Here is a 105468-nt window from a genome sequence, read left to right on the forward strand (position 1 = left end):
TGAGTTTTCTCCTCCTTACTAAATCAACCTGAATAATTAACACCAATTAGCATCAGTGGAAACTACTGACTTAATTACAAACAATCTTAATAGGTAAGTAACAGTTAGAGACAAAATCCTCCTCACTCCTGTAACAGGCAAATGAAAGACCTAGAAAGTAAAATGTGTAAGATGCACCCACCATGAATACACATGGCAGAGAAACCTCAAGTGATACAAGTATTTTCAGGTACTTCTGAATTGGTGCTCTAAGCTGCCTTTAATCAGTAAAATTTAATACATAATATATGATACAATATTTTCAGTTAACACAATATTCTTCCTAAACTTTAAGTGGAACAATCTTGTTGCAAACTAGATAAAATCTAAGCAAAAAAATAAGATTTTTTTCCCCCATGTAATTGTTATATGTTGTTTGCACCTTAGAGATGCTGGTAATCACAGGTTTTTATTGTTGTTGGGCAAGCAGAACTTTTGGCCAGTGCAAGGATGTGCAGCAATGCATCCTCCCATTTCTAGTGCTCTGTATAATTGCTATGAATACACACCATGTCACCCTGCTGGCATGTAATTATTCAGAAAACTCTGTGCTCCTCACTGCATCTTATTTCAAAGCCTAAGTTTGAAATGCTCCTCTGCTAAATACCCCAAATATTTTCAAGATTAGTTCTCACTTCATTTACCTAATATGTATAAAGTCCTGTGTCACCTCTACAACAGCTTGAGCTTAACTGGGTGAATGATTCCAGGTTGCTCTGAACATTTAAAACCAAAATTTGAAAAACATCTCCAGCTATGATTCAAGAGTTTGAATATAAAATACTTTGAGAATTTTTTAATATTTAAAGTATTTCAATACATCTTTAAAAATTTTTCTCTTCACTTTTCATTAAATATGGGGATATTTAAAATGCAATTTCACACAAAGATTAAACTAAGGGAGATTGATAGAAAAAGTAATAAAGAATAACTGATATATATTTTTTTATTAAGAAAAGGTACTGTAAACAAAACGCATTCACAAAATAGGTAATTGATACTTTTAAATACCATTAAGAAAAACCTGAAAACAGAAAACATTTGTTAGAAATCCAAACATAGGAAATCATCATGAGTAGAAAACATACACTGGCTCAGCATTTTTAACACAATTGGGGATGTTATTCTATGTTAGCACACATTAAGATGAATAAACTTCTCCAATCTTATGAGATAAGCAAACAAATAAAATAGAAAAATGAAAACAAGAGATTGTCAAATCAATACTCATTTCCTTCTTTTAATTATTATGTTTCCCAAAAAGTAAGAAAACTTAGCCATATTTGATACAAAACCTGTCAAACAGCCAGAAAAAGTCAGTCACTCCTGCCAGTTGGGAAAGCAGAATTTTGCAAAGTTGATTACTTCACCCATTCTCAAGGTTTCAAAGGTAATCAGTGATTTGAAGAAAACAGAGGTAAAATACAAGTATTCATAATTTATATTAAAAAAGTCCTTGTAACAAGGTAATGCTTCAGCTACTCAAGTACTGATTATTCCTTGATGGTCACATTTCTGTGGAGAAAGAAAAGATGTCAAAATAAAGGTAACTATTATATTTTACTAATTAATATTAGGATTAGTAGTAATATTAGTAGTAACTAATTAATATTAGGATTAGTAAAAAAGTAGTAATTAGCTTTAGCCTCCTCAGATGGTCTTCTGTTACTCCCAAATATCAACTATTAGCATATTACTTAAAACTCTACACCACTGACCCATTGCTAAAATAATTTACAAAAGTAATAGTGAGATGAGGAGGAAAAGAAAAATTCTTGAGAAGATGAAATCAGGTCAGAGAGAGACAGCTGTAACACTACAGAACAGTAATTACAGAGTACACTTTACTCTGGTAAGCTCCCAAGAAGGAATAAACAAGGAGGATGAATGATGGTAACAGCTCTGCTGAGATCACTCTACTGTAATTGATACATTTAAAAGGCAAGATGCATAACAACTGCATGTGAATTCAGTTGTTAAAAACCACATTCTTTAAAAATACACACTACATGAAAATGGGGTATTTTCTGGTAAGATATGGTACAGAGTTGACATTGTTAAAACTAAGGATACAAATATTAGATAAAAATAGTGCACTACATGGTATCCTCCAAGCACAGCAACTGGACTTTTTATTGCTCTCAGGACTCACTGTAAAGCAAGGAAGACTAAAGACAATTCTCTACTGATGATACTCCTCAGAAATACATAATCTGTCATCACCTCAGTCAAAATGTCATTTTGCAACATAACAGGGTATGCCTAGGGGCTCACCAGTAAAGCAAAAGCATATCTGCTGTTTCATCCCCACTGTCCCTATCTCATTTGCTACATTTCGTCTTTTTGCTTTGCCCAAAAATTTGCAGAAGAGAAAAATTGCTGACAATATAGGTTCATGCCAGGCTGAGCTCAGTTCTCAAGAAACCTGTGTTTTTGTTAACAAAAGTAAGCTTAGAACAAGCCATAGGTATTTACCAGCAAGAATAAACTTTAAAATCTGTTAGTTACATTCATGACCTGTCACACCACACATATTTCCTACAACTATCACTCTTTATCTCTTCCTCTCCTTCCCCTTTTGACAACAACTTATTATTCAGTATAGGACAGGTGGGATATACAGTCAATAATCAGTCCTGTAACACATAACTGGCATCACCTAAACCAAAAATGATCTCTAAAAAAAAAAACATGACAGTGAAAATGAACAGGTAAGAGACTGATTTTGATTTCTTTTTTATGGACTATAGTGATCACGATCTTAGACATTCATAGATTCAAGCACTAAGAATGAAAAAATACATTAATTATTTTTATGCAGTTGTTTTGGAGATATTTTCATCTAGTCTAGGGTTCAAATGCATTTTAGTTGAACTCTTCTCTGGAGTGTCTTTCCTTCATTGCTGTACTCAGGAGAATTTCATGGCATTCCTCTTAATATGAACCATTCACTGTTTGGAGATAACTATTTTCAATAATAAACTGGTACAGTATATCTGGATATAATAAATGGTAGTAATATGTAGGCAACATATATTTGAAAGTTGTCAGGTGGTGCAAGGCCATTAAGAAAAAGAGGAAGGAGAATCCATTATATTATATGGTCTTTGGAGAGCACTTTGCATTTATTGGTTGCAATCAATATTTTATAGTAGGAGAGAGACAGCAAAAGCAGAACTTGGAAACATCTGAAGCGTGTAACAATTTCACACAATCACAAAGGTATTATTTAGAAACAGTTTACACCTGACTCTTGAACAGAAAAGGCTTGCTGAGCTCCAATCACTTACTTTTCAGCTGCTGCGTGCTCAGCTGTGCTGGCAGCGCCGCGCTCCGGGGAGTGCGAGGGAGACCTGAGCGTGGAGCTGAGCGGGGGCGAGGCGCGCAGCGAGGACGTGCTCAGCCCATGCCGGCGCATCTCCTGCACCGCCCGCTCCCTGCAACACACAGACCCTCAGCCACACTGCACCGCGGTGAAGGAACAACACACAGCCTTGCAAAGACTCTCCCCTTCTCATAAAGCCCATCCACTCTAATTCTTGAGAAGGGATTTTTTTTATTTCCAGGATAAGGCATTTTTTTTATTTTTAGAAGCAGTGGTGAACTCACAAAACTTACGAAGAAATTCAGAAACTGTGTAAGATTTTTTTCTTTAAGCAGTTTTCAAGATGAAAATATTAAATTCTGTATGACAAGAGGAACAGAGTTTTCCATAAAAATTCCTCACTATTCAAAAAAGCAACAGTTTTAAAAGTGAGAAAGAAGAAATAAGGAGGGTCAATTCACTGAAAAACCAGCATCTTACCGTTCAAATCGCTCAGTTGTCAGTTTCCTTTTTAAAACATCAGTGTCAGTCTGCATCTGTGCAACTTTACTTCGAAGCATGGAAACCTCTCTATTATTGCTGCTTCTAAAAAAAAAAATCATGAGAAGCAACAAAGTTTTCTTTCAACAATGACAGCTAGGAGCTTAGAGAAGTTAGAGAAAGATAAAAGCAGATACTGAACATGTTGTTTCACAGAGTAAATCAAAGACAAATTAGAAGTAGCAAGAACCAAATGAATGCAACAGAATGTTTCTGGAAGAACCTAAGGTGAGAATGAAGCAAGAAGCTGGCAAGTCTGTCACTACATCCTGACTACATCATGCTCTTTTTCAGACAAAGGTAAACACAGACATGTTTGATAAAAACAGACAAAACAATTATATCATTAGTTTATTGCTTTACTGTTCTCTCTTGCAATTTGAGATAGACGTTGTGTAAAAAAAAAGAAGAAAAAGGCAGTAAATATCCACAAAAAGTTACAAACTTAACAGACAATGTCTTCAGTAAAAATTTTATCAAGTAGGCTGGAACTAAATGGCTAGCCATGAACAAAACTGAACCAAATCTAAGTAAAAATTGATTTAAAGCAAATACCAGACCAGCAAAACCCAGAGTCTGAAAGCTTGTTAAATACATCCTTGGTATTTGTGCCCAACTGTTTCAAGTGCCAGAATCAAAATTAAAAGGAGCCTTGAAAATCTTCAGAAACATGATTAATATACTTCTCAGTAAATCATCAGTTTGGCTTATTCAATGCTTGGTCGCAAAATACCATCAATTACATTATAAATGAAGAAAAATAAATTGTTGCATGTTAAATAAGTTGTCTAAGCAAGAATCTAGACAGCTATGTCATTCCATACAGTCTTCAAAGCCACTGTGAGGTGGAGTGCTCAAAAGTCTCTTCTGGAGAAGCAAAGTTGTACTAGTTTATTGCTAAAGCACTGGACTGGAGTTCTGAAAAATGAATTCCACTTCCAGCTCAGTCACATACTTCCTGTCTGGCACCCACTGGTCTTTGACTCCATGTTCCCTATTCATCAGTAAAATTCCTAGAGTGGTATCTTGATCCAGTATGTTGAGAACAGATGCAGAAGACAAGACATCTTGATGATAGTTTATATGTCCTTCAAAGACAGGCATATGCTTTCAGGATGGAGGTAAGAATTCAGGGCCCAATAACATTATTGTAAAATAAAGAAAGAAAGCAAACAGTCTGTGAGTTCTGAGGTCATTCCATGTCAATGACATTTAAACAATATTAAGAGCATTAAGTAAATCACACCAAAATTTAGAAATATTTTGAAAACCTTTATGCATGGTAATCATCATGTAAGTTTACTTGATGATACACGATTTTCAGATGACATCTGTCTCTTTCACAGTAGATACATATAGCTCTCAAGAAATACTTCAACAATTCCATAATCTTTGTTTATTTAGTTCTTTAATCACTCTAGAGCATCAAGACTTCATTTACTATACTATCACCCATGCAGTACTCAAAGTAACAACCACTTATTCTTTACACAACTCATAATTTCAGCACTGGAGAACTTCACAAGTCAAACTTAATTCTGAGAATCCTTCTAAAGTCAGAGGTTGTAGTAGTGCCATTTTCTAAATAAAGCAGAGGAACAGGTACTATAAAGCTAAAACTTTAAATAATGTTCAAAAATATTGGCACAAGATTCTTGTCAGTTAGAGCTGAAATTCTGCCAAGTCAAATGAATTTCTGTATTTTGCAAGACACAAACCTAATTGTCACATACGTCAGTCACAGCTGTGGCATTTAAAGTTCCTGCTCTTTAGACTACAATTACCACAAACCAAATAGTAGAAAATAAGATATACACAACTAGTTCTCACACCTGAACACTTGCCTAGTAACATGCAGAACCTTTGAGATAAGCAGTGGAAAAAAATTCAACACCACCACTCTTCCTCCAAGAGAACAATTTCCTTCTTCCTGCAAATATCTCACCCTATTAACACTGCAAGTATTAACATTTACAAAAAACAAATGAACCCTACAATGCAAAAGAAAAAATAGTGAAAAAAATTACTATGTACTTAGTAAAACAGTTTTATAATGTTTGTACACAAAGTAACTGGATTCAATTTCATTTAAAAATTCAATTTCATTTAAAAACTCCTTCTTTCCTTTTAATTTCTTTTTATTTATTTGTTTTTTGGGATTTTGTTGGTTTGTGTTTTTTCTAATTTTCACAATAAACTTTGTAATCAGGACATTCTATTAGCTTATGTTTGTTGTATGGAATTAACATTTTTTCCCCAAGTAAACAAAAATCAACAATACTAAAACATGAAGCAATTACTTGCACAGGGGCAATAACAATGTCATCATCTCCAGATTCACTGAGAACATTGCTACTTGAGGTGGACCATCATAAGCTATCACAAGTTGTAGCCTCTACATAAATCAACCAAAAGCATATTTCTTCCATATCTGTGTCACCAAGTTCCAGACAGTTTAAGTGGGCTATATGCCACATCTCATGAGGAGTATTGCCTGTTTCATTAACTTCCACATTTCCTTTCTCTTCCTACATTAGTGTTTACTAAACGGGCGGATTTCTACATCTGAAATTCTGCTTTGACTTTACTCTTCATCACCATCTGCACTCGGCTGCTACTCCTCCTTCTTGCTATTTAATGCAGAGCTACCACTAGTTCCTGCTGATGTATCCTTAGGAGAATTTCACACACACAAAGTACCTCCTCTCTTAACTTCATTGCTCCAAGAGATCAGTCTTTCTTATACACAAGTAGTGCTAACAGTTATTGCTTCTTTAGGCACATCCACAGCAGAAGTTGTTGCTGGCCACATTTAGTGGAGGTGTCAGGTTTAGTTCTGTTTGTATTTCAAAGGAATAAGTGATGCAGGACTTTTTCCACAACAGTTAGTATCAACAGCAGCAAAAGTACTTTTGCTTTTTTAAAAGTACTATGACTTCACTATTTATTATATAAGTGAAAATGTATGTATCATTATGTAATAATGATTTATGTAATCAAAGCAAGGACAACAGGCATCTTCAGTAGATAAGCAATTCACATTTACCATGAATTTAATATACTTGGGGTTTTTTTGTGAACACTAAACACATGTTGAAATTTTGTGTAGAGGATGTTTCCTTTGGAACTCCTGTTTGAGTTTACTGCTTGCACTAAACTGATGTCCACCAAAGTCCTGATTAATTGAAAGCAATATGAAAGACCTGTAAAGAAACTTTAAGTAAATGATGCCATAAAAGGCCAAAAGACATTCCTGCAAAAATTTGCTCAGCCATACTAAACACCCAGATTTTGTGAATAAGCATTGTCATATTGAAATATGCTTTTGCAAACCAATAACACACACACATTTGTTAAAACTTACAGTTTGCTCTCAGCCAGGGTCAGCTTGTCTTTCAGTAACTGAATTTCGGTATCTTTGTCTTGGGACATTAATTGATTCTGAAATTCTTTGTCTCTACTAGTAGCCAATAATGTTTCAAGATTCTGAACTGTAAGTCTCTCACTGGATAGCTGCTTTTTCAGCAACTCTCCTTCTGATTTTGTATCTTCTAATTCTCCTAGAACCTAAGGCACAAATTTTATAGGTTATTAGTACACTAATTTACAAAGACAGAGAATTTTATTTTGTGAAGAGTTGTTACAAAAACTGAAATGAACAGAAGTTTCATAAAAAAGAAATAATGTAAAGCCTACAATTCTTTTAAACTATACTTAATTTAAAACTATTCAAGCTGTACATCTATCAAATGTTTTACTGGGAGCTGCATTATTGAGTACCTTGAACATGAATTGGCTTTAAACAGTAGAATTTTACAGAAGTACAAAAATAGTATTTACTATACTTCATTCTATTTGACTAGGTCAGCTCATAATTAGCCTCTTGGCTTTTGCTGAAAATGTAGGAATACTTGTTTTCCTCTTCAGTTCTGTGAATATAAACAAATTTTACTGTTCTCGAGGTCTTGAATATTACAGTCACAGAAAGGCTGACCAAGCCACTAAATGAAGACAAAATCAGCTGTAAAGAAAAAGGCTCAGAAAATATGAATATTTAGAATTTTTTAAACTATTTCAAAATATTCAATGAATTCCAGATGTATCTAAATTTCCTAATTGAAAAGAAGCCATTAGGGTCTTTAATATTTAAATAAGAAGTGCACTATTTGCTTTATATAAACTTTGAGTAAATTAAAAACCCAAAAAGAAATATATATATATAATCTGTCTGTGGTACAACTTAAAACTACACCTGCAACATTTTGTAGTGATAATGAATCAAAGAAACTCCCTCTTTTTATACAGGACCCACAGCTACAGATCTGTATACTGCAAAATTTATAATTTATATAAAAACACAAAACGAATGATGTAAATTAACTTACCTTGCTCTAAGAAGCAATTATTTTCTCCAAAACCTATTAAAAGCAAAGGAAGTTACTTTGTTACAGCAAATTAAATTTGCTTTGCTGCTTACCCTTTCATAATCCATGCTTTTGGACGTCAGCTGTCGAGCTAAAAGTTCTTTGCTAGCCTCAAGTTTCACACAGAGTTCTCTCACAGAAGTGAGGTCTGCCAACACAGAAGCCTTATCCTGATTTTCACGTTTAAGATCCTCTTCCAATCTGGACATATTTTTGGTTATGGAGGAGATCTGAGATTCATATACTTGATGTGCAACAATATGCTAAACAAAACCAAATATGGATACATTTTCAGTGTTAAATTTAAGATTTTCCTGTTGAATAACCTGGTTTTTTTAACATTTTATTTTCCCTATAAAATTAACTTAATATTCCTTCCCTCTCCCTAAAACATAGCTAAAGGCAACTAATAAACCATCTCTGCAATTTTTAATCACCAACTTGAGTACTATAAAAGGGTGGAACAAGAATTAAAAAGCTTAAACCCCAAACATACAACCTGGTTTTTAACTCAGCTTACAATATAGTCTCTAACTCTTTCTAGCTAATTAAAAGTATGGGACAAAATGTAGTCAATCCACCACAATTATGCTCTAGAACTTCTTTAGAACTTCTCTCATTGCTTCTAAAATATAAACCTCATTATGTTCTATGATAGTGGTCTAGGATGCAGTATTATGGAATCCTGATTCTGAATTTGGATGTCTACCAGATTTTTACCTTGACTTCAGCCATCAATGCTTCAAATACTTCATTTAAAGCTTCAAAGAAACATAAGAACTAAGCTTGCAAAATACTCATAAAGCTATATGCAAATGTTCTGAAGCAACTAAAGAAAAGTTTCTTAGAATGTCATAGTAACAGTGATAACCTAACAGAAGAGATCTAAAACTATGAAAATATATGCCATGATTTTAATTTTGGGCAAGCAGGGGTGAAGCAAAGCAAAGCACATCTAAACTAACAGCAACTAATCAGTTACTGTTTCCAAAACCCCAGCGTTCATATTTGAAATATTCACGTATAGAAATTATTTCCCATTAAGGTGTTAAAAACCATACATTGACTTTAATGTACCTTTACATTAAACCATACATTGTACTTTAATTACCCCTTGAATCTCTTTTTCCAGAAACTCTACTCTCTCTCGAAGATGTCTCCGATCTGTATCTACAGAAAGGAGTTCCAGTCGTATGGAGCTGCTTTCTCCTTCAGCTTGGTGAGCCTTCATTTCCCAGCCTTCAGCTTGTGTATGGAGCATCCGGAACTTCTCTAACAATTCTTGGTTTTCTTTTTCCTAATGAAAGAGTAAATTGTTCTGCAATGATCACAATACCCTCAAGTTGTCTGAGTTCATTTCATGCCTTTTCCTTACAATATCTCTTCCTTTTTTCCCCCTAGAAAGCAGAACTTCTTTCATCTTCTTAATCCCACTATCCAGCAACTATTAAAATTCATCATCCCTTTTCCAAGTCCAAATAGCAAATAAATACAGTTATGACATTAAATTTTATTAAAATGGAGTTACACTTGGGAGTTGCTAGTGAGTTTTAAGGCTCCCAGGAGAGGGGTTATTTTGGATCTCTCTGCATTTTCAAGGGTCACATTACTGAGATACACTGCATGCTGCCCTTTCCAAGAAATGCCATTTTCAGCTCTTTTAGTTACTTTACTGTTATTAATATTTGTATTACAGCAGTGCCTGAAACACTGGTAATCTACTAGAGTATATACACCTAAGGAGTCTATCACAGAGGTACAAAAATGCAAGCTTTGGTGCTCACCATTTGTGCAGTGATAGAACAAATGTTGCTTGTGAATTTTACTTTGGCCAAGTATGGATTATAAGGTGGGGATAAATTTTTCTTATTTACCTCCATTCCCTGCTCACATAATGTGCAGTGGGATATGCAGGTTTATAATCAGTATAAATCTAATGAGAAAGGCAACTGTTTCTGAAATCCCTTCTGTGTATCCTGCAGAACTTGGAAGTGCAGACAGGATCAGGGGGAGCATTAGGAAATAGAAACCTGAGACTTAGCAAGTGAATGCTGTGCAGAAAAGTAAATCCTTGTCTCCACAGGCATTACCCAGATATAATACTAGAAAAATCCCTGAAATCAAGCATTCATAATTGGTTGCTTGCTGTGTATTCCATAGCTTCCTGGTACCCAACTTGAGTAACTAGATTATTCAACATCTTTTGCCAAAGACGTAGCCCCATCTGTAGCTGAAGTATTTTGAACACATGATATATTGTAAAATTCTTAAAAAATAAACTTCAAATATTTTAGATTGATAGTTCTAAGCTAACCTACTAATTACCTTAACTTTTTATCCATGCTTCAGTTTCTACTTCTAAAAAGTGGTTGAATTTACATGCATTCATTTAGACATGCAAGTTGAAGTCAAATCAAAACTTAATTCTTCCCAATTTAAAGTCACATTATAAATCTGCCAGTTCATGTTGTCTTGACCCAAATCCTACTTGTTTTAAATGATCTTAAGTTTTAACTCATGTATATCATGCTTTTGAAACCAAGCATCAGGATAAAGGACATTTAACCAGAGCACTATTTTAACAGTACTTACAATTTTATGCAGAACAGATAATTTTTTTTTTCTTTTCCAAAAGGGCAAAATAATTAAAATCATTGTATAAGCTGCTTGCTGCCTACAATCATGAAACAGTACCTGTTATTTTACTAATTGCCTGGTCAAAACCCAAAAAGCAAAATAACATTCAAACATGACATGTTTGAATCTCCAGCATTATGGCCAACTGAAACATGATCCATGAAATTGTGATGTGCTAGAATTAATCAGTGCTTTAGGTCTAACAAGGTGTTATATGAATCCCCCCACTAGTAGCTTTAAACACTGAAGAGAAAATAAGGAAAAACAAAAGAAGGAAATGGGACAGGCAGGGAGAACAGCACCCAAACCATGCAATTCTTACTTTGTCTTACTGAATGTGGTAATGACTGCCTATAGATTATATTTTTACCTTTGAAGCTATCAAGTTCTCAAATCTGGAGACTTCAGTTATATAACTATGAACCCTGGTTTTCATTTCTTCTTTTTCACGTATTGCATCTTCAAGCTCGGTACTGATAGCCTAGAGAGATTGCATAAAGGCAAAATTGTGCTTTGCAGTAAATTAATTACTATATAATACTCAGATTAAATCAAAGTAATTGCATATGCCCTAGATTTTTTTTCTATTCTACTTACAGAGCTCTTTGGGATTTGTAGGGTTCAGAAATACCCCCTGTTACCTTAGATACACCAAAGAGTTTCCAGGCAAGAATCATCACAATAAACAATGACTATCCCACCAGTTCATAAAACATGCAGCTTCCCTGATGACACACCCCACTGATCTTGGGAAAATTTGAAATATTGATGTTTGGGAGCTGGAATTTTTATAGCTTTAAGATTCAGTATGCCCGAGTAAAGTTTTAGATTAATAGAAAGCCAACTTTCTAACAAAACAACATTTATTTTAAAGTAGAATTGCAAGACAAAATAACTAAATGCACTACTAAGATCATATTTAAACATCAAAAATGCACCATGGAATTTATTTGAGATATTTGAACTGCTAATTCTGTCCCTCTCAGCTTCAGCTCTCTTCTCCTTCTGAATCCTCTAGCCCAGAGAGCCAAAACTGTAAGTATCTTTTTCTATCTTAATGATCAAATGTGGGGAAATAAAAGCTGCTGCCTTTTTTCTTCCCCTTCTTCTTTTTGTGGTATATTACTATTCATTAGCCTTCTTACTGTATGCCTTATTTAACATATGCTAAAATCAGTCTGCCTATCTCTGTGGTAGTCTCCCCAAACACTGGGAAAACTTTCATCATCACATTATAATATTCAATATTTCATCTTATTAGGCACCTGTAAAGAGTAGGTCTGATTTCAATAATACAACCACATATTTACATATTGCACTATAGGTTTTGCAAGAACTATTCAAGGTCCTACATCACTTCCTTGAAACATGTTGCTATATTAAACTTTGTGGCATCAGACTCAGCTGGGGTGACTGAGGGGGATTGAAATAAATGGTTTCATTAACAATGTCCTGATTGTTTTTAGTGTTGGCACTTACAGTGAATTCAAACAAACATTTGTATCTCAGGATGAAAATTTTAAAAGGTATTTGAACCTCACAAGGAGCTTATTTGCTATACAAGATGTATGTAATGAATTGCAACAAAATTCTAGATTCACTCTTAAGACAACTCTCACATGCCCTCTACAAAGACTTTCTAATGCTCAGCCCAATAAAACACTGAACTTACCCTATAAAACACTGAACATTTTGGTTACTTACCCTATAAAACACTGAACATTTTGGTTATATATTGTCCATGTCATGCACTTGGAGTTGGGAGGCTTTTGGTCACCAATAACAAGCTGCTGCATGAAACCAACTCATTATTCTTCTAACCCTAATTTCCAAAACACCCTAATCTAAAATATGGCATACCTCACTCAATAAATCCAATGCTCCAAGGAAACTAGATGGATGAAATGAATGAATCACTGCACCAGAACAAATTCAGATGTGCCATCAATCCCCTTCCTCTCTCTCTCACTTTCACCTGATTAATCTGATGTCTGCTTTTGGAGTTTCTTTCCCTCTCTCAATAATCACTTCCACAGATAATAACACCCAATCTTTACCAATTAAATACCGATGGCAAGTGATATAACCAATTAACATAATTTCATTATATTATAAAGTTCTAGATTTATTTTATTTAGATTTCTTTTTTAATCTGAGGAAGGGTTACCAACTGCAAGCTTGCCCACTTCTCCCTCACTGCATTGACTACTCTTAGGTATCTGAAGTATTGCTTTTACAATTTCTGCCCAGTGATTTTCAACATCCCAGGGCTCAAGAAATACCAATAATTAAACACCTCAATCAAAAGCGAGGATGTAGCAGTTTTGATGCAAGCAAGCAATAAATGATTTAATACATCAGTATCACATACTGTCTTCATACCTGGTTTTCTCTGGCCATTGTAGCCAGGTCATCTTGCAGTCGCCTGTTTTCCTTCAGAGCCATTTCCTTCACTCTTCCCATTTCTGCAAGCTCTAGCTGGGATGTGTCGAGCTGGCGATGCAAGCTGGCAATCTCACGGTCTTTGTTGCTCAACCTGTCCTGCATCTGGCTATCAAGTGAAAACGTTTTTAAAGCTGTCCCTTCTTCTACTATACCACACACTGCTGAAAATAATCGGATAAAATTCTTGCTCTCTGAATGATGACAAACTGAGTCTAAATATAATGTAAACTAAGTATGGAAAACGTCAATATGCAGAAATAAGATGGATTTAATCTTCAGTTTTGAAGATATATCTGGTAAGATGTATCTTATTAGAGAAAGAGCAATTTTAGATACTTAGGTTTATTTGTGTTTGGTAGTGATTATGGTAATTGCATATTTTATAAGCCATAAAGGAAGAAGACAAATAATTTACACTTGAAGGGCAATTATCAAAAGAGTAATGAAAAGAATAAACAAAAAATTAGAAATAAAAATATCGATAACCTTAGGTGAACTTTTGCATTATCTTTTTTTGACACATATAGACCATGCATCAATGTGGCAAATATTCAGTTACATTGGTCTTCAAATATTTAAATATTGGTGTTTAAATTTTTGCTTTTAAGATGCTATAGTTTAAAAAGTCACACTTAAAAAGAGGAAAGAATGAAAGATCACAGGAAGCCCAGCTAAAAATTACATAAATACATTTTAAGACTGTACTTAAGCTCGAAGAATTAGATTGCCAATCATTAAGAATTCAGCTCTGAATCTTACCTGGGTCAATCTAATACCTAGTGGAGTGCTAGAAAACTACTTCTTTACCAAGAGTTAGGAAACCTTACCAGTTTAGGGAAATTAATACAGACAAGCAACTGTTAATGATTGTTGCAACAGTTTCCTAGCAGCCTGCAATATAATTGCAGAGGAAGTGCCTTCCAAAGTTGAGTACATCTTTATCAACACAGCGCACTCCTCTACTTGACTCAAATGGAATAACTTAATTTCATCAAAATAACTAAAATAGCCATCTACTTTCACTGAAAACTACTGCCTAAAACAAAACCTCCAAAGAAGGCATCCTACTCTTTACTTACTCTGTTGAGGACTCCAGCTCAGAGACAGTTAAACGTAAATGAGCAATTGTTTTTTCCTATGAAAAATAATTAAAAGCTGTATTAGGTATTATTATGTTGCAATATAAGAGGACACTTCATTAAAGAACTTTTAATGTAAATCTTTATCTTAGTTCTGCACCAATAAATAATTTCCAATTTTATTTTCTTTACTGAGAAAGGATTGTCTTGTCACTGAAATAGATGGAAGGATGGAAGTCAGCTATAGATTTTGTCATCTCAGGCTAGTACTTTATATCTCATAAATATCATAAATCATAGATATCATAAATATCTCCACATGCAAAATGCAAACAAATGCTTCTTTATTTTCTTGGAGTATTTAGGGAATACAGTAACATTCATAATTAAAGTTCTATTGAGTTGGCACATGACTCTGCACTGGGTCCAAGCACAGTGTTTATGTGCTCTGCACAGACTTTGTCATCAAGGCAAAACGTCTCCCTAAAACATAACTGCTTTAAAAACCCCCAGGTGCAATGCAAAATAGTACTTTTACTGGACATACCCTGTTAGCTAAGTTGTCATCTAAGCATGCAATTCTTTCTGTTTTTTCATCTACAGTTTCTTGAAGACTGTCCTTTTCTTTGTCCAAAACACTAATGGTACTTCTCAGCACACTGACTGCTTCTTCCTGTGAAGTGCTCCTCTGGTTTAACCTATCTAAAAACAAAAGAGTAAGTGCTTTCTATTTTAAAAATGAGAAATAAGCACAAAAATAGTTATAGATTACCTATTATCTCTTTCAGCTTTATAATTTCATCTTGAGCTGCCAGTAGTTCATCCTTTTTGAGGGACAATCTGTGCTGTAAATCTTCAATAGATTTCTGCTGTTGGTCATTTAAGAGCCTGAAAAATGAGTATACAGTTGAAAGAAGCTTGGAATTTATTCTGGGTCTTCAACTTCTGCTGTTAAGCTGCTTTAAGTGCTGGAAGAGCTCCAGCATAACCTCCTGACAGGGCTGTATCACCAACCAGCAGCAAGGGTTTGTGCCATACTAACCATCCTCTCTCTTGAGAGAGCGGATTGCTGAGGCCAACACCACTTGGACTCCTGCTTCAAGTCCACCTCAACATCAATGCAAAATGGAGAAATGGAACCTTGGTGGAGCAACCACCTTAGCCACAAACATTTACCTCCTTTTATTTCTGTTACTCTTCATAATGCTACTTGTATCTTTTGACTCTTGCTTTATAAAGTTTTTGATATGGAGCTCATAGCAGTGATTATCAGCCCCACCACATTTTAAGAAACAACCAAATTGACAGCTACAGTTCTGATCCTACTTTTAAAAAAATAAAGAGCTTGAAAGATATTTGAAATCATCTACCTACACAGTTGTTTTTCTTGGAAAGAAATATCAAAGTGACTTAGGGAAAAAAAAAACCACCAAAATTCCAAAGCAACAAAATGGATTATTTATGAAACAGGCAAAGAAAAAAATCCCTGTCAAGTGGGATCCCACAAAAACTAGAGATTTCATTCTTAAAAGACCTCACTAATGCAGAATACAGAATGTCTCTATAAAGATTGCTTTCATCCACTTCAAAGTGAAATCTGAGAGAGGAAAAAAAAAAGGGCAAAGGGGCAAACACAGCATTTCCACCACACACAAAATAAAATCAAATGCTAAAATAAATGTGGACCTACTCCTCATTGTCTTCTTTTTGCAATATCACTGCTTTAGACTGAAATTATAGGAACCTAATAAGACTTTTTAATATTTATTATTGTCCTCTTTGTCAACTGGGAGCATTAGATGAACTGCAGGGCCTGGTGCTCAGCTTCAGTTCTTCCCAGTAATCCCCCAGGTGCTGTGTGGTAATGCTCAGATGGGGAACAGGGGAATACCCCACAGACCCTGGTTTCCCTTATAAAATATCCAAAAAATGTCATCTACAGTATTACCCATCCTGTAGTGATCTTTTACATCAACAGCTCTCATTTCCACCTCTGTTTTCCAATACTGTTCAATACTGTTTCACTTTCTCTAAGCCTTTTTCTTGTTCTATGACATTTAGACACCTGATGGGAGCTCTTTACTAAAGCAAGTTTAAAAAAGCACAATGATCCTGCAAGTTTAAATAGGCCTCACAAATACATGAGGATACTTGAATCCTCCAGTTCTAAGCAAGCTGGTCCAATCCCCACAGACTGTGTCTATGGATCATTCTCAAAACTGTAGGTCCTACTGCTGCAGTTTGCAAAGGCATCTGTCTTCTTTTGAACAGAGTTTGGGGATCCCTTTAGAAACTTTCAGTTCTGCTACATTCATAAGCAGAAAATATGGTTATTGGAGGAAACAATTCTAGAATGAGCCATAAGGATTATCAGTATATTTGGTCATCAACTAAGTCCAGGAGAAGCTTGCTGTGAAAAGCTACCACAGCACTTTCCTTACTCACACCTACTTTTCTTTAACATACAAGCTGTACCAAGTGATTTTTAAAATATTTATAATTATAGTCTTTCCCAGGAACTCAACTCTGCTATACAGTCACAGAATAAACAGAATTATTCTAGCATCTGTAAAAGATCACCACATTTTGTATCAGACTTACTGAAGTGTGCAAATCTCAGCTTTAAATTGAGAAGAATCATCAGAAGTCTGGGCAAGTTTACTTGACTTCAGATTTAATTCATTTTCCAAATAGTTTATTCTTTCTTTCAGGATAGAGACTGTAGTCCTTAGTTCACCCTTTTCAATCTGAAGCTGCAATTTAAAATAAATACCCAAAGGTTATTATTGCAGGAAGCTATAACAACTTAGCTTTTAAATAAATTTAAGTTGAAAACAGATATAAAAATAATTTCTGGAACAGTCCATCCTATTTTAGAAATAATAAAAGCTTACTTCCTAAAAAAGCACTTACTCCTTGAATATTATTCTCCAATTCTGAAATATCATGCTGCAGCTTTGATTTTTCATGGTACGCTGCTTCTTGATGCATCTGAGAAATATAAAATTACATGTAACAAGACAGACATTTTTAGATTTAATCAGAGAAATTTAAGCTTTATGTTTCAGAATATATTGCTTTACATTCTTAGATGAATGACCAAATGCAAAGCTCTCTCTGTAAAACTACAGAACATTAGCTGAAAATACATTACTGTAGTTTAATATAACATCACTGATTTTGGGTTTGATTCTTGGTTTAGATTTTTTTAAATAGTATATTTATATTTGGTCCTAACCAAATTAATATTTGTGAGTTGTTGTAGAGTTTACTGAGCTACATGAGGTTGCATGCATGTATAACTTAGTGCCCTAAGACATTTTAAATAAATTTATTCAAATATTATTCATTACAACATGCAAGGCACACTACAAAGATAACTGGCCTTTCCCTATATCTATGAAGAAACCTTTAAAGATTACTTATCTGTTCCCTGACTTTTGTGCATAACTGAAACAAACTCTCACACTTCCTAGAAATGCCTTAGATTAGTGTTTTTGTAAAGGTATTTCAAAGTGGCACACATATAAAACGTTGGTAGTCACCTATTAGAAGAAAGGATGGAGCTGGAAACACATCTCTACTACTGCATGCACATGCTTTAAGCAAAGAGGGCAGATTTACTGCCACTGCATTCAGATACACAACAGGTCTTTATTTTTGTGGTAGTAAAATCAAACTGTGGAAGCATTCATCATACAATCACCAGTGACATATGTTGTCCTGGAATAAGTCCATTAAAATGATTTTCAAAAAGAAGGCAAGAAAACAAATCCTCTGAAATCATAGGCTCTTGACTACAACCATTAATGCACATTAATACCAGACATCACACGGTCATAGAACCATAGAATCATTTAAGTTGGAAAAGACCTCTAAGACATTAAGTCCAACTATTAACCCAGCACTGCCATGCTCAACACTAAACCATGTCCCTATGTGCCTTATCCACATGCTTTTTGAACATTTGCAGGGCTGGTGATTCCACCACATTCCTGGGTTGCATGTCAAGATCATAGTAACAGGAAAATCACTGCATTAACAAACATTTTTTAAAGGTCAAAAATACTGAAACTTGGATTGCAATTAATTTCTGGTTCATGGTTCAGTTATGTGCCATTTAAAATATACTCTGCTAAAAAATGCAACAGCAACTAAAGATCAGCAAAAATGAAAAAGTCCATATAATCCCCAGTTTATAGGATAAGAACCATAGGTGACTGTGACAGTGTGCTCCACCCCACCCCCCTCTAATTTTTTTTTTTTTTTGGTTAAGCACTAGTGGCCCTCCTGATAGGTGCATCCAGATTAAGGAAGACTGTGGGATGAGAGCTAACAGCACATAGCTAAGGGCTGTAAGTCTTGCCTGGCAGCAGCTGAGGGCTAGTTGAGCATGTGGCTACTGAAATTGTGCTGCAAATAGAAGTCAATCATCAAAATCCATGAACAGAGCATGGCCCACAGCCCATTGAGCTCTCCTGCATGGCAGCAGGCTGCACACCATTCCCTTTGAGCTGGGGAGCTTCTGAAGGATACTTGTTAAGGGGGAAAGAATCCCTATTGCATCTCATACTCAGCTAATGAGTTGGGAATGAGAGCACTGAAATGTTGAAATGTTAGCTTAGTGACATAAAAGATTGTTATCATCCTTGAGACAGAAACTATTCACCAAGAATGGACCCAGCCACCCCTCTGAGGAGTCTGGAAGGCAAGAAGACCCTTCTGAACCTCATGACTCAATGGGAAGGTCTCCCTGACAGTTTTGTCTGACCTTGGCCTCTATGCAGCAAATACTCAAATGTACCTTACCATCAAATCTTGTTAAACCACCATTGCATCTACCAGTGAATTTTTGAAACTCACTGCCTGAAGTGAATAAAATACATTGTTGCTTCTCTCTTGTGAGTGAAGGGCATGATTTCTTCCACCACAATGACACTCAAACATCTTCAAAGGGGAGTGCATATGCAAGAAGTATTCTGTGGCTGGGCCTCCATATCTAGGTCTCCCACACAAGGTGATGACATGTTTGCCCTTAAATACTTTAAAGCATGTTCCTCTACCCATGCTTGGGACTGTGTTTACAGGAAAACTTGTAATTCATAATAACAACAGTAACAATAATAACAATAGATATTTTGTAATCATATAAATTCATTGAGCCCTTAAGTGAGTTTGAAATCCAAAGTTATTGGACTGAAAAGGGGGACTGATAGACAGTCAAACACAAACACAGCACTATGGTATAACCCTTCCCCATATGCCACCTCAGTGTAAGCAATGAAGCTATAAAAGCTCACCTTTAATTTTTCTCCAAGACTTTCTTTTTCTGCCATTAGCATTCTAAAGTCAGTCAGTGCAATGTCTCTTTCTTCTTCTATGTGACTTTGAGAAACAAAACTGTGTTTTGCTTCTCTTCTCATCCTGTTCAATTCACTCTGAGACTTTAAAAGAATATAGTTTGTTAGCATACATGGACTGCATTATAGTGTACACACTAACAAAATGCTGTAATTACAGAATAGTCTTATTTTTCCCTAGATAACTAAAATATAGTCCCTAAATCACTCAGTGGCATGACAACTTACACTGTCAAAATAATCATCCTTATTTTCTTTTACTGTCCCAAGTATAGCCTAACTTCACTGTTCTCTTATCAGTGCTGTATCTTTACACAACCTTCTCATGCATTCTACTGATTTTTCCTTATGTTTATAACTTAAACATAAGAGTACAATAACCTTGAATAGCTTTCAAGTTAATAAACTAACCAGAATACATAATTTATTAACATGTAATAAAAACAGGTATGTATTTTATTAGCCTTGGTTGTGTTCTACTAGGTTTTTCATTTTAAAATAACCAACAGTACAAGAAATATTAATTGGTCATTTCAATGTTAACTATAAACATTTTCTTCTTACCTGCTCATAAAGAACTTTTAATCTGTCTCTTTCTGCAGTCAATAATTTGACATTGGACTGAATTTCTATCATATGCTTTTCAAATCTGTCTAACACAGACCGCAGCTCATCTCTTTCTCTGGTGATTGATTTAAGCTCTTCACTCTGAAAAGTAATCAATAAATTCATGTTAAAATTTGCTAATTAAAATATCTGAAAAATTAATACCAGAAAAGAACTCTTCCTATTAGCAATACATAAAAAATATATTCAAAATAATTTTAATCACAAGAAAAAGCCTGGCACCGGTGGTGTAATCTAAACATCAAGAACCAGCTGTTAAAAAGAAAAACCAAAGGAGCTAGCCATAAGATTTCAGCCTTTTTCTGATTATTATCTAGTTCTATTCATTTCAATAAACTGATCAATAAGTAATCAGTGTTACTGTAAAATGTGACAAGGAAAGAAAAAGGCAAGTTCCTTGGAGTTTCTCTCAGTTGATTTTTTGCATCAAGAATGTAATTTAGAAAACTACTACAGTCATTTAATGCCACTGAATTTGAAAATATATTTGATGGCTTCTTAATTGTTTCTACAGTATTTTTTTCACTTATGTTGACAGCAAGAACTTTACCTTCTCTGCAGTCCTGCGGCTTGGGCTAGGCCTCAGTTTAACCATTTTCTGAAGATAGTCCAATTCTCGCTTATAGTAGTCCCTGTCATCTTCTAAGGTCTTCACAAATGCATCCAGACGTGATGGAGATTTGTCTCCTAGGGCAATACCAAAGTCCAATCTCATTCTTTCAATTTCTAGGACAAGTTCTCGTTCTGGAAAGAAAAAAAAGAAAGAAGAAAGAAAAGCAACTCTATAGGGAAGTCATGAATTTCCTCAAAGACACTGGCATTTAGGATGGATTAATTTGCCTACCAACCATGTAGGCAGCAATCCTGCTGAACAGGATGTAAGAGTTCTAAAGGCTAAAGAAGGCAAAACACAAGTGAGTAGCATAAAACCATCAGAGACCTCACAGCACCTTGAGCTCCATCAACAGAGGGACGTGATTATTCCCCTTTATTTAGCACCCAGAAGATTGCACTTAAAATACTGTTTTAAGGTTTGCCCCTTCTACAACAAGAAAGATGTAGATAAACTAAATCCAAGGCAAGCCCTGCAAGCTGGTCAGGCAGCAGAATGCTTGCTCTATGGTGAATAGCTGAGGGAACTGGGTTTATTCAGCCTGGAGAAGTGCTGGAGAGCCAAGGGCAGACTGACAGTGGCACTGACAAGGGACTTACAGATAACATGGAGCCAGTTTCTATTTACTATGTAGGTAAATAAGGAACAGTGGCAATTAATTGCTACAAGCAATTACAAACAATTGTAATACAGGGAAAAATATTTTACTCTGACAACTGAAGAACATTAGAGATTGTGTGGAATCTTCATCCCTGGAGGTTTTCAAAACCTAGATGGATAAATCTCTCAAGAAATGGAGTCTGAAGAGTTTTGGAAATTACTTTGCATGAAACTGCCACAGAATTAGGATAAGAATGAGGATAGGGATCACACTAAAAAGCTCAACTTTCAGTTCTCACATACAGAATGAAAACATCTTTCTATGACGAGAATTTTCACTTCAACTATGACTGGAGACCTACAGTCTTCTTTTAATTTATATATGTCTTAAAGGTCTTTTAGTACTATTAACTGTATGTTAACTAGGTAGGTATTCTATTTCAAAAATTACAGAAAGGTAGTTTCCAAGAATCTACGGTTGATGATTTACCTTTTCTTTCTAAATTCTCTGTTTTTTCTGTCAGCCTTTGCTTCTCTTGTTGAAGCTGGTTTAACAACAGCTCAAGATGCCCTTTTTCATCTTTTTTCCCAAAGAGTTCTTCTTTTAGTCTCTCATTCTCCTTATGACACGAGCACAAATCCTGAAGTAACAAGCATTATTATAAAAATTAGAAGTACCAATAGAGACATTTGGAGGAAAAAGAAACACTTTGATAAACTTTTAATATACAACACTGTTTACCTCTGGTTGACCTGGATCTTTTATGCTTTAATATTTGTGGCAGGCCATCCTTGTATTTATTTTATTAAGTCCAAGTAAGCATTACTTTTTACATGGTTTGCAAGCAGTAACAAGAAAAGCAAACCAACCAGTAGGATAGTGGGATACAAACATGGGAAAAAATTTAACTACTAAAGCAAGAAATAATTTTAAGTGCATTTGGTAACAGTGTTGGTGTTAAAGTGCATTACAATACAGCATCTCAGTCACTGCAACTCTGAAGCCAATCAAATGCTATTTGGCACACCTTTCCTATAATCTGATGTCCTGAAAATTAAGTATTTTTGTATTTGCAAGCTCCCTAGATAGACTAAAACAAAACATTGTACTCAGCTAATACACAAGTTGCCATATATGCTAGAAAGAGTTTGGTCTTCAAAGAATTGATAATAGTGATGTTTTCCATCTGGGCCCTATGCTTTGTTTCTGAGTGAGCCAAATATTGGACAATTTTTCACATCCCAATTAAGAGACAAAGCAGTTTCAAAACAATGAAAATCCTCGAGGATGTAATAACTCATTAGTGGTAAAAGAGATTATGTCACCAGGAAATTATGACTTCAGACAGCAGAAATAAGGAAATGTACAATAAGGACACAGTCAACCATACTGTCTAGAGAGATTTCTTTCAGTTTATTTTTTCAACAATATGATGTAGCTTCTCTAGCTCTTTCATTTATTAATTAGTAATTTTTACATCAAAGGTTCAGGGTACTAAAGAAGTTTTCTTGCTAATTGTTAAATTGATTTCTTTTATAATAAATGAAACAATTATGTGGATGACAGCATGAAAAAAGGGCACAAACAAGAACTGAAAATATTTTTACTTACTGATTTAAGCCTTGTTATGGTTTCTTGTAGATCCTGTATTTCACTGACTTTTCTTTCAATTTCTTTCTATCAACCAAAATTAACCTATATGTTAAGAGTTATTCAAAATGATTCAAAATGACAAAAATCCCTTTGTTACAAAAAAATAAGGAAGCAGACTATTTTGGTAAGAAATGAAGTATAGTTAGTTCCTTGTAATAAAGTGGGAAAGCTCCTACAAAGTGAAAGCACAAAAAAGTTATGGTATAAACACCCACGCTGTTCGGGAGCACAACGATCACTGCATGACTCTTCATAGGAAAAACCCCTTTTTCCTCTTCATAGGAAAAACCCCTCCAAATATATGTACTGCTGTTGCAAACATGCATTACCTAGCAATAGTTTTAAGTACTTCAGCATTTTATTTCACACTAAGCTAATGAAAAGGACAGATTGTCCCTTAACTAAAATCATCTCAACCTAATACAGTAAAGGTACAAAATAGTTGTGATTAATCCACTTTAAGTGAGAAATTCCATGAAATATTAAGAAAACTGGAAAAAAATCCTTTTAATCTTCCTTTCACAAGCCAATAAGCCTTTCATTGCAATTAGAAAATATAAAACCAAGTAAAATGCAGCAGATCTGTCACTCTGTGACACATTAGTGATTACCTTTGCTTCTCCTATTTCCTTATCTGCAGTCTCAAGCACTATTTCTTTGTGTCTTTCCAACTGCTGTGCCAAGTGATCTATTTCATTCAGTTCTTGACACAGTTCTTGATTTTTATTGCTTAAATCCACTACCTCACTAGTTACATTTTGTTTAGTGTCCAAGAGATCTTGAATGTGATTTTCAAGTTCTTTGTTTTTTTTCTGAAGATAATCAACCTGAAAGACATTTTTCATTAAAATATTAATATGCATTCCTTTTCAATAAAATACTAATATGCATTCTTAAGTTAGGTTGCAAAAGTTCCTCCCAACCTTCTGAAATACAGTATCTCTATATCCAAAGTAAAAACATGGTATCATGTTAAAAATACCAAGATTTTCTATTTTTAGAGCTTAATGCTTATCAACCTGAAAAAGAAACACAATGTTATGAGCTCTCTCACAGTCATGAATACTGCTATCTAAAGACAACCATACATTTCTTGCCAAATGAAAGTGGTATATTGGGACCAAGCCTGAGAAATAGTCTTGATGGTGCAAAACCAGCTTCATGCAGCTCTGGGCTCACTCCCTGTACAATCAATTTGTATTCATCATGATTTACTAATTCAGGACCACTGAGCACAGCTGTCCTCCTTCCAAGTCATAGCTCATTCCATATTTTTGCAGCACTGAACCAAAGCTAATAAACTCTTCAATGTGCCACTGTACATCATGCACAATCAGTACACAAAACAGCTAACTCATGTGAGAAAAACCTGAAAATTGATGGTACAGATCCAGAGATGGGCTTTATGTGATTTGTACTCCAGCCCAGCTTTAAATTCTCATTCAGAGACCACTACTGAATGCATGCTAATACACAGAGTAAACACAAACACCTTTATCCTAAGCTTATCCTTTCCTCACAAGTTTGTGTTGGAGTCAAAGTGGGAACCATTTGAAATCCATGAGGAAGATTTCCCACTCTCTCATGAGAATATCTACAGTGTTACCCCTTATCATAATTACATATAACATTGTTACTTTCTAAAGCATAAACGGCATGTATGCAATAACTTTCTAACTAAACAAAGGGATTTTCAAACTTGCTGAAAACGGTGTGTCATACAAAAATTTGCTGAATACTTTCAGATTAACATACTATGTACAGATGTGAGGTCATTGAATTCTTTAACAAAACCTTTCTGACAGACTTTTAAAACAGGAAATGAAATTTCTTTAGTCAAGAAACACTGCCATCAAAAAAAGAAAGGCAAGTTCCATCGATTGATTTTATATCTATAGTGGTTTTTTGAAGAGCTACAAGTTTTGTGGGTTTTTTTCAGATTGCTATATTGTTAGGTTTGACTAAACAACTGTAATAAATGAATTACCTGTATATTCAAGTGGGAAATAAGCTTCTCATTACTTTTAGTTCTCGATTCCAGAGAGAGAACCTCATGAGACCGCCCTCCATCCAATGCCAGCATCAAGCGCTCGATTTCTTTGTCTCTTATCTCAACCTTTGAGGGACAAAAAAAAAAAGCTCCAATATCCTTACACACCATTAATAGACCCTTCATTTAAATAAACACACACATAACATTCAGTAAAAAGGTACACAACTAAAAATGCAATTTCTATCTTGTATTTTTTTGTTGTTGTTGTTTTCTAGATTTTTGGTTCTTCTGAAAAAAGTTGTATCCTTGAAAGTGAAATAAACTAATCAAACACAATTTGTAAGGAAAAACTGAAACAGTTCCTACTAGATTACATTCTTGAAGAAAACCAAACAATTTTGATTTAAAGTGAAGTTAACGAATGCTACAACTTAACTGAGACTAGCACTTAAAATTAGGGAAAAAACTTCTAAGTAAGCTAACTCAGTGACTATTCCAGTCACTGGAGAAAAGGAAATATTGGAAGAGGAAAACCAAGATGTGAAGAAAAAAGAAAGACGACAGTGTCCACAAACCCCTAGATTTGAAAGACATAACATATGAACATTTGATGTAATTCCATTACTTAAAGATTGTACCTATCTTATCAATCCACTCTCATTAAAACATAGAATCTGTTGTTCATAAAAATTTAAAAAATATAACCAGTCCAAGCAGTGAAAAAACTATCCTAAGATATATGTAGATCAAATTGCTATTTTGGACAAGTTAACACTTACACACTAAAAAAATGCAGACAGGTTCTACTTCTGATTGTCAAGTTTAGATTATTTAATGTAATTTCAAAAGTCAAAATTTATCAGCAAAACCACTGGGCAAGAATTTGTTATCGTTGCTGTCTCCAAAGGCAGAGGAGGAAAACTGCTCGACACAGTCAAGTTAGAATAATTATATTTCACAAGCCCTACAATGCATTCCCAAGAAGGTTTTTAAGACACCAAGGCCATTACCATGGCTATGACACCCAAATAATAACAAGAATATTAATATTAATAATGAAACAACAATGCCACTACAACTGATGATATAAACATACCTGTTTGCTATAATTTTTCATTCCACTTTCAGATGTCTCCAGTTTTTCCTGTAGCTCTGTTACTTCTGACTGCAGTTCTTGAATTCTGAAACATAGCACTATATTTTTTATGTGAATTTGTGGAAGAATTGTATGCACACAATTCAAGCATTTTATCTTTGCTCCCAAACCCAAATATTTCACAGAGAAATAGTTTGCAAAATATTAATGCAGAAGCTGTTGTTTGAGATATTGTAGCAGGTTGACTGTATCTGGCTGCCAGTCCCCCACACAGACGCTCTCTGACTTCCTTTCCTCAACAGGATGGTGGAGAAAAGAAAAAGCTCACAGGTCAAGACAAAGACAGGGAGACCATCTACCAACTACTGCCACCAGTGACAGACTCAAGTGGGGGAAGATTAATTTAACTAACCAATGGTGAGACTCAAAGACACTCCTACACTTCAGAGCTGAAAAGCTCCTGGCTCACCGATTATCAGCCACCTGGAGCAGGTCTGCAATGTAAGGGTCCTCTGGCTGAGGCACTGGGTAGGCACTGACACCTGATGGGGGCACAAGCTGGTCTATCTGCATGCGCTGCCGCCTGAAGGGAATGCTCTTCCTCCTGCCACCTAAAAGCCCAAACCAGAGACACTTTACTTGGAGTTAAAGCAAGTTAAAGTTGTCTTCTTTAATACAAATTTTCTTTTAATATAGTATTCTTTAATACAAATAGTATCTAAAATAGTATTCTTTAATACAAAATTAATTTTCTTATTTATTCTGCTGCTTCTGAATTAGCATGTTTCACCATTTTAATCCTCCTGCAATAAGCTGATAAAATTCACATATTCTAGACAACACCATTCTTGCAGGTTAGTACCAGTTTTGCCAAAGTTCACTAATATAATAAGGAAACACACAAAGTAATTCATATATTCTAGACAACGCCATTCTTGCAGGTTAGTAACAGTTTTGCCAAAATTCACTATTATAATAAGGAAACACACAAAGCTTTTATAAGTAATTTTCCCTACTGTTTAAGATCCCAAATACTCTATAGTTCAAATTTGTTGAAGCTGTTAGTGATTCAGCTTACTAAAACAGCTAAATCAAAACACCACAAAAGACATTTGGTTTTAACATTTAAGAACTATTTTATGACCAAACTAACCTTTGCATTGCTTAGTAGTATTTTTATTTTTTCTACTCTGTGTTCATTTCAGTGCATATCATATCCTACTGCTTATCAAGCAGAGTATGCTATTAGCTTGAGTGATAACATATTCAGAAAAAAGCAAAACACAGTATTTTTTCCAGATAGAACATCTCCTCTTCATCATATGGTTAAATAAGAACATGCAATATTGGATGATGTAGTATAGAAAAATCCTAGAAGACTGGTGACCAAGGGGCAAGTATGCAGAAGGATAGACAAAAGCTTAACATGTCATCTTTGAAGCAAAGGACATGAAGTGCGAAAAGGTATGCAAAAATAAAGAGGAAATTGAGTTTTTCCTAGCTATCTGTTCATTTTTCTCAAATGCCAAAAATGTATATATAATTCAATGACTTGGAAAAAAAAAAGACAGTCTCAAAATTTCACAAAATAATCTATATTCCTTAGCTTCAAAAAATTAAGAAAAAGGAAACCCTGGAGAAAGACATTAACCTGAAAGTAACATGTAGAACATTTTAAGTTATCAAAACACCCTTTAAATATTGTAAGTTTATAGAGGATTGGAATACTTGTAGACATATTTTGCATCTTGCTATGTTTAGATCTTGATTCCAAAAATCTGAATTTGTCACTTACACATCAATGATCTGTCAAAAATATGCAAGTGACAAACATTATGTCTCTTAATTAGGTGCAGCAATAAAAGAAATAGCTGTTGATTAACAGTGCTTTCTAGTCACATTTTAACTTAAAAGTCTCCAGTTGAATCTTAAGTTTGCATTCAAATTTGTCCCTTACACAGGTGATGACCTAATGAAACTTCAGACAGAGAAATGACAGAATTCAGAGCCCAAAGTTTCAAAGGGTGATGTTACTCTACTGGATATTTCAGTACAGTAACTTCTCTTACGAGAGGAAAAGATATTATGTTCTGAAGATCCAAAAAAGCCCAGAAAAAGTTGAAATATCTGTGATTATTCACACGCACCAGGTGTTTGCACCACTGCTTGCAAATTCTTCTCCTGAAGCTCCTGAATTTTTTCAGTCTTGGCTTTGGTCTCTTTTTCCAGCACTTTAATTTTATGCATATACTGGTTATTCAAAAATTTCAAGTCAGTTGTTTCGTGTTCAACCCTCCTTAAGCAAGCTTTCAAATCTTCAAGGGAGAGAAAAGCAGTATTATCTCTCTAATTCACTATTTTTCCTAGTAGTACCAAAATAAGCATAAAGAAAATCCAATATTCTTTTTCCATAGCATAAAATTATCAAATACACATATATATGTGCATACTTTTACAAATACACACGAAAATATATATTTATACATGTTTTAAAAATAAACACCCACTGTGGAACAAAGGCCCATTTAACCGCAGTATTTAATTTTCAATTAAAAAACACCATTTCAAGGTACAAAAGTATACATTAGACTTCTAATAGTCTCATATTTTATTGAAAAAAAAATCTGCAGAACTTCCAAAGTTTTATGACTGCAAAAGAAATGTCTGAGCATGAACCTTAATTCATTAAAGGCACCAAACTCCATGACCACTCACACTCACTTAAAAGCATAGATAAAAGAATCTGCAGATGAAGGATTTAGCCACAATTTTATTTTGGCATGGAAGGATTAAAAAAATTAAATCTTCATTTGTATATTACCTTTAACATGGCGATCAGACTTCTCTTTCAGTTTTAATATTTCCAAGTGTAAATCATTATTTTCCCTGGTAAGTCTGGCATTCTCTGTTTTATAAGGTTCCAAAATAGTATCATAATTGCTGCACTCTTTCTCTGTTTTCCCAGAAGAAAACTTTGCTTTGCGCAGGCTCTCAGTTGTATGAACTAAGTCACTAGGATAGAGGAGCATCAGATGTGTTAGCAATGCTATCAGCCTTCACACTGCAGATGCAAATGTTTATTATGACCTGAGAAACAAAACCCTTTCCCCAAGAGGGGGAACAAATGAGTTCAAACAAAGGCAACAAAACATTCATGTCATATAAGAAAAACTGAAAGACAGGAAGTGTCTTTACTGTTTAAAAGAAACAGTAAATAGGAAAGAACAGGACAAAAAAAAAAAGAAAACAAAATAGTTACAAAGCATATCAGGAGTTTACATCTGATAAGTATCAAAGCTAGTGATGGAGAGAGTAAATCTACCTGTAGACACATGGATGAGACTTAATGTTGAAGACAGATGACTCCATATTTGCTTACCTATGTTCTTCCATCTGTATTACATACTAGAGAGCAACAGAACCAGAATTGCTACATTTCTGTGTTTGGTCAAATGTAACTGGATTACTATGGAAATTACTGTGTTCTTAATAATGTCAAAGCCAAAAATTAGCAGATCTAATAAGAAGGAAATCTGAAAATTTTTGCCTTTTTTTCTGTTATGTGTCTTGTAAAAAGGGCAAAGACAACAAACTTAAAATTCTCTAAATGAGGTCATAATAAATGGAGATGTGAATGTTTTATTTTAAGTCACAGGACAGGCAATAGGGATTATTTTTTATACAACCAGTTACGAGAGTGTGTCCTTTTAAGCAAATATCAATAGCAACTATTCTTGGCTCTCTTATTAGGTTAGAAAAGTTGAATTTTCCTATGCCATAGATCCTTAGAAGCAATTCTACTGAATTAAATTAAATCTTAAGATGTTCCCATAATTTAAGCAAACCCATTTGACTTCATCAGACACTGGAACTTAACGTTAGCTCTAAAATAACACTGCTAGAAAACAACCCTCATATTAAACCTTCTTTTTAACCTGTCAAAAATCTAACAATACCTACTGTATGATTACTATTTTTAAATGAATCCCCTTTGAATACCTGAAAAGCTTTTCCACCAAAGGTAAGCTGTCCACTCCCAGTGGGTGCCGATAGCCCAGCTGATTCAGACGTTTCCTGAGATTAACAAACCTCCGCTCTGCATTTGCACTCATTGTAAACACACCTCCAAAGCTGCTCTTGTCACAGTCAACAAAAACAGGACACCTGCAAAAGACTGCTGGTTACAGCATCTGTCCTTTAGAGAAGGAAAAATATAGGATAAAATAATGGAAAAAAAATTTTTATTCTGTAGAATAAAAGCATTCATGCAGAAGCACGTCCTTAAATTTTAAGTAAATTAAAACAGGATAACTGCAACTAAAAAGTTTTAAACATATTTAGATATTCCTTTAAAAATAAGTATTTGCCTTGGCAGTTAGTTTTCTCATTATATTCTGATTTTTTTAAATCATGGTAATCACTGTATCTTATACAATACAAATTGCCAGATTACTCTGAAAAATTCATACTTTTTTCTTTCATATATAAATCTTACTTTCAAAGTTTACAAGCCAGTACTTAATATATCTTATGCCAACCATTGCTAAAATTGCATAAAATATGTAAAATGTTGAAGACAGATTAACTTTCAACATCTACATTCTATGATAGAAAATAGAAATGATAAAAAATACTGGTGTACTGTAGTCATACTTGCATCATTTTCTGGAAAATACAGTTTAAGGATCAGAGAGCTGGGATTCTCTCAATTGACTGATTAGTTAACTTTTTATTACTAAGCAAATCTAAAGGTGTCTGGATCAGTATTACTGTGTCTGAATCCAAATGATAAATTTGATTTTCCCAAGTACATCTGAGGGAAGAAGAATTTTTACATCATTATGTCCTTCTGAATTTAGACATAGAATGAGAAGACAAATCAAGTACTAAAGCTTATGTTTCTTAATCTGTAAAAACATCTGTTCAATAGTTAGAAATATTTTTGAAAAGTAGTTATTTCTCTAAAACATCTTCCCTCACATTTCTTCAGAAGTTTCAGTATTAACCTATTGGCTGCAAAGACCTGAGCAGCCAAACTACCAATTCAAGGTGGTGTTGTTTGCATCTCATATAAAAGGAACAGAATACAGAGATCACCCAAACTATCATCACAATCCTCCAGATTTTAAAAATATATTTAATAAATACATGAAGATATTTGAAAATAAAATGAATTACTACTAACAAAGTGAGGAAAATGTGCATCTTTCTCTCATATCTAATGCTGGAAAGTTAAGATTTCATCTCATTTTATTAAAATGCCACAAAGAAGTCTAGCAACAGACCTGTGGTTGCCGGGTACTGCTCCGTAGATGAGAATCACCAGTCTTACAAGCACGGCATCTGCTCTGGGTACTACCAAAAATACTTGCTTGAAGAGGTTTGGGTTGTTGGGACATTAACTAAGCAATGGCATTGCCAACAATCCCTCACATAGTGTGCTGGGATGGCTGAAGGAGGCGGCGGTGCACTTTGGTTCCACTCAGTGGAAGTCAATGTCCTGATGTGTAGGAAATGCTCTTCATACTCCTCTGGCAGCCAAAGACTAAAGTAACAAGTTCTTGGTATTTCTACATTAAAGTTGAAGATTCTGTGTTGAATTCAGGAAAAGTGTGATTGTGTTACTGTGTCTAGATTGAGACTCAGGAATACATTTTATATTACTACAGAAGAAAACTGGTAACTCCTGAGCTCATCTTCTCCTTAAGAAGACTTTATCAGTTAAAAAGATTAAATTACCTCAAAATAGATCATCAGATTTGCTTAAAAGCTTGTGTTTTAGAAAGAGCAAAGATTTTTTACTAATTGAAATGAGGAAGTTTTACAGAAGAAATATCATGAACAAATCTGTGTCACAGCTTTTTCAGGAAGTAACTGCAAAGAAAAATAAATGGACATATGTTAGCACTTTAGTTACTGTGGCTATGAAGTACATATATAATCTCACTAAATCCCTGCAATGGGCATTTAAGATATTGTAACCTAAACACAATCCAATATTGGGAAGTACTGACAAATTGCTGATTGAATCACTCACATTCCTAAAAACTGAAATTTTTAATTTAATTCATTATTATCACTGGAATCAATGCAGAAAGGGTATTATCTTATACTTCTTAGAGCCACATTGGATCCACAATAAGACCAGGAAATGAATAGCTATAGTATAGGTCCAAAAGGCATCCTGAAATGAATATAAGAATTGGGGTTGTTATTTCAGAGAGCTTAACACAGATATTAAAGTCTTCAAAGATAATAATTGTCATACACCCTGTGCTAGAAAGAAATTATTTGTCAGTAATTCCAGACCTCTGCCATTACAGACTACCATAATTTAGATCTCATATCCTAAACTTAGTCTATCACTAGTCTTACCATGACATGAAAAAGTATCTAGCAACTTCTACATTCTACATTCTACTTCTACAAAGGAAAGTTTGTTTTTCTGGAAATATAAAATCAATACATGAAATGCACTGATTCAGTTGAATCAAAGACCTGTCTGACACAATGTCCTGTGTCTCTTGACAGTTGCCACAGCAAGAGTACAAACACCTAAAACACGAGTCAAATCTCACTCCTACATACATTTTTTTCATATAAGCCTATAATGCAGGGCCTTGAAGGGCTTCAAGTTGGACTGAAATAACTATAATAGTATCTGAGAGACCTTTCTCTGAGCAGCCAGAGATACTTGGCTGTAGCCTTCACTATTCATATTGATTCCTAACTCACCATCTGCCTTTTTCATCACTCTAAAGCATCGATTAGACACATTCACTGTGACACATCTCACTGAGTGGTTACCACTTTAGAGACCACAGCATGTATCATTTTGCCTTTACTAACACTGCTCCTTAACTCTGGCATCATTACTCAGTCCAGTGAAATCCTTCTGACACCCTTGGACTGCACTTAGCATGTCCACATAATGAGCAAATTTCGTCCCCTGCTGTTTAACCTACTCTTCCAAATTACTGATCACTGATCAGTGTTTGTCATGGCTTAACCCCAACTTGCAACCAAGCACCACACAGCTGGCTTGCTTGCACCCCCCACTCCCACAGGGGTGGAGAGGAGAATAGGGGAAAAATTGGCAAAACTTGTAGATTGTCATAGGAACAGTTTAATACTTGAAACAAAATTAATAATAACAACAACAACAACAGTAGTAGCAGTAAGCAAGAGAGGTTGATAAAACCAAGAGATGCACAATGCAATTGCTCACCACGTGCCGACTGATGCCCAGCGTGTCCCCGAACCACAAGCAGCCCCACTCTGGGTTACTCCCCAGTTAATTTTTTTAAGGAGTGGAATACCCCTTTGGCCAGCTCAGATCATCTGTCCTGGCTATGCTCCCTCGTGGCTTTCCATGCAGCTCCTCACTGGCACTGAGAAGTCCTCTGCTGGGAGCAAGCACTACTTAGCAACAACCACAACACCAGAGTGTTATCAACATCATTCTCATGCTGAATCCAAAACACAACACTGCACTGGCTGCTAGGAAGGAAACTAACTTTATCCCAGCTGAAACCAGGGAACTTGGTCGTTGTTTGCTCTAAAGCATAGATTAAATGCACTGACAGTGTCACATCTTTCTAAAAAGTTTAGAGACCATTTTAGAGACCAGAGCATGTATCACTTTGCCTTTATTAACATCATTCTTTAATTCCTACTTTTTTACTCAGTCCAGTGAAACTCTTCTGCAATCCTTGAGATTGCACTTAACGTGTCTATAAAATGAGCAAATTTTGTCCCTTGCTGTTTAACCCATTATTTCAGATCAGTCTTAAACAGCAGACAATCTTCTGCACATTCACTGCAATATAGTACTTCCTCTCTTTTAACCACCAGCTTCTTCTCTCCATTTCTGACAGACACCTGCTTTCTTAAAAGCATTTGGTAAACAACCTTCTCAAAAAGCTTTTTTCTAAATCCAAGTTTTCTACATTATTTGCACTCAGTCAATTCAATCCAGAATATGCTTTTCTTTAAAGAAGCTTAATAGCCTTGTGAATCACAACCGAGTCCTGATGAAAGGTATGTCACACCTACTAGATGTCTGTAAGTTTGCAAAGTACTGGAAAGCACTTTTAACAGCTTTGGTATTTCCCATGAGACAGGCTACATTAGCTCCATAAACAGGTCACATAATTTATCATCCAAATATTTCTTGCAATTTAGTGCTGCTGTGAAGAAAATCAAATTTCCATTTTCTATGAAAAACAGAAAAGTGAAAATTGAACAGTACTTTAATTAAGCCATTTCTTAAACAGGAAATGTTTAAGAAATTACATCTCTAGTACTTTAAATCAGCCATTTGCTAAACAGGATTTATTAATATGTTTAAATGATTACATCTCTCAGTTGCTTGCTGAAGAGTATTCAGAGCCAATTAGCCTAATTTTTTGTTCCCCCTTTGCTCACGAAGAGTGCTGAAAGTGACAACATTCACATGCTTCATTTTATGACATGCCTGGATGGCTGTGAGCAGTCTTTTGAAGATATAAATGTTTATGTAATAGATATATGTAGCAACTAAAACTGTTCCCTACTGTTTTAGACCAATGTCTAAATTGAACCTTCATGTGAAAGATGGGCAATAGTGGAATCCTATGTCCAGCTGCTCTAGGGGCTAAGTAGAGAGAATCAACTGGCATAAAATTGTGTGAAAGCAGCAATGTTTATAGGTATTAGATTAGCAGATTGAAGTCGTCCTTCTATACAGAGAACAACACAGCAAAATTGATGGTGAATACATGTTCAGAAGTGCTGCAGATGCAGTATTTGTGTTATCAATCAGAAAATGTAATAATAAAAAGCAGAGCAAAGGTGGATCTTGGCCTTGGAAGAAATAATGCAGTCATTGAGCCATGTGGACAACAAAACTACAGTTGAACACAAAGAAATTGCTAACAGATGAACACAAAGAAATTACTATGGACAAATGCATATGCTATGAAACAATTTTTTTTAATTGAGTCTGTAACATTAACATCAAAGACAATCGTGAAATGCAGTTTCAGTCTCAGTTTTGGGAAATACCAAAATGCATTTTTCATTCAACAGAACTTACACGTTAAAGGTTTTTTCCTTTTTGATTCCTGTCCTGTTTGCCCAGGTACCAAAGGCATTCAGTGGCCCTGCTATTTGACTACTGCGGTGCTTCGGGGCTGTGCCCTAACAAGCAGCTGCTGCAGCATCATGCCCAAGATACACCCAAAGAGCCAGCACTTGCTTCAGGAAAGTCTGCTTCCAAGGGGATTTGCTGGGAACTCACCTCTGACTAAGACATTCATACAACACGCTTGCTGGGAAGTCTCAGCACTTTGCCAATGGAAAGACACCACTTGTTCCGAAGAAAGATTTTTTTTCTAAAGTGTAATGGAATGCCCGAATGGTTAGGGTTGGAAGGCATCTCTGGAGATCATGCGACCAGGCAGGGCCACCCGGAGCAGGTGACAGGAACGCGTCCAGGTGGGTTTAGAATGTCTCCAGAGAGGAAGACCACGTCCTCCCTGGGCAGGCTGTCACCACACCCTGCACGCTCCCACTACAGCACAAGAAAACTCTTTCGATTATGAGCCTGTCATCACCCGTCTGCTTAAACTGCTAGCTTTGCAGACCTTCCAGCAATCCCGATCCGTACCTACAGAGGGGCGGTCGGTCGCTTTGCCAACAGGTTTACGCCACTTTCCCCCCACACTTACCACTAAAAGCAGGCGCCGGCAAGCGGGGCCGCCGCGGAGCGGCCGCGGTGTCCCAGCGCCCGAAATCCTTTGAAAATGGCGCGCGGAGCAGCGGCCGCTTCCGGCCCGTCACCGCAGCAACGGCGGGACGCGCCCGCCCGCCCCGCCCCTTCCCCTCCCGCCCCGCCCCTTCCCCTCCCGCCCCTTCCCGGCCCGGCAGCCCGCGCGCGGCGGGCGGAGCGCTTCCTGCGGCCCCGGGTGTGCCCCGGGTGTGCCCCGCGAGATCCGAGACAAGCGGCTTCGGCCGCGCCCGCAGCCGGGCCCCGAGAGCCTGCGAGAAGGACGGAGAGGGATGGGTCCCATGGGCATGTAGTGACAGGAGAAGGGGCCAAGGGGTCCGAGTGAAAGGGAAGTAGGTTTAGATTGGAGAGGGGGAGGAAGTTCTTCACTGTAAGGGCGGTCAGACGCTGAACAGGTTGCCCAGAGAAGCGGTGGAATCCCCACTCCTGGAAGTGTTCAGGGCCAGGCTGGATGGGCTTTTGAGCAACCTGGTGTACAGGGAGGTGTCCCTGCCCATGGAAGGCGGTTGGAACTAGAGGATCTTTAAGGTTCCTTCCAACACCTAGCAGGTTTGTTACAAAACTCAGAAGGAAAACCTCATATTCATACTGTTTGGATTTTTTTTTATTCTTGCATCTGCATCTCAAAAAACATTCTGCCTCTGCATGTTTATTATACATGTTTCTACCTTGTGTACACACCACCTCTATCCAAGTACCTGGCCATTTCACCAAGCTGTACAGAAAGCCTAGGGCCTGAATCCCTGGCAGCTGAAACTCCAGGAAGAGGAAGGATTTACATGAGGTTTAGAATACACTGATACTACATCATATTTACTAAAAGGAAGAACAACATGGGTGCAGAAAGGCAACAACTCTTCAATAGCCAGCAGCAAAACAATGGTATTTTCAGGTGTTTTCACCTTTTTGAAATAACTCTCCACAGAAATAAAGAATATGATGAACATAGTTTAATTAAGAATTATAGCCATAGTCACATTACATTTCAGAACATGAATTCAGTCTTCCCACTGCATAAAGTTCTACATCCATACGTCCTAGAACAAGGAAGGGAAAGTATCTCATAGTCTTCAATACTTACATAATTTCTAAGATGAAAAATATTAGTGAAAACAGTAGTATTCTTTTGGCATACTATGAAGGTAGTGCTTACTGCTTTTGGCAAGAGAAGAATTATAAATAAAAATATTTTAATATTAGGGAAAGGGAAAAACTGTATCCAAAGTGTTTCACTGAATTAATGCTTTCAAACAGTACTTCAGCCCAATAGAAGCACAACAAATTCCCAAAGGTTTTATTTTGCCCTGAAAGGCATTTGAAGCAGGAGTGTTACTCAACATACATGGCAGTTAACTACACACACATGGAAATCCACCTTTTAAAAACCCAGTAACATTTATAGTGTTTGATTCCCTTATACACAGGCACACACTTTGCTAGCTTCTGTTTCCCTTTCTAGAGCTTAATGAGACTGTGCAATACTGGAGCAGTAGTCTAAAATGTCCTGTATAGTAAATTCCATAGTAATTCCTGATCCAGGGTAGCAGCGAGCTATCAGCCCTTCAAAGTGCTTGTACTGTCGTATGAATTCATCTTGCATGGAATGCCACACAACCTGCCAAAGAAAGCAAACTTTAGGAAATGTCAGCTGGCACAACACACTGCGTAGGTTAACTAGAAAACACTGGCTCATTAATCAATCCTCACTTCAGATGTCATTTTACAGTTAAAGATTACTAATGAAGTTCAATAGCTTGAGTTACTGCATTAAAAAGAAGATTGATAGTTTTTACCCATTAAGATCTGTAATGTTGACATGACTTGTAATAAATGTGCAAAGCAGAAAATAGTAAAGAAGATGGGGACGTTTTCCTAATGGAGATATTGCTTTTGTCTTTCAGGAAAACACATTGAACCAGAAGAGTGCTGTAATTGTGCCACGTTTCAGACTTTAAAAATCTGTTTAAACAAGCTTAACTCAAGTCTACTTATTATTTACTCCAGCAAGAAAGTATACAGAGTGTAAGAAAAACATTAGACATTAAACTTTCAGAAAATATATAACTGAAAGTATTCTGCTATAGTGCACCAATTAAGATTCACACCAGGTTACCCATTCATTTAAATCTATTCTCTACTTCCAATGTATTTTGCACAACAGACATCACCCATTAATGGTCAGCTAGGGAATCATAAAGGAAGTATCTCTCTGAAATTTCTTCCACTACTCTGGTCCAAATCAGTATTAAACAAATAGAAACAGATTAGGATTATAAAAAAACCCAAGAGCTGTACTCAAAATTTATGTTTTTAGAGTTATGCTGAACATTGCCAAAGAATACAAATGCAAAAGCAGTAATAAAAAGCCTCTGTGCAATTATAGGATTTTCAAGACACAATTTAGTTTACCTGAAGTAAGTTTTCTTCTTCACAGAGATGTTTATCTACCTTCTTGTAGAGATTATCCAATCCCTTCTTCACTTCTTTACCGGGATATTCCTTTATAACTTTACGAAGCTCTTGTTTATTAAAAGCCAGCTGATAGCTGACTTCCTCTTCCCGTATACCCTGTGCCACACGAGCTTCAACACCTTCAAAAAAATGCTAACAACAAGTAATAGCATTAGTCACCATCACAAATCTGAGCTGTGTGGTTCAATCTTGATTCTTTTTCATGACTGTTGTGTTTTCCCAATTTTTTTAATTGGCATGAAGTACTGCTCAGCCATAAACATTAAAACACAGCCCAACAATGCAGTCCAAGTACTAGCATAAAATCTTCCCCTCACTTTCTTCTTCCTCAGAATCATTTGCTTATGACATTGATGTTCAGTCAGTACTATTAATTGCCGTGAAAAATTTGGTTATTTTCATCCAAGACTGTTACCCTCATGAGTACTCTTGCCAGACATGCTCCAGTCCAAAATAATAAGAGATGCAGTGATAAAGAGATTAAATAGTGGAAATAATACATTCAAAAACTATCATGTGCCATTTAAATGAATACTCAAATATACTCACATTTAATTTCTCAAGAGGCTGTCCAAGTGAGTAAATTACATAAGACTGAAGATGATCAGTGTATTTCTGTTTGGCTTCTTTTTTCTCAGCCTCCAGACAAGAAATTTTCAAGCGAGAAAGTGTTGCAAAAATATGATGGAAGTTCTCCATCATGACGACATCCCTGGGTGTCTTCTGGCTTTCATTAGCTACTTTCTCAACTGAAAGAAATGAGAAGCAAAATACTTTGAATACCAAAAGGACAAACAAATTCAGAAAAACATAACCAATAACCATAATGCTATCAAAAAAGGAATTTTGAATTTCAGGTAACTGATTACCATTTGTATGAGTCAGAATTACCACTAAAATGCTACCTAAGAGCCTTCAAAAGAAGCAACAGATACATTCAGGCTCTAAAATGATGAAACCTTTGTGGCAAAAAAGTCACTTATAAAAAGATACAAAATAATGAGTACGTATGATCTCATAACAGGTGTGAGAAACAAGTCGCATTCTGAGAAGGTTTACAAGCATGCTTTCAGTATCCCTAATAAATTGCACATGACAGAACTATTTAAGAGAAGTCACAGCAAAATTAATTCCCATCTTCACTAGGACAAAAAATTTCAATAAGGTAGTAGGGGTTTCTTAAAGGTACTTCTTAATCTCAGTTTTTGCTTATTAGCTTTATGGTCAAAATTACCATCAGTTCCTGAATGTAATAATAAAAATAGATAACCCTGCACACATAGCTCTTTTACTTCCCCCTTCCCCTGCCAAAAAAAAGCCCAAACCCCAAAAAACAACAAGCAGGCAAAAAAAAAAAATTCTACTCATCCCTCCTTTACTGCACCTAAAAGCAGGCTGAAAGAGGATGGCTTCAACCAAGAGCAGTTAATTTTCCATGCCTATTCATCCATTAATCATTTTGCTGAGCCTATCAGGATGCCCATCATGAAAGTGATCCAGGACACCAGAGTATCACTAATGAGCACAGATTCATTCCAGTCAAAACACTGAACTGCTAATTAGGAAAAATCTGCTACTGCCAATTTCTTTTCTTCCTATATGATTTTTTACAGGGGGAAACAAAAAGACAAGAAACCACTTCAGACTGAGCATGCCAGGTTGCTGCTATCTCCCCTCCCTCTTCAGAGTCTTAACCACTTTCCTCTGTCACAACTCCAAGTTACTTTACAGCTATGTACAAAGGAAAGTATCTAAAAGTATATTACAATCAAAAGGATTACACTTGCTCACTTAAAATAACAGAGACAACCAAAATTTCACCATAGTTTAAAAAAAAAAATCACCTGTTAATTGGGGCAAAATTATATATAAACAGGTGGAAACAGCTATTTTAGTAAACTATGACAGCCTCAGAAGACCTACCACTGTCAAAGACAGCTCTAATAAGTTTTATGTAGGCTTTATCTAGATCTCCCCGTCGTTCTGCATTTTTGAAAATTGATTCAGCAAGGGCTGCAAACTCTTCAAATTCAGCAACAAATGGAAGGATCCCAACTTTACTCTTCTTTGAGATTTTTACTTCATCCATCTGCTTCATCTGATTACTCTTTAATTTAAAACAAGAACAAGTGTTAGGCTCTAGGTCATGTAATAATTATTAAGAGAAAAATGCAGATGTACTGAAAAAACTGACACATATAAAAGACAGAAATAAATTCCTTCAATTACATCTATTTAGTCTTTCACCCTTTTTACCATTAATTTTTTTAAAGTAAAATAATTGGAAAGAAAAAGTAAAGAAGGTATTTTATTCCCATTTATTTACTTAGTATTACGAAAACAAACACCCAATTAAAAAAAAAAACAAATTTATGCACCAGAAGCAGTTAACAATTTTCACTTTATGATCTAAAGTGAAAATTCTAACAAGGAATTTCACTTTTCTGATTCAGCCAAGCTAACAATTCCTTTTGCTGCACAAAGTCTCTTTAGTCTTCTTTTGAAGAAATTTTATTTCGGAGTGTAATAAAAAAATCAGTTTCCAAATATTTTAAGCATTAAACTGATCAAGAATGGTCAGTTTTATGATGTTTGCCTAGAGTGAAATTATATTTATGACAATAAAACAAAGTTATACCAATGACTCTGTTTTCACATGTCATATTTAATATACTGGTCATACCTGCATTAGCAGAAGAAAGTTTCAGACAGTAGGGGCTTCTTCTGCTACTGTCAAAACACCTCATACCCTTGTACATCCACAAGGTTTGGTTTTGGCAAGTAAAAAAGGCAGAGAGCTGTATTTTACTTAATGAATTTCAGTAATCTCAGAAGGAGTACAAGTTTAAACAAAGAATTTACAATGTCAACTAGCTCAGAACCCCGAGCAAGTGGTCTTACTTGGTACATAAAACTACTTATTGAGGAAAACTGGAATGGAGAGGAAAAAAGAAACATAACCACCATTTATTTGAAGGCTTGGCCAGTAGAAAAGCAATAAATTACAAATTTTCACTTCAAATTTAAAGAATTTAGGTATATAGAAATGTAAAATCAAACTGGGTAGGAGTGGGCTTCCTATATTACAGTTAGCTTAATCAGAATAACTAAAGAACTTACAATGCACTTATCAAAGTTCCTTTTGACAGTCACCAAAACATTTCCAAGTGTTGTGCTGAGAAAGGACGCAGGGTCCACATTTTGTGCTGTCCATACATGATGGCTCATCTTAACTAACATATAAAGGGAATTAAAGCTATCAATCTTGTCTCCCAGTGCTATAAGGTTATTCAGCTCAGGTTCAATACAACGAAATATTTTTGTCATCATTTGTCGGATCATGTCCTTCCTATTAAAAATGCATAAGAGGAAAATATTACTCTGACAGTTTACTAGGCTATTTTACATGCTTTTTGATATATTTATTTGATATAGTAGTCTCATTTGCATTCAACAAGTCTCATGACTTTCAGAAAGTCAGTACCACACAGTAAAAATCAACAGTCACAGGTATAAAATATTCCAAAAAGTATTTTCTATGTGGAAGCTGCCACACACTCTCAGAACTTTGCTAAGCATATTTTCTATATTATAGTGCCAAATTTCAATTTGCAAGCTATTAAGAGAATTAAACAACTATATACATGAGCACCCATTCTATATACAAAAATTATTCTTTTTACCGACACACTCAGTGTCTAGGTAAAAATTTGAAGTTCACTGTTCACTTTCACTGAAAGGGAATAATTTCTGATTTTAGAGAAAAAAAGTTCTATATGCCAAATAAACTCAAAGATAGGTTTAGGAATCAGTAATAAAAAATAGCAGCACATACTCAGATGATACTGTTTGTGGAACACCAGAAGTGTGTGAACGAGATAGAGCTATTCCATCCATTTCCTCCACTTCATTCTGTGAGAACAAGGAATGTATGTAAAGATAAGGTTTGTCTCCAATTCTTTATCAAAACAGATACTACATCTGACAAAAGCAATGTGAGTAGCAGTTCCACACCCCCAGCAGCCCCCTTGCCTCCAGAGGCAAAAACAGAACAGTTTGAAAGTTTCTGGTCATTTTCCAGTCACATTCCACCAAATTTAATATTATCTACAATTACTCCACACTGTATTCCTATATAGCATGATGGAGTCTTTGTTGTCATCTTATGAGGAAACAAAGCCATGACAAAGGAAGCATGTCAGTCCTTCTGTCATAAATTTTGTTTAGGTTTGCCAAAAAAAAAGATCCTTCCAGTTCATGAAGAAAAACAAATTATTTATCACCTGGATCACATAATCAGTTCCAAAGTTCTCTTTTAAACATGTCTCCTTTGAGGCCTGGTCAATTTTTTGAGGCCTTTTTTACTACAGTGAGAGAGAATCTAAGTCTTACCATTGTTGTTCCAGAGGTGCTCTGATGTTGTTGCAGTTTGAAAAATTTACTAATGAAGTCCTGTTCTGCCAGACACAGAGGCTCTAGTTCACTTAACACTTGCTCAAAAATCTAAAGAAAGTTGAAATATTTTATCAACACACCAAATACTATGGAGAGTTAACAATACTAATTTTAATTGTTTGTTACATATACTTTTTATCTTCAGTGAGCTTTAGAAACTTTTACTTAACAGAAATAGAAACAGCTTGTAAGTAGATGTCTAAAATAATAGCTGCCTCTTCAACATAGTCCTTTCTTATCCATGTAATACTGTGAAGAAAAAAACAATTGATGTTTTTCCACAGCTAGAAGCTTTCTAGTTGCAGCCTGAGGAAGCACTTTTGTGCTATAATGGAAACACTTTCATTTTAATAGCAAGTCTTGGGTTCTGCCACCATCTTTTCTGCCTGGGTTGCTGAGCAGAGGAAGACAAAATTAAAAGCTTCAGGGAAGTAAAACAGGTCAACTGTGTATGTTGAAGTTAACTGTTCTGTAGAAAAAGCAGAAAAAGTTTCTACATAGCTGCTAGAGAAGGAAATAAGTAGGTTTTGTACTGAAGTATGTAACACAATTTTTAGATTTAAACTAAAGTAAAAACCACTATTTTGGCAATAAGGAATTACAATGATTTAATTTTATTAATAAAAAATACGGAAATTCTAAGGCAGATGTTTAACATATTTCTCTTAGAATTTTCTCTGCAAGTATTTAAAAATTAAAGCATGCAATAATTTACATAAAGTAAACCAATCTAGCCACACAGGAAATCCACACTGATGAAAACTCCTATAGGGAAAAAAACCCAACAACTCAGTGGGTCAGCTCAATAGATTATTACTCTCTATAGATTATTACTCTCTAATCACATTCTCATATCCCCAGTGGGTGTGAGGTACAAGTGAGAAATTGAAAATAATAGCACAATAATTGCATAAACCTATTTTAAAAAGTTAGCCTTTTAATTCTAGACAAGTTGCTGCTACAAGTTTGTAATAACAGTTATTATTGTTTCAGGCATCTATTTCCTCCCAGGAAAAGACTAAGCAATGATTTGAAGAGGTCAGAAGAAAAACATTAATCTCCATCAAGTAATTCAATCGAGAACAACAAAATTATTTTTATCTCTGACTGATAACTGCTTGTTTTCCTTCCACAGCAGTGAGGAGTTAATTCTGCCAGAAATGGCAGAATTAAATGTCACTTTTAATGGTTCAGGAAAAGAAGTCAACAGATGCTGAGGACAGCAGGTTTTAAAACAGGCTGAGGCCACTCCAATAATAACTTAGTGCTATTGGTTAAAGTTAAAACTGATGATAACTAATGTGAAACCAGTATAAGTAAAATTTTAGGGTCACACTCAAGTCCTGGCTAAAATTCTTATCTTCCTTATCTTTCACTTTTGCTTACATACTAGCAAAATGCCATAGAACACTGAATGAATTGAAAAAAAATAAAACCAGTGGAGAATCCATCAGTTCCATTCCTATTTCCTTAAATACACATATTTGGCTTAAACTTAAAAGATAATTTTTTATGCTTGATATTCTTTAAAGACTCCACACAGCCCATAAAGGATTTAAATAGAATCTTATATTCTGAGATTAATACTGTGATCTACATATTTCTTAGGAACTGCCTTTATTAAATGTATGGTACATAAAACCTTTGATATTGGCATGTTTTAGGATTTAAAAAGTAGAGATTTTTGAGTTATAGAAGGATATGTAAGATACCTCTAATACAAAACTAAGCAAAAATCCTATGGGGTATTTTGGCTTTACCTTATCAAATTTTGTTCTGTCAGCCACATCCAGGTCAGAGGCAGACATGTTTCCCATGTCTAACAGTGAGGATGACTGAGATCTGCGGTTTCCTGAACTCTGAACAGAGAGTTTATTTAGACTAGAAGTAGACCCAGTTAATTTTCCAGAACTTCCATGAAGACCTGTGAAATAAAGACACTATGAAGGAGGAAAGTGAAGGCAGAATAAAATACTGAAGAATAGGTTTTGTTACAGAACATATGAGATCAAGAGTTGCTAGCAGTCCTATATTAAAATCAACCAACTTTTGTCTAAGCTATAAATGCTTTTGCTGTAAATGTACTCTTTCCTCATTATAAGGTAACTGAGATTCTGCAGCAATTTTCAAAATACAATATAACTATTTAAATTAGCATGGCAAAAAGGTAAAAAAGGAACAAAACTCTAAAATACAGTAACACAGGGATTGAAGACTTGAAAGCTAAGACCAGCTATCACATTTGTGGATGTATTTTGGGCAAAGGCTGCCACAAGCAGAACTGAACCACAGGAAGGAAAAAAATTAAAATGTTTTATATACACACAGGCACTTTTTAATCTTGCACTTGATCTTTCTGCTGTTAACATCCTTTTAACTACAGTTTCATCCAGCTATTTTGCTGAATCTACAACCCTACAGTAACTCTGCTGCTAATACTCTCCACTCCCTTTGATCATAATTAAGATTCAGTCATTTCTTCATGATATTGCTGGGCCTTCTCCTAGGAGTACGTTTTTTCTTTTTTTATTTCCTTTCCTTTTCCCCTAATTTTTTAAGAAATGTTGGACTAGGACAGAGAAAGCTAATACCAAAAAAGACCAAAACATTATAATTATTTGGATTTCCCAGTAAACTTTTCACATCTAAGCCACATAGAAACTTAAAAGCAATCCTGCAAGCTTCACTTAACTGCTCTGTTGGTATCAAGTCTAGGGACACAAGATAAACTCTACAGATCTTATCTAAATTGTCACTTCAATGTACTGGAGGAATGGAAAACTATGACAAGGTCTCAGGCACAAATACATTTTTACTATTAACTAGTAGCATGGGAAAACCAAAAGATATTGCCTTTATGTGGAAATCTTCTCAAATTCTATGTTTGGACTTAGAGCTGTGCTTCCTTTTTGGCTTGCCAGCCCAATGGTTCTGCTCACGTTTATTTCATTCTGAACAGAGTGCTTCAGTGTGAGGTAGATTCTTCCTGATGCAGCACTACATTGTAACATTGACACACATGCATTGACAACACCAACTAATGCAACTAGTTATACTCACTCTCAGTTTCCTGTTTGACAGCACTTTCTTTTCGAGGCAGTGTAGCTGGGATGGATTAGGTTGCAAGCATCAAAGACAAAGACAAGTTAAAATGCAGTTTGCACAAACCATGCACAAGATGCAAGTTAAGCTCTAACTGGAAAGAAACATGCAGAGAACTATAAGCAGCAAGTAACTACATTGCAAACACATTTAGTTGGAGAGGTACTATTCTAGAAATTCAGTATCTAAACTACATGGAAAATAGAATAAGTTTCTAGGTATTTTTCTTATAGCTATAGGTATTTTTCTTATAGCTATAGCTTGATTTTTCTTATATAGTATGGTCAAAGAACACTTTTGGTAACATGTATTTAAGCTCTCCCAAATTGAGAAGTCCATTAAATTATTTGTCAGACTCAGTTTCCATGAGAAATCATATCAACAATAGACATGAAGAAATTAAAATGTACTTATGGAATTTTCTTACTGAGTCGCAGATATTGTCCACCTTTCGAATTTAAAACACACAATTACTGCAAAATAATTAATATCAACAGTAGGACTGGCTAACCTTTCTTAGTTGTTGCAAATCAGGATATTTACATAGAGATTACATATTTTGCATTCATGCTGCACAAAAACAGATGACTGCAAATTTGGAGAGGATAAAAATAATAAACATATAGTTAAAAAATTTACAAAGAGGTTTTTATATTTTTCCTGGCTCTTTTCAGAATTGAAGTTTCCTCTAGTGGACTTCAATATGAAATTTAAAGTAAATGGGCGTTTGTAGAAAATATAGAATCCCTAGAGTAAAAGGCATTTGCATACATACACTAAAAGCAATATGAGGTTTTAAAGAGATCTTGATGAGGATGGATGCTACAAGCCTCCCAAAATGGAGCAGGCAAGCAGAACCTACTGTAATAGAATGAGTATATATTTCTAAATGCCACAAACATATCTTAAATACCAGATGTTCTCAAGTAGACAACACTACTGATAATTGTAACACCAAATTCAAATTTAATTCCAGCCTGTTTTTTAGATCTTGGGGGTTTGGCCGATTTTGAATAAAAAGGGTTTAGGCATGATATATTTACCATATGCAACTATCATGCATTGGTCCCACTTCTTCATGGTCCTCAATTTCTAAACACATGGGACTTATTACAGAATGTAAAGAACTACAAGATCAGGCCCTGGACAATCAGGGGAGCCTTAGTGGCTTTTAACAAGCTACATCATATAAACATATGACAATAGTAGCACTCTTTCCAACACTGACTTTATGGTATTTAAGTATCAAAGTCTTGGCTTCATCAGAAAAGAAAAAAAAAAAAAGAAAAAAAAGAGAAAAGACTACTTAAGACGAGAGTGAATGCTCATGACCCAGGCTGGTTTTTTGGCCATAAAAATGCAGACAAAGAACCTCGCGCTAGCACAGAATGCCAGAATTCTCCCAGCATCCCCTCTGCATTTGAGGCACTCAAATAGCAGTGCTATTCCCAAAGCACAAAAAAAAAGGCAAGAACACACACCAACACAACTTGGAAACAGGTCATCTTTAGTATTTGAGTACAACTGGAGCATTATGAACCTACACTACTCCTTAAACAAGTTTACTATTAGGAAGTGATATATTTTGAATGAATGTGCAATTAGTAATAGCACAATCACTACAATGAACACAGAAGCCTTTGAAATTACACACCCTTATGAGGCGTTGCAACATAAATAAATTTGCACAAATACATGACAGAAGTCTTCTCAAGGTGCAGCTTTTACTCTGGTGACTGGAAGGATCTCTTTCTCCAAAATGCCTGATTGCTCCATAACATTAACACAAGTTAGGGAACTGCTACAAAAGCTGTCTCTCACAAGTACAAATCACAAAACAAGTGTCAAGACAAAGTGTTTAGAATGTTTCAGAAATCAATTTGTATTAGATTAATGGTATTTTTTTGTCTTGCAGTAAGATTGCTTTTCAAGATTTAAGAATTCAAATGTTCTGACAATGACATCTTATTGCAGCTCTGCTTTCTATGTCCAACAGCTTGCCAAGACCTATCTTTGCAGTTTTCCATCTCTCAAACAAGCCTTACTACCTTCCTACTTTCTTCCTTTCATTACATTTTTCTGGTTTCTACCATCAAACTTCAAAGCATAAATTCAAGACCCAAAAGAGGCTGACAGAACTTACTACTTACAGCTGCACATAATTTTGGAATTCAGAATTTGCAAACTGGTAAACCGTGGCAAATAAAAATATTTTCCAACAAGCTTTGAAACACTGCATCTCAAAATACAGAACTGACAATACATAAATACACTTATAGCACTACTGATTTTTAAGTATCCAGTTGGGTTTTTTTTAAGCTTTACTTCCATATTCACACTAGACTAATCCAAGTAGAAATAATCTCTTAAATATAAATACCTACACATTAACAAATTATGATTTCTAGTCTCAGGCTACATAGGTAAACCCCCCTGAAAAAAAACATTTAAATATGTAAGTTTTACTAGGTAGGATTAGCATTATAAAACTAGCTTCTTAAAAATCCACCCAAGATTTATTAAAAGTAGCAATAACAGCAGAATGAACACAAAACAATGCTGCCCAAACTCCCTTTCATTACAAGAGTTGATTTTTCAAATTTGTTCAGGTAACAAAGTAAAATAATTCAAGTAATAAAAAGTGAGTGTAGATTTGAAAACAGAGAAATATTGTATTTTATACTTTTATTTTGACCAACTTCACAAGATTTCAGTTGTGCTACTTTGGCCTTGTGGAAGTCAGAAGTTTTACCAGTCATATTTTTCATCCAACTTCTTCCATCTTGCCAAAAGTAAAGAATTTTACACCATCAAAAAATTAGCCCTAGGTGTCATAATGAGTCTTTTATATGCAAACAGTAAGAATTCAAAGCAAGATATGTGCCTTCTGGAAGCTTACCAAACTTTTTTCCTTCTCTGGTTGTGCCTGTCATCTTGATCTTGGCAACTTCAAAGAAATCTTTTATTTCCCTTTCATAAAGTCGTGACAAATAATCCATATAATTCTTAAAAGAAAAATGTAAATTCAGTTAACCAGTATTCATACTGATTTTCTTCTATTATGGGTAAATAACTCTTAGAACCTGTGCATTTTCAAGTCCTACTAAATAACAAACTGGTTTGGACTACATAACTATATATATTAATGCAGCATGCACAAAAATATATTTGTGATATTTAAACAGCTTATATTCATTTTCATAGTGAGTTCACTGAGCATTAATCAGAAACTTCTACTTTTCCTTCACAAATAAAAATATGCAATGCAGTACATACAGATAGGATTACTGGTTGTAGAGTCTCACAGAATTCATTTCAAGGGTAGAAGAGAGAGAATTCAGCACCATTCTCCCTCTTCTATCAGACTCTTACTGTTCCCCCAAAAGCACACATAAATATGTAATTCTCTTATTTTTCAATTAGAAGATCACAAAGATGCCAACCATTCACTATCTGCTTTACACTGAAGGCAAATGAATAACTATTTGAAAGCTGTTGTCAAAGTCTAATTTAAATCTTCCATTTAAGAATGACAGAATTTTAATTTAAAATACTTGTTTTGTAAGCACTAACTTTTCCTTGACTTCTATCTGAACATTTTCTATACTTCTGTAGTAATTTTTTTACTCCATGTTAGTTTTAAACAAGGTAGTTAAAAGTTACATGCATACAAGGGAAAATCATTTCTATTTAATCTACTGTACAAGAGACCTCTAAAGTTTTTGACACTTCCAAGTGAAATGAAGGTCTGTTGAAATAGAGATGTTACACAGGCAATAAGCACACCAATTTGAAATTAGCTTAATAATTTTTTCTTACTAGGCTGTTTAATGGCAAACTTGTTTTACATAAATATTACGATAAATATCTTGTGATACCTCAGCATAGACTGAGGGAAAAAACCAACAAACAGAGCAGGAGACCACAAATACTAAAAAATGAAGTTTCCTATTCTAAAAAGGAATAAAAAAAAAGGAGCAGTGAGTTATACTTAATATATAGCAATATTAAAATGACATGTACATCCACAGAGGCAATTCTTTTGACTCTCAAGCCCAGTCTATTACGTACATTCTCTAGAATCATTTGATCACTTCACATACCTTTGTTAACCCTTCATATTTTCCATAATCTGTGTTCTTGAGCCACTCCATCAGTTTAGCATATCGAAGTAAATCTCTGTGAAATGGATGATGATTGGGTAATGTCAATTCAGCAGAGTGCTGGGCAAGAGTGGAGCTCTGATCGTGACCCTTGATAAGAAAAAGTATTAAAGTAAATCTGGAAGCACTACACAGATGCATTAGAAGTTTCCTGAAAAATGTAATATGAAGCATTTTATTCAGACAAACAGAAAGGCCTCAAAATACCTTGCACAGAAGCAAGGTCTAGAGATGCAGGCTGAAAAAGACACCTAACCTAATACAGACACCGAGTTATTACAGCCAAGGCAGGCAGTGCATCTTAACAAGCTTGTTCATTTTAAGGCTTTCTGCCTTCTGGGTGAGTCACTTTGGCACTTTTTGTAAAAGAATGCAATGTACACCTGAATGAAAATTTAATGACAAGTGTTCAATTGATCCTGAAAATTTTAAGAGATTATCACATTATTCCTCTAAAAAAAAAAGAAAATAGCTGCTTCTGTTTAAAGATGTTTTTCAACATACTTTAGTCCACTTTGGCCAAGCCTTCCTTGATCAGTGCACACACATTCCCTCTCCGTCCACACAAACAGACACACACAACACACCATCAGTGAATGTTTACAGCCAGTAGCATAAACCAATCCATTTAACACAAGCCACTAATTTCATGCTCCTCCTTTACACAAAGATCCCATCATATTGCTAGAACAACACATGATTTAGCTTTTTAAGCTTTCACTTGCTTGAACAAGCTTCCTGAGTAATTCAGGAAGAGAAAGCAAGGTAACACCTCTGCACAGCCACACAGCAGAACACACAGCCACTATCCCTGGGTTAAAAGAATGGAGGATAATTTATTTAAATCATTTCCAAATGGCTTTAATATCTTCTGTAAAGTCTTTTTTTACTGGGCTTGCTGTAAATACAGCAACAGAACTTATAGTCTGTGCCATGGAAGCATGCAAAGATTGTACCAATTGGTCTCCAATTCCTGCATCACATGCAGGTGCTTTATAGAGGTCAGTCAATGTCCATCCCTGCGAGAGGAAGCATTCCTGACAGTTCCATCTTGGACAGGACAAGTCAGCAATAAGAATAAGCTACACCATTTAAAAACTGCCTTTGCCTGTTTCTAAGTTGGAACAGAAGCCAGTTTGGATCAAAACTAAAGCAACTTTGTCTTACCCTTTTTCTGTTGTACTGGATACTAATCAGTTCAAGCCTTTTGTTAGAAAAAGCTCTTCCACAATACATTCACAGACTTGTTTTAAAAAAAAAATCTAAGATTTAATTTGTAAAATACCAACTTTTACTAAGTAATGCAACATGAACACTGGCAGCTTCTGGATAAAGATGAACTACTACATAACAATCATAGAATGGTTTGAGTTGGAAGGGATCTTAAAGACCATCTAGCTCCAGCTCCCTTGCCATGGGCAGGGACACCTTCACCAGACCAGGCTGCCCAAAGCCCTATCCTTGAACAACTGGACTTGAACACTTCCAGTGATGGGGCATCCTCAAGCTCTTTTCGACCTGTCTCAGTACATTTTTGTATCCAACATGAGCGTGAACTTACTCTGAGCCCTGCTCTTTTAACTACATAAACTGACATACAAATAGACCCAAAAAACAAGTCCTGGCCAACTTCATTAATTTATGCTCACAGAAAATGGGGAAGGATAACACTATAAATTTTTCTTATAAAAACAATCCTGTAGTCTGACTTCAACAAAAAGCTAGAGTAATTATTGGAACATATAATTTGGAATTGGAATCCAGCCAACATTAGCAACACAGCTGCTCTTGTGATTGCTGAGGTCATACTCAATATTGTGGGCATACTTTTGGGGATACATATGGGAAAACTTCTCAACAAATCTTTGATATGCTTCTGTGAAAAAAAAAAAAAGATTAGAGAAACTCCCTCTAACCCCTCATTTGTCACATTCCTACACCATGCGTTTTTAATGCTCATTACAGTTTAACGTAATTTACCTGGTGGCTGTCACAGCTTTCATCAACTACATCAGTGCAAATACTCATTCATATTACTGCTAGGAAATACTGAGCTATCCAAATTTTTATTTCTTCTTTCATGTAACCATTTTATTCATGTCCCTTTGTTACACACAACTTCTCTGGTTAGTAGTTGCATTCTTCATAAAGGTAGATGACAAATTCCCTGACAAGGTAAATTTCTCTCTCCAGGCCAACTTTTCCACAGGACTAATCATTCTAGTTACAGTAAAGCATGTTCTGTTCAAGACTGCTCTAAAACATTACAGAGCTTCTAGAGGTACCTTTCCCATCTCATTTAGGGGTTTTCTGTTATTACACATAAATTTATACCGTTACCAAATGACACCATGAATTTGTCATTCAACTATTTCATCATTTCAAAGCTTCAACCTGCTTCATATTTCAAAGGCAGAAAGCCTGGAGTTGCCTTTAAATTGAGTGCTGAAGCTGGTTGTTAAAAAATCTTTAAAGTAATAGGTTAATTAATTATTAGTATTACACAAAAAAGACAACTACATTAACTGTTAGTAATCAGTTTTTAACACTGCAGCAAATGGCTATCTGAAGTTGCATTTCTGTTTAAAATTTTTAATATTTATCCTCTTTTTAATATAAAGGAGGTGAAGCACTTTAGTATCTTACAACCATAGTTTAAATCAAGCATTGATTATTTTGCTTTTCAAAAAATAAAGAGCAATTTCACACTTTCAAGGAAATATATTTAGGCTAAAATGCCAATGTAACTATGTTTTACAACTAATGACTTCCAAATCAGAATGTCTAGTTTATATTAACAGCTTCCTAGACATTATAATGTTTTCATTTGTGTTTTTAATTTAGGATTCTTTACCTTTATCTTAGTTTTTTCTAAAATGCTTTAAAATACTTTTTTAAGAAACATTCTAAACAACTAATGCAACTCTTCAGATGTTAAAGGCAACAAAGAGTTGAGGAGTTGAGGTTTTCAACAACATCAGACTAAGAAATTGCTATATTCCTCAAACTAACAAAACAAGCTCATTTTAGTAAGATTATACAAGAATCTGATATACCTCCAGAACTCCTCACAGCTAACAGCAAGCCAAAGCTTTTCAGAGGGCAAGTTTGTATGAAAAACAATGTGAGGCCACTAATAGTATCAGAATTTTAAAAAAGTAAACTGCCAATTGGTAATAGCATTCTCAACAGCACTGAAAAGTGTCTTAAGAATAATAACTTAATCTAATACACATAATATTACATGGTAATAATAATCTCTTACCATTTTTTAAAAAATAAAATCCTCAGAAGAGAACATCAGAAAGACATTCTATTTAACAGCCACTTCCATACACAAGTCCAATATTCAAACTCTGTGGATGCATTTACACAACATAGTTTCTACTTGCTCATTTGAGGGCTGGGACACATAGTCTGTACCCAGATTTTCAAAATATGGAAAGTGACAGAGGAAAAATACCTTCTTAAGAGCAGAAGCTAAAGGCAAAAAAATTATTATACTGTAGAATTCTTCTGCAAAACGAAGAAAATTATTATGCCTGGAATTCTTCTGCAAAGTGAAGAAAATGTAGGAAGCAGTTATCCTTGCCATAAAAGCCAGGCTCTAAATGCAATTCTCTATACAATTATCCAGTGTTACTCTATTCCACTTTCTGCACACACTGTAATACATAAAATTTAGAACTGTAAAACTTTTATTGAGCTAATATGTATAAAACCAGAATTACTATTTCTTATTTACAAATACTGCAATTTCACACATTTGCAATACCTGTACTGTTGTACATTTATTACTATTTCCTGAAAATATTTTTGCTCCATGCATGTCAATCTGTCTCTCAGCAACTTTTGGGAATGAGATCAGAGGAATGTTAGCTCATAAACAGATGAACAAAGCTTAAGGGCTGACAAAAATAATAGAAAAGGGACATAAGTCTGATGCCCTGTAATCAGTAAGGACAAATTTCCTTTTGCAGAGTCAAAAATGCAGCTGCTAGTTAGATAATTTCAAGCTCAGGAAAAAAAAATGGTTAGAAAATTTTGTATCAAACTCAATGTACTCACTGGAACTGAATGATAGGAGGACCTGTTATAGAGCTGAAGGAGGGTCTGAGTAAACTGATTGAAGATAAAAAACACATACATTAAAAAGCTGAGGCTAAAAAAACCACCAGACTTTAGGAAACAAGTGTCAGGACAATGTTTTATGAATAATTCAAGTTAAGAAACAAAACCAAGGTTCAGACACTTTATTTTGTATGTTTGGTTTTGGTTTGGGGCTTTTTCCATGGTCTTTGAGGTTCAGACAGCAAGACCTTCTATATTTTCAGCAACTAACATCCTTAAAAAGGTCACTGCTTTTTCTCCTCAATTATCAAGCTCTACAATTAAAATAAATCCTTATATATCACATAATGCATTTAATTCTGATAGCAAGCTGTAGTGGTTTTGGTTTGTCAATTTGAGATTTTGGGGGGTTTTTAAAAAGAAACGTTTGGGGTTTTTTGTTAATGTAAGTGATTCCTGAAGGCAGTTATTGTTTGGTATGCTCAGCTATGCCTGAAGACCTTCTAGCATTTCCTGATTACAGCACAGAATATGTGCAATTTTAGATAGATTGTTTTCCTTCTCCAGAAAAGTTTGTGACCAAAAATTGCATATTCAATAGTAAGAAATAATACCTGCTGAACAAATACGCTGTTCAAATGACTGGCAAGTCTCCGTGCAAACTGCTCCCGCAGGTCACTAAACCGCTGCTGCTGCTGCTTCACTGCATGAAGCATGTCATGTCCTACAAACAAAAAGGACTTTAGAGTGTACAAAATACAGAGTAATATATTGAAAAAGGGAACCAAGAGGACCAGAGGTCACAATTCCTTCAATCAGCAGAACAAAATCTGAGACTAGTTGGCAAGGCACTAGTATAATAAATTTTGTTAGACAGTAGTCTGACGTTACCTGGACGAAGAGCTACATTCATACACTGCAGAAGGGCATCTGCTGCATTAGTGCAGGCCTCAATGCCTCGAGAAGATGTCAGATCTCCCTCCTGAAGGGCCTTTATATGGCCCTTAGCCAGATCCATGTGATTCTACAAAATAATGGAGAGTATTGTCCATAAGCTGAAAGCAAATTAGTTTGCTATGCTAGTGAACCAAGATAAATACAATTTTGTCATTATAACTTACTGAAAATAGTGCAACAATTAAAGAGGGTAACAACCTAAAAGAATTTTATACCTGACATGAGCAACCATAATAAACATAACAAAAATGCTTACCACTAGGAACTCTATCTCTGACAGTAGTTTAACATTATTTGTGTTGCTGAGATGAATTAGGTGGTTGCTTTCTGAAATTTGATCCATTTGCTCCTTTACACTCTGAAGCATTTCTTCATAACTGCTCAGCTTTAGCTCAATTTGGTCAACTTCCTTTAGAGCTTCATCCAACAACTTCATCAAGATATTCACCTGTTTCTCTGAGGCCATAATAGACTGAATATTTGCCTGTAAAGGAAATAAAGTCACATTTTAGAAGACATTTTCATATCTCAAAAGCATTCTGATATCTCCTTCTCCCTCTATTACTGTCAAATAGTTTCCAAAACTCTTGATGAAATCAACAAAAGAAAATAATATAAGCCATAGTGTTACCGAACACACAAATTTGTCAATCTATGACACATTCAATAACATAAGATATAAAGCCAAAACTTTGCTCAAGTTCTTGGAGCTGAAGTATTGGTCTGCAGGAAAACAAAAAGCCAAACAGTAATCTCTGCTATTCCAGAATATTTTTAGTTCCAGAAAACACAAGCATAGGTGATAGGGTCAGATTTTCTGTTGCACTATCAGCTATCGCTATGACAGCAGCCATTTTCAAAATATACAAGAAACACACAACTTGACAGTTTGAGGAGGTTGTTGATGATTCCCTCACGTCTGTACCCCCTGCATCTCCTAAGATTTCCAAGTGACCTCTAGGATGCTGGGTTGTCTAAAAACCATCTACATTTCAGTACGTGACAGGTCATGTTAACTACCTTTTCAGAGAATGCTCTTTGGTCAGTATCAAAGAGAACAGTTCAACATGCTGGCAATAGATACATCAGAAGGAATGCTTACCCCATCCAGCATCAACACTGCACATCAGAAGGAATGCTTACCCCATGCAGCATCAACACTGCACATCAGAAGGAATGCTTACCCCATCCAGCATCAACACTGTACATCAGAAGGAATGCTTACCCCATCCAGCATCAACACTGTACATCAGAAGGAATGCTTACCCCATCCAGCACCTGCAGCTCTCTTGACAACTTCTCTGCAAAGGCTTCAGCATTAGCAATAGCGTATTCACACCCTTCCATCATTATTTCAATATCCTGTTCCTCTCTTGCATTTAACTCCTGGTATTCATCCACAGCTTCTTCATCACCTCCTGCTACACTTTGATTCTCTCCACTTGGAACAGATTCTTAGGCAGAGAAGGAAAATAAAACACGTTATCAAGTCCAGAAAGTCACAAGCATTTTAAGAGTACTAAAGTATGTTTAAACTACCTGTAAGTAAATCAATCCATTAAACAACTCTCCCAAAAAGCACCTGCTGCCTATGAACACATTTTTTCAAGTCTCAGTCTTCCACACACATCATTACAATTTCCAGGACTGATTCCCAACAGTGATGTTTTTCAAATTATGTAACATAAGCAAAATACAAATATCCACCTTCCTTTATTCCAAGGAAAAACCTAGTCTCAGTTTATTTACCTCTTACACTGGTAATCAGCATTAGAATATATTACAGTATGACACTCAATTTGTTAGTGGAAAATCAGTACAAATTAGAGTCTCTCTTTTGGTTGACAGAGCATAAAGGAAGCATACCAAAGTTGATTAATACATATACTACTGATTAAATAAAAGTTATCTTGACATTCGAGATGAGTTTCATAGCAGGAATATCAGTACTGAGATAAGTGAAAATCAAATAAACAATGGTTTCCTTAACTACAATTCTCACAACAGTGTTTAACGAATTTAACAAGCCACTCAAAGGCCGGCAAATGAATATTAACACAGTCCAACCAGAAAGTATTTGAGACATTTGAAACATCTCTCTTATCTCTAGCAACTTAATAAGCTAACGAAAGCACTAAAAAACCAACCAACCAAACAAAAAGCATATTATTTAATGAAATTGCTTACAAGGCAAAATAAAGGAAAAAGGTGTTACGCACCTTCTGCAACTTTAGGAAGTTCTGAAGAATTAAAAGGTATGGAAAAGCAGAGGAAAGGAAGCAGAGAATGTTAGCTAGACAAAGCACGAACAGTGTGTATACATTTAAGTGGCAGTAAGTTTGAATGTTTTATTATTGCACAAACTTGAACTGTTAGATGTTTAAAACAAATTCTGGTCAACACCAAAACACAGAAATGCTATCCTTCCTGTTTCACATTTCCAATTCAAGTTTTTCTGCACACACCAGTCTAGTATTTAATACCAGTAGTTTCACCACTTCTGACAGACTCTATATGATATACTCCTACTTTCTAAGTTTTACTATAAAATGTTAACTATTAAAAGATAATGTGACCATAAAGTATTTACTACAGGATAATCAAACAAGATACAAAGCCATCCTAGCCACCAATCAGTCACATAAATTGTAATAGAGTCTAGCAGAATTTAGCATGTGCCTCACAGTCAGTGAACTAGAACTCTCATATAAAACCCCCTTACCTTTTAGAATGCTACAAACTCTCACATTTTAAAGCATTTTTCTAATTCAGGGGAAATGCAAATGAGAACAAAAGCAGATTTGTTACACATTTAGACCTACCAGTTCTTGGAGGTAGATTTTTGTTCAAGAAACAGAATGTCTTAGAAATACAGAAAGCTTATCAATATTTAGAACTTCATTAATGAAGTATTTTGTCTCGGTTCTCAGTTTTCTAAGAAAAAATCTGCTATATAGTCATCTCACTTATCTGAAGACTTAGAAAATATAAAGTTGAAAAGAAATAGGAATAAGAAAACAAGAAAACACGTCAGGATTAAGAGTATTTTTTTTAGTGTATCTGTTTTAAATCAGTAATTACTAAACTTTAGACTTCAAATACAATTGTAGAAATTTACCTTCCAGCAGCTGTGAACTAACATTAATAAAGTCAATTTTCTTTCTAAGGTATCTCTGATTGAGTTTCCAGATACATGAAATGAAGGTGTTCTTTTCCACTGTGCTGCTTGCAACCCATTTGTACACTTTGTCAAAATGCAAATCAAATTCAGGACTCTCCTGCAAAAGATGAAATATGTTACATGCTCCACAGTCAAATAATTCTCTAAGTAGCAGAGACTGTCCACACATTTAATAATGGAGATGACAGGATAAAAATTAAATTACACACATGTCAACCTGAAGCTCATACAGCAACTTTAGGGCCCTCATGGACCTTAATAAAGGTGCGAAAATAGTGATAGTGAAGAACCAGAATCCACGCTATGACAGTAGTATTTTGTCAAGGCAAGTAAGACAAAAATAACACAATACACAGATGTGTAAGATTTTTCATGAAGTTTATGACAACAAATTAATTTAGGAGGGCAAAAATAGGTTGGCTCCTGTTCTGTGGAAAAGTCCACCGTACCAGGACTGTATGCTTCCAGCTCACCCTCAAGCTTATATACTGCTTATTAAGAACATTGTAAATGTCCTAGCAAAAAAACATTACATGTAGCAGAACATTTTGGATATTTTAACAATTTATTACTGTAATTAGTAGAACAGTCATAAATTCTCTTACTGGAAATTAAGCTTGGGTGAAAAAATTTACATAAGACTTAAAAAGTACTACTGGTCCTTAGCAGATGCTCTCTACAGTCACTGAGAGATCACTACAACTAACAGGGCACATATTGAGACTACTGCTATTCAAGCATATCTAGACTACTGTTACTCAATTAACCAGGGTCATATTCTTGCAAAGGCTGAAAGGAAATGCAGGCACAGGCAGCACAGGAATGTATCACCTTAATTAGCCTGTTATCAATCGAATTTTTAAAGCAGCCAGTAACAAGGAAGTTAAGTCTGACTTGGAATGAAGAGGATGTTGTGAGCAGAGGACTACACAAAAAAGTGACACATACTTTAGCAGCATCTTTGGCATCAACAACAGCAAGGTCCCGAAGTGCCCATGCAGTCTGCCTTTTGTAAAAATCTCCCTTGTCCGATTTCTTCACTTTGACCACATTTACTTGCACTGGTCGTTCTGTTGTCACTATTAAGTGAAGCAAGAGAGTCACTTCAAAACACACATCATTTTAAAACACACATACTGCTTTCACATTTGTTTCTGCTGTACTTCCACTTCTCAAATAAATTATCTGTGGGGGAGATATATGTCATAGTATTTAGCTGATGAAAAGAAACATTTTGAAACATTTTCATCCACAATAACCACAGCTCAGTTTAAGCTGATATCTCTATACAGCTCATGAGGTTATGACCCCAAGTTTCAGCTATTTCTTTGATACAGCAGATTTGGGACCACGATCATGTAACTGACAAAGCACAAACATAAATGGAGAGTACAGTCAGAATAAAAACATTTTCAGACATTTTTCAGTCAAAGAAATATTCTAGCAAGCTAATTTATTGACAGATCAACCCAAAGCACCTTATTTTTTTAAGAGATATAATGTAATAATAGGCACTTAAAGGAACATTGGAACTCAATTGAGTTGCTGTGCCCTTCCTTGGACTCTAACAAACATTCTTTAAAGCATTTTATTTAGGCTTATCAGCTTAGATGATTACTAAACCCTGTTTTAAGCACTACATAAAGCCTGCTTCAAAAGCCCACCAGTGCCAAAAGAATAACTTTTGATTCCTTCCTTTCAAATTACAATGACATCTGTGAATCAAAGTAGTGGGCTTTGATTCTTTTTTTAATAGAAGCAATAATGAAAGTACAAGCTAAAACTAATTTTCTCCATTAGGAATGGAAAGCACCTGCTTTACACAAGTCAAGAATAAGGACTGTACATTAAGCTAAAACAAATGCAACCAAGAAAAAACAAAGGTGAAGACAACAAATACAGTGTGGTATTCCTATGTACCTGTGGCACACAAAAAGCAGTTCCTCTTCTTTTTGCCTGCTTTGCACACATTCACAATGCTCAATAAACGTTCATCATTGGGAGTGAAAATGTCCCTCTGCAAAGCATGCTTGATTGCAGTCATTTTCTCTCAGCTGAAAGATTTTAGGAGGTAAAAATAAACTCAAGCACATTTAACAGACACACATAAAAAAAGAAGCAGTCATGTACTTACAGTAACTACAGGATTCTAAAATTCAATTTTACAGATAACTTAATGACTTGTAATCTAGACAGGTATGACTTGGGTAGAAAACCAGACCACTTTAGGAAAAAATATTTTAAAAAAGCTTACTCACTTATTTCAATCAGAAAACTGTAATTTATTAATACCTGGATGATCCTTCAGCTTAAATTAATGGAGTACAAAAAGCTTCTTTGTAGTAGAGGGAAATACCAGGCATTAACATAAAGTGTAAATTGGAACCAAGCAAAAAAGACCATCTAATGCTCAAGCTTGTAGAACTCAATCACATATGCACAAAAAATAACAAACAAAACAAACAAAAAACCCCACCAAGCTCCAGAAAACTAAGGAATCAGCAATATTCACTTGATTCAGAACAGTTTCTCACACTACATAGAGATTTTATCTAGATTGAACAGAGAAACGCATTAGACATCACATTCTAGTGTTTTCATTTAAACACAGAAGTTTCAATAGTATCTGTGCCTTAAAATTCTACAGTTCATTAAAAGCATGATTAGTATTCACAACATGCTACACTGCTTGATGCTGAGACAATATATGGAGTTGAATTTCAGGCTGGCTTGTTCTCTTGAAGATGCCTGAGCTGCTTTCTCTGATAAACTCACAGAAAAGACAAAGTCTTGGGCACTACAGTAATTTTGAAGATTATTAACTCAAGAACTTTGTGAAAAGAAGGACCACCATGCCAAAGTGGAAACAGTACTGTCAACAGAGCTCAGGGCGTGCTGTTGATATGACACCCTATGGCAATGTACCACTCCATAGCTGCTAATAACTTTCCTTCTCTTCATTAAATGCTGGGCCCACCTTTTGTTTCCCAAATTGTACCAGGTCACCATTCCTGTTACTCTTCAACAGATGCATAAGATGAACATAGAAAATTCTGATAATATGCTGCATTTCAGATTCAGATGCCTCTTTCCTTCCTTATTTAGAATTTTATTTTCTGCTCTAAGTCACAATCAAACTGCAACAAATTGCTAACTCTCCCATGTCAGTACTAACACAAGTTGTCCAGCTTAGGCAGAATACACCTTTCCCATACAGCACAGCATGATAAATCCAAGATCCAAGGCTGGCTCTCACATACAGTTCAACTTCAGTCCCATTAGTCACAGTCACCAAAACCTTCACACTGTGCCAGGACTAAGCACAAAAATCGGCTTTTCAAACTTGAATCCTGCTGTCTCAAAGGAACATAGAATTTAGCCTAAGGAGCTAGAAATAAAGCTCCTTCCTCAGAAAAAAAAGCTTCAAGAAAGCAGAGACCACACCAGACTCAGATAAATGCCTTTAGACACTGCTGCGTTTTTCCCTGTAATGTTCCAGACAAAGACTATGTGAAATCTGTCAGAGATACCGCATCCCAGCCGCGGCCTGTCCAGGAACACACGCCAGCCGGGCCCGGAGTGCGCTACGGCTGCCAGCCCTGCCCGGCCTCCGCCAGGCTGCAAACAGGAACAGCCGCCGCTCCCGCATCCCACGGCTCACTACACACCACAAGGGCGCAGCCCAACCACAGCACCGCCGGAAACCGATCACACGATAACAATTTAACAGAAACACTCAGAAGAGCTACCTAGAGCAGCGGCGGCCTCCCGAGGGCCCGTCTGACACCGCTTCACCGCCTCCCGCCTGCGAGTCCCGCACAAGCGGCCCCCGACCCGCCCCGAACCCGGCGGCACCGCCACGGCCGAGCCGGCCCGCGGAGCACCGCGCCAGCCCCCACGCCTGGACGGGGGAAGGGGCGGAGGGCGCCGGAGCTGCCTCGCTCTCACCGCGGCGCCGGGACACGGCCGGGAAGCGCCGGGCAGGGAAGCGCCGGGACAGGGAAGCGCCGGGCAAGGCAGCGCCGGGACAGGGCAGGAAAGCGCCGGGCAGGGACGCGGCTCCTCCCGCCGCGGCTTCCGCCCACGTGACGACGGCGCGCGGCTCGGGCCGGGCCGCCCGGCAGCGCCCCCTGGCGGGGAGGAGCGGGCGCGGCGGGCGTGGGGCACAGCGGCCGAACCAAAAGTGACGTCAGCGTTCTCTAGTGACGTCACGGCAGAGGCACTGAGGGGATTCAGGCCTGTTGGGGGACAAATGAGTCCACAAAAGAAATGCAGGCAAACCTGGTGTTGAAAGATACATACAGTGCATTACAGTGTTGCACAATCAATTTCGAATTACAGTGTCCAGCTCTGACTGAATGCTGTAACTCCATTTGGCCACAGCATCAGGACTAATGTCACTTCACAGAAGCAGCAAGGTTGGAAGAGACCCTTAAGATCATCCACCCAGTACTATCACTGCAACCCATAAATCATTCAACCTTATCACCCAGTACCAGATCCAGACACCTTCTGACCACCTCCAGGATTGGTGACTCCACCACCCCAGGCAACCTAGTCCAATGCCCGACAACACTAACAGTGAAAAGAAATGCTAATATCTAATCTGAATCTCCCTGGTCTGAGCTTTAGGCCATCCCCTCTTGTCCTCTCACTGCAGGCACAGCAGGAGAGACGAACCCCTCCCCACTGAGCCGCCTTTCAGGGAGCTGTGGAGGGCACTGAGGTCCCTCCTGAGCCCTCTCCAGGCTGAACAAACCCAGCAGCTCCCTCAGCTGTTCCTCACAAGACATGGAGGAAGTTTTCTGGAGCCTTCATGAGCCTTGCTGCCCTTCACTGGTCTCGCTCCAGCACCTCAATTTTCCTTTGAAAGTGAGGGGCCCAAAACAGTGCTGGAGATGAGGCTTCACCAGTGTTGAGTACAGGGGGACAATCACTGTCCTGGTCCTGCTGGCCACACTATTGCTGGTACAGGCCAGGGTGCCATACTTGGCCATTCTTGGCCACCTGAGCACAGCTGGCTCACGTTGAGCTCATATTCATAATCTGTGAACTGCATTCAGATTTTTGCTTTGCTCCTAGGTAGAAGAATCTGGACTAATTGACAGTCTTTGGTGTCAGTGATAATCCAGATGGGAAAATTATGCTGAAACTAGATTTAGGATGTGGCATGTAACCATGAGAACTGATGTCCAAATCGGCTGTAGGTACTTGTAGTCACTGATGAATTCTGTGAAAACTGGAACTACCTTTGCTGTGACAGAGGTTCTCCACATGATCAATACACTTACCTAATTTTTAGCATTGTTAATGTAATGGACTGCAGAGTTAAGGATAGACTGAAATCATTCCAGATTACTTAAATTGTATATGATTTATTCATTTTTAGTGTGTAGCTGATAAAATGTATTTGTGAGGCCATGACCAATAAAGAACAGAAAACATCCTTTCCAAGGAATTGTTCTAAATTGACAGTATGTGGATTTCTAACATGTAGAACTGTGTTTCTGTAATTCCCGTGTCATATTTCCATTTAATGAAAGCATTAATTGAGACGAGTTCAGTTGATTACAGCATGGTGCTAACATCACCAATGAGGTAGGTTTGAGCCCCATATGGGCAATTCACTTAAAAGCTGGATTTGATAATCCTTGCATGTCCCTTTCCCAAATATTCTGTGATTAAATATGACTGACCAATTAAATCTTGCTGAAGGTACTTTTGTTTTCTGACTTACAAAAAAACATGCTGTATAATTCTATAATATATCATTCATGAGGGCCATGGTTAAAATATAAGTTATAGTTGGGTAATTTCTCAATTCAGCCACAAAGTGTGACTGTCTCTGTCTAGCTCTATAAAGACTGGACAAGGCAGCCATAAAATACTGGACAATGTTTCATAAAGCTGTTGTTATTGGGCAGAATGCTCTAATTTCCTATCTTTTAGCTTTAATTATGCTAAAAGAAAAAGGAAGCCACACTAAAATGCACTTTTTACTGCTAAAATGGGTTTACACTGCTAAAATGGCTTTACACATTAAAACGGATGAGAGATCATCTACAGTGCCATCCTTTCCCGTCCTACTTCAGCTTTCCACAGATGCTCTTTAGAAAGGGTGTTTGATCTTCCAATAGTGACTTTATGTCATGAAAAAATATCCTTAAATTATATACTAAAAACTACAAAATACAATCACTCCACTAGAAAAAAGATTTATATGCTGAAAGTGACTGAAAGCATTGGGAAATAGGTAGATGGCAGGAAAAGCAATATAGGCTTGTGGTGGAAAGAGGTATGTTAGTTTATCTAGGACTCCAAAACAAAAAGGAGAAGTATGAGAAATAACCTAGAAGGCACAGCCCCGAACATGCTCCCTGTTTCACTTCCAAAACGTTTTTTTTAAAATTCTGCACTGATCTGTATTTGCTTAATTTAGGATGCAAGAAAATACTGGTTATCCATGAAAAATAAACTCACAAGAGAGGAGTATTTCTGCTGTAAATAAATTCTATTGTCAGAGGTTTCCCTGTATTCTTAATTCTGATGTTGGTTTAAGTGTTTAAAAATATACATAAATAGAAAGAAATCACCTGTCTTCCATGACAGCCTCTGTTCCCTTTCTGCCTGTTATGTGAGCATGAATTTCTGTTTGCTTATGATCACTCTTCTTCATTTTCAGGCTACCATGTATTTTCTTCTCTCTGGAACAGACTTGGCTAATAGCTACTCCTTTCTTCTGAAGAAAATCTGCATTATATCCCCAATCTCATGCAATCATTCCACCACATAGTTGAAACACTTTATAGGAATGCTACAGATGCATTTGTGTTAATCCTTTCCTCCTGTAAGTTTCTTCCTAGTCAGCTTAGGAGAATTCTTCCAGGAGAACTAGATGAATCCCCAGATACTTTATTTCAAACTACATTCCATTTATCTAAGGTCAGGAAATGTGATGTAGGAAATAATTCCACATTAACTGAAAGATGGGCTATTTAGCCTGTTGGGTCTTTTCCATTCATAATTTAGCATATTCTCTGTGTCCTGTGGTGCAGCTGTGCTATGCTCAGCACAAAGTGATAGTGTCCCTCAGACTTCCCACAGCACAGACAGGCAATTAAAGAGTCTTGGTAGCTGATATCTTATAAAGAACTGTGTGAAAGTAAGGAGTGCCTAGATAAGGTCCACACAGATCTTTTAAAGTACTCTTCCTTTTGATAGTAACTGAAATAATTGACATGGACAATGTCCCTGGTTTTTGCATTCCTTTTGTTCAGTCACACTGCTCAGTTAAGAATCTCTGAAATACTACACTATCAGACAGAAGAAATGCCAGAGAGATTTTAAGTGCATATTCTTCCACATAAAATGCAGGTTTGTCTCCTCCCATATAGCCCATTACATGTTTATATAGTACAAGAATAAAAATGTATAAAATACCAATGAAAGTCCATTAAATATGGTTGAACATTATAGTAACTGTTTATCTATTATCAGTTTCTAAAATGATACAGACAATTACTGGACAAGAATTAAGTATACATGTACTTTATTTGAAAAGAATGCTCTGAAGTGCTCATTTTTAGAGTTCTATGTTTTTTATTACAATTACAAGATGAATGATGAAAGCTTTTCCACCCAGAAAACATTTCCTTGTGCCTATTAAGCAAAGAATTTGTAAATATTGTGGAAAACATTGTGACCTCAACAATCAATACACAATTCTAACAAGACAATGTATCATAGGTAGCAGTAGCATGAATTATACTTTCCATGGTTTTGTGGAACCTGGATGTTGGGCAAATCCTTCTTGTAGCTAATAATCAAATGTCACAATACATTTACTTGCACTGGATTATCCCACAGACATTCTCAAAAGAACAACTGTATTGTGCAAACAAACTCTAAAATTACATTCCTTCTCTCTAACAGTATTTAGGTGGCAAATTTAAGACCTTACAAATGCCAGAGGATTTCTGTTACCCACATAAACTGTCCTCACAGCTGTCTTACTGTACAGTAATAATTACTAAGATCTGTGTTAGAACCAATGTAATTTGCAATATATACCTAGAATATTAACTATTAAATATTAACTAATCAAAGGTATGGGCTTTCCTATGTACACACAATAGGACAACATTGCAAAAGTAGAAAGCTGTACCTTTTACAGATTTTCAAATATATTCTCACTTGATGTTATTTCAATTTTGAATCCAAAGTACATTTACACAAATGTTTTCAAAGATGGGAGTTCACATGAAAGACAAAGTCCAAGCCACAGTACAGCAGAGTGCCCTTGCACAGCTCTCCCCTGTTAGAGATGGCAGGTGCTGAGAGAGGACAGGAACCAGCCTCTGATCTGCTGGGAGCTGACATCACTCAGCTCCAGCTCCATACCCAGTTTTGTCCACAGCCTGCCTTCCTGGCCTTCCTTGGCTGCCAAAGGAAAAAGCTAATTTTCTTCTGCAGGACATTCTGACCAGAAGCTTCTCTGAATGGAGCTTACTTTGGGTTGGCATTTTTTTATTTACTATGGGATGGACAGCCAGCTAACTCAGCTGACAGACACTGGGCAGGAACACCATGCTTCTTATCATGAACATTGTTCCTCTTCAGCTTCTGTTCAACACTGCTGCCACTTATCCTCTGTTTCTACCATAGTACACTGCTATCACAAGCTGTTACATTTTGAGAGCTGCTCCAAACCCCTCAAATAGACTCCACCCCATGGTAAATGTAGCTCTAAGTAGTAACGTGCCTTTAAGTACTGCACTGAATATGCTTACACTCAGCTAGAAACTGGTGAAAATAATTCTCATAATTCTATTTTGAAAACTCTATCACTTGCCTACAAAGTAACTCTAGTAGCCAACAACTACTGTCCACACAGCATTTTCTATCCTTTGGTTTAGAGATAGAGACAATTTCTGTTCCCTAACCACTGCTGGTCATAAGCAATGAAGGGCAAAAAATGACATATTAATGTTACAGAAATTCTCAAAGGTCTGACAAATAAAGCAATTCTGTTTAAGAATATTTGTTTTCTAAGACAGTATCACAAATAACGTGAAGGCCAGAGGGAATACTAAATGTTCTGTGGGAAAAGTAATATAGCTGCATAGGTGAAAAGTTGGTCCCATGGTATCTGAATGCAGTACTCCTATTCATCAGGATGAGAACTGGATTCTTGTAGGGATGTAGGTGTGATTGCTTTAAGGGAGTTCTGTGTTTCAGCACAGCTGGAAATGGAAATGTGCATCATTCTCATACAGAACTCAACTGATTACTTTTTTTTTCCTACTTCCAAGATATTAATTAACTGTTAATGCTCTTAATGCTGCAAAAGTATTTCAAGCTATTAATAAAAGACAATTTATACCTCCATGAACATATAAGCAAATGCTGAGCTCTGCTTACATAAGCAATCCCCACTGATCATGATAATTACTGGTTCTGTTTCCAGTCTCTTGTATGTGTATTTGCTAGAATGAGGACCTCTTAATATGTATAAATGAATTGTCAACTATTCATGTAAAAAGTATGCTCCACTTTTTACTTACATGTAAAATTAAAAAGGAGACACTACATATCACCTACTAACTTTTTGATCAGATGGTTTATGAAATGCTGGTCAGTCAAAGTCAACCAGTCACCTTAATGCTAGAAAATACATCTTTAGGACAAACGACAGAGGGAGAGACATAAAAGGTTGGAAGCATAGAAGCAAACCCTCATAACTACTAAGAAATCTCTATTGCTGGATGACCAGATTGAATCATCATTTAGGTAGGTGTCATCAAAGTTCACAATCTTGAAGTCCTTCTTAAGGTACGTGGCATTCAGTTTGTTTAGTGTTCGAGCAAAGGTATATTTAGATGCACAACTATATGCTTCTATATTGTAGACTTTGTGGAAATGCATATCAAAATATGGATTATCCTAAAAAAAAAAAAATTTGAGAGAGAATGAAATTACTACACACATTACAGAGTTAGAATTGCAATCTGTTGTTCTCTGCCCAGCTACCTACAGGGCTTTTTCTCAGTATGATGGGCTCTAAAGGACTTCACATACTTCTGCTATTCATCTTAAATGGTCTTTTAAACTTTAAAAAGTAGCAGCTGTAATTCTTTGTCATTGGGAATTTTTTCAGAGTAAAACTTTCTAAGTTTTCGCAAGCAGTACACTCTACTTTATTGGTACAGTCTTCTTTTGAACTGAATCAGTTTGTTATGTTGCCTAAAACACAGTATATGAAAAGCATTGCCTTGGATTATCACTGTCTATGTCTGTGGGAGAAGAAGAATATTGATTGCTCTTCCTGCCTGAATTGTATTTCTTTGTGCTTTCTGGCTCTTTGACACAATTAATCCTAGCAGCAGATAAATTCTTTTAAATTCTATGGATATGAATACCTATTATGAATATTTATAGCAGTGTTAATTACCCCATGAGTTTGAGGTTTAATTAGGCTTTTCTTTAATCAAAAATGAGACAGATTTTGATCATCCCAGCTGTAAAAGGCTGAATCATTTCTGAAGAATATTTTAGCACAACACTTCAGAAGAAAGTCTCCATTAAAATTTTTAATGAAATTTTGTTTTCAAATATACTCTAGAATCTATTACATTAACTGCAGTTTACACTGGAAGCTGCAAATGGAGAACTTTTATTACCAGTTATGATGACCAAATTAGAAAACACCCAGCTTCTGCCTGAGGTCTCAACCAGAGATGAAGGCTATTATAATAAACTAACCAACAAAAAATCTCACCTTCCTCTTACTCTCCAACAGTGCAAATGTGATGTGGAGCCTCTCACATGCAATAAAGCCAAAATTCCTTGGTAACTTAATTTTATTTTTCAGATAATGCATTTTAATTGCATTTTAATACTTGTATTCTAAATTGCAAAACAAGAAAATTATTTTCTATGTATATAATACAGAACGTGACACTTACTGTATCTGCTTCTTTTCCATCAATCATCTCCAGATCTTTCAGAAACCACTTTTCAACTATTTCATATTTCTCCTCTCGGTCCACTCGCCAGTGTTTAACCATACATATTTCTACTTCTTTACTTTTAGTTACTGGAAGAAAAAAGGAGTTTAGATATGCAAGCAAGTATTTCCCAAAGTTAAACCCTGACAGGCAGGGCTGAATTGAGTTATACTATATATTTGATAGCTTTATTTTGCCCAGGTAGTAGGAACAGTGCCATGTTGTTAGTCTAAGAAACCTGTCAGATTTTAGCAGATTTAGGATTTACCTTACCCACCCTGTGAAGAAAGAGTCTTTTTTTCAAAATCCTTTCATGTGAATTCACTAGCACTGCAATGAAATCCTCATTCCAGCACTGGGTCTGCATTATCCTTCTTACTTCAAGAGGGAGACTTTTTGGGGTGCTGCAGTTAGGAAATTGCAAAACCTTTGTTTTACCAAGGTTCTGTATTTATGTGACTTCTGCTATACTTTCCATTCTGTGAAGGAAGTTCTCTTATGAAGCCATTACTTTTTTAAAGCAAAATTCTTATTTCCCTATATAGTATGTAAATGAAATCAACATCAAAATTTTTTTCTTAAAGCTTCCAGTTGTCCAGTGCTAAATTAATAGAAATTACTGTTTTCCAACTTAGGCAGGAAATGAGATTAAAAAGAGCATGAAGATGCTCTTTGCAGTAACTACCATTATTAATTGATTACCTTGAGTGCTGACTAGGAGACTGGATTTCTGTAACAGACCATTACGAGTGTGAAAAGTACCAGAGCCTGAACAATCTCCTGCATATCCAGCTGCTGATGGCTGCAGGGCAGGCCACACTCCCAAGCTATCTGGTAGCCCAAGTTATGGTCAAGAAGTCACCTACATCTGGCAGGACCATTTCAACATCACAGCACAAGGCTTGGAACATAGGAGCAAAATGCTTTCCTTTCTAAATACTGCCTGAATTTTTGAAACCCTGTTTTGAAACTTCATTAGTTTTACCTTACTCCTGTAAAAACATCTCTCATTCTCACCTGCTTATAAGAAAATGATTATTAAATAACAAAGTACATATGTTAGAGATATTCCTTCTTTCCATTGTAAAGAAAAACAGTGGAAAATATATAAATTGATCATAATTGCTCTCAACCTATAGCTTCCCTGCCTGGGAAATACAAATAATTTTTTTCCTTGGTCCTATCAATCATAGTTACTCAATCATTTTTGACCAAAAGACCACCACTGTGTTATCTTCATGGAGAAATTACAATGGTTTTCATTTGCAAGCAAATCTAGCAGATTATTCCTAGGAAGTTCTCTTCACACTTTGTTTCACCCATTTTGTTTGTTGGTTTGCTAGCTTGCAAGGGAATATGCTGTCTCCCTCAGAGTTAAAACTAAAGGAAGCAAGCCCAAACCCCAAATCCTCTCAAAAATACAAAGGGATGTCCTAGGGCCCCCCAGATCCCCACATTGCCACTGCTGCATCCCTCTGACAAGAGAAATCCTATGACCTAAGGACAGAGCACAGATCTTCTGCACAGTGAACCAGTGGTGAAACTTGGGTGTGCTATTTTCAGTTAAGAGGGAAAAAAAAATTTTCCTGCATTTTACATACTGCTTGATCTTGCACTCAAAAGAGTCAAAGAAATTTTTTCATAGAGAGCATGAGCTCAGATCTACCATGTCATTCTATTAAGCTCTAAAAGCTTTGTTTGAGGTGGGCACAGCTATGGCAATACCTTCATAGAGGACAAAGTATTTCTTAAAGTCTTTCATGGACTAAGCACCTTTTCCAGTATCTCTGTAGGACAAAATGTTATCCTCACCATTCTTTCTTGGGTACACCAATACTGGGTTGTGAAATGCCCTGAATGGGGCTGCATTTCAGCTCCATGTTTTTCTGGGATTTATAAACTGTTTTGTGAAAGGACACTGTCACCTTCGTGCAGGAACTGGGACTTGCTGTTGTGAGAAGGAGAGGAAATAGTGTTGGCCATATGGCACCAAAAAAAGATTGTTTTTTTATCCACACCAGGATTCTGTTGTTACACACATTTCAGAAGGCACAGACTCTGAGGTTTTGACTGTAGTTTGACTGATTTTTTTTTATGGTAATTTGAAATCGACAGAAACACACAGAGGTTGCATTGCAGGGATAAGATTTTAGATAATGTGTTTTGCTCCTACAGAATCACAGCAGAACACAGTAGTGGCTGGCAGCTGGATGCAATCCATCTTTCAGAATCAGATTTCCACTCCACTCACCACTTACTCAACCGTGCCTGAATATATTAAGAGAGTGTAATATTGGATAGTGGAGAGATCCTACTCTTAATACTCTACGTGAGTTTTCCTTTATGTCTTTAGAGACTTCCAATCAGTAAATCTGATTAGAGACTTTCTTTGATAGTTTGTTCTCCTCTACCTGAAAAAGAAGTTTTTAGGAAAGATTTTAAAGATGCATAATGTTAATTCTCCTTTTTGGAAGTTTCACAACAGTGAACTGCTTATAGAACTCGACATGGAACTAATCATACTTCTACTGATAGTTTCATAAACTGTGAATGAGATTGGTATTTCTGTATGTTTAGAAGCCCTATGATATGCAGGAATTAATTCCTTAAAACTGCTTTTATAGTTCTAACATATAAAGCCTGTTCTACCAAAATTAAAGAAGTACAGAGAACATAGCTGGCTCAGGGTTTCCAATAATCAGTAAAACAGCTCATGTGTTGTAAGGACTTCAGGTTTTTAGAAAAAGATAATGAACACAGAATACTGGATACCAACTCCATATATGTCTCAAGCACACATTATTCCTACCTATTATATGTGTTTTGAACCTGAAGAGGAAACAGACTGAAAGAATCATCCGCTTCAACCTAACTACTTACAGATGACATACCTCTTTTTAGTATTTTTCAGTGGTTTGAAATAATAATTTAAAAAACCCCACACACACCAGCTTTTCTGAAACCTCTATGAAACAGATTATTTACTTGAAAAGAAATTTAGAAAGTAGCTAATTATCACTTAAAGCAATCTTGTTTTACTCAAAGTAAAAATCTTGTTTTACTCGAAGTTTGTGCTAATTACTAACTCCAATGTGTATTTATTTAAACCAGAAGTCTAATCTGTTCAAAATGGAATAGGGACAATATTTGGGACATTAGACCAAGCCGAGGGATAGTGCAGAAAATTTACAAATTCCTGCAATGTTAATGCTGGAAAAAATCTGTAGAATTTGGAAAGAATCTGTAGAATCTAGCAAAGAATCTGTAGAAAACCTGATGAGAACTATTGTAGGGGTTTGCTCTTTTCAGAGCAGTTCGGGCGCTCCCAGCACTGCCCGGCCAGCGCACGGCTCTCAGCCGCGGGGCAGACGCGGTGTTTCCGCGCTGCTGTCAAACCTGGAGCCACTCAGAAGCGGGACAGAACGCTGTGCTCGGGGGCTGCCGGCGCTGCGGGAGCAGCCAGCGGGGCTCCGCGCTGTGCCGGGCAGCGGCTCGGCGGGACGAGGCGCTGCCCCGCTCCGGCCCGGGGGCGCTGGGCCCCGACCCCGCTCCCTCGCCTTCCCCGCTCCCTCCCGCGTCTCCCCGCGGAGCCCCGGAGCCCGGCCCGGCCCGGCGGCTGCCCCGTACCTGCGGCGCACAGGTAATAGCGCTGGGCGCCCGCGCCCTCCACCTCGATGAACTCGTGCAGCCTCTGCCGCCGGGGGCCGAACAGCCTCTTGGCCAGGTCCTCCTTCACCAGCGAGGACATGGCACCCGCGGAGCTGCTCAGCGCCGGGCGCCGGCCCCCCGCGCCCCGCAGCCGCCACGGGGCACCACGGCGGGGGCTGCGCTCCGCCCGCGCGGGGCCGCGGGGCGCGGGACAGCACGCATGGCACCGACCCCGCTCCCGCCCGGACACCTCCCCCCGCCCCCGAGCAGCCGCCGATAAAACTTCGGCCGCCGGAGCCGGGAGAGGCCGGGCCGCGGATTCCCCGCCCCGTGCGGCAGCGGGGCGCTCCGGGAGCAGGGACCGGTACCGGTACCGATACCGGCACCGGCACCGGCTGCGCTGCCCCGCCCCGCCCCGCCCCGCCGCTGAACGGCCCAAGGGCCGGAGGTGCCGGCGGGCCCCCCGCCAGAGCTATCACCCGGCCGGAGGGAGGAGACAACGACCGGGGAAGGACGCAAAACAATCACACTAGAGGCGTTTTCCAAAAAAAAAAAAAAAAAAAAAAAGCTGTTAACGCAAGTCTTTTTATCAGTAGATGAAAGCACCGAGAATTTATAAAGGAATTAGATGGCATTATGGCTGTCACCAGTGTTCCTCCAGTAATAGCTTTTTGGCTATTAATAGCGTTATGGACAAAATCACCTTATGCCACTCCTTATAAACAGAAAGTGAACTCGCGTCCAGAGGAGTCGTCAAAGGCAGCCTGGGCACTACCCCAGAATGTTTGCACATGTGAGAGGTCTTTCATATCAGACATAAATGTATTTGCAGAAATTTTGGTTTTTTCTGCTATTCTGCAGGTGTGTGGGTGAAGTTCCTGGAGCTGGGTGCTCTTCTAATTCCAGTATCCATGGTAGCCTGTGCTAGAGTTTTGCCCTTTGGACTAGTTTCTGGCTGCTTATAAAAGTTTGGATATTCTCTTCCAATTCTTATCTTCAAGCTTAGTGTATCTGGATACCTTACTGAGTTTTTCATTTTTGTGATCTCAATGCAACATAGAAAGAAATGTTACCTTGGAATGAAACTGAGTGCTAAAGTGAAGGCAAGATTTAAAATCTGAGGATATTTTAAAAATTGGCAATATTAGAATTAATTAGTGACTTAGGTCTACATGGTGCTGATGATGTGAAGCAAAATGGAATCAAGTTAAAATGATGTAAAATTAGGGAGAATCATCCTCTGCTATAGATACTAAGCATATTGGGTTGACATGTAGAAAAGGATTGAAAAGAAACTAGGTTTTGATTTATTATGCTTTCTTTTGATAGCAAACTCTGTTTATAAATGCAGCTATGATTTTTATACATATATATTAATTTCCTTCTCTGATTTGGGAGAGAAAAGTTACTCTAAGCATCAGGATTTATAAGTATGGTGCTTAGGGATAAATTTAATCTCTTAGCTTTAAAGTGTTATTTTAGGAAAAGAGCAGGATGCTCACTTCCAAACCAAGACATCCACATATCAGGAAAATGCCCTCTTATGGAGACTTCCCAGAGGCTATCTGAGACACAGGATGCCCAGGTTCCTGCCCACAATTTTGATGACTTGGCCACGCCTTGAATATGAGACTGCTGTACAAATTGGCTTGCAGTTCACTGTCCCTCTCTGTCGGCCAGACTGGCAGAATTGGCAAGGCTGATACCCCAGGCTTCATTTCATCACCACCAGTGTTAATAGTGCCACGGCTGGAGGTTTCAGTGCTCATACTCAGTGCCAGTTTCCTCATTAGGAAGCAGATTTTGGCTCTGCCAGCCTGTAGCTCATGTTGTATCTCAGACACTTCAGTATTTTTTTCAGTTCTGAAGAAACAAAAGTACAGACAAAAATAGCTTTAAAAAAATATTTGCAGCTCTGGAATAATTTTCAATCAGTTTTCCCCTTGTTAAAGATTCAGGTGGTATCAGAGTAACTACCTGGAGGGCAAGTGAGGCAACACTGGCATCCTGGACGGGATGGAGCTAAGGCAAAAATGGTGCATAAATCTGATCTCTCTTGAATCAGATTTTCATTTTTCACAGTTTGATCATAATGTGAGTTTCCACAAGAGAGATGTTTTGAGATTTGATATACTAATATTCTTCTGCAATATCCTTTATTGTATTCTAAAACGCTGCATTAAAAAACCCCTCTGAAAATATGGGTCGAAAGGTGCAGTGATGATTTTCATGGGTAATGTTTTAATCGGAAACATAAAAATTTGTAATTCACTATTGCTTTTGATTCTTTTGATTCTTTATTCACTCATCCTCTGTTACAACATAGCAGATTTCAGATCCCCTTTAGCTGTGATAGTATAAGCCCAAATCCTCACAGTCTGAAAGGCAACAGCTGAGCTATAACTCACACAGCCAGCAAGGATACACTAACTATGGACTGGGAACAACTTATCTGACACCCAACATCCCAGCCAGCCATCCCTACCTCAGATAGTACCACTCCTGAATGAGGATCTTATAGACATAAATCAGAAAAAACTAAACTAATTGTTACAAGGATCACAAAGAAATTTACATCCAAATTTAACTGGGATTTACATGTCACTGTCCAAATGGATTAATTACAGATAATTGTGAAAGCCACACAACCCCTAACCCAGGCTCACAGTGTTATACAAAGGGAGAAGTAGTCACCAGGGAAGCATCTTAGACCCTTCTGCTAAATATTAATTACTTATGTACATTTTTTCCCCCTGTTTTTCCCTTGCAATTTTTTCCTATGTCCAAATACAGTTTTCTTTACTGTACCCAGGATATTAACTTTAACAGATGTAGCAGCAGATCCAAAAAGGATACATCTCTTTAATCTTCATAGTTTCAGTTATGGTAAAAATCTATTCACCAGCTTTAGGAAAAATATTTGTGATGGATTCCTCTACTTCTTTGAGTCTACCATTGGACATTAGGATATGCATGCAATGTGATTATTTCAGGTTGATCCAAAATGCATTAATTTAATAGCAAAATTGTCTTTGATTCTGGTGGGCTTCAGAGCAGTCATTACAGGCACAGTACAATAGCTACTGTATTTAGGGGGGACTTCACTGTGTCTGCATGTTGAAGCCTTCCAGAAGATGTACATTTGATCTTTCTCTCAGTTCCTGGCACACCTTACAAAGCAGTGTTTGCCGGAAGCATCTTCCCCATTGCTCCTTGTTTGACAAAGTCATGGGAAGGAAGGGAAGGAAAATGCAACATGAAGAATAATTTCTCAGAGCTGCAAAGAATCCCTATAGACTGAAAAATATAATTTATAATAGGCTTTACTTTCCGATAGCTGCTGATTCTGTTTGAGGTTTCAGCCAGGTACAGTTTTCTCTGTTAACAATTACTTTATTATCTGTAAATATTCTTCACAGCTTTGAGTCCCCAGAACACTTTTTTAATATCCCAGATGATATTTTAGCATGTAAACTAGAAATTACGAATGACATTCTACAGTGACCAAGCTGTACAGAGCAGTTTCCAAAGCTTCGTTCATCATTTTTCTGAACGATCATCATTTTTCCCTGTGATTTACTAATGATTTTTTCTCAGGTCTCTTTCCCCACTGGCATTTTTAGAGTATCTGACTCCTAATTATGGCTAGTTATTCCCTTGTTTTTGTAGCTATGCCAATAGATCTCTGTGCAGTGAAGCATAAACCTAGCTGTGTTGTCCTGAAAAACTCTTTGAAGCAGCAGACATAGCAGGGTTTCATGCAGAAATGCTGTTCAGTAAGCAACAGCTTGAGACACTCAGTTTTAAAATAGGACCATAGAAATACATGAAGTAGAAGATGTCAGTCAGTTAAAATGTTCTTGCAGAGCTGCCTTTCTCTTGATTGTTTTGGGGAGCCCATTAAAAGTCTTGTACCAATGCCAGGATATTTGGGTGCTCAAACAGACAATGATTCAAGATATCATCAGTTCTGGTAAAGAAAATTAAACCCCAAATGCGGCTGTTGTCTCTAATGATATGATGTAATTACTTAGTTTTAAAAACCAGTACTCTAATCTTTTCTTGAAGAAAAGAGGTAAAAGTGTTTATTCTGGATTTTATTTAACTGATGCTCAAATTCCTCAAGTTTATATTGACTTTTTACTGGTTAATAATTTTCAAAATGTAATCATGAGTGTCACTAGCATAAATGGTCCCATACAATGCCAACATCCTATCCAAAATTTTCCTTTCAATAGCAAATAGACACATCCTTCATATAATAGTAACCAGATGCTGTTTTATGGATGGAGTTTAAAAGCATATTTTGAAACATAACACAAAAGTATGAAGTATCCAACACTTCTATGAAGAATTTACACGTTGAATTTTACACATATATGAACTAAAAATTACGGCTGTAAGCAATTGATTTAAATAAGACTTTCAGTTCCTGTTCCTGTTCAGCAGAGCTCCTAAAAGCACTTTGATAAATTGCAGCCACATTTAATTAATGGTGTGAAATCCTGGCATGATGGATTCATCACTCTGTTATTCAAATATAACACATTCAATATCATACAATTCTCTTTGTGGAGGTAAAACCAGAAAGTAAAGAGTAAAGAAAAAAAAAGGAAAAAAGTTAAAACAAATCCTATGAGTTTCTATGCATACAAATGACCATTAATCTTCTGACAGCTGGAAGCTTTTGAAATTTTAGCTTAGGATTTTGGCATCTGTGGCATATTTTACAAAAAATACAGAGGAGAGCACATAGTAGAGAGTTACATTGATCAAGAAGTCACAAAGTATCTTGATAATACATTAGAAGTAAATTAGGTTGTTACACAAATCAAAGTGCCCTTTTATGTTCTCATTTTCCTGTAAATTTTTTAATAAATGGATTTTTTCTTCCAGAGTTACCCAGAACAACTTTAACAGATATTCTGTCAAAAGCCTCTTTATACTTTTTAATAATGATTTTCATCTCTATCTCTGTAGTTGCAAGTAATAAATTTAATTTGTCTTGGCACAAGAGCCACTCTCTTCTCTCATGAAAATTGAACATTATTATTAATGTAGATAGTCAATTACTTCAGATTAATGTGGATTTATATTTTAAATCAATACATCACCGTGATGCAAAGCACTCTTAAAACACTGTAAACTTCTGATGGATATCTAATCCATTTTTTAAAAATTCATAAAGTCGGGAATCTATACAACTGCGTAATTTGTGTGGATGTTGTATTTAGGCCATGAGCGCATAGTTGACAGTTGTGTGGCTTAAAGTATATCTTATTCTATATAGATCTTTGTAAGTTCTTATCCGCTCAGTCACTCAGAAATGTTAACGTCAAATACATCAAGAGAAGAAATAAACCACAAAATTTTGAGAGTAACTTTAATTCATTGTGGGAAAATACTGATAAGAGAATGGTGGACACATCTCCAAATGCTTTCAGAGGTGGCTGCTGTCGCCAAAGAGGTCAATTAGTGAATTACAAAGTACAGAGATCAGTACAAGGATCATTAATGCAGATATAATGACATTAATGCAAATGTATGAGCATTTGCAAATTGCGTGATCTGACTTTAAACAAGTTTCTAGCATTCTCTTCCTGGAGTGTTGAAATGAAGACAAATGGCTATTCTGCATTGTCCACTTAATGGAGTCCTGCACATGCAAGAAACTACTCAAAGATGGGAGTATTCACTGGACTAGTAGATCAGTAGATATGCTTTTCTCATAGCAGGATCAACTTGATCTAGCTCATTTATGTGGTCTACTCCTAATCAGAGCCACAACTTCTGTAGTGGTCATAAAGTCTGATTTCTTGCATACCAAACTGCAGCACTTAAAGATTTCTAACCCTCTCTTTGCTTTACCCAGTGGATGTTCTTGGAACTCTCTGGGTGTGTAAACTGAGGAAGATTTGATGCAGGGTATTTGAAAAACAGAGTATGTGTGCAGGCCAAACTTCTGCTTTTTATGATTTGAGATCTCCTTAAAATTTGGTGTTGAAAACTTGGATTCATTATGGTGTTTTTTCTTGGTCTTCATTCAATTCTTATATTTCACTCCAGAACAGGAAATCAAAAAACTAAAATTGCATATTGGTGTAAGATCAATAAAATAAAACTACGGGATGTTTCATAACTTTTTTTTTCTGAAATTTGAGCTAAAACTAGAGAATATTGCATAATGAGAAGATTCATTCAATTGCATTGTTTAGTGAATCCAGGCTAGAGACTGTTGATTTTGTTTTCATACTTTGGTAATTTTTTTTTAATAGCCTGGAAAGAATACTGAATGAAAGTATCAAATATATCTGTCCTTCCACCCCAATGATTCAAGCATATTTCAATAGGTTAATGAATTTTCATTATGTCTGCCAAACACCATGACAGAATCAAGCCCTTTTACTGAACCAATTAAATAATTAATTTATTCTGCAACTAATTAAACCTGGTTTCTAAAGAATTCCTGCCTGCTGGGTGGTTGAGTTTGTAGCAGAGCTGCATTATGGCAGTGGGGGACCTAGTCCCTGCTTGGACATCAGACAAAGCTGGTGAGGGCTGCTGTGAATCCCTGACCACAGAAGAAGTTTTGGTCATAATTAATGTCTGATTGGACACCAGAGGATCCACATCACCCCAGTTTCAGTTTCTTCTGGGTGACTGCTCTGGTGGAGCAGGGACCCTGCTGAAGCACGTATTGCTCTGCTGTGCTCCTCTTGTGTGGCCTTTTGAACACCTATCAATAACATTGACCAAGAGGTGGGGAAACTGGGTGTGTGGCAATCATGATTGCATGCACCTGCATGTGTGCCTTTTGTGCAATTGCCTTTTGTAAAAATGTTTTCTAGGCTAGAATGTTGCAGATAATTATGATGGTTTAAATTATAAATGTACATTTTAAATAATGTACACATAGCAACACATATGCTACTGTTTTCCTTGATGCATTTTGTTTTTCATCGCTTTGCTTTGCTCCTCTTCTCTCCAGCTGCTTACCCTTGAAGCAAATGAATAATCCCATTGGATTAACTGTTCTCATTTAAAACAAAGTGCATACATAAATATGTTTTGAAGTATTTTTCTTTCATTCAAATAATAACTTTTTGTACTGCTTTTCTTTTTACTAGATACATTGACAGGAGTGCCCTGGGCAATGTTCAGTTCAGGCTGTCTCATGTTGGAAGAGCTCTGTTACTCAAAGCCAGTGATTATTTTACAAATAACCTGGTTAACCTTGTTGTCTAGTTATTCTCCACAGTGAGAGTACACAGAAGAAGGGTACAGTGAGAGTACACACAAGAGTAGCTCTGATACAAAGAAGATAAAGTAGCTCTGATATCAAGAAGATAAAAGGAGTCATAATTAGCCAAAATGGAGAGTTTTCCCTGCTTCTCAATATCCTGCCTTGACTCTGGAGTAGTGGTAAAGAAAGTGGAATATCAGTACAGAAAGAATACATGTTGGGCCCATGCAAGTGGCCTTTCCTAAAATCAGCTGGATCCTGGTAATCAATGCTTTAGAGACATTCTAACCCTGAGATTGTGTTCAGTCTGTTATGTTTAGTAACCACCAGTAGACCTATCTTCTATGAAATTATCTAACTTAATTTTAAAATCATTTATACTTTTGTCCTCCTTACCATCCTTCGGCAGTGAGTTCCATAATTCTGTTAATCTGTTGGATTTAAAAAGAATTCTTTTTTTTTTTCATTTCAAACCTGCTATCTAAAAATATCTTTAGACATTTCCTCATGTTTTTGTTGTAAGAAGAAATGGAGGGCTTCTTTCTGTTTTCAAATGGTTTGTGATTTTGTAGCTTATACTATATCCTTACCCTTGGTTATTTAATGTGCAAACTGAAAGATCGTAACCTTTTTGCAGTTTCCTTATATCTCTGATCAATCTTTCTACATTTGCCTCAAGATTTTTCTTGTTCTATTGTTGGAGAGTACTTCTCAACTGAATGTAGCAGCCCATCAAATGTCAGCTATTTGTCACTCACTGTCAGCTCTAGATTTGGCCAACCTGGAAAAGTTTGTATTCTCAATAAACTGTGTCACCTAATTATTTACTCCCTTTTTTTCTGGTTTACTTGTCAATATATTTTATTTAAATGGTCACTGAAAGACCCTGAAGTAAGTTGGTTTTTTTTGTTTTTTTTTTTTTTTTTTTTTTACTGACAACTAGCCATTTGTTTCTGCCTTTTGTTTTTCCTCTATTTTTATGGGTTCATGGGAGGACTTTCCATTTACCCCATACAAGCCTTGCCTACATCAGTCTCTTCATTTCTAGTTCTCTTCAGAGAAATGTCTCAGAAGCCTGGATATACTCCTTCAACTGGACAATGTCACCATAGGATTGTCTGCTTTTTTTGACAGTTTAAAACATGCACAGCCATGACTCATCTCTGCAAAACATTTCATTTCTTCTGTGTTAGATTGTTTCACAGGTTGTTTTTTATCCTGTGAAATAATGTAGTTTCTACCCATTTTTGTCAGACACAAAATATTTTTGAATGTTGTCTACTCAAGGAGATTTATTTCTCATTTTACCCATTCAGTCCCTAACTTTGCTGTAGTCTGCCCATCTGGTTGACCCTGCAGATATGTATAAAGGCTCCTTCATTCACAGGAGGTGTGGCCAGGTGTAGAGGTCTGCCTGGACAGATCACAACAAATTCTTTCTACTTTTTCCTATATTCTTGAAGCAATAGTAAGAAAAAAAAATCACACCAGAAAGTTCATCATGTTTCAGACACAGTCTCTGTAGTGGATAGAGCAGATAAAAAAAAACAGCTACAGTATAAAAGCTGAAACTCAGGAGTAGCTGTTGGTTGAGTTTTTATTTGTGTAATAGAAAGCATTCAAATATTAAGTATTTCACAACCTGTATATTATTGTATTTTGTATAGAATATGTTTTATAGATTAAGATGTACCTCAGGACTTTTTCTGAAGAAACCTAAAATTTGTTTCTCAGATACTTCCCTATCACTACTGCAGAAACTTTTATAATTAAAATACATTTAGCGTCTGTGGGGAAAGTGGGATGCAACCCAGATATTTGCAGGGCCCTTGTTTCAGAACACAGATTTTGAAAAGCTTAAGTATTTACTGAATAGTTGCTCCAAGCAAGGAAGCTAGCAAGACTGCAGGCAGGTAAGGAAAATAGATTTCTGCTGATAAATAATTAATCCAGTAATGCTGCTGCCCCTTATACATAACCATTGTATTTATGCAAATGTAATTTAGAAGGAGAAAGAGCATTTGCTTGGAGTGTGCTTGGAGTGCAACATTATTGACAGCTCTCATGTTTTACGCTATTTCACTTGGAGCTGTCCTTCCTGCCCTGAGCAGAGAGTGCTAATCTAGCTGATCCCAGTTTCCCAGTCTTGAGGGAGCTGCTCTTGGCAGCCTTTGCTGTGGGACAAAAGAAGAGCAGGTGACAGTATTGAACACTGGCAGGGTGTGTACTCTGGGGGAATTTGGCCCTGCTTGATATATTATTAGACATAAATACTAGAGTACTAAACTATGCCAGTATGCAATGCTAGAGTACTAAAATATGCCAGTACTTTAAGAGTGTGACTATTTCTCATATTGTGACTATTTCTCCTATTGAAGCAGTAATTTGCTTTGAGTCTTTGCTGTTATTTTACATTCTGCAGAGGGTAAAGAGAGAGAACAAGGGTAAAATGAGATAATTAAGGATGCATGAAAACAGTTTTTTGATTCTAGGGCAATGAATATTCAAGATGGGAGATTTATATCTGATTATGGGATTTTTTTTAGACTTTCAGACTAGTTCAAAGACATTCTCTACAGCATTATCAAGTTTCTTTTTCTCACAATTAAGCAGGACAACAGACACAGAGGACAAGATATTTTTCTGCACTCTAAGCTTTAATATATTTATGTAAATAGAGTAATCCTCTTTTATTAAAATAAAGAGCAAAGAAATTTTGATTCCAATTTCTTAGTGGATACAAAATAAACAGGCTTTTTAGAGCTAATAGGTTTTTGTTTAGTTATATGAAGAGGATAAACCTTTTCTGTAGGCATGAGACTTGGTCTATAGCATTTGGCAAATATTGAAAAATATTGCCTCTTTTAAAAGGCTACAGCATCAGCTGTCTCACTTATCATGAAGGTGACTGTTCAACTAGATACCAGTTCCTAGTGCTTGCAGTTCCATGTTTTTGCAAGCTGTCTGGTTTTTTTATGTCAGTTCACAGAATTGGCAGTATAATCAGTGTTCTGTTCTACCAAATATTTCTTAATATTTCTTAAGTTTCAAAGAGCCCTTTTATAATAAAAACATGGATTTTTTAAATAAGTAACTCCAAAGTGCAGAACATTTCTGTATTTATCTAGTAAAACACACCTCCAAGCTATAATTTATTGAAAGTTAAAGGAAAGAACATTGCACCACTCTCCAAACAGGCAGTATTTTCAAATAAAACCATACCCAAGATCTCATCAAAAAATGTTAATTATACCTCAGGCTCTTGACCTTGTGAAGTAAAATGTTGACAAGTATCTTTCTGATATTTTGCAAATTAAGCCACAGCCCCATCAAACTGTGTCCAAAGCAGTTAAGAAATAAATATCCACTGTAGAAAAATCAATGCTATGCTGCATGGCAAAACCAGTGTGCCATATAGAACACTCTTTAAAATGTTAAAGATGATTATTTAAATTTAAAATCCTTCAGACCATACGAGAGACTTCTTAGCATCCTATCCTATCCTATCCTATCCTATCCTATCCTATCCTATCCTATCCTATCCTATCCTATCCTATCCTATCCTCTGTGGTTTGGGGGACCCACTACACTGGAAAATTTCCTCCTTTGTAAACATTTCTGAAAGGATGGCCAGCATGTTTGACATTTCTCAAGACAGCATAAGTGAATTTTTCCAATTACTTTGCTATTTTCTTTTTTTAGGTCTTTGAAAGACCTTGAAGATCAATATCTCAGTAAAAAAAATAAAAACTTAAAAATCAGTCTTTTAGAATCTACGTGCTAAGGCTGTGAAAATTGGTATTTATGTGTTTAATATAAAAGTGTGATTGATATGTTGGAGAACAGCTGAAATAAATGTGGCTGCAAGTTAGTAGCAGTGTAACTAGTAACTTGCAAGTGTTTTGGTGTTGTTTTATTTGATAGTAATTGTACAGGAGAGGTGCATATATCAGTGACTTTGTGGACTGTTCTCACATGCTCTTTCTTTCCATACAGCCCTTGATGCAGTCTCAGTGAGGGAATCTTATGCTTGGTTTTCTTAGAAATGTTCCAATGTCTACATTTTGCTGCCAACATTTTAACTTGTTTACTGATGATATTTCAGCATCAGTTTAGTTTTTTGGTTTTGTGTATGTGTGTCCTTTATCTGTGAAGTTAGAACCACTATATAAGACAAGGACATGTACCAGGTGAATGCTATTTAATGCTGTTCAGAAAACTCTGAAACAGTTAAAATTTCAAAGTTCAGGCTTTTGCCTCTGAAAGCTGAAGAGGGGGATTTTTGTACATACTATCAAATTTTTAAAAATTAATTTTAAAGCCCTTAAAATCTTTAAGGTTTTATTCTCAGAGGCGAAGAAGGTAGGTCAGTGCTTTAACAATTACCTGCTGCACTTTTTATTAATAATAGAATAATAGTAATAGTGTCAAAATAGTGAAATCTGCACTTTTGCACGCATGAATGTATATTGATGAGTGTTATCCGATAATTTTGGTGTGCACAGCTTCATTTATTTTGGTGAATGGGAAAACTCAAGTAAATGACATTGAAGCCCCTTGGACAGCAATATTTCTTGTACATCTTCAAAAAGAACATCTGTACAGGAAGAAATGGCAAGCTGAGGAAGACTTTACCCTACATTTAATATAGAAGTAATTTTAGATATAAGGCTGAAAATTTCTTTTTCTTTTTAAGCTTACAAATAAGCAAAAGTTTTTGTTTCCCACTCCAGGATTCTTTATTGTATTTTTAATCTATTTACCAAAGGCATTTTCAAGTGTCCTAGTTGTTATTCAAATGATGAGTCCCTGAGGTTAGAATTCTCTCTAAGTAGTTTTTTAATGCTATTTACCCAGTGTATTCCTGCTCTAATGAAAGCAGTAGGTTTTATATCAAGACATGCCAGGTTCTGGAGTTAATTGATTATATTCTCTGTAGGAAACTTTGAAGTAAGAAACCTGATTTGTCTCCATTGAGAATGAAAAAATGGGGGAACTTACTGACACTGTTAGAACACTGCAGTGTATCTGTAGGATACTTTGTGGTCTTCAGTGATAGCCCAAAAGTGCTTTTGGTTATTGGTGTGTTTAATGACATACACAGGAAAGCAAGGAGAGACTTCACAGAGTTATTTAATGGAATCAAATAATGGTTCTAGATGGCTATGAAAGGTTAAGTATTTTTAATCAGACTCCTTTGTCAATGCTAAACAAATAAAAGTCAATATTTAATATTCTCAGAGATAAGGGAGGTTTTGAATAATGCTCAAACTACTCTACAATAATGTAACTCAATCTGAGAATGTCAATGGCAAGATTGTTTGTTATAAGTTTTAGCAAAGTGTATTGGTTCATGATGGTTATAGTTTTGTGGATTTAAAAAAAAAATAATTTAACCAAAATATTGAAAACTAGTTTCTTGTTTTTCAAAAAACTGTGAAAGTTGTACATGATTTATAATAATCTCCTGTGCTGCAGAATATGCTATTAAAGAAACAATATTGTTCCATGTGTAAATACTGTAGAGAGGAACAGAGAAAGAATCATAGAATATTCTGAGTTGGAAGGGACCACCAGGATCATCGAGTCCAACTCCTGGCCCTGCACAGGACACCCCAGGAGTCACACCCTGTGCCTGAGAGCATTGTCCAAACACTTCTTGAACTCTGTAAGACTTGGTGATGTGACCACATCCCTGGGGAGCCTGAAGAGTAAGCTGCATCCAGGAATTGGAAGAGCTTGAGGGAAAAGAGATCAGTGGAGCCCCTTGAGGCACAGAACTAGCAGAATAAATATATTTTTCCTTCCCCCTCTTGTTGTTTTTTTTCTTTTTTAACCAAAAATATGTTAATTTTAATTTTGGAGAATATCATAATTACTAAACCAGATGAACTTTTTCTGTATTTTGTTCTAAGATTCAAAGTTTTTTGGATTAATTTTAGATTTAAAAGTGCTGTTGGAGACAGAGATGGTCAAAGGAGCAGAGGATGAGAATCATCCCATTTCATCATGAGATAGGAATGAGTGTGGGAGATCATCCTGTGTCCTGAGACAAAAGGATCACACTTGTAATGATTCACCCCATTAGTATTAACTGTTTCTAAGACAGACAACTTTCCTGATTCTATGAGCTGAATGCCAAAATCTTTGTGTACAGAAAGAAGCATCTCATACACCTTGGAAAATTGCGTAGTAATGGAGAAGCTAATCTGGAAGACAGGACTTGCACAGCTTTCCTTTGCAGATGAACTAGGTCTAGTCTCAATTAATGAACCACAGGCAAGACTGAAAAAGCCTAGTGGCTCATCTCCTCCTCCAGGCAACTTCAGTCTTTCACCAGTCTTGCAGTACTGCTGCTTTGGTTGCTTTGAAAGCCTCCTAATGGCTCAAAAGCCAGGTGTTGACCCACACAGTAGTAAATCACTTTCCACAAAGGACAAATTAGGTCTGTACACATGGAAGATAGGTTTGATTTCATGTCTGCATATCTCTGTTGTTCACTTGATATATCCAGCAGGAAAACTCATTTCTTCATCTGCTACCACCCAGCCACTAAAAGGCATCTGTGCTTAGGGTCATCCATACAGGGACAGTGACCATCTGCTAAAGCCTCTAGCTTATTTGTGACTCTCTTTATGATGACAGATACATTGAAAAAGTTTAAGTGGCCTTGAGAAAAATGTAACTTTTTACAGTAACTGTTTTTGTTGCATTTACAGGTATTTAAGATAGCCATATAGCCATAGCTAGAGGAACGTTTAGAGAAATGTTTATAGCCATTTTAGAGAAATGTTTCTTCTGTTTTTCTTTGCTTCTTATGAATTTCATTATGCATATTTTGATGGGGAAATGCCCTCTAAAGCTGAGAGAATGTCTTCCACTCACATGGTAGATGTCCATCTACATCTTTATGCATTATTAATGTCCTAGAGTCAGCAAGGGCTTGTGGTTCTTTGTTTATAGGGAAAGAGATTGAAGTTTAAACTCTGTAAGAATTTGTCTACTTAAGGTGAACTAGGTAATGGAATATAGAAAAAGAGTTTAAAAGCTTGCTCAGCTCTTGGGATTTGGAGCTACAGTATGAAGGTTTTCACCTCTTGCATGAATAAACTGACGTAGAAGGAATTTAAAGCATGGACAAGCTTCTTCAGCACTTTAGCAGTGGCAATTACACTCAGCAGATATATTAAAGAGAACACAAAGCAGCAGCATCTGCTGTAAACTCCTCCTTTTGCAATATTGCTACATAGTGGTCCCTGTCCAGTAATAGCTGATGCAAATTGCAATGAAGATTCTGTCATTTTCAGGCAAAGATCAAATTTGGTTTCTTTTATAGGAAGTCCCCATGAAACATATCAAGATTGTTATCACAGATTCACAGCTGGGGATGGGGGGCACCTCTGGAGGTCACCTTGTCCAACCCCTGCTCAATCACAGCCACTGAGAGCCAGCGTCCCAGGCCATGCCCAGACAGCTTCTGAACAACTCCACAACCCCTCTGGGCAACCCACTCCAGTGCTTGGTCACCCTCACAGTAAAAAAGTGGGTTTTGGTGCTCAGAGGGGTAATCCTGCACCTCAGTTTGTGCCCACTGCCTCTGGTCCTGTCACTGGGCACCCCTGAGAGGAGCCTGGCTCTGTCCTCTTCACAGCTGCCTTTCAGACATTTATATGCATTGATACAATGCCCCTGAGCTTTCATTTTGGGAGCTAAGTAGTCCTTTTGTAACAGAAGAAGTGCTCCAGTCTCTTAATCATCTTCATGGCCCTTCATTGGACCCTCTCCAGTACGTTCATATCCCTTTTGTCCTGAGCACTCCAGTTCTGCACACAGTACACAGGCAGCCTCCCCAGCGCTCAGCAGAGGGTAAGGAATGACCCCCTTGATCTGCAGGCAGTTCTTTCACTAGCACAGCCTGGGATCCCACTTACCTGCTCTGCAGCAAGGACACATCGCTGGCTCGTTTTCTGCCGTAAGCACTGCAGGAACATCCTTTCCACTACTGTGATATTCAAATCCTGAAGACATTCCTGGAGATTACTGGTGCCTGAAGCACACTATCTATTTTGAGATCCACAGGAAAGAGAAATACCCAAAGTCCACAAAACTATTGTCAGAGATTTAGAAAATCAAATTGTTGAGGAGAAAATTTGCTTCACCTTCTCATCGTTTTCCCTCCATGGACTAAATAAGACTATCAATGCTTGTAGCAGCTTTCCATGAAGGCTAGAGTGATGAAATTGTCATGTCATACCTATAACAATCAAAACAAAATGTAGAGCAAGAAGATTTCCATTAGGACTCGAAAACTCTTTATGAAGACAGTGGAGCCTAGGAACTTGATTGTAGAAAGGTTTTTAGAACCACTTTAATTGGATATTTTTCATAAGAGATAAGACAAAGCAGACAGGATGGGCAGCTAATTTGTTCTTGGAGTTGTGATACTGACCACATTATGATAATGTGATAATTTTCTGGTCTTAGGGCCTAAACCCAGGAATGCTGTGTCTTTCATGATTCTAGATACCAAAGTCCTGGTCCCTAAATCCTGACAGACCCATCCACTCCCAAAGGCAGCCCTTTTACTGCTGGACAAAGAAGTCTGTAAGAGTGCAGGAGGGTCAAATAAAGGGATTTCAAACCGCATATAAAATGCATTTGAAGTCAAAATAGGATATATCTTAATCCACTTTCAACTCCAAATGTTCTTTAAAGAAATGAAGGGCCTAGTATAGGCTTTTTTCCTATAGTTAGTCGTGTGAAGGTCAGACAGTGTTTGTTTTTAATGCTAAATGCCTATCCTCTGTAATTTTACTTGGCTTATAATTTTTATTGCATCTAAACAAATAAGGTATGCAGAATAATTAGATTTAATAACAGTTAGTTGCTGCAGCAAATGTTCTAAGAGTTTACTATTCAGATGTGTAGATTGCTGATGTGAATTTTTCAGGAGTTCAATGGAAAAAATTCAGATGTCTTATGAGATCCAGTAAGCAAAGTTATCATGCTGAGTTAAAATGTAATTCTGTTTTACAAAAGTACTACAAGCATTGAATTTGTAACTCTCATATTTTTAATCTCATCTGTAAGGACATTTCTGGGAATTCCTTTGGAATTTTGGATACTTTCTAGATTACCTTTTTGAAAAAGAATGATGGGTAGCTTGCAACTTCTGGATATTTGACTGCAGAGCCAGAAACAGAAAGTCTCAAACTCTCTTTGAAACATTTGGCTGTTCTTTCATCTGGAAAGTGCTACTGACACCTCTTGCCCTGAAAAGAAAAATTCAAGTGCAGAAAGAAGTGGAAAACACTCTGTGAACCTGTGAATTTAGAAACTTCAGCCAAGCCCTACTAGGGATGAAGAAAATGCCAAAATTAACCCATCAAGAAGGAATCTTGAAATACCACCCTAAATGCAAACTTAATCAAAACAGGAAAGGAATGCCATCTAGAAACTTAAACCAAAAATTTCACAACAAAAAGTTTTCACTCTACCATATCAGAAATGCCCAAACTTCCACAAAGTTGTTTTTATTTGTTATTGCTGTTGATTTAATGTGGAAGACACTTGAGTGCTACCACCTCTGACCTAAAGTTTTATTGTGGCACTGTGTCTACTGCTTTACCTTGGTGAGTTTTAGAAATACAAAACAGGGATCTCTTCTGTAGTATTTAGCTTGTTTTACTTAATTTTGCCAAGCCCAGAAGGGAATTTAGCAAATGGCATTATCTAGCTCAAAAGACTTCAATTTAAGATTATAAATTTTGCTGTGAAATCTAACATTTTATAATGAGTTGGAGGAGAAGATGCCAGACACCATTTTCTATTTCTTACTAAGTAGGATCCTTCAATAATATATTTTAAAGAGAGTAATTTGTTTAATCCTGAGAGACAGCTACGATAATCTAAGGTCATTTAAGTGAAAAGAAGCTGCAGAAAAAGTTAGAGCAGCGCCACCTGGGTCAGAGCAAACATTTAAAGAAGTAGTGTGTTAATACTTTAAGAATTTATTCATGCATTTTTTATAACTTCTAGCTTTTGTAGTTGAATGTAATGAATGGATCTCCAAGAGCTTGAGTCATCATGCCCGTAGCTGATGCCAGTTTCCAGGCATTAACTTTAATTATTGATGCTTTCCCTAATAGACCTGATGGCACATTTTTAAAGTAAAGGTTCTGTCTTACTGAAGGCATGCCCTGCTGCTGGGCACACTGGCAGAGGGGAATGTGGAGCTTCCACCTGCTCCTTCAATTAAAGCTTTGGTCCTCAGGCTTTGTTCTCCAATTACTCGGTGTGTGGCTGTCACCTCTGGGCTAGGCTGTGCTTGAAAAAGTTTGTAATTGGAAGAAGTTTGTAATTGGAGGAGCAAACCAAGCATGAAGGGCTTGAGGGATCTTTCCAAGCCCATGGAGTTCCTCTGGAAGGCAGCACAAAGCTCTGTTATGGCTCCACCATGTTATTGAGCAGCAGCTTCCAGATCGATGTAAGCATCCCAGGAATTTTCAGTGACAATGTTTTGTGCTTCATATTTTTAAAACGGTGTCTTTTTAGGAAGCTAGCTCGGTGTTACTTTCATGAGATTAAGAAAAAAAAAAAGGGTGGTGAAAGGTGCACTCAGGTGTTAGATTTAGAGGTAAATTTTGAGTTAAAGAATTCCTGGCAAAAGTTGAAACTGAAGTTATACTTCATTTATAATTTTACTTAAATAAGTGCAAACTCATATTTAAATCCATTCTTCACCAGCAGCAGAGTTCATGAGGTGAGAAATAGACAAGCAGTGCTCTTTCTGAAGACTGATAAAATGACTTAACAAAATAGTTCTTTAATAAGACACAGTAAAAAAAAAATAGGATTATAGATGGTGACTAAATTCCCTTCAGATTCTGAGCACACAGCATTCTTTCAGCACCAGAGAGACCCCAGATGGATATTGCCATGCACTCTGTATCCCCTTCATGGACAGAGGCTCCTTCTTTCTATACATATGACCTGTTATATACCTTTCTTACAAGAAAATAAGACATAAAGGATATTCAGGTGAGCACTTCTTCCTGTACTTTCTGATAAAGGCGGGGTTGTGCAGGCGATGTAATTGCTGGTACTGAATGGGTGCTGCCCACAGGTTCTGGTGTTGCAGTGGGGTGGCTGAGGTTGTCCTGCTGGACATTCCTCAGGGAATGTGGCTCAGCACAGCCTGGCCTTAAGGCCATGCTGGGTGTGCAGCACCTCAGCTGCCAGCTCAGGTTAATAAGTCAGTGTGGGTCACTGACTCCTCGATGCAGGACAGTCTCTGGTCAAGATGGACACACTGTCCTGACTGGAATAAGTTCCCTTTCATTTTGAGAATGAATGACCACACACAAGCTTTCACCAGCAAGGTTCAAACTGAGTTCTGTGATTTGAGTACCCTCACAAATAAAACCTACATCTTGTGTGTGAGATGCCTCTCTCACTTTTTCGTTAATAAAAGCTATGAAAGGAAATGAGTTACATGTGTAATTTGTTGTGTGAGATCAGTCAGACACCAGTGTAATTTTGTTTTAAAGTTAAAGCATGAAGAGAACAATAATAATGAACTAAACAAGGCAGAAGAGCAGCAAAATAGATTGAAAAGGGAGGGGACATTCAAGATCTTCAAAAATTTAATCCCGGCATTATACTCTCATTTTTAAGAGGTCTTTACATACTGTACATCTCTCTCATGTTCTATAAAATGGAGTAACTATGTCTTCTGAAAATTGTTGATTTTCAAACCCTCCATGGGTACATCTGCTCTGCAGGTGGTGGCTGTTCTCTGTGATTCCACATTGCCTGGAGGGCCAGTGACACATTGTGAGTGGCCACTTTGTTCCCAGTGATGTGTTTAGAGAAGTTTGAACAGAAAGAGAGTGGTTTGTGGCATGGGTGACTGCACAAACTATTCCCAGCCTCCCTCATTCTTCTTATCTAGTGTGGATATTGTCACACAGTTTATATCTGTCATGCTACTTTCATGTAACAATGTTATGTTATCTTGTTTCTTATAATCATCTTTGAACAAGCACCCTTTATCCTAATTAACAGGTCCCAGGAACCTGACACCAGCTTTTTTAGCATGAGATTTACTGATATTTTGTTTCTTACTCTTCACATTTCTCGAGAGTTATCACTTCAACATTTTTTCTTGCAGGTTCACAGCATGCACAGAATATTCTGAGTTAGAAGGGACACAAGGGTCATTAAGTCCAGCTCCTAAATAAATGGCTTATATGGGGATTGAACCCACAAGTTTGGTGTTATTAGCACCATGCTCTCACCAACCAAGCTCATCTCAGCATACTGAGCTAGGCTCAGTCTATCTCTCAATCGTATACTTGCATATTTGCTGTATGAAAAACACTGCACAATATATAACTTTCCAAGGTAAAATTTTCTTTAAAAAGCTGATTTCAATCAAACCATTTTTGTTTTAGGTATTATAGGTAAGATGATATATTTGTCTTTCTCAATTTTCTTTGGATTTTATTTAGCTTCATTCAGGTCTAAATCCACTGATAACAACTGGAGTCTTCTGGTTCACTGTTGGGGTTTGAATCAGGTCATAATGAATAGGCAACTGCAGAGTGCTGATAACTATTCCAGTGTCGTGAGCCAAATCCATCTCTAATTTAACCATGTCCCTTCCACAGAGATGCTGCTAATAAATTCACTTGTGGCATTAAAAACAGCATTGATTTTGTGAGAGGTATCTGATTTGGAAACTGAAGATAAAAGGCAAGGTAGTGGAACATGCATCAGTTGAAGGAGAAACATAATAGAAACATGAAAGAGAAGCAGGGAAAACAATAGATATCTTTAAAAGCATCTTAATTTTGCATTGTGCTTGGTTTATGCCTATTTCTTGTATCAATCAGGGGGTTTAAAATGTCTTTGTGTTAATATCACCATAGTTACATCTCCATACAAACAAAAGCACACAATAATCATGATGAGAAGCGTAATGCATGACATCCAGACACATTTTCTTAGTAATTTATAATTATGAATTCTTTATAATAATAAACTGCACTGCACCGCTGGCTGGTTTCAAACAAATGAAAATGGGTATATTACATCCAATTTCAAATATGATACAAATATCAGTCACATCAAACAGAATTAAAATTTGGTTTAATTGCACTTTGATTAAACTGGTACAAACTATTGGAAGAGAAAATTATATTGGTATTAAAGTTTTCTTATGCCTCTTAATTTACCAAAAGAGAAGCAGTCAGCTTTAAACAGAATGAAGGTTGTCAAGACAACACTTTTCGTATTTTTGTCAGATAAAAATCCTAATTTTAGTTCTCTTTCCAGCACAAAATGATAGCAGTCTGTTCTGCACTGATCTGCATCCAGAAGTCTTTCAAACTGGCTGTATTAGTATTAAGCCTGCCATTTTCTGATTTCTGACTTCTGCCACCACATGAATCTCTGGTGTCTTTTACCGATTTTGTGAGGGACTCAATTAATAACAGCACATCTTATTTTTGTAATAATTTTTATGGAAACAATAATAATTTTCCCTGCTTTCTGGATATAGTCCACCACATGCCCCTATTCCTTTAACTGGGTCAGTGTGGTCTTTTTATCATAACATCTCAAACACTTCAAAACATCATATACAGAGCACAACTTAGCACCTCCCACTCTTTTTTCTTTGACTGCATAAAGGATGGTGCCATTTCCCAGAGATGCCCACAAAAATTTGGTACCAATGTGTGTTGGTTTTAAACCACAAAAAATACATGGACCCCAAATCTATACAGAAAAAAAAATGTCTCTCAAAATGAGATAGCATGGCTACTCTAGAGCAGCATGGCTACTCTAATTACTAATAAATTTCTTTAAATTTGCTTATGTATTTCATTATATAGTTTTAAATTTTTTCCCATCTCTTCAATTTTTTCATTCTACATTCTCATAAGCATCCCTGGTTTGTGTAGTAGCTGCCAGGGGTGGCAAAGATTCTGGACACAAACCAGGTTTTCTTACATTTCCCTTTGTAAAACCTGGAGTATGATGATGAGATCTCTAAAGTCTGATCAGAAACAATGAACCAAGTGAATGAATCTGAAGGGAAAGCATTTCCTGAACAGCTTCCACAGTCCAAGCTCTTGCTGCAGCCTTCAGCTTACACAGGTGTTTGCTCTTCCTGTTTGGTCCCCAAGCATCTCCTTTCACCTACAGAGCTGCACTGTGAGGATCTTAGCATATTTCCATCTCCTAGAACATATGGAAATGGAAATTGAACAAAGGGATCCTGTCTCAGAAGTTGTGAGACCATTCAAAACATTGCTCCAGAACTAATTCCTGACAATATTATTTTTTTCTGAATCTGCCATCTCTTTTTTTATATGGACTTATTTCAGCCTTCTTGAAGTGCAGAACATGTTCTGGGTTTACTTTTGGCAACCTCAGATAGAAACATATCTGGTTACCAGCATAAATCATGTCCATCCCTAATGCTTAATGTTCCATTACCACATTTGCTGTTTAGTTTTGCTTTTAGATGTTAGCACATTACTGATGTATACTTGTAGTTTAAATGCCATTGTGATGTGGCCTTATTTTTTACAGTAAATCAGCAAGGCTGAGGCAAGAGGATTTGTTCCCAGCATTATTTTTAGAAATGTTATGTGTTTAAACCTGGCTTTAGAATTTTTCTATTTTGTTTTGCTAAAATATTTCACTCTTTCTTAAGAAGACTGGAATATGTCAGGCATTTCTGGCAGCAATTTGTGATTGGAATTGTTAATGTAATTTTTGTAAAGGCAAAAGATTTAATCAAACAATATTTTTTCTCAATGCATATGGTGAAATCAAAATGCACATCTTGTACTAGTGTCCCAGTCTCTCTGCAAGCCTCTCGAGTCCCTGGGCCTTACCCGGGTCGGCAGAGAGTGGGGGGTGCAGCCCCATCACGGCCGACTGCAGGGAGACACTCTCTGTGCCCCGAGGGTGCTGAGGGCACTCAGGCTGGTTGCCTTCGCTGCAGCAGAGACGACCGAGACGTCGGTGGAAGAGGAAAGGGGCCGACTCCCAGCAGGGGGTATTCCAAGGTTTTATTAAGGAGTCCCGAGGGAGCTCCTATGCCTCAGGGGGTTCCTGCCGAGAGCGCTGGGGGATGTTCGGGGCTCACATTTAAAGGGGGGAGGAAACTAACATAGATAAAATCCTACTGACCAATAGGTATCTCTGGGGGATGGGTGCTGGGGGGACAGACATACAAAACAGCGTATGGGGCAGGACTTGGGGGGTTGACCCTTGGCCCCTGGCTAATCACTCGACAACTTGGACCGAAACTTCTAGGTAGGGGGCTGGGATGTCGAGGTGACTGGCAGAGAGCCAGGGTGGGGGTTTTGGAGACCTTATCCCAGGAAAGGGATAGCACAAGTACAGGGAAAAGGAGGGGGGGGGGGTACAGTCTGAGATAAGCCATTTGGGAAAAACATGGGGATACAAGACAAACTACTTCAAAGTATTACAAAATATAAGAACGCACTACAACATACTAGAAATAATATTTTAAACTAAGAGCTTTAAACTTTCATTCTTTCTTCTTCATAAGAGCTTTAAACTTTCAACTTGGAACAGATGTGGGGTTTTTTGGTGTAACTGATGAAGGAGACTAGGAGGGACCAGAGAGAGGGAGATGCTCCATTGCTGCCGTTACTGATATCTGTCATCCTGTCCAAATTTCTCATGCTGACCTGTGTATTACCAGCATATTATCCATGTACAGAGATTTGCTTGTCCTGTCTCTGCAACCTCCCTTCTGAGAGCACAAATTTGTGTTGGCTGTGCAGGAAACTGCACTGAGGGCTTAATCCAAGTTGAAAACAATCCAGCAGCAGCAGGAAACAATAATCTCCCCAGACCAGTTTGGCCTCATAATTGCTTTTGCCAGCAGGAGAGATTGATGTAGATGTGGGAATGAGCAGCAGCAGCAGGAGGTGAAATAACTTCTGGCTTATTTGATCTTGAAGTAAACCTCTGGTGAGCAACCAAGCCCCTAGAAATGTGTGTTTGTGGACAAAATCTTCCTTGTCAATTTGCATAGTACCTCAAACAGAAACACTTTTAGAGCCTTCTCATAAATGCAAACAGATTACACATTTTGCTGGCTTACAAATGGTTTTGACCATTTTTCCAATACCTGCCCATGTGCCCAATCCTATTCCCCTCCAGACTACATTAGGCCTATTCTCCTTAACATTGATGAAAGATTTGAAGGATTGTAAAGGGAGTAGGTGCACACTGAACATATTCCTTTGTGAGCTGCAAAACCACATTTAGTAGAGGCCAGGCTCTTTACTACTAAATACGTGTGGGGTTCCCAGCAGAAGAGTGGTTTCTTTCCACACAGTTGAAATTTTAAATTATGCAGCTGGTAACATCTGGTGCCAAGATTACAGACAGGATTCCCTGTGGCAGATGAAAGCTGGTGCTGGTTTTGCAACAAGGAGATGGTGGGAAAAGGTTTATGCCTGGGATAAGGCTCACATGTTACAAAACATATGCATGCCCTGCTATGAAGTTCTCTGCTAATGTTTTATTTGCTTCCTATATATGGCTAGCTTTGAGATGCAATATCTTGTAACCTATAGAAGGCAATATCCGATTTTCCCCCATCTGTAATAGCAATAAACTTTTAAATAACACTCTGTGTGATAGTACATCTTTGTAGAAAGGAGGGCAAATCCTATTATTTTAGGTCACCTTAATTATTTTCAAATAATGCTGCAAAACTGAGCAAAAATTAGCCTTTAGTTAATAAATCTTGAGCACGTTAATTGATGCAAAGAAGTTACTATCCAAGAGACCCAGGGGGAACAGATTAGAACGCTTGATTTTGCACAGACCCAGCTGATCTGCTCTGCCTTCACCTGCTTGCCAAATTATTTCAGAGAAAAAGGCAATCGGATGTCATTGGGAGGGAAAAATGCCCAGCAGATGGTGCTGCCTGATCACTCATGGACCCAGCCCGGGCAGGGAGAAGGTAAAAACCAGTTTGTGGCCTCTTAAAAGGAGTGGTGGTGAGACAGTAATCGTGTCATTGGAGCAGGAACTAAAACAATCGCTTACATGACTTGTTTTCCTTAGAATTGATGTGGTATTTTATAAGCAAATATTTCAATTCTCTTTGTTTTTTCTCTATTTGTCCTAAGTCTATTGAAAGTAGATGTAAACAAAAATAGCAGTGCTACAGAATAAAATATTTAAGCAAAAATTGCAACTCTATTGAATAAATTATTTTAAAGATATTTGCACATTATATAAGCTCACAAAAATCTGTATTCATGATAACTCTTTTAAGAACTGTAGTTACATACTCATTCTTCAGTAGGAGACAATTTCTTTCATAAAAATTTTTCTTATACACATTTGTATAAATTTCTCACAGGATTTAGCCATTAACCACTTCATCACCTCAGTATGATAATTTGGACTTGTCAAATCCTAACGATTTTGTGACTAAATGCAGGTGTTTATGTCGATAGCAGAACCCACTGCTGTTCCTGAAGGGAGTCTGGTGTAATAGATGACCTCAGCATGAAACCTTTAATCTTGCATTTTGTACCTGCCTCAGCTCTCGATAGATGAGTGATGCTGACTCATGTAGCATGTGCTACAACAAATTTATGAGAATGTTAATCAAAAAAGAAAGGCTCATAGCTTCATAGTTCAATGAAAATAAAAGGTTGCTGTCCACACTGTCATTGGCAATTAACCATTTGTCAATAACTCAACCCCTCTACAATCTGCCTCCAGAGTTTTAAGTGCAGATAACTTCAAATATCCATTAAGACACACGTCCAATCTCATCTTCTGATTGTGCTTCCTCACCCACCCACAAGCTTCCTTGTGTTGGACAGCTCTTCTTGTGGATCCTTGGAGGCCTTCAGTTGCAGGGCTCCTACTGACTGGTGTGACACCAAGACCTCTCCTGGTCCCTCCAGCCCCAAGTCACCTGCCCAAGAGCTGAGCCTTGTCTGGAGGCACCGAGGGCTCGGGCTTTGCTTTGCCTGCAGCACTGCTGGAGGGGGTAAGCTCTTCCCAGGGTGAGTTCTGTCTGTGGCACTGTTTAATTTTGAAGAGCATCTGCATTTCTCCTGGAGCAAGTGAGAAGAAAGTTGAGAGAATGCTTTCCAAGCATTCATCCCTTTCGGATTTCAGCTCATGCTTATCCAGGTCTGAGTGCTTCAAGCAGGCAGTGATTGAATGATTTTGTAAAGGTTCCATTTGAAAAGCTGAGCTTGGGTGGCCTTATGGATCCCACCAAAAGCCACATTTGGAGTTTTTTCCCTTTTTATTGTTTGTGCATAAAACTCTCCTGGAGGAATGGTGAGATTGTGTGATCTCTTGACAGTAACAAGGTTAGAAATTTGTGGATCCTATGTCATTGTTGCTCCAAGTGTCCTTGTCAGTCTGAGACTTAGACAGGTAGAAGTTGATTTTTCAAAATGTTTTCCTTTTTCTAATAAAATCCACCATTTTGTGACAAAATTCCTTAATTTTTTTTCATTCCCAAGCAGTTTCTCTTGGTGAAAGTCCTTTATCTATTTGTCACTGATTTTTCAATTCATCTGCTTGTTGCTAATGTTTCTCATGAGGAGAGAAATTCTCATTTGTTATAACAGTCTTTGGCCTTTTTTTAAATCCTGTTGTAGGACAGTCAGACTTTTTTGTATCCTTGTCTACTTTCACCAGCAATTTTCTTCCTATTGAGATTTTCCATTTTTTTTAACATACACACATATGCCAACATGCACAGAAAAAAAGGAAAGATTTGGACAATAATAACCTTTGTCCTGAGTAATTCACTAATTGTCTCCTTCCTTCCATGCCATATAAAAGGGCTGCATGGTTTAGTGGTGTACTTGGCAGGTTTTGGGTTAATGGCTGGGCACAATGATCTCAGAGATCTTTTCCAACCTTAACAATTCTAAAATTCTGTGGCTCTATTTCATTCTTCACCACTAGGTATCAGCATTGTTCACTCTATTTTTATATTTCCTAGCTAAGAAATGATGCTGTTAAACTTCAGTGCCAGCAAGGAAATTATTAACTAGTGAATTCCAAGTCTTCAGCCTGCTTTTCTGTAGCAAATGATCGTGAATACTGTAAGGACAAAGCTATAAAGAAAACTCAAGGTGCATAATTAGCTGGTGTCTGCTATAAGTGTGTTACATTGATGTGATCTGTGCAATGAACATTCTAAAGAACTTGGTCAGGGTTGGTGGCTTACAAGGAATGTTTTCTCACAAATAAATGTTAGCAAAATCAGGTGGAGAGAGGGTTTGAACTGAACAACGAAAATAACAATTAACAGTCACTCAAGTGCACTTTACAAGATGCTGAACCCACAGTCCAGATATTTTTTAAAAAATAAATTCTTCCTCTATAAGTATTGTTTAAGATTATAAAGTAAGAATTAGGGAACAGTCAGAACAAAATAGAGAACGTTTTTTGTAAGACAAAAGTAAAAGTGAACAAATCTGGGTAGACCAAAAGGAATTCTACTTATCTGATTTGTCTGGTGATGATACCAGAGCCCTTTAGGTGCTATTGCTTGAATTCTTAATTTTAATCTGCCAAGGGAAGAATTGCTTGATACACATTTCTGTTCTATTGTGGGGTGAAGTTCATATAAGGGAGGTAATATTTTCTGTAATAATGCAGCAACAGTTTTAATTCTCGGAGTAATGAGGAGTAATTTTAATAAGAATGTGGTATTGTGTCCTCACTTCAGAGGTCTTAGGACAACTAGTATTGTCTGAGCAAAAGTTAGGATACCAACCAAATCTAAAGATGCTGGAAAAAGCACTGAGTAATTGAATAAATTTTAAAAAAATTTACATAGTTACACAAATAGATATGAGAGTAGGCAGGGCATTTTTACAGGCTGTTGCATAGCACCCTACAAAATAGGAAACTTGGAAGTGCTGCAGCTTTATGGTAAAAAACCAAATGTCCATGAAATCCCATTGCAAACTACTGGACAAGTAGCCAGAAAAGCCAATATTGCTCTGCAAATGTACAAAACAGAGGACTACCAAGTAAGACCTGACTTAAGGAATAACACTGAAAATTCTGAAAGACTGAAAGAGCTGCAGGAACGGTTAAAGAGCAGGAAAACCTGATGTGCCTGCTGTTGTCTCAAACAATGGGAGGGTAGGATTCCCCAGGGGTGTGCAGGAATGAGATGAGCCCCTGCAGCTGTGGGTCAGGGGCTGGCCTGGGTGTCCTCCTGCAGAGCCAGGTTTGCTCCCTTGGCATCCACGGCACAGCTGATCTGCACCTGGGCAAACCAGAGACTGGCACCTGTGAGCTGCCCAGGGAAACCTCACAGCCACCAGGAACTGACACTGCACAAATTCAAGTGAAAATAAGATGAGTTTCTGAAAAGTCAGTGCAACTGACCCTGAGAACTCTCTCCTAGAGCTCACTTCTCTGCCAGTGCAAATACTTGTAGCAGATGTAGGCTGTTTTTCTCCTTAAGATAAGCCTTACTTGAGACAGGAGCTAATTCTGTCTGATTTCTCTGTGTGGGTGTTCTTCTATTACAACATTTGTTCATTTTGAAAAATTATAAAAGCGCTTCAAGTAATTGTTTGAAAATTTAAAATATTTGTTCTGTAATAAGTTTGTAAATGAAAGGGCTTTTGCTTTCAAAAAAATCAGTATGATAATTGTTTTTCTAGACATAACCAATAAGTAAAAAACGTAGGCAATTTTATTTTCTACATTTGTTTGTCATTGAATTTATTCTACTGTGTTTGTGCCGAGATATTTATCTTCATTTGACTACATTATTTGCATATAATAAGGGGTAATGCTTCACATAATAACCTATTCGACAATTTTATGAAATATTTTACTGAGAAACCAATATCTCCTATGATTGTTCTATGCTGTCACCATTAGTAATTGTATGTAATTTAGACAAGGTGATATATATCACTTAAAATGATGGAATAAGTGAAGAAATGCTTAAAATCCTTGACTGTGCATAGGGAGAAATTTACCTATGCATTAAAGATGATCAAGGTAAATTATTGTTCCCTGGTAGGTGCACAGCCACTGAATACATTTAATCTGAAAAGAATCTGTCACAGTTCAGGATCAGCACTCCCTAAGTTAGTGCCCTATCCTTCCCACAGTTGTTCTCCTCCCCTTTCTGGTGGGAGACACAAGAGGCAGAGATTACAGGTTGAGATAAAAGCAATTTACTGGACACTGCAATGAGATAAGAAAACAAACAGCGATAATATAGATAAAAATATACAAAAAGAGAATGATTCACAGGCAAAAATTGCTCACAGATAGGGAAAATGAACACAGGATGGACAGATCCTCCTGCTGGGATCAGTGTTACCCCACTGCTCCATTTGCTGCTTGCTCCCAGGAAAAGGGACCTGGGAAGAGAGAGAGTCCCTTTTGCCCACTCCCAGCCACAACATAAGATGCTGTGGAACAGCAAAACATCTTGGATGTGCCCACACAGCTCCAGACTTTGCCCCCTCACAGCCACTGCAGAAACTTAGCCCTGTCCTTGCAGGAAACCAGGACAGACTCTAAATACTTGTAGGCATTCTGGAGGCACTTTGAACTATTTGTGATGGCCATATTTATGAGGAAATTACAGCATGGGGTGCATTTAGCCTTTAGCAATAATCAGCTTTTCTTCAGGAACTGATGTAAGAACTTGAGCTTCCAACCCAGCACACCATCCCCATTGTTCCAACACGTGCTGCCTCTGGAGGAGCTGCATCCCTCGGCAGCCACCCCGGGCTGGAGAGCCCCTGTGCCCCTCAGCACAGGCAGTGCTAGTGCAGTTATGTATGTGCCTTCTGCCCACGGTTTGCAGGCAGCAAAGAGGCAGAGCACCCACCCAGCTGGATCCTGCTGGGAAGGGAGGCAACAGAACTGTCCTCTGGCAGCAGCAGGCGCGGCCAAGCCAACGCCAACATATGACTTTGCTCTGATTCATGTGAAACTTGCTCAGCTGATGCCCGAAATTAGATGACGTTGCTTCCTGATCTCAGCAGTGGAAGATGTCACCTATCTTTCGCCTTACAGAATTTGCTCCTGTGACTTAGACAAAGTTGAGGAAAAAGCCTTGGTATTTTTGATGGCACCAATATTGTGGTTGTGGCTAGGATAGAGTTAATTTTCTTCCTAAGACACCACAACCTCACAGACTCCCTGCTGCACCATCAAGCACAGCTTTGAGCATGCTGTTGTCTTGTTGGGAGTTAGGAGGCTCATGGATGGTAACCTCATGGCTGGATTATTGAGGATGTGCAGGAGTCTAAATAGATGCAATTGCACACCTAATTGAATAAAATGGGTATTATTTAATTTCTGTATCACAGGAGAGACTGTGCGTAAGTGCGTGTGAGAGTATGTGTGTGAGAAACAAAATGTGAGAAGCAAAATTAATTTTGCAGTGAATGCATGCCTGGGGCTATTCCTTCACAGCAGACACTTCAAATTCACCTAGTCCACTTACTACCAAACTGGCCATGAAAGTCAAAACACAAAACTACTTCAGTTCAGAAGTTGCCACTTCTCTGGTTGCCACTGTTACATCCAGAGTCTCCCTTTTTACCATATATGTGGGAGAAGGATTGCCTTGGTACCAATCTTTGCTGATCCCCTTTTGCTCTAAAGACCCTAATATGCTGCCCCAAAAATGGAGCAATTTATAAAGAATAACACCAGGGAAATGATCAGATTGAGTAGCCATTGCTTTGCAGTGCAATGCAGTTTTAGTTAAGCAGCCAGCAGATGTATCATGAAATTAGACGTCATACACTATTTAGCAGGTCATTTCCAATGTTATTTCATATTTGTCTAATCCTTACAGGGAGATTTTCTTCCTTTCCCTGGGTTAAATTTAATTTAGAAAAAAATAGTCTGGATTTTGCAGGACAGAAGCCCTAAAAAATTAAATTTTTTTGTGGCTTCTGGATATTAAAAAGAATTGAATCAAGCACCTTATGAGTACATTGGCCCTTCCTTTGCAGATCTCCTTAAATTTGCCATATGACAGCATAATTTCCAGATACTGCTCTGGGTTGGAAAAGGGTAGATCACAGGGAAAACTGGGATAGATAAAATTATTGACATAGAGAATTTTATAGTGGCACCTCTATAAATCTGTAATTTTGCTAAGCTAGATAGGTTTAGCAAATGCAGTCATGTACACCTTGCACCACACAGTACTACAAAGCCAAGCAAAACCTAAAACAAAGTAGGTCAGAGTCTAGACAAAGCTGGGGGGTCTCAAGGCATGTGCAAACCCCTCTCACAAAGCTGAGCAAAAGCCACCCAAAGGTGTGGGCAGAGGCACTGCCTCTGCACTTCAGGCTCACTTTTCATTGTTATTTGCTTTATGTATTACAGAAAGATCTGTAGGTCCCAATTAAAAAGTGCAATTCACTTCAATTTCAGTAAAAATAAAATCTCATCCCAGTATTTTGCAGCAGAGTAGGAGGTTTATTAAGAAGCACAAAACTGTGTTTCATTTTCAAACAGATTTGCAGTGCCTTTTTCAGAAGAAGAGTCTCTCCAGTACACTGCTCCCTGTAGAGATATTATAGATCTTGCTACTGAAACGTAACATAATCAAATATTACAAAGGATATTTTTTGTTGAAACACTTGGGAGAATTTTTTAATAACTAGATGCAAATGTACCCAGTTAAACTTTACCCATTACTAAAATATGTGCCATAGGGCTTCTAACAAGCTACATAAACTCTATGTTTCTACTCATAAGGCTTCAAATTTTGCCATGAACTGAAAAATATGTTAAAAGAATTTGCTTTCAAGTCAGATTTTTGCAGTTTGCAAAGCACAAATTTCTTTCACTTTATGGCATGAAATTACCCTAAGTAATTTTGGAGATTGCTTTGCTCCTGGGACTTTCTGGGGCTTTTTGCCTCCTTTAGGACAGGAACAAGAATTATAATTATCTCAGGAAGCTCAAATGGTCACTGTCATATCAGTGAGTATTTTACACACACCTGCTTCCCAGAAGGGGCATTTGAAGCCACTCTAAGGCACAGTACTGGGGGTTGCTGTGACAGTGCTAATGCCAAGTCTGACAGTCATGAAAGTCTGACAGGTTTAAAGGTTCTTTGGCTGACAGGACCTCCCACATTCCCATGTAAGGGTTTTCCTGTGAAGCAGCCCCTGCACAGCTTTGTGCAGTGGGCATGCAGGATTTTGCTTGTCTGTCAAAAAGCAAAACCACAGAGAAATGTCACATGGCTACATCTGTCTGCTGAGGCTTGAAGCAGTCACTGAAAGCTGGAAGTAGTTCTAACATCTCAGTAACCAAACAGTACAGATTTTTTTAATTATTGAGGGTTTCTCAAGGATGGAAAGATGTTACCGCAAGACCCATCTGGGAAGCATTCTAAATTTCTGGAGCCAAGACTTATGGCTAAGGTTTTACATTTTGATTAAAGGCTAGTGGAAGACCCCAAAGCATTTGAAAGGGAGAGTGTCTTCTGCTAGCATTAATTTTCTGGGTAATCAGAGCAACCTTAATATATAGGACGGGTATTTGCTTGTTGATACCATAACTAATACTGTACCTTTATTTTTTTCTTCATATGATCTGATAAAATAAAAATCTGTATTCCTTAAAGCAAAACTGAATGAACCCCTGCAGTTCCTATGCCTCACAGACCAGACTCTTGTATACAATTTCTCAGGCTGGAGATTTCATAACAGAAAGTCTTGTGTTTTTAAAGTTACTAGAAGAGTGTTAGCTTGACCTTCTTGCATGTTTCTGCATAAATACTGATTAAATGCATAATCACAATAAGTATGTTTTACTAAGCTCTAGCCTGGAACTAATATGAGCAGTTTGATGGATTTGGACAGAAAGCTGGTCGAGCCAGGTAATGATGAACTAATGGTTCTTTAT

At 37.0% G+C, this 105468-nt stretch overlaps 3 protein-coding genes across 14 annotated transcripts; all 3 read right to left on the reverse strand.

The window, feature by feature from the left end:
• Positions 1-971: 971 nt before the first annotated feature.
• Positions 972-36266, reverse strand: CEP135 (centrosomal protein 135). 5 transcript variants are annotated; one of them, XM_077177516.1, is made up of 28 exons: positions 36143-36237; positions 33661-33835; positions 31718-32306; positions 30432-30596; positions 29254-29444; positions 28580-28747; positions 26902-27043; positions 26433-26517; positions 25331-25459; positions 23955-24170; positions 23302-23367; positions 22180-22330; positions 21027-21220; positions 20414-20557; positions 19790-19933; positions 17403-17480; positions 17091-17242; positions 15262-15377; positions 15037-15191; positions 14490-14545; positions 13348-13516; positions 11336-11446; positions 9440-9625; positions 8382-8591; positions 7269-7471; positions 3845-3949; positions 3330-3476; positions 972-1554 (listed from the first exon to the last, which is right to left on the reverse strand). In XM_077177516.1, the coding sequence occupies exons 4-28, from the start codon at positions 30542-30544 to the stop codon at positions 1533-1535; spliced, it is 3453 nt and encodes a 1150-aa protein (XP_077033631.1). In that variant the 5' UTR covers positions 30545-30596; positions 31718-32306; positions 33661-33835; positions 36143-36237; the 3' UTR covers positions 972-1532. The 5 variants fall into 5 exon arrangements, 4 of the variants coding, with proteins under 4 accessions (XP_077033631.1, XP_077033629.1, XP_077033633.1 ...); XM_077177514.1 differs by lacking the exon at positions 33661-33835 and having other exon boundaries at positions 36143-36266; XM_077177518.1 differs by lacking the exon at positions 33661-33835 and having other exon boundaries at positions 972-3476; positions 36143-36266.
• An 870-nt stretch (positions 36267-37136) lies between these two features.
• Positions 37137-62668, reverse strand: EXOC1 (exocyst complex component 1). Of its 8 annotated transcripts, XM_054632659.2 has the most exons (21): positions 62352-62668; positions 60523-60656; positions 59551-59681; positions 58540-58699; positions 57641-57661; positions 56688-56875; positions 55678-55905; positions 55356-55488; positions 55079-55188; positions 54462-54515; positions 50334-50483; positions 49130-49235; positions 46189-46233; positions 44889-45052; positions 43066-43176; positions 42509-42585; positions 41794-42022; positions 40597-40780; positions 39223-39422; positions 38611-38805; positions 37137-37816 (listed from the first exon to the last, which is right to left on the reverse strand). In XM_054632659.2, the coding sequence occupies exons 2-21, from the start codon at positions 60644-60646 to the stop codon at positions 37664-37666; spliced, it is 2763 nt and encodes a 920-aa protein (XP_054488634.1). In that variant the 5' UTR covers positions 60647-60656; positions 62352-62668; the 3' UTR covers positions 37137-37663. The 8 variants fall into 8 exon arrangements, with proteins under 8 accessions (XP_054488634.1, XP_054488635.1, XP_054488636.1 ...); XM_054632660.2 differs by lacking the exon at positions 57641-57661; XM_054632661.2 differs by lacking the exon at positions 54462-54515 and having other exon boundaries at positions 62352-62667.
• A 3466-nt stretch (positions 62669-66134) lies between these two features.
• EXOC1L (exocyst complex component 1 like) lies at positions 66135-73634 on the reverse strand. Its single transcript, XM_054633928.2, has 3 exons — positions 73236-73634; positions 69567-69697; positions 66135-68544 (listed from the first exon to the last, which is right to left on the reverse strand). Exons 1-3 carry the CDS (start codon positions 73354-73356, stop codon positions 68281-68283), a joined length of 516 nt encoding a protein of 171 aa, XP_054489903.1. The 5' UTR covers positions 73357-73634; the 3' UTR covers positions 66135-68280.
• Between the last annotated feature and the right edge of the window lie 31834 nt (positions 73635-105468).

This window comes from Agelaius phoeniceus, chromosome 4 (genome assembly GCF_051311805.1).
Source record: "Agelaius phoeniceus isolate bAgePho1 chromosome 4, bAgePho1.hap1, whole genome shotgun sequence".
In the NCBI taxonomy this organism is placed as follows: domain Eukaryota; kingdom Metazoa; phylum Chordata; class Aves; order Passeriformes; family Icteridae; genus Agelaius; species Agelaius phoeniceus.

Coding starts and splice junctions, on each gene's coding strand:
- CEP135 (XM_077177514.1), bottom strand. CDS start 30,544: ATGAGTGCAAATGCAGAGCGGAGGTTTGTTAATCTCAGGAAACGTCTG. Junction 27,044..28,579: donor AGCAGTGGTGCAAACACCTG/GTGCGTGTGAAT, acceptor TTGGGCTTTTAG/GTGGCAGGAGGAAGAGCATT. Junction 3,477..3,844: donor ACAACTGAGCGATTTGAACG/GTAAGATGCTGG, acceptor TGTGTGTTGCAG/GGAGCGGGCGGTGCAGGAGA.
- EXOC1L (XM_054633928.2), bottom strand. CDS start 73,356: ATGTCCTCGCTGGTGAAGGAGGACCTGGCCAAGAGGCTGTTCGGCCCC. Junction 69,698..73,235: donor CTATTACCTGTGCGCCGCAG/GTACGGGGCAGC, acceptor TTTTTCTTCCAG/TAACTAAAAGTAAAGAAGTA. Junction 68,545..69,566: donor ATGGAAAAGAAGCAGATACA/GTAAGTGTCACG, acceptor TTTTTTTTTTAG/GATAATCCATATTTTGATAT.
- EXOC1 (XM_054632659.2), bottom strand. CDS start 60,646: ATGACTGCAATCAAGCATGCTTTGCAGAGGGACATTTTCACTCCCAAT. Junction 49,236..50,333: donor AATATGAAGGGTTAACAAAG/GTATGTGAAGTG, acceptor TTTTCTTTTAAG/AATTATATGGATTATTTGTC. Junction 45,053..46,188: donor TGTCAAACAGGAAACTGAGA/GTGAGTATAACT, acceptor TTTATTTCACAG/GTCTTCATGGAAGTTCTGGA.